This window comes from Erinaceus europaeus, chromosome 8, assembly GCF_950295315.1.
Source record: "Erinaceus europaeus chromosome 8, mEriEur2.1, whole genome shotgun sequence".
Classification (NCBI taxonomy): domain Eukaryota; kingdom Metazoa; phylum Chordata; class Mammalia; order Eulipotyphla; family Erinaceidae; genus Erinaceus; species Erinaceus europaeus.
Window position 1 is genome coordinate 60,295,335 of NC_080169.1, and position 144,179 is coordinate 60,439,513.

Genomic DNA, 144,179 nt, shown 5'->3' on the forward strand with positions numbered 1-144,179 from the left:
CCCCCTGCAGGTGGAGAGAAATTAGTAAAGGAAATGAACAGGGTTGTAGATAACTCACCTCGTTGAGCACGTGTCTTACCCTCTGTGAGACCCTAGTTTGAGCCTCAGCCCTGTGTGAGAACACCATGAGAACAGAACTCCACAGGTGAGGAAGCGATGCTATGATGCTTCTCCTTTCCATTTATGTGCCTCTACCTCTCTCCTCTCTCAAATAATAATAGAAATTGGGCTTTAGTACTGTCACTAAAGCAGAGACCACTCCATGATCATAAAGAACACAAAAATTTTGGTTGTGGGAATGGTGTGGATTCAAATCCCTGTCGACATGCAATTCTGTAATATAGAAATAAATAAATAATTTTAAAAAAGAACACAAAAATTTGAATGGTTGGACTTCTTTTTTAGACTTCTTGAAATGGATATAGTTACATATTAAAAATATGTACTCCTAAGTTAAGTTCTAAACTGTAAACTTCAAAGATGTTGTAATTACCTGCTTAAAAAATATATGGCATGAGTAATGCCTTTGGAACCTTTATATACCCCTTTCTGAACTATCATGCTACTGGGTTTTGCATTTAGAATTACCTTTATAGTTTTACTGCAAATGTATAGATATTTAATAATAGTAATAATAACTTTTTGAGTGCTTTCTCTTTGTAAGAAACTAGTACAAATTTGCTACATATAAGGACTGAATTCGTCACTTAAACAGATGAGAAAAAAAGATGAAGCACAGAGAGGATACGTTCCTTGCTCAAAGTCAACAGCCAGCAAGTGCCAGACCTTGTTTACAAATCCAACCTATTCTTAACTACCAACTCTCTTAACTGATATCAAAGAAACCTTAGATTTCTATGCAGAAAACTTTGTTTTTGCAGACATGTTTTTAATGTTTTTTCCTAGCTATGGTGAGAAATAATTTACATATAAGTTTAAGGCAGCCGGCATAATGGTTTGTGTTGGGACTATGTGATAGCTTGGTAGAGCATAGGGGAGCTCTCCCATCCTTGGATGGAGGTCTGGATAGACACCCTGCTGGTAAGTCTCTCTCATCATGGAGGTGAGCCAAGAGGGAAAAAGTCTCCCAGGCTAAGCTTGCCTTGTTAGTCTCTCAAGCCCACAGAAGCCCCAGTACTTCTCCCCATTAACTGCAGGCCACATGGCCGCCTACTTTAAGATTCACTTACTCAAAGTCACCTTTTGATCACAGAAGAATACACCTTATCACACACTCCTAGCAGTGCCCTTTGATGTCCTCAATTTGCATCAAATCTTGCTTATCTTCTCTCTATTTTGCCTTAACTGGTTCAACCCCTAGTCTCCCCTCAAACGGCTTTGGGTAATTAAATGCCTGCATCAGGAGACTAATTATCTTGACCTTTCTGTATCTGCATCAATTCTTGTCATACCAGCCCCCTACCATAGGGGCAAGCCGACCTTTAAGAAACCTGTAATTTCTGACATATTTCAATAATAATTCCCTTTGTTTGGTTTTCTATTTAACTCATGTCCGCCTGCTAATAAATGAGTTCTGAGCATGCTGAGGGGCTCCCTGGTGTCTTCACTCTAAAAAGAAATGGTCTGTTACCTTTCCCCTGGAGATCACCCCACCAGAGACCCCAACAGGTTTGATTTACATATATCTGAGGAGGTCTGAGAAAAGATCTCGAGCACCAAAAGTGACTCCATTTTGGACACCCTCCACTGTGTTAGCCACCCTGAACCCAACCAATCAGAGACGAGCAGGAAAGTCCCCGAATACTGAGAAAGGAGAACAGCCATTGACCTGAAACCAACTGTTCCTTGTTCCATGTAAACATCCCCACCTGTACCCACCCTGTGCTAACTATAAAAAGCTGAGATGAAAAATGTTCAGGGTCGCAAGACTTCCCCTGTGTGGAGGCTCTTGGGACCCAAACTTAAGCTTGCTAATAAAGGCTCTTGTACTTGCATGTGACTCTGTACTTCCTTGTGTGTGATCTGGACCCGAACCTCAATATCATGATGTAATTGCCACAATTAGTACCAACTAACATCATCCTTCTTCTCATATAAGTTCAATAAAAAGGATCCAGAGACGAGAAAAAAGGAACAAAAAGTCTCCTTATGATGAAAACTCCTAGAATTTGTCATAAAGCAGTATTATAGTCGTCTTGTACATGTGCACATTACATGTCTAATTCTTTTTTTTTTTTTTCCTCCTCCAGGGTTATTGCTGGGCTCGGTGCCTGCACCATGAATCCACCGCTCCTGGAGGCCATTTTTCCCCCCTTTTGTTGCCCTTGTAGCTTCGTTGTGGTTATTATTATTGCCCTTGTTGACGCAATTCGTTGTTGGATAGGACAGAGAGAAATGGAGAGAGGAGGGGGAAGACAGAGAAGGAGAGAGAAAGACACCTGCAGACCTGCTTCACCTCCTGTGAAGCAACTCCCCTGCAGGTGGGGAGCCGGGGGCTCCAACCGGGATCCTTACTCTGGTCCCTGCGCTTTGCGCCACATGCGCTTAACCCACTGCGCCACCGCCCGACCCCCTACATGTCTAATTCTTACTGGTCATATAAGTGGAAGCTTGAATCTTCCAACTTTTCTACCTTCTTTTAGCAATATATATCACTAACAAATAAAATCCTACTACTGTGGTTTGGCTTACCCAGAAGCACAATCTGAGATAAGAATTCTCATGCAAGTGGCTTATTTGAGAGATGATGAGAGATGAACCACTATAACAGTCAGGATTCTCCAGAGAAACAGAAACAATAGGCTAGCAAGATAGATGTAAAGATGTGTTATGGAAATCAGTTCACTTAGCGGTAGAGACCTACAAGTCCAACCAAATGTCATCTGCCAGCTGGAGAGTCAGGGAAACTGTGGGTATGATTTAGTTCTAATCTGAAAGGAAAAGAATTAGGTCCCAATAGTATAAGTCTGGGGCACTATATGAAAAGCATTAATGTCCAAGAGCGGAAGATGGGTTTCCCAGATAAAGCAAAGAGGGTAAGTGTCCCCCTTTCCCTTTGTGCTCTATTTAGGGCCTCAGGGGACTAGATGGGCCCCATCTGTATTGATATAGTAAAAAATATATATATAAATATTTAACTCCACAAATGGTAAAGCAGGTCTGCAGGTGTCTATCTTTCTCTCCTCTTCTCTGTCTTCCCCTCTTGTCTCAATTTCTCTATCCTATCCAACAACAACAATAGCAATGACAGCAAGGGCAACAAAATGGGAAAAAATGGCCTCCAGGAAAAAAACCAGCCTCCAGGAGCAGTGGATTCACAGTGCAGGCACCAAGCCCCAGCAATAACCCTTGAGGCAAAAAAAAAAACAAAAAAAACTAACTTCTCTGGCAAAGGGTAGAAATTCTACAATTGCAGGTTAAACTGGTCTAAGCTGAAAGGCCTAAGGGACATAAGCTAGGTGTTCCCAATATTTTACACACAAATATAGACTCTGCTAAATCTATGTGCATTCTGCAACTTCAGCTTTTGTTGTTATTTTACCAATTTCATCATTATAGTTGTGAAATTCATCTGTGTTGAATAGAAATCACTCATTTTCTCTGTCATATTCCATTATATAAACATGTTCAGACTGCTTTTTTTTTAATATTTATTTATTCCTTTTTTGGTGCCCTTTAAAAAAATTGTTGTTGTTGTTATTATTGTTGTTATTGATGTCATCGTTGTTGGATAGGGCAGAGAGAAATGGAGAGAGGAGGGGAAGACAGAGAGGAAGAGAGAAAGAGACCTGTAGACCTGCTTCACCTCCTGAGAAGCGACTCCCCTGTAGGGGTGTGGGGGGACTCCAACTGGGGCTTGAACTGTGATCCTTATGCTGGTCCTTGCATGGGCTTAACCTACTGTGCTACAGCCCGACTCCCTGGGTGGTGGTTTCTTTTGCTGCTCAGAAGCTTTTTAATATGATGTAGTCCCATTGGTCTATTTTGTTTTAGTTTTCTTGTAATTGGATTCATATCATTGAAGATGCCTTTACAATTTATATGGAAAAAGAGTTGTACCAGTATTTTCCTCTAAGTATTTGATAGTTTCTGGTCTAACATCTGTCTTTGACCCATTTGGAATTTACTTTTGTGTGTGATGAAATATAGTGGCTCAATTTCATTCTTCTGCAAGTGTCTATCTTTCTCTCCCTCTCTGTCTTCCCCTCCTCTCTTGATTTCTCTCTGTCCTATCCAGCAACAACAACAGCAATGAAAACAATAATAGTAATGACAACAACAAGGGTAGTAACAAGGGCAACAAAATGGAGAAAATAGCCTCCAGGAGCACTGAATTTGTAGTGTAGGCACCGAGCCCCAGCAATAACCCTGAAGGCAAAAAAAAAAAAAAATTGGTGGTCCGGGAGGTGGCGCAGTGGCTAAGGCACTAGACTCTCAAGCATGAGGTCCTGAGTTTGACCCCCGACAGCACATGTACCAGAATGATGGCTGGTTCTTTCTCTCCTCCTATCTTTCTCATGAATAAATAAATAAATAAATTGTATGTGGCTCTGGATAGTATATTCATTTTAATGATTTTTAATTCTTCCAATCCATAAACATGGAATATTTTTCCACTTCTTTGTTTTTTTCTACTTCCTTGAATAATGACTCATAATTTTCTTCTTTTATTTCTTTTTTCTTTGCCTTCAGGGTTATTGCTGGGGCTTGGTGCCTGCACCAGATTGCTTTTTCTTTCTTTCTTTCTTTCTTTTTTTTTATGTTATTTATTTATTTATTTTGTTGCCCTTGTTGTTATAGTTATTATTGATGTCATTGTTGTTGGATAGGACAGAGAGAAATGGAGAGAGGAGGGGAAGACAGAGAGGGGGAGAGAAAGACAGACACCTGCAGACCTGCTTCACCACCTGTGAAGTGACTCTCCTGCAGGTGGGGAGCCGGGGGCTCAAACCGGGATCCTTCCGCTGGTCCTTGTGCTTAGCGCCACCTGCGCTTAACCCGCTGTGCTACCGCCCAACTCCCTCTTTCTTTCTTTCTTTTTTTTTCTTTCTTTTTTTGCCTCCCGAGTTATTGCTGGGGCTCAGTGCCTGCACTATGAATCCACTGCTCCTGGAGGCTATTTTTTCCCTTTTGTTGCCCTTGTTGTTTATCATTGTTGTTATTGTTGTTGTTGCTGTTGGATAGGACAGAGAGAAATCAAGAAAGGAGAGGAAAACAGAGAGGGGGAGAGAAACATAGATACCTGAAGATCTGCTTCACCATTTGTGGGAAGCCAGGGGCTTCCTTACCCTGGTCCTTGTGCTTTGCACCATGTGAACTTAGCCCACTGCACAACTGCCCAGCTCCCCAGGTTGCTTTTGCAAGTTTAGCTACTACTATTTTTTAAATCTCCCCTTCTGTTATTAATGTTAGTGTATCATATCATGGTTTCTTGTGTATATAATATATTAAATTCAACAAGGAAAATTCAGTTCTGTTTCTTAGTATGCACTTGTCCCCATTGTCCCAGTTTACTCAAACCTCTTCCCTATTCTTTTCTGGTAATTACCAATTAATATAATTTAATTAATTTAATTTTTTAGATAAAGACAGAGAATCAGAGAGAGAGACCACAGCACCAAAGTGGTCTTGAACTTGGTCTGCATATGTAGTCTACCTGCCCCAGTTGATTTTTAAAGTTTAAAAGTTAAGTTTGTTTTATTTAGTTCACCTGTGGTTGTTTTATAATTTATTTGTTGTTATAATTTAAGTGTTGTTTTATAAGACTGTGGTCATAGAAGTTGTATTTATTTATTTTGCCACCAGGGCTATTGCTAGGGCTGGATGCCTGTACAATGTATCTTTGCTTCCTCTGACCATCTTTTTTATATATATATTTATTTTCCCTTTTGTTGCCCTTGTTTTTTTTATTGTTGTAGTTATTATTGTTATTGCTGTGTCATTGTTAGACAGGACAGAGAGAAATGGAGAGTAGAGGGGAAGACAGAGGGGGAGAGAAAGATAGACACCTGAAGATCTGCTTCACCGCCTGTGAAGCGACTCCCCTGCAGGTGGGGAGCTGGGAGCTCAAACAGGGATCCTTATTCTGGTCCTTGTGCTTTAAGCCACATCCACTTAACCCACTGCGCTACCGCCCGACTCCCCCATCTTCTTTTTTTTTCTTTTTTAGTCTTTTTATTTTATTATTTTTTTAAGAGAGAGAGAGACAAAGAGAAATAGGACAAGATAGTGGGAGAGAGATGACAAAAGAGAGAGAAGAGACACCTGCAATGCAAATTCATTGCTTGTGAACTTTCCTTTCTGCACATAGGTACTGGGGGCTCAAACCCCAGTCCTATGTGGTAACTTGTGTACTTTACCACCACCTTACCTCTTTCTCCTCCTTTTCCCCCCTCCTCTTCCTTGTCCTTCCTAAAATATATTTTGTGTGTTTTATCTTAATGAGAAAGATACAGAGAGGAAAAAATACAAAGATAAGAGACACCAGAGCACTACTCAGCTCTGGTTTATGGTGGGTGGGGTGGGTGGGAACTGAACCTGGGACTTTAGAACCTCAGGCATTTAAGTGTTTCTGCATAACCATTATGCTGTCTTCCCCATCAAGCAGTACAATTTCTTTTTTTTTTTTTTAAAAAAAAGAATGTATAGGATGTACAGAAATGTAAGAAAGATAGGAGGAGAGAACTAAACATCACTCTAGTACATGTGCTGCCAGGGATCTAATTCAGGACCTCATGGTTGAGAATCCAGTGCTTTATCCACTGTGCCACCTCCCAGACCACCAATTTCTTTTTTTTTTTTTAATTTTTTTTATTTAAGAAAGGATTAATTAACAAAACCATAGGGTAGGAGGGGTACAACTCCACACAATTCCCACCACCCAATCTCCATATCCCACCCCCTCCCCAGTAGCTTTCCCATTCTCTATCCCTCTGGGAGCATGGACCCAGGGTCATTGAGGGTTGCAGAAGGTAGAAGGTCTGGCTTCTGCAATTGCTTCCCTGCTGAACATGGGCGTTGACTGGTCGGTCCATACTCCCAGTCTGCCTCTCTCTTTCCCTAGTAGGGTGGGTCTCTGGGGAAGCTGAGCTCCAGGACGCATTGGTGGGGTCTTCAATCCAGGGAAGCCTGGCTAGCATCCTGATGGCATCTGGAACCTGGTGACTGAAAAGAGAGTTAACATACAAAGCCAAACAAATTGTTGAGCAATCATGGACCCAAAGCTTGGAATAGTGGAGAGGAAGTGTTAGGGAGGGTACTCACTGCAAACTCTAGTATACTTCTGCTTTCTTACTTTGGTGTCATACTCCAAACTCAGTCAATTTCTGCTTTGCGTTTCTATTTCTTTTTTTTTTTTTTACATGCATAACATTCCCCAGATTCCCATTTAACAATACAACCCCCACTATTTCATTCATCATTTTTCATGGACCTGTATTCTCCCCACCCACCTACCCACCCCAGAGTCTTTTACTTTGGTGTAATACCCCAATTCCATTTCAGGTTCAACTTGTGTTTTCTTTTCTAATCTTGTTTTTCAACTTCTTGGATGGACCTTGAAAAAATCATGTTGAGTGAAATAAATCAGAAACAGAAGGATGAATATGGGATGATCTCACTCTCAGGCCGAAGTTGAAAGACCACCAATTTCTTATGTCCATCAAATAGATATTAACACACCTCACCTGCCACCAAAAACACACATCCCTCCATGATGCAGTACTGGACCCAAGGTAATTGTGGGATGCAGAAGGTGGAAGGTCTGGCTTCTGTAATTGCTTCTCCGCTGAACATGGGTGTTGACAGGTCGATCCATACTCCCAGCCTGCCTCTCTCTTTCCCTAGTGGGGGAAAGGCTCTGGGGAAGCAGAGCTCTAGGACATATTGGTGGGGTTGTCTGTCCAGGGAAGTCTGTTTGGTATCATGCTAGTATCTGGAATCTGGTGGCTAAAAAGGAGTTAACATATAAAGCTAAACAAATTGTTGAATGATCATAAACCTAAAGGCTGGAATAGTGCAGATGAAGAGTTGGGGGGGGGGTCCTCCATTTTGTAGATAGCTAGTAGGCATATTTAATTATATTCCAAAGGGCCTGTGACTATACTGTTTTGTTTTTTTTTTTTTTCTTTTCCCTGAGCCTGAACTCTGATATGCAGGTGGATCCAAGTTATTGTCTGGGGAGATGATGTCATGGCTGGGAAAAGGACCAGAAAGCTGGATCAGGGAAGAGAGTAACTCCCAAATATGGGAAAGGGGTATAAATATTGTTGACTATAAACTCCATCAATTTGCTGTAGCTCATGGGATTTAGTCTATATCTAGGTTTTGGGACTTAGTTAGGAAGTGAACCACCTGGAATGGTATTAGAGAATACTATGAAAGGAAAGGTCTCACCCGAGTAATGAGGCTGAAGGGCTGACATTCCATGCCTAACATCTCTGGACACAGTCTGAAGTGAAGCATGCTGAAGTGGTACTTGTTGCATTGATTAGGTTGGGATCGGCAGATGCAATATCCCTTCCTCTCTTGTAATGGCACTTTGTCTTTGGATTTTGGATCTAGTCTGATCCAGGATGATCTCCTCTAGAAATTTTTGTCTTAATACCTATAAACACCATTGTTCCAAATAAAGTCAGTCACAGTTTTGAGGTAGACATTGTTTTTTGAGATTTACTATTCAACTCATTACAGGAATCAACGGAAGATACTATTGACAAAAGAAGTTACTTACATTAGTTACTTACATTAGTTACTTAACTAATATTAGTTACTTAACTAATATCTCTCTTTTAGAGTAGGGGGTAGGATAGACCATAATTCCAGAGCAAGGCATTTTCTTATCCTGCCCATGTTTAGTGGGGAAGCAATTACAGAAGCCAGACCTTCCATCTTCTGCACCCCACAATGATCCTGGGCCCATACTGCCAGAGGGATAAAGAATAAGAAAGCTATCAAGGGAGGGGATAGGATACAGAATTCTGGTAGTGGAAATTGTGTGAAATTGTACCCCTCTTATCCTATGGTCTTGTCAATATTTCCATTTTATAAATAAAAAATATATAAATTTTAAAAAAAGAAAATGCCTTTCAGAGTGTTATAGATGAGACTGCTTCATTTGTGCATTCTGAGTGCTAATATCCTTTCCCTAAATAGAGGTTCAGTGACAGATGTCTGCTCTCACTGTAGGGATTGTGAAGGAGCACAGCCAAGGGGAAGTAGTGTTAATATTTTCACTGTAGAGAGTATAAATGACTCTCTAAGAAGGAAAAAGGGGGAAAAAGCAAAAACAAAACATGTCTACTATTGGATGGGCAAACTGCAAGAGAATTTATTTACTGTGGTTATTATTAATTTTAATTTTTCCCCATTTTGACTTACTATTTTTAATTGATGTATGATTGACATACAGCATGTTATTTTCAGGTGTACAACATAATGATCCTATATTTGTATATATCCTGAACAGTATAATATGTCTAATTACCATGTCACCATGAACAGTCTCAAATTTTTCTTTTTCCACAATATTCATCTTTTATTTGTTTATTTGAGAGAGAGAGAGACTGAGCAAAATAAAGCAACATTCTGGTATATGTAATGCCAGGGATCTAATTTGAAGCCTCTTGCCTGAGAGTCCGAGATTGTTATAGTCCTGTCTAGTCTGCTTTAAAAAATTAAAGTGACTTTATTCTAAGAAAAGAAGTGTGATTATCCATCCTATTGTCATGTCTATTTAGAGAACAGGTTCTATAGTATGGGAGGGTGCTACAGCAAGGCTGGCAGGTTTGGGCTTGACTGTGGCATTATGCTTACAGTACTATAAATACCTAATTATCATAGAGAAAATATCTTTGTGAAAAGAGTGTTAACTACCCATCTTCCTAAAAAAGGTAACAAAAATATCTAGTTATATATATGTGTGTGTATTACTTTAATAACTTTACTGCATCTGTGAACTACATTTACAATTACCTTTTCTTTTTTAACCTTTAGCTTTGGGCTTTCCTCTCTTCTGGCCAAAAGTTAGATGATTGCAGTGACCAGAAATATTAAAAATGCTCATCTTTTCTATTATTCTAATTTCACAATGAGAAAGTGGAAATTATTAAAGTTAAATAAATAGCTGAGTAGGACACAATTAGCATGAATAAGTAAACATGTGGGCTGGGGAAACAGTATAATGGTTATGTAAAGGACTTTCTTTTTTATCTTATTTGTTTAATATATATGTGTGTGTGTGTGTGTTAATTGGGTCATTAATGGTTTATAGTATAGTAGTTGTCACTTCTTATCTTACCATAATAAGTATCTGAAAAACACTCCCAACCTTCAACTTAAGTCCTTTTCCATCATCATGAACCAGGATCTCAAAGCCCCGTCCCATGCACAGTCCTCTTTCTGCCCTCCTTCTCCAGAGTCCTTTGCAATATACCAAACCACTACAAGTTTTACTTTGTGTTTCCTCTTTGCGGTTCTTTTTTTAAGACTTCTTTTTTGGGGGGTCGGGCGGTGGCGCAGTGGGTTAAGCGCATGTGGCGCAAAGTGGGACCGGCAAAAGGATCCCGGTTCGAGCCCCCAGACCCCCACCTGCAGGGGAGTCGCTTCACAGGCGGTGAAGCAGGTCTGCAGGTGTCGTCTATCTTTCTCTCCCCCTCTCTGTCTTCCCCTCCTCTGTCCATATCTCTCTGTACTATCCAACAATGAACAACATCGACAATGGCAACAATAATAACCACAACGAAGCTACAACAACAAGGGCAACAAAAGGGGGAAAAAATGGCCTCCAGGAGTGGTGGATTCATGGTGTAGACACTGAGCCCAGCAATAACCCTGGAGGAAAAAAAAAAGACTTCCATTTTTAAATAATTTATTTATTTATGAGAAAGATAGGCAGAGAGAGAAAGAACCAGACATCACTCTGGTACATGTGCTTCCAGGGACTGAACTCAGTACCTCATGGTTGGGAATCCAGTGCTATATCCACTGCACCACCTCCCTGACCACCCTCTTTTCAGTTCTTGTTCCTTATGTTCTGCCTACAAATGAGACCACCCCATATTCATCTCTCCTTTTTGGCTTATCTCACTTAGCATGATTCCTTCAAGCCTCATCCATAATGAAGTGAAGAAGGTGAATTCATCATTCATAATAACTGAGCAGTATTCCATTGTGTATTTATACTACAACTTTCTTAACCATTAATCTGTTGTTGGACATGTAGGTTGCTTCCAAGTTTGAGCTATACACTATACTGTTTGTTTCCTTAGTATATATCCCCAGGAGAGGATGTGACAGGTCATAAGGTAGGGTCATTTCTACCCTTCTGAGAGTTCTTACTGCTCTTCCTGGGGGTTGAACTAATTTACATTCCCACCAGCAGTACAGGAGGGTTCCTTTATGCTCCCACAACCTCTCCAACATTTGTTGTTACTATTCTTTCTAATGTATGACATCCTCACAGGAATAAAGTGATATATCATTGCTGTTGTTATTCGCATTTATCTGATAACCAGTGACTTGTAACACTTCTTCTTATGTCTGCTGGCTCTCTGGATCTCTTTTTTGGTGAAAATTCAGTCTATATCCTCTCCCCATTTTGGGCTGGTTTTGTTGTTGTTGCTGAGTTTGGTGAGTTCTTTGTACATGCCTGAGGTTCCAAGATCCCAAATTTAATGTGTGCACTCAGCCAGGTGTGCCACCACCTGGTCTTGAGATCCCAAATTTAATCCCCAGCCCCACCATAAGCCAAAGCTGAGTAGTGCTCTGGTAAAAATAAGTAAATAGTTTAGGAAAAAAATAAATTAGGAAAAAAAATAAAGCTGAGTTTACTCAGAATCAATATCAGGAATATTAAAGCTCTTTCATAAAATAGCAGCAAAAACACATGATGTCATTTACACCATTTTTTCCTATACTTAAGAAATGAATCATACTTTAAGGCCTAAAAAGTTCTCTACCAGGTATTTGAATCTTTATATTCAAAATTTTAATTTATGGTCCAGGAGGTGGTGCAAAGGATAAAGCACTGGATTCTCAAGCATGAGGTCCTGAGTTCAATCCCTGGCAGCACATGTACCAGAGTGATATCTGGTTCTTTCTCTCTCTCCTCCTATCTTTCTCATTAATAAATAAACAAATAAAATCTTTAAAATTTTTTTTTAATTCATGAAAGTAATTAAAAACAGCACAGGGCAAGGGAGATAGTATAATGGTTATACAAAAAGACTTTAAAGTCTGAGACCCCCTCAAACCCAGGTTAAATACCCTGCACCACCATAAACTAGAACTAAGCAGTGCTCTGGTAAAAAAAAAAAAAAAAAAAAAAAAAAAAAAGGGAAATAAATAAAAGGAGGCCAGGTAGTGGTGAACCTGATTAAGAGCACTTGTTTCCATGTTTGAAGACCAGGGTTCAAGCCTTACTTCCCACCTGCAGGGGTGGAGCTTCATGAACCATGAAACAAGTACTGCATTTGTCTCTGTCTCTCTTCCTCTCTCTCTCCCTTACTTCTCAATTTCTGTCTTTATCCCATACATATATATGTAACTAAAACAGTAGACACACAAACCCCTAGATGCTATTGTAGAAACTTAAGTGAATTTTTTTCCTGTTTAAAACTATTTGCTTCTGTGGTCCGGGAGGTGGCGCAGTGATTAAGGAACTAGACTCTCAAGCAAGAGGTCCTGAGTTCAACCCCCCGCAGCACCATGTACCAGAATGATGTCTGGCTCTTTCTCTCTCTCCTCCTATCTTTCTCATTAATAAAATAAATAAAATCTTTTTTAAAAAAATTAAAAAACTATTTGCTTCTATTTTTGGGGAAACTGGCTTAAAAGAGTTTCTCTGCAAAATTTGCACTTTGAAAATTAGAACAGCTAAGGAAAATAGAGCACCGTTTCAAAATTTAACCATGTCAGTGGAAGTGTTAATTATTAAAACACCTAATTTACTTTTTTATCAGCTGTAGTTCATTACAATACACAACACTTCAAATATGAAAATCGATTTCACCTGCCATGTTTTATTTATCACAATCCTGAGTGGCAATCTTTTCTTCCTTCATGGTGTATATAGAAATTCTGAAGGACTGGGTGAGGGCGCACCTGGTTGAGTGCACATGCCACAACACGAAAGGACCCAGGTTCAGCCCCTACCTACAGGGGGAAAGTTTTGCAGTGTTGCAGGTGTCTGTCTCTCTCCCTCGGTATCACCCCCTTCTCTCTCTCTCTCTCTCTCAATTTCTGGCTATCTCTATCCAATAAATAAATAAAGTTGGTAATTTTTTTTTAATTCTGAGATTTTTCTTAAGACTATAGTTTTCTACTCATCAGGTATATGGTAAAATAGAAAATTCCTGTAGCCAGGGATGAAGAGGTAAAGTGCGATATGTCATATTGGGCAGAGCATAGGACTTGTCTGTGTGAGGCCCCATGTTCAATCCCAAGCACTGCAAATTGAGTGCTCTGACCTTTATCCTTCTCTCTCTTGCATATGAAATAAATAACTAATTCTTAAAAGTAAAAACTCCTGGGGGTTGGCCGGTAGCACAGCGGGTTAAGCGCACATGGTGCAAAGCGCAAAGACCCCGGCTCCCCACCTGCAGGGGAGTCACTTCACAAGCAGTGAAGCAGGTCTGCAGGTGTCTATCTTTCTCTCCCCCTCTCTGGCTTCCCCTCCTGTCTCGATTTCTCTCTGTTCTATCCAACAACAATGACATCAATAACAACAATAATAATAACCACAACAATGATTAAAAAAAAAGGGCAACAAAAGGGAAAAAATAGCCTCAAGGAGCAGTGAATTCATGGTGTAGACACCAAACCCCAGCAATAACCCTGAAGGCAAAAAAAAAAAAGTAAAAATTCCTATAAAACCTAGCTTCATTAATATACTAGGATAATGTTAATTCTTTCATGTTGGTAAATATAACACAACTCTTTTTTAAAAAAATATTTATTTATTCCCTTTTGTTGCCCTTGTTGTTGTTGTAGTTATTATTGTTGTTGCTGTTGATGTCACATAGGACAGAGAGAAATGGAGAGAGGTGGGGAAGACAGAGGCAGAGAGAAAGACACCTGCAGACCCGTGAAGCGACTACCCTGCAGGTGGGGATCCAGGGGCTCAAACCCTGATCCTTGCTCCTGGTCGCTTTGGGCCACATGCACTTAACCCGCTGCACTAGCGCCAGACTCCCTACACAACTCTTTCTGTAAGATGTTAACATTGATTATAGCTAAGTGAAGAGAATGCATAGCAACTCTGTACCATCTTTACAACTTTTCTATAAATCTGAAAGTAGTTCAAAATTTAAAATATATTCTCGAACTATTCTCACAGTTTATTAGTATTTTGCATCTAGTGGGGGGCAAAGATAGCCATTACAGATGATGAAACCGATGACTAAGCTTACTTCCTAAATTCGGAACAATTCAGAGAATCTAAGTTACTGTTTTTTTCCCCACTCCCAACGGGACCTGTATCATTTGCTGGGAGTTGATAGAAATTTTCGCATCCTATTCAAAATATTTTATCAATCAGTCCACAGATCTGTTGTCTGGAGGTGGTATGATGGATAAAGCACTGGACTCTCAAGCATATGGTCCTGAGTTTGAACCTCCTTGCACCACAGTAATTACATCTAAATTACTACTATTACTACTGCTACTGCTGCTGCTGCTGCTGCTGCTGCTGCTGCTGCTGCTACTGCTACTACTACACTACTACTGCTACTGCTACTGCTACTACTACACTACTACTACTACTACTACTACTACTACTACTACTACTACTACTACTACTACTACTACTACTACACTACTACTGGTTCCGGTCTGTGGTGGTACAGGGACTTGAATCTGGGTCTTTTGAGCCTTAGGCATGAAGATTATTTTTTTGTATAACATTATGATACACACACACCCCAGTAAATAAGTTTTAAAAAGAGAAACCTACAGATCCTACCTACTATTGGGAGAATATTCAGATTGATAGTCTGTTGCAATACGAACTTCATTATATTGGTAAATAAATTTTCCTATTACTTGACTATTTTTCCTATTATTTGACAATTTTGACCTGAAAAAGTCCCCAGTGGCTATTTCCATTTCTCTCCTGTATAATGATAGGAAGGCAGACTCTCCTCTCTGTTCTTCTGTTGCTTTTCCTTGCTACTGCAGTGTTTCTTCCATCTTGACCTATATTTTCCCCCCCTTACTTTTCTCTGGAGTCTGTTGAGTTAAACACTAAGAGTCACATTCAGAGCAGAATTCTGAAGATGTTAGCTTCTCCTAGTCGTAGCCCCCGCCCTTTAAGAAACTTCCCAGTTATTAAAAAAAAGAAAGAGAGAAAGAGAGAGAAAGAAAGAAAGAAAGAAAGAGAGAAAGAAAGAAGAAATGTTCCAGTTCAATAGTATTTGGATACAACTTACCTGCTGTGTCACCCCACCCCACTCACTCTCTTGAGTGCTGAAAAGCAAGAGAAGCATAATGCTTCTTGATATAGTCCTATACATTAATTAAGGTTACATGTAGATAATTACTTCATTCCTACTGTAACCCATTGCATTGACAGAGGCTGGATTCTGATTTTCCATCCTGTCAACTCACTTTTCCCTTCCTGTATTATCTGAACATTACTTCTCCCTTGACCTTGTTTCAGGAGAAAACTGAAGCCTCTGACTGTTCAGGATAATACTGTAGCTATTAAGCATATATTAAGGAAGCAAAGTGAATGAATAAAAAGTACAATTGCCTGTTTGCCAGCTTTCCTGTCTTATTGCAAATGCATAGAGCTTCAAAGCCAGTCAGGGAAAGAGAAAGATTAACTTTTAAAAAATCTGATTTTCTTAATGCCCTCTTTCAGTCTTAGCTCACATGCATAAATATTATACACAATTCTACCATATTATATTATAATATATTATTCTAATATATTACTTATTTTAAAAATTTATCATCTCTATTGATTTATTGGATGGAGACAGCCAGAAATTGGGAAGGAATGGGAGGGGATAGAGAGGAAGAGAGAAAGAGAGACACCTACAGCACTGTTTCACCACTCATGAAGCTTTCCCCCTGCAATTGGGGACCAGGGACTCAAACCTGGGTCCTGGAACACTGGAACATGTGCAGTCGACCAGGTGCACCACTACCCAGCTCCTAGAAAGTATTCTTAGAACACAGAAGTCTCCCAGAACACAGGGGGAAAAAAATGTTTTTTTCATTCCTAGGACTTCACTTGTCTAGGCTGTTTTTTTTTTTAATGTATATTACTTCTGTTCAGTTTTCTCCTTTATTATCAAGTCATAACACACTTCTTCCTTCCTTCCTTTTTTCCCTTTTCCTTTCTCCTCCTCCTCTTCTTCTTTCTTTTCTTTTTGCCACAAGGGTTATCTCTAGGGGCTTGTTGCCAGCACTATGAACTCTCTGCTCCTGAATGCAATTTTTTCTCCATTTTCTTTTTTATTAGATAGGATAGAGAGGAATTGAGAATGGGGGAGAGAAACAGAGAAGGAGAAAGATAGGCATCTGCTGAATATGCTTCATCCTTTGTTTATCTGTAAGAGGGTGGGTGGGGCTTGAACCTGAGTCCTTGAGCATGCTAACATGTGAGCTCCACCAGATATGCCACCCCAATTTACATTTTTCTCTTCTTTTCTTTTAGATAGGACAGAGAGAAATTTAGAGAAAATGGATAGATAGAGGGAGAGAAACAGACACCTGCAGACCTACTTCACTGCTTGTGAAGCAGATCCCCTGCAGGTGAGGAGCTGGAGCTCCAACCTGGGTCCTGGCACTTAGTTGGGTAAGCCACCATCCAGCTCCCCAATTTACATTTTTGACAGTCTTTATTAGGTTCATTTTTAGTAAATGCACATTATGTACAATTTATAGTATAAACTATCTGTAAGGGATTTTTAAAAAAATATTTATTCCCTTTTGTTGTCCTTGTTGTTTTATTGTTGTAGTTACTATTGTTGTTGTTATTGATGTCATTGGGTAAGACAGAGAGAAATGGAGAGAGGAGGGGAAGACAGAGAGGGGGAGAGAAAGACACCTGCAGACCTGCTTCACCACTTGTGAAACAATTCCCCTGCAGGTGGGGAGCTGGGGGCTCGAAGGGTGTTTTTTGTTGTTGTTGTTGTTGTTTTGCCTCCAGGGTTATTGCTAGGGTTTGGTGCATGCACTACAATTTCATTTCTCCTGGAGGCAGTTTTTCCCACTTTGTTGCTCGTGTTGTTACCCTTGTTGTTGTCATTGCTGTTATTGTTGGGTAGGACAGAGGAATGGAGAGTGGAGGAGAAGACAGAGAGGGGGTGAGAAAGATAGACACCTGCAGACCTGCTTCACCACCTGCAAAGCGACTCCCCTGCAGGTGGGGAGCCGGGGTTCGAACCGGGATCCTTATGCCGGTCCTTGTGCTTTGCGCCACCTGCGCTTAACCCGCTGCGCTACAGCCCGACTCCCACATATTTTTTTTAAAATATACTTTTAAGAGGTCAAGCATGAAAATTCCAGGTTCATTAAAATGGTTATGATGTTGTTCCTGATAGAGATGACCAGTAATAGTGGAGACAGGGTTCTGTTAGAGATCTAGGCCCATCATGTTTGTGAAGATTGAAAATAGAAAATTTTAATAAGTTACCAGGTGATACGCACACACTCTGAGTGGTAAGGTACTGAATAACTCTACAACTGACTTATATCAAGGATTAGGAATAGCTGACCCTTGGGCTACATAGAATCAGCAAAATCATCTGATCTGGCCCTGCAAAGGCAGGACTTGATAGTCAAAAAAAGTCTAGGAGTTTTTTTTCTTTTTAAAAAATATTTTATTTACGGGACCGAGTGGTGGCGCACCTGGTTAAGTACATTATTACAGTGCACAATGACCTGCGTTCAAGCCCCTGGTCCCCTCCTGCAGGGGGAGAGCTTCATGAGTGGTGAAGCAGGGCATCAGATGTCTTTTTGTCTCTCTCCTTTATCTATCACCCCCTTTCCTATTGATTTCTGCCTATCTCTAGCCAATAAATAAAGATAACTTTAAAAAGCATTTAATTAATTAATTAATTTTTGATAGAGTCAGAGAAGCTGAGAGGGGAGGAGGAAGAGGAAGAGAGGCACCTGTTGCACTCCTTCACCACTTATGCTTTCTGCCTTGCAGGTGGAGGCCAGGGGCTTAAACTCAGGTCCCTGCACATTGTAACATCTGTGCTCTACCATCAGGGCCACCATCAGCCCCCTAAAAGCTTTTTTCCTAGCAACATTAAGTGGTAATTTTTAAGTTGATCATTATGTATGGCCCAATAATAATGTGATAAATACCCAAATGACCCTTAGTAGGTGAAAGTTTCCCCACTCTTGAGTTATATGCATAATCTCTTCTTAATTAGTCCTCTATACACTCTACTGAAAGCTGTGAACTGTGGAAGTTATGTAGTCTACCCAGTTCCATCTGTTGGCTGGTTGGAGGTCAAAGACCTGATTGTCACTATAACTCAGTTCATAATCGGGAGTCAGCCAGTCAAAAATGCTCTGAAGAAACTGACCTTAAAAAAGGACCAGGCCTACTAAGTTATGGTGAGCTCTGAAGTAATAAAATTTACTTTTCACATGAGTACATTTTCTTACTTCCCTGTCATATATTTCAGCAACACATCAACGGCTAGCTACCTTATACATTATTTTTCCCTAATAAAACATAATTTTTTTTTCTTGAGTCTAGTACCAAAACAAGCTAAAACTATATGCAAGTGGAAATTTGGGAGAACAGTAATCATGAAGAGTCTGATTTTTAGGGAAAAGAATAATGCTACAGAGGCACATAAAATTGATAACACAAGATAATAAGCAGTTCTACAGTGAGACTATCATTATCTCTGGCTCAGTCTTTCTTCTCAAATAATCCCCACAGGACATGATGGTTGATGTCTTTGGATTGACTCTCCTTCTCACCTTGACTAACTCCTCTTTTCAGTTGGTTTTGGGATCTCCCATTACCGCTCAAGGATACTTTCCCTGCCAGCTGTAGTTAGTGGGTTTCCTGTGAGTGATCCCCATAGTACCTCAAATTTTTGAGTTTACAACACTTGCTACCAGTTATTACAACCACCATTTGAACACTCTTTGGCAGCTGTTTCATGTTTTGTATTAAATTCAGAATCTGGGAAGGGCAGGAGAGGTGGCTCAATGATAAAGAACATATACTGCATGCCAATGCCCTGGATTTGATACTCCTGTACAGCATGTCATATTGTAGTGATGCAATGGTCTATTGAGAAAAAAATGGAAAAAATGATTGAGTATTGTAGTTTCATTCACTGTCACCTTAACTGTATGTATTGATTATGTTAGACAAAGACAGAGATAGCAAGGCAGAGACTAGTGAAGAGCATCAAAGCTTCCATTGGGGGCCAGAGCTCAAACCCAGAAGGAACATGGCATCACCTTCACTTTTTAATTATGAAGGAACTCAAGGAGCCCAAGATAACATAGCATACAGAAGGTGGCATCAGGACTTCAAAACTTGTGTTCTTAAGTTACTATCCAGTTCTTTTTTTTTTTTTTTTTTTTTCTACATTGTAATCATGGACCTTCCACTCTGGATTCAACACTGTGACTTTGATCACTGATATCATCCTGCCTGATTTATAATAGAGTTATTCTCCAAAGTACTGAATAGGGCTAGGGAAATAGAGTACTGGTTAATATAACAAATTCTCATGCCTGAGGCAATAGAGGTCCCAGGTTCAATCCCCAGCACCACCATAAACCAGAACTGAGCACTACTCTGGTGAAAAGTATTGATTAAATGTGACTGAATGTAAATTAGTAATTAGTTGTATGTAACTATCAAATGTAATTATAGTAATAAAATGGGTGAAAGATTGTGCTGCATTTCTGTCATCACAGTTACACGAACAGAACGCTTATAAAATGCAAAGGCTCAGCCTCTCTATTTCTACTCGGTACATGTCTGTTTTTACAAATTCCAGATGTGCATCTATTTAGTTCTGAGTCCATTTCTTGTCCTAAGTTGTAGAGGAACCACCTGGAATTATTGCTGAGGCCCTCCCCCCAGGTTTTTACATCATGATAACATCCCCAAACAGGCTCTCCTTCACACAAAGTCAGTGCACTATATTATCCAAGGTATTAGCAAGTTGCATTTGTTTTGTAAAGTTACAAATGACTCCAAGTGCAGAATGTGGTGCACCTGGTTAAGTGCACATAGTACTAAGTGCAAGGACTCGCACAAGGACCTGGGTTCAGGTCCCGGGCTCCCCACCTACAGGGGGTGCGCTTCACAAGTGGTGAAGCAGGTCTACAGGTGTCTATCTTCCTCTCCCCCCCCTATCTTCTCCTCTCAATATCTCTCTGTCCTGTCCAATAAAATGGAAAAAAAAATAAAAGAAAGAGAATGGAAGCATCCAAACAAAGGGATGTTATTTCTTTGATGAAATCTGTAATTTCTTTGATATAATTTGACGTAAATTGCTCAGGAGGCTTGTCCACCTCCAATTCTCTGTATTTTAATAACTGAAAGAAGTTGACACATGAATTGTTGTCCAAACCATCATTAGCAGGATGAGCAGACAAGCAAAAGTACCTACCAAGCATTACCCCTTTACCTTTTTTTGTTTTTTGGGGGGTGAGGGTAAAGGGCACAGGATCCCTAACCCTGAACAAAACAAGGCACACAGAAACAACCCTGAACCGAAATTATCCATGCGCGACCCCCCCCCCCCCAAGTTATGTAAAGACGGTAAAGCAGGCCAGTTGTTTTTAAAGACGCTTTCCGCAAAAAAGCAGAGCTATCTTCAGAAATCTCTGCCCACGTGGGTTGCAGAGACGCTAGCTACTAAGGGGGAGAAAGTGCAGCCGGGCCGACTAGCGGCCCCAAGGGGAAGAAACTGGCATCTCTAGAAATAAAAGCTCCGCAGCCAATGCGGCGCCTCGCCTCGCGGGATTGGCGCCCTAACGCGTGACGTGTCCTGGGCGGGCCGGGTCGGTTTGCGACAGTGGCCGCGGTTCCCACCTGGAGGAGCAGCCAGGGCACCCGCAGCTCAGTGTCAGGTCACGCCCCGGCGTCCACCCATTCGGGAAGTCGCCTCCCTCCCCACGTGTGTCGCCCGCGCCCCGGAGCCTAGACACCGAATTCCCACGGGGCTGTGGGCCCGGAAGCCGCGGTTTCCCCTACCAGCACAGCCTCGACTCTGCAGCGTGCGGGAGGCTGGGCTCACGGAGGTTTGGCCTGCGGGCTCGGGGCGGCGCGGGGTTTTTACCCGGAGGCCAAATCTGTGCTGGCCCACAGCGGGAGTCTTCCTCTCCCTCTCCCTCTCCCTCTGTCTCTGACTGTCCACGCCGCCGATCCCACTGCGGCACCTGCAGAGAGAGAGAGAGAGAGATGGAGCAGAACCGCGCCGGTCGGCGGCTGGATGCAATAAATGAGCGGGGTCGCGGGACCAGGGGGCTGCGCTCCTGCAACTTCACTTCTCCCGGGGATCGAGAACGGGGCGGGGACATGGGACAGGGACCAGAGGTTTGGAGAGGGGCTTGGAGGAACTTCCTCCGCGGAAACTTTTCTGCTTTGAGCATGAAGATAGGTAGTGCATGCTCGCTGCTGACCATGTAGAAAGCGCGGGGGGGGGGGTGGGCGCGTGTGTGTGTGTGTGTTGACCGTGTAGAAAGCAGGGGGGAAGTGTGTGTGTGTGTGTGTGTGTGTTTTGGGGGGGCTGGGGGAGGGTCACGTGCAGCCCCGGGCCCGGGAAGCTGATTTGCTCGGCTGCCTGCAGCGCGGGGGGCCGGCGGTGGCCCGGCCGAGCGCTGAGATTTTGGGGAAGTGGGAACAGCCACCAGGGCGGGGTAGTCCCGCCGAGAGTCGGCCACACGTTGTTTGTTTCCTTTCACTTCCTGCGGCAGCTGCTCAAGATGAGGAGGCGAGCGGGGCTCGGGCGCAGCGGCCTGGTCCCCTGAGTCGCAGCGCGCGCCCTGGCCCGGCCCCGACCCGGCTGCGGCCATGAGAGCCTGCTGAGGCCAGAGGCGGCGTGGGGAGCCCGGGACCTGCGACTTAGGGAGGGAATGCCGGCGCGCTCGTGGAGTGGCTCGGAGAAAGTGAAGAAACCCTAAGATGGAGGACTTTAATACCAGGACCTACGGCACCACCGGCCTGGACAACAGACCTCTGTTCGGAGAGACGTCCGCCAAGGTGGGCGCTCGGCAGGGATGCGGGCTGGGGTGTGAGACTCGCGCTGCCTCCCCGCCCGGCTGCTCCCCCCGCCCCCTCGCCCGGGGCTCCGAGTCCTGTGCGGTCCCCGAGGGCACTTGTAGGAACAAAGGTTCTTCAACCTCGCTTCCCTCTCCAGAAGTTTGCCTTGCCACTTCGTCTCCTTCTTTGGGACAGGGTTGGCCAAGAGCCTTTTAAAATCCCGGGGAGGAAAAGGGTTCAGAAAGTTCCAGATTGGTGGGGGGTGGGGAATGTGGCAACTTGGTATTTGGAGAGAGGGTGGTTGCGGTGTGCGCACATCCGCGGGTCCAGCTGGAGTGTTGACCTTCAAGAGGCTTCAGATGTGTGCTCCGAGGCTTCTGTGAGAACCATAGAGAAGTGCTTCTGATTTCTCTTTTTCTGTAGTGCCCTTTAGGGTTTACTGCTGAGGCAGTCAAGTAGGGCAAAAGATAGGAGGGAAATGAAGGTTGCTTTGATGGCACTTCTTTCCAGGGTCTATGGCCCTACATTAATTTAAAAAAATATAGAGGGTTTTTCTTTTCTTTTTTTTTTTTGAAAGTATACCAGGTCTTTCTTATAAGCTTCATCACATGATATCCTGGAGAGGGTTCTTTTCCTGTCATCTGTATTAACTTTCTGAGTACTTGGGTAAGATGAGTCTGGCTTCCCCTCCACCCCCCCAAGCAAGTGGCATTGGTAATCTTTGACCTCCAAGTCCCAAGCTTGCTGGGTTTCTCATTTGGCAAGGCTTCCCTGCAGAAAAGCTAGGGTATTTGTACAGCTGGATGGCTGGGACCTAACCCTGAAGTTTGGAAGCTGCCACCCTACACAAGACTGCTGTTTTGTATTTTAAATCCCATGTGGATTTTGTTTACTCAAAATGTCTTAATAAGAATTTTTGAACAAATAAATTAACAACAACAACAACACACATACACCCCAAAACTCAGATTCTGGAAATTGTGATAGTTTTTAAAGGAGAGAGGAAAGGGATAGAGGATTTGGGTGTGATGGGACTGTAACTTTTTTGCTGAGTGTGGTGAGTCTACACGGTGTAAAACTACACTTCCCCCATTTAAAAATATTGTAAATTAAGGTCAAGTCAATTTAAAACATTAAAAAAAGTAAAATAGAAAAAAGTGTCTACCTGAAGCTTGATCCCTAGGAAGGCACACCTTATTTATCATGGTTTTGCATAACCCCAACCCTCAGGGCACCTGTTTGAGAAGCATGGCTCTAGCTCAGTAAATGTCCCTTTCTGTTCATATTGAGCATTATGTGTTAGACTGTAGGGATCCCAAGGAAAACAGGTACCATAGGAACCTATAGGGAAGTATGTAAGCAAATATGATGCAATTGGATTTGTTTTATGACGGGTGTGCTGGGGTACAGAGCAAAAACAGATCACTTTTGAATGGGAAGCTTGGGGAAGACTGTAGTGGATGGCTTCTCCATTCATAGTCTGTGGTAACTTTGGCCTTTTAGGTATAAAAACCCATAATTGGAGTTTAGGAAAGGTTTTGGGGTCCAGAGAAGCAATTTCCTACCTGAATCGAACCCAGAGCAACTGGCTTCTCAGTTGCTCCAATAGCTAAGAGACTCGGTGTCTTATCTCACATGTATTGACACAGACATGGGGGTTCTTGGTACTGCAGACTTCTGGCTTCTTTTAGCCCCTTAACTCCTGAATACTGAGTCACATGACTTTGTTGGACTTACAGGCTCTTGGAAATACTGATATTCTCTGACTAGCTTGGCCTGAGATAACTGATTACTTAAGTTTCCTATTGCCTGTGATCTGTTTGGGAGGCAGCGAACTGTGTAGAGCATACATTTTACCATGGGAAGAAGCATAGTCAAGCCTCTTGTCATCACACGGAGGAGCATCATGTAAAGGGGAAGCTTCACAAGAGATAGAGTGGTGCTGTGATGTCTCTCCTCTGTGTCTTCTTTCTCCCTCTGTGTTCTGTTCACACTATCTAGAAAATGTGAGCAACCATGAAAGTCTCAACAAAACCCTTGTGGCAAAACAAGCACATACTTATTTAAGAAGTTTTTTATTAAGTATCTGTTCATTGCTTCCTTAATCTCAGACTATATGGTGCTGATACATATGCAGCTTTAGCCATTATAACCGTAGATTCAGCTCAGAGAAAAAGTTAATTTGTGGGTCCACAGTTTTCAAAACTGCTCTCATTTGCTCCTATAAGACAGGATTATCAAACATAAACAAATTGTAGTGAATGAATAAGAGACCACTACTGTGAGGAGAAAAACATCATGCTTATCAGTTGAGATGCTAGATCTAAAAGAGAAGCATCTGTATTGTAAGCAGATAATTCTATTTGAGGGTTTTTAAAAAAATTTATTTATTCCCTTTTGTTGCCCTTGTTTTATTGTTGTAGTTATTATTGTTGTTGTCGTTGTTGGATAGGACAGAGAGAAATGGAGAGAGGAGGGGAAGACAGAGAGGAGGAGAGAAAGATAGACACCTGCAGACCTGCTTCACTGCCTGTGAAGCGACTCCCCTGCAGGTGGGGAGCCGGGGTTCAAAGCGGGATCCTTATGCCGGTCCTTGTGCTTTGCGCCACCTGCGCTTAACCCGCTGCGCTACAGCCCGACTCCCTATTTGAGGGTTTAAAGTGGACATGGTGTGGGAATGGAAGGCTAGGACACATAATAATGAGCCCTTCCCACCGAGGAGTCACTGCTAGACAGAGCAGGATGAACTCATGGGACCTTTAGAAACCCTGACTGATCCCTATGTGTGAGTGTTCCCAGCTGCTTCTGTTTCAGATGCCAAGAAAGTGGACACAACAGCCACTTTACAGTGGAAACTTTTTTTTTTAAAGCGCAGTTTCACTTCTCCAGAGAGAGAAATACACATCAGCACCAGAGCTTTCTCCAGGGCCCTGGCTGTCATGTGGTATACTAGGGTTTGAACTTGGGCTTCAAGCATGACAAGGTATGTGCCCTACCAAATGAGCTACAGTAGAAACTTTTAACCAACTATCACTTTTTTAAAAAAAAAAAAAAATTTATTTATTTATTAATGAGAAACATAGGAGGAGAGTGAGAGAACCAGGCATCACCCTGGTACATGTGCTGCCGGGGATTGAACTCAGGACCTCATGCTTGAGAGTCCAATGCTTTATCCACTGTACCACCTTCCAGACCACCAACTATCACTTTTGAGGAAAAAATCCAGAAAGAAGAAAAAACTACTACTTACTGACTCTTGACAGCTCTTTTCTGAATGTTCAGCAATCTTTTTATCTTAATGTTTATTTTTAATTTGAATTTGAATAGATAGAAAAATGAAGCTTTCCCCCTGCAGGTGGGAACAGGGGACTTGAATCTAGCCCCCTAATTGTAACATGTATGATTTACCAGGTGTGCCACCTCCCAACCCCTTGAATGTTCAGTAATCTTACTGACCTTAGAACTCTGTCCCATGGACTTTTTTTTTTTCCTCCCCAAGAAAGCAAGTCACAAAGATGTAAAGAGAAAAAGGAGAGATATCACAGTAGTGCGTCACTAGTCATGAATTTTTTTTATGTGGTGGCTGGAGGCTTGAACCTGGGTCCTTGAACATGGTGAAGTGTGTGCTTTACTAGGCTCTCACTTTTAAATCTAGAAGGGAACAGAGTTTTGTTTCTTTCTTTTTTTTTTTTTTAACTTTTTATTGTTGTAGTCATCATTGATGTCATTGTTGTTGGATAGGACAGAGAGAAACGGAGAGAGAAGGGGAACACAGAGAGGGGGAGAGAAAGATAGACACCTGCAGACCTGCTTCACCGCTTGTGAAACAACTCCCCTGCAGGTGGGGAGCTGGGGGCTTGAACTGGGATCCTTACGCCGGTCCTTGTGCTTTGCGCCACCTGCGCTTTAACTCGCTGCACTACAGCCCTACTCCCCAGAGTTTGTTTCTAACCCCTAATGTTAGAAATAAGTTCACAGAGCATATAGCACTTCTGGAGGGAAGTTTGTGTTACCTCAGTGCCAGGTGACACACAGCTTTCTCTTGTTTGATTCTTGAGGTTGACTTGAAGCTGGGCCTTCTTCCTGATTAACAGGGAAACAGCCCACTTGTTGAGTCATACAACTAGTTCTATGGTAATGCTTGATGAGTTTGAACAAGAGAGTATATAGTAAATGATGAGTTCTGTGCACCACAGGCATTTATGTTCCTCTTGGTATTAGAATCTATTCTAGAACAGTACAACTCAGTAAACCTTGACTGGGTAAGTACTCTGCTAGTTACAAAGGTTAGCCTCCAAAACAGTTCAATAAGAACTACCATCGACCCTCTCCAACTACAGCCCCCATAAAAGATAACATATCGGGGCACTGGGGAATGAGAACCTGTCTTCCATTTAGCAGCACCAGTTTCAGTCCTTGCTTTGATATCCAGAGCAATCCTTTAGTCCTCCATTCTAGAGTGTGTGTGTGTATTGTCTACACTAGAGCATTGTTGAGCCAAGATTCTGCAGAACATCCTTTGGGATATGTTGTTTAGGAATCTCCTACTCCTCCCTTTCCTTCCCTAGTGTAAACTAAAACCTGCAGATGATTCTTCTCTCTTCCCCAAGGCTGCATGTGAAAGTTTGCTTTTGGACAGCTCACAGTTGGGCGTCCTCTTCTGTGTAAAAGAGGGGCATTAAATTACTTTTGGGGTTGGTGAGTCGCTCTAGATTGCTTGATTTGGTAGCTGGCTGCTGAATCATTTGAAGTCACTTTTTAGTCAGTGGATGGATGAGCCTAGGGTGGGTGGGTGGGAGGTGATGGTTCTCTGTGGGGGAAAAGCAGCCCAGTGTTCAGAGCTAGTATAAATGCAATTAGGAGGAACGTGGCACTTTATAGAATGTAGTACAACTGGTTTCTAGATCAGCATATTCTGTTGGTTTCCACTGATCACAAAATATTGAATCATCCGTTAAAAAGGGCAGTAACAGTTCTTGTTTCTTTAGTCCTCAGTGGATGTGATACAAGATGAGTGGCTTTGAATATGTGTATGAGGAAACTTATACACTGAATTCAGCAGATGATCTGGGGGGACCTTTGTGTAATGAAGAAACCCGTGGACTCAGCCTCAGACCTTTGGTTTCAAAGGCAAAAAAGGTTCATATACTAAACCACTTCCCATGCACTCTTCTTCCTCTTCTATATTTCCTGCCCTCTGTCTACTCACCCTACCACTCACCCCCAACAAAAACCAACAAAAAAACAAAGTCTTTTTTATAATGGATAGTTCAGTATAAGCAATTCAAGCCTGGAACATTTGACTTTTGCAAATAGTAGGGACAGACTAAAGTGCTACTTCATGCCTTTCTGGGAGGGGTGAGGGTGGAGGTCAGCTACTTGACTAAGGACAAAGCTATGGTTAAGATTGTGTAAGCCTGCTACCCTGTTCCCTGCCTGGAGCCCCAGATCCTGTCCTCTGAGGAGTTCCAGCTTCTGGCTTTTCCTCTTGACAGAGCTTCTGGGTGATACTCCAAGCATAGCTCCTGTCTTCCTCATGTTGGGGTATGGGTCCAGGCATATATATTTTGAAGACATCCCTTAAAGAATAGGGGTGCACAAGGAGGGTTGAGATCCCCTAGTCTTAACGCATGATTTGGTAGCTATGGCCCAAGCTCATACCTTTCAGTGGATCCCTTTCTTTTAACTGTGTCTTTATACATGGTAAAGCTGTTTCTCTTTTTTATAGTCCCCTCTCTTCTCCAAGGATCTGAATCCTGTTCAGTCTTTATTTTTCCTTCCAGGACTTTGGGTGGGGGGGTCCTTGATTTTCGTGTTCCTGCTGTATGCTGGAGCTCAGTGCATAACCACTCCACTGCTACCTGCAGCCATTTTATTGTTCCTTTTTCTTTGATAGAGGGTGAATGAGAGATAGAATAAACACCTGTAGCATTACTCTACCATTGGTGAAGCGTCCTCCCTCCCCCTGCCATAGGTGAGGCCTGCACGCTTGAACCCAGGTTCACAGCCATAATGTGTGGACTCTACTAGGTGCACCTGTACTATGTCGCGCCCCTCCACCCCAGTCCTAACCCCACTTTAGAGCCTGTTTTATAATCCAGACTGCATCCATGCTTCCTGTGAAGTTGGTCAGAGATGCCCCCTGGCATTTATAAGTCTTGTTCTGAGGGATTTATATAGACCAGACCCTCTGACAGGCTCCTTGAAATTAGGAGCTAGTGACCTCATTTCTCTATCCATTAAATACAACTTTTTTAGGGTGGTGGTAGATGGCATAGTGGTAATGCAAACAGACTCATGCCTTAGGCTCCAAAGGCCCAGGTTTAAGTCCTCACACCACCACTACCCAGAACTAAGCAGTGCTCTGGTAATTAATTAAACAACTTTAAGTATGTTTTCTTTTAATGATAGAAACAGACACATGCCAGACCACTGCTCAGCTCTGGCTTGTGGTGGTACAGAGGATTGAACTTGGGACTTTGGGGCCTCTGGCATGAGAGGTTTTTTTTCATAACCATTTTACTATCTCCCCAGCTTCTGCCCAGTTCTTGATGTTAAGTGAAGATTTAGCATCATTAAAAAGTAACCTGCAGGGTGAGGGTAGACAGGATAATGGTTATATAAAGAGACTCTCATGCCTGAGGCTTTAAAATCCCAGGTTCAGTCCTCCACACTTCCATAAGTCAGAGCTTAGAAGTGCTAAAAGAAAAAAAGGTTAAAAAAAGAAAAAAAAAAAAAAAGAAAGAAAGAAAAAAGAAAAGAAAAAAAGTAAGTTGCATTCTTGGGACATCCTGAACCAACAGTAGAAGGCAGGGATTGGTTGGTGTTCAAAAAACTGGATTGTCTGATATTTGTACAGGCTGTGTTGATTAAGGCTCTTGGACAGGTGATCATCCCTCTTCCCCCATCTCCCCTTAAGCCACAGCAGAGAGGTTATAAAATATGGGCAGTACAGTATTATATAAAAAAAATAAAACTGAGGCCTGGTCTCTTGGAAGCTGATGATTTTAGAGTGGGCCTACTAAATAGAGCCATCTTTTCTAGATAAATTCATAGGGCATAAACAGTGATCATGTTTTTCTAAACAACCACGTTGACTGTGGGTTAACCAAACTGAATGTTTTAATGGGAATGACTGAATTTGAAATTGAAGAAATGAGGGCCAGCGTATGGAGTCCACTCAGCCCCTACTTATCTCAGGTTCTGATTTCTCATTGGCAAGATGCCCCATGGTGCCATATACTAACTAGTACCATAGTAGCACCCATTTACCATTCACCCCAAAAATGCCACTCTGCAGTAGGGTCTCACAGGTATATTCTCTTCCTCCCTACAACAGCCTCACATACTCAACCAATGTACAAAGATAGAAATGCTGACCTATAAGACCGCAGATAATCAGAATAAATGTTAAGTCTGTTATGCTCCTAAGTGCTTCATCTTTGCCCTATGCCTCGTTTTGAAGGTCTGGGTACTTTGAGGGGATAATTGTCCTTGAAACGTGAGGTTAGGCTGTTTTCTGTTTTTTTACTTTGATGTGACTTCCATAAGTAGTGTTTCAGTAAAAAGACTGTTTCAAGTGTGTCTGTGAGAAGAGGAATCTGGTAGGGTGAGTTGAAGTACAACTGAAAGATGCTTCAAAATAGGGATCCGTGGAAGAAGAGAAACAGTGCAAAATATCTAGACATTCCCATCCTCTAAACAGAAATGAGGGAAACTTTGGTGTTTATATCTACACACAGCAGTGAAGGTCTCAGTGTGTTTGAGAGTTCTGAATGAGTTGTAAAGTGTGGGTGTGCCGGCATCTCACTTTCTCATGCATCCTCTCTGCTCCTTGCACTTGTTCAAAGTTCAGTGTTTTTTTTTTTTTAACATTTATTTCCTTTTGTTGCCCTTGTTTTTATTATTGTAGTTATTGTTATTGATGTTGTTGGATAGGACAGAGAGAAATGGTGAGAGGAGGGGAAGACCGAGAGGGGGAGAGAAAGACAGACACCTGCAGACCTGCTTCACCGACTGGACTGTGAGGCAACTCCCCTGCAGATGGGGAGCCGGGGGCTTGAATTGGGATCTTTACACTGATCCTTGTGCTTGTGCCTGCACCACCTGCACTTAACCTATTGTGCTACCAGCCCACTCCCCAAAATTCAGTGTTTTATTGGGAAGTCTTTGAACAGTAGTTTCTGTGATCTGAGTTCACCTTTTCCTAGAGTTAGTCACTGAGGCAGAGAGAGCCTTGTAATTCTGGCAGAACAAAGTAAAGCAAGGTATAGGATTCAAACTTCTTTCACAACCTCTTATGTTTATTTCTAGAGAGCCACACCTAGACTTCTCATCAGTCCATTTCCAGAACTTGTCTGACGAAGAGTTTCCCCCTGTGGTTTAGTAGGGGGTTAAAACAACAACAACACACATTTCTGAGAATGGGCTTTTTATTTATGGTACTAGAACCCTTAAGTTTTGAGACATACATTACATCAGACATAAAATTGTAGGATATAACTTAAGGGTCTGCATCAGGTCAGGTCAACAATAGTGGGAAGTGGTGCCTTTGAACACAACACTTGCTGAATGGGTTGCCTTCTCACTCCCTCACAAGAAGAGACTCGTTGTCTTTGAACAATTGGTGGTATAGGGGTGCTCAGCACTCAATATCAAGTGGTATTGGCCCCTTGGTTAGGGAGGCTGCAGTGGAAAACACTGGACCCTGAAGCTTGAGATCCTGAGTTTGACCCCCCAGCATTGTATGTGCCAGATAATTCTTTGCCCCCACCCCCTTCATAAATACATAAATCCATCTTTTACAAAATGGTGTTGGCCCATTTAATAGATGAGCAAAGTGGCAAGGAGCATTTGAGAAGGGAATAATTATGCAGGGGAATCAGATAGGAAGACTTCTGACTCGTAGATTTAAAAAGCAGGAATAAGGTTTTTGACAAGGTAGCTAAGAATCCCAAGTAGAAGGTCCCACTGTGTCAATAAAAACAGTAAAGTACAAATAGTAGAGGGGACTGAGTGTTCTACTGTGACTGGATTCTAGAACTTGGCCAGAGTGGTCAAAGAGTTGGGATGGATGAGACCTGTGACTTATGTGCTAAGGAGCATGATTTTCTTATAGAGGCTGTAGATTGTTGAATATGCATGTGTGTAGTCTTCATCAAGGGCATTCTCCCTAGGATTTGTGCTATGTAGTTTTGTTTGTTTTGTTTTCTCATAGCATATATATATATATATATATATATATACACACACACACACACACACACACACAGTACAGAGAAGAGACCTTTATGTACTTAACCCCCCTCCCCCATTTAACCTCAGTTATCCTGGCCTTTTTAAAATTTTTCCAGTAACTAAGCTCACTTCTGCCTCAAGGGTCTTCGTGCTGCATTGACTTGTCTGCAATACTCGCCTCCCCCTTGTCTCTTTTTTTTTTTAGCTTTTAAAATATTTCCTTTTTAAAAAGTTGCCCTTGGGGAGTCGGGCTGTAGCGCAGCGGGTTAAGCGCAGGTGGCGCAAAGCACAAGGACCGGCATAAGGATCCCGGTTCGAACCCCGGCTCCCCACCTGCAGGGGAGTTGCTTCATAGGCGGTGAAGCAGGTCTGCAGGTGTCTATCTTTCTCTCCTCCTCTCTGTCTTCCCCTCCTTCTGCTGGTCCTTGCGCTTTGCGCCACCTGCGCTTAACCCGCTGCGCTACAGCCCGACTTAACCTGCTGCGCTGCTGTCCGACTCCCCCCTCATTCTCTTTTCTTATGGCCATCCTTCATCTACTGTTTTTCTTCCTAACACTTATGTAAAAAGAGTGGAGAAATGAATATTTCAAACTAGGAATCAGGAAGCAGATGGAGGTTTTCTCATGTTGGACGGTGTTCCACAAGGAGCAGAATTGACAGAGAAGCAAGTTATTCCCCAGCCCTCTGTGTCCTGGGAAAAATGAAAAGTAGGAGTTTTCTGTCTTGGCACTTTTTTTTCTTTTCTTTATAAGGGTATGTATGTATGTATAGACTTCAAGAGTGGAGCGGGATCAGAAACCTGTGTTGAAGTCAAGCTTCAGACCACTTTCTCAGGAGACACACAGATGGTCGACCCAGAATAAAAATGAAGGTCTTGCTGAAGCATGAATTTTCACCTCAGATTTGAACATCTATTATTTGCTGGGCTCTGTAGTCAGCTGTATGACCGATGCCTACAGCCCCTGGTAGTGACACCGTTGTACAGATTATCTCCACTCTAAGTAGTGGCAGTCCCTATAAGCACATGCTTTGCCTTTTCTGATTAGAAAAGGGTCCCCTCGATTACGGGCCTGAGGCTTGGTACTGAGAATGAAGCATCGGGTTGGACTTCAGCTCTGTAGTATGTACAGGGGCCCAGACTCCCAACAGTGAAGGCAGGGCCCTTAAGTTTCCTAGTGTTTGCAGTTATAGAAGAGTAAACTGAGGCAGAATTGAAAAATTTAAATGAATTGCATACAGAATTCCTGATTGTGTGTGTGTATATATATGAATTTTTTTAAATGTATATTAAAAGTGTCTTTCAACTTGCTGCTGAGTATTTGTCTTTGGGCAGGGTAGTCTTTTATTTATAAAAAGGAAACATTGACAAAACCATAGGATAAGAGGGGTACAACTCCATACAATTCCCACCAGCAGCTCTCTATATCCCATCCCTCCCCTGATAGCTTTCCTATTCTTTAACCCTCTGGGAGTATGAACCCAAGGTTATTGTGGGCAGGATAGTCTTAATTCCTTGTCTGGTCTTCTTTGTTGGTAAGGATCAAGGCTGATTCGTTTTGTGCTTCCATGGGGAGTGAAAATAAACAAGTGCATTTTTTTTTTTTTTTTTTTAAAGATTGTTCTTACAACATCTACATATGTTTACACATACATAGAACCAGAGTATCACTCTGGCATATAGGATGCCAGAAACTGATCTCACAGCCTCACAGTCCAGAATTCTACCATTATGCCACCTCCCAAGTTGTTGGTATACAGTTTTAAATATCTTTTATTAGAATGATCAAACCCATGATTACATGAATAAATTCAACAATCTGGGAAAAGACACTTAGGAAATCTTCATTCCTGAGACATGCTTTACAGAATTACTTTTTTAAAAAAATATCTATTATTGGATAGAGACAGAGAGAAATTGAGAGGGGAGGGTGAGGTGGGGAGAGGGAGAAACAGAGACACCTGCAGCCCTACTTGATCACTTGTGAAGCTTTCCCCCTGCAGGTGAGGACCAGGGACTTGAACCTGGGTCTTTGTGCACTGTAATGTGTGTGCTTAACCAGGTGTACCACCACCTGGCCCTAGAAATACTTTATAGTTTTTTGGTTTTTTTTTTTAAGAGGTGGTGCCACTGTCTAGACCAGCATTCTAGGTTGCTTTTATACTGAAGACTATAAATGGAATATGCTGTCTTCATGTACTAAAATTTAGAGCTAGGGAGTCCTCAGTTTTCCTGAGTTTTGTCATCTGTAAAAAAACAAAACAAAAAAACCCAATCATTCCATCCCAGGATCTTTTTTAAAAGGCCCTTGACATAATCACTGTCTTTTCACCATTATTATTATTGTCACCTCCTCCCTTCCACAGCCCTTTGTTCTTGGCTAGCATCTTGCTTTGCTGCTTGATAGATTAGCAATTCTTCTTGGCAACCTCTTTATTGGCTTCTTTCAGCTGGTTAAGAGGACTGTTGTGGTTGGAGGGTAGATAGCATATGGTTAATGCAAACAGACTCTCAAGCCTGAGGCTCCAAAGTCCCAGGTTCAGTCCCTCGCACCACCATAAGCCAGAGCTGAACAGTGCTCTGGTTAAAAAATTAAAAAAAAAAACAAAAAAAAAAAACTGTTGTGAGGTGGGGAAGTTGCTGGAACTCCCAGGTTGGAGCAGTTAGTTTTGGCTTTTCAGAAAGACCACAAGTTGTTTTGATCCTTTTTCTCAAGTCTCAAACAAGTCTACATACACATTCTTTGTTCAACATATTTGTGCTGTATTGAGCTTTTTTTTTTTTTTTTAAGTTTCCCTCCCCTTTAAATGGGGGGGGGGGGCAGACAACTAGAGCACCATTCTGGTACATGTGATGCCGAGGACCTCATGATGTTGAGTTGGAAATATTTTATCCACTGTTCTACCTTCTATATTGCTTGTATGGGAGTATATTAACATCGATAAGTGATTGCCCCTGGACCACTTTAAGTGGTAAGAATTTCAGATCTCTATGTGCTGTGTGGGATAGTGTTCTTAGTCTTCCAAGCTTAGGGTGTAGCTGAGAGTTTTCCTTTGTCCTTACATAGCACATGAATTGTAAAGGCCTTGATCTACAGTCTTGAGTTTACTTATAGAGGTTGTTAGATCATGCATATTGGACTTTTGAGCTGTAACTGATTGTAGAACCAGTTGAGATAACTCTCTACCTTCGGACCAGCCACATCACACGTCGGATTGGATGTAATATTTGGCTTTCTTTATTCTCCCCTCATAGCTTTGTCTGTCTCTGGATTTTTGGAATATTCAGTTGTTCTGTTCCTACACTTTTCCCAACTCTGAGCTTTTGTTTCTTGGCTGCTCATTATCCTATGCATATCCTGTTTTGTGGTCAGCTAGTGCCAACATATTTTTTCATTCAACTTATTTTCAATTAGCATTTAAACTTAAAAGTAGTATTCTTGGGGTTCATTCAAGCCCTCAGCCCCTACCAGGAGAGGGAAACTTCTTGACCAGTGCTGCAGTTGCCTTTTTCCCTCTGTCCCCCTATTTCTGTTGATAAGAAAAATTAAAGAAAAAAAGTGGCCATCAGGAGCAGTTGAGTTGTTCTTGGTGGCAAATTAAAATAAATAGATAAAAAATTCTCAGTCTTACTATAACATCCTGTAAAATCTGAATAAAATCCGTCCTCCTAGTAACTACTCATGCGTTTTATATACAATACTATTTTTAAGTTAAAAAAATAAAATTACCTTACAGTTAGGATTACATTAGATCAGAAGCTTTTCAAACCATTCTGTGGTGCTGGTGGGGCTAATAATGAAAAAAAGGTCTCATTCAGTGAGGAGGCTCTAGATTCCTCGATTCAGTGATTCTACTTTTGGTAACAAAAGTTGAAAACCGGGTGGGGGTATAGCATAACGGTTATGCAAAGAGACTTTCATGCCTGAGGCTCTCAAGTCCTAGGTTCAATCCCCCACACCACCATAAACCAGAGCTGAGCAATTCTCTGGTAAAATAAAACAACAAAAATTATAAAAAAAAAAAAAAAAAAGTTGAAAACCTGCTGGTGAGCTGAGTTCGCTTCCACCCTTGGCTGTCAGTGATTCCTCTGGCTTTTACCATCAAACAAGGAAAACTTTAAGACAGGTCACAATAGGTCCAAACGCATGGCATTTGACATCATCTAGTCAGGTCATAATATTTCACCAGGATTCTGGGTTGACCATTCTAATGCCCCTGCCACTTTGCTTCTGTTCATAGTATTCCTACCAGTACATGGATGACTGTAAGACTCCTTTCCTCATTTATTTCTCCTTAACTTCAAGAAAGTATAGTGGCCCTGGGGGTTTGTGCAGTAGATAAGAGTGTAGAATTTTCAGGCATGAGGTCCTGAGTTTAATTCCTGGTACCACATGCCAGAATAATATTCTGGCTATTTAATTAATAAATGTAAAGGATTGTAGTATATACCTCTTTAAGACTGTAGTATAAAAATGTTTGAAGAAACTTGGAGTTGTCTGTATCTTCCCAGAATACCCTTTCTACTGTTATCTTTTGTAGATTTTGCCTTGTCTGGCAATTGTATGCATGCTAAAGCTCAGAAAGGGGCTGTATTTTGGCTTCTTCATTCTAAATGGTCCACTGCCTAATACTGCCTGAAAGATCCATTAAATGCTCAAAACCTTTCTTTCCCCCTAGGATCGAATCATCAATTTAGTTGTTGGCGGCTTAACATCCTTATTGATTCTTGTAAGTATCTTCATTTTGTGTTCCACCCAGACTTTTATTTATTTATTTTTTAGTGTTTTGAGAAATGAGTCCAGTCTGTGTGGTAGCACACCTGGTTTGAGTGTATAATACGGTTACAAAGGCTTTCTAAGTGGTGAAGTAGCAGGTGTCTCTTTTTCTCTCATCCTCTACTCTGTCACTTCTGACAGTCTCTACCCAATAAAGGAGAGAGAGAATTCACTACTAAGCTAGTATATAAACATGTGCAGAGTAGTATTGTAACCTTAGTGTCACTTCAAACAACTTAGTCAAAAAGTCGCTGCTGTCATAAACTACCATAGCATTCTCTTTCGGTTAATACCTTAATTTTGCTTCAGAAGCAGATAATTAAGGATGTTTTATAGGACAGATGACTCAAGGGCACAATTTAAAATTTTATATCTTCCCAAAATATTGTACTAATGTGTCTGAAAAGGTGGAATCCGAGTGTTGGAGCCCCAGTGATTATCAAATAAATAGGAACAGAAGTAATAACTTTTTGGGGCCAGGCAGTGGCACACTTGGTTAAGCGGGCGTGTTACAGTACACAAGGACCCAGGTTCAAGCCCCTGATTCCCACCTGCAGGGGAAAAGCTTCAGGAGTGGTAAAGCAGGGCTGCAGGTGTCTGTCTCTCTCCCTTTGTACCTTCGTGCTCTTGATTTCAGTCTGTCCAATAATTAACATGTATTAAAAAAATAGTAACTTTTCTTTATGTATAGTACAGCTTAGCACTGTCATATCAATAGCAGAAATAAACTAAGTTTTAGAAATCTGTCTCAGGATTTTTCATCATGTTAAGTAACTACAGCTTTGGTTACTTGTTGGGAATATTCACAGTAATAAAAATCCTGGTGATATCCAAATGATTTTAATCTCTTAATAAAGAGGTTATTTTGAAGTTAGCTTTACTGTCCTATGGCAAAGGAGGAAAGGTTAGCAAACTCCTAAAAGGTAGTCTAACATTTTGTTATTAACATTCCAGAAGGTAGACAACTTTGTAATGTTAAGTATTAAGTATTACACTTATTATATATTATATACTTAACAATGTTATGTTGTCTTGACTAACCAAATCTTGGAATTAAGCCCAAGGTCTGATATAATTTCTTTTCATACAGGTTACGCTGATCAGTGCTTTTGTTTTTCCTCAACTACCTCCAAAGCCACTGAATATATTTTTTGCTGTCTGCATCTCTTTGAGCAGTATCACTGCCTGCATACTTGTGAGTACTTCTTCATGGACAGTCTATGGGCTGAGTATTCCAGTGCCCAGGACAGCCTGTCATGGATTAACTTTCTAATATTCACTGCAGATTTTTTTCTTTTATTCTTCAGATTCCTTTCCTAAATACCAAAATTATAACCCTAGAGGCAACTCTGTTCCCTTGTAGAGAAATTTAAAAAAGGGGGGGGGGTGGTCTACATAATTCAAAGACTTACACATTGGGGTCCAATAATTTTGAGAAATGCCATTACTATTCATAATGGAAGAGATTTTAGCATTTAGATTTACCTTGATCTCTGTGCTTATGTCCCCAATGAAACAAATTGTTTCCTGAGAAATTAAGCCACAGTCCTATTTTTGAGAGCCTTTTAAACAAAACTAGAAAGATGACTCTTCCCCATCCACAACCAAACTAAAACAAATGATGCAGTAATATAGTATAAACTAAACATTCATGAACCCTACTTCATGCTGGCTTTCTGATTTAGTTACATGACTATTAATAATTCTCCCTTTCAGTACCTGAAAGAGTTGTATCTGTTACTCAGTGTATTTAAAAATACATCCAAATGGTATATATATTCTTAGTTGGCTTACCCAAGGATTACAGGTTTAAGCATTAAGTTAACTGAGAAGGTAGGAGTAAATATTCTCTAGGTTATGGAGATTTGGTAGGTACTATTTGGATTACAGAGTAATTTAATTTCTGGCTGCATAAATCTCAGGAATATAGATTAAAGACATCTCAGTAACAAGGAATGCTATAGACTGATGAAACTGGTCACAGTGAAAAAGCTATTAACTTATTTAAATTTTTTCTTCTAGATCTACTGGTATCGACAAGGAGACTTAGAACCAAAATTTAGAAATCTAATTTACTATATCTTATTTTCTATCATCATGTTGTGTATATGTGCGAACCTGTATTTCCATGATGTGGGAAAGTGAAGCTGCCAAGGAGAAATACGTACCAGGTCTCTTCACATTTTAAGGACTGAAGTTGTATTTTAAGGACTGAAGAAGAGCTGAATAAGGTATGCTGAAAAAGCTCCTGCAGAGGTCTGATACACAGTCTTCATGCTGATTGTAGAACTAAACGCCTTCTTCCAGGGAATATATACAGCACTTTGCTTTTTCTTTGAGGAGCAGCACTTACACATTCCAACAGCACAAGTCATTTTCACTTTTGAAATAAAGTATTTTTATAATGCTGCATGGCGAAAGGCTATGTAACGAACAATCTTGCATTTTTAAGACAAATAATCTTTTATTTCTGTTAAACTGAATATACAATTATTGTTCCCATGGCAACCAACTTTTGCTTATAACTACAATTCAACTTCACGTTAACAAAACACAGACAGTGAAAAGACAACTTTGATTGTGAAGATCTAATTACAATAATAAATAAAATAATTTATACAAGTTTTTTTTTGTGACTTTCTTTTAATAGGGGTCATATTTATTTAAGCCCTAGAGGCTAGTTTTGGCTTACCCTTTTCTAGTATTGGAATGACTCGTGATTTGTTTCATTATAGAAGCAAATTTTGTTTTTAAAAATTGCCTGAGAGGGAGAAGTTATATTGAACTCCCCACCAGCTAATGCACTAAGTGAACAGCAACTCTGATACCCTCTCAAGACTATTTTCTTTTGAATAATTTATATAGCAAAACATTTAAGAAACAGTCATGCTATAGAATGGGCATCGATATCTCCCTTTCCATTTAATCTTACTTCAAAGTGCTTAATTTGTAAACCGACAGTGGGATCTAAGAGGATGAAAACTTAAGTTTCTGCTAAGTTTTGTTATGACTCAAATATTCCCTTTAAAAGTAATAAAACACTTGTAGTGACTAACTCTTAATGCTTTCTTCTTTACCAGTCTAAGTCTGCTCCCACTGCCAGCAATGGGTTAACCACAAATAACTGCTACAGTTACCTTTTTTGCCTTCTACTGTGTGCTGGTCAAGTCTCAAATTAATGCCACTTAATCTTTTTGGAGAGGGTCATTGGTAAATCCTGAACCACGTTGATGTAACTTCTTTGAAATATAAAACCAGTCTACTTTGAGATAGAAAGCCATGTCTGAACTTTAGAGATGAATACTACTGCTTTTTAAATAGAGTAGTTAAGCTTTGGTGATTTTCATTTTTCTCAGTAGCTGAAGTGGATGAAATTCCCTGCTGACAAATAACACTAGTTACAGAGATCTAGGCAGTTAAAGATCCCCACACTTCACTCCACTACACATTGTCATAAAACTAGACCTCAGACATATCTAAAAGAGGCATGAAGTCACAGCAGCAACAATATATGCGACTTAATGCATTGTAGTTATTTAAAAGCCAGAGGAATGATAAATTAACCCTCTTGGGAGTGGCTCCTATTTCTTTGGAGATGTAATTAACAGTGTGCCTTCTCTGCCTGAACTACCTGTTTCTAAGAACTACCTAATGACAGTTTACCAAATCCTCAACATCTTTTGAGTCTTCTGAAATAGGACTGCCCAAGGATGATCCAATGATAGTTGATTCTTCTCGATGATGCTGGAGTATGGGATCTGTAATGAGTTAAGTTTCAGGTTGTAAGTATGTATATTCACCAATTCATGCCAGAAATTCAGAATAAGGATTTTATTCAAAGTAAAAAAAAAAAAAATAGGACAATATAGTTTCTATATTAGACTAAAAAACACAGCTAACTGATTAATGGATATTTCTCAAGATTTATCTGACATGAGTTGCATTACAGTACCTGTTAGTGTTGTCAAAGACAAGACAGATTCAGTATCTATTACATCAGAGGCCTGGATAAAACCATGTGGTGAAGGAACAATAAGTATCGTCTCATCATCAATTGTTCCTTGATCGACTTCTTCTATGTTAGGAGATTCTAAATCCTACATAATAGCAATAGTAATTAAAAAAAGAGAGAGAGAGAAAGATTGACTCATAGTCATCATTAGTTTTCCTTTAGGATCTAAAGTTTCATAAGGATTTATCTTTCAAACATACATACAGAAATAAGATCTTAAAAATGGACACAATAATTAATACTCAACTATACTGAAATTAGTAAGAAGCAACTTAAAAGAACCAATCTAGTTACTATAGGTCATCATACTGTAGAGGAAACAGTGCTGATGTGCTATTTGGGGCCTATGATGAACCACAGTGACCTATTCCTAAGCATCCTCAGGAACTACTTCCACAGAAACACACACACACACACACACACACACACCCCAATTTTTTTTTTTCTTTTTTGCCACCAAGTTATTGCTAGGGAACCTGTATGAGGAATCCACTGCTTCTGGTGGCCATTCTCCCACTCTCTTCTCCCTCCCCCCTTTTGATTTGAGAATGTAGAGAGGGAGAGAGACCTGCAACACTGCTTCACCACTTGTAAAGCTTACTCTGCTGATGGGGACTGGGGGCTTGAACCTGGGTCCTTGTGCAGGGTAATGTGTGTGTTCTACCAAGTGCGCCCACTGGTTTCTCCACAAACATTTCTTAATTGACTGGAGGTGGAAAAGGAAAAGTTTTAATGAAGAGTCATGTTAACAGCAACACTAGTAGCTATCTGATTCTTAGGAGATCAGAGGTAGATGTTTGTACTTTGTGTGTATGAATAAAGAAGGGGATCCTCCTCCATAAATTATTTCCAGATTTTTCCCAACTGTTAAGTATCAGGCTATGGAAAGAACTCATTACACTGTTCTTTTAAGTATAACTTACCTCAGAAACATAAGCATGGGCTAAGCGAGAGGGTGATTCTTCCTCTTGTTTAAGGTTGATGCCAGAGAGTTCTTCTTCTGTTTTGACCATAACACTATTCATCAGTTCTGTGCTATTTTGGTCACTGAATTTGGATATATGAGCATCATTAAATGATGGCTCTACAGTCATCTTAGGCTGATGAATTTCATCTGGAAAAGTATCTGCTTCTAGAGCATCTGGAGGCTCAGGAAAATCAGATGAATGAATATCACTATCTACTGTCAGTTCTGCTTGGGATATGGAAGAAGTGATGTCCTCTGTGGCAACAGTCTGAATGATGACTCTTGGTGTGTGACACTGCATAGTGACATTGTCACTTGTGTTCAACAAATGTTCTGGCTGTAAAATGATTAAAAAAAAAAAAAAAGACATCACAATTTTTCAAGAACTTCTGCTCTTTGTTTGCCCAAGGGGCTTTTGCTCTCCTAATTCCTTATATGTCTAATATAAATTCATCTCATTACTGGGGGATGAGAGGTGAATTCCAGTGAAGGCAGAGTACAATACTGCTTCTAGAGCAACTTTAGATACAATTATTAAATTATATGGACTATATTAGTTTTGGTTCCCAAGTATATGTATGTATAATTTTTTTTTTTTAAAGACTAATCTGTGTTTCCTCTTGTAGATATTATTGAAGGCACAGGAACTCTATCATATACTAAAAACTAAAAACATCCTATTGTCTCTGATGACACTTACCATCCCTCTACAGAAATTAGAGAAAATTAGTGTGTGTAGCACAACATACGGATAAAGCATGAAGAATGATCTGTTCAGGAGAAGCAGGAGCAGCAGCTGCCAGGGTCACTGTGGGACTAGTAGTCAGAGTTAATGGAAGGCCTTGGCTTGAACTTGTTTGAAGTAGGTAGGTGCCTGGTGTGCCAGTGGGCTGTAAGTGGAAAGACTAAAGAAAAAAAAAATTTGATTTTTATATTTACTGGATATATATTTCATGAAAGACTAAAGGACAAAGAAAACAAAAATTAATATAAGTGCAACTATAGAGAATGCAGATTAACTTAACTAGTACACATCGTTTATTTTTATATCCCAAAATGAAGACTCATTCTAAATTCTAAATTTGCTTAACTACAAACAAACTTATTAATTGTGAAGATGTAATCAAGTTGCAAAATGAAATAGATTTTTTTCTCTTTCTTTTTGCTGCTAGGTCTTTGCTGGGGCTTCATGACCCCAAAGGTGGCTTTCTTTCAGCTAGAGGGTAAAGAAAGAGTGAGAGGAGAGACTCTACAGCACTGCTCCACTTCTTATTAAGCTACCCTTTTCCTTGGCACTTCCATGCCTGCATATGGTAAAGTGCTATTTTAGTCATAAGAAATGCCATCTGAAGGTTTAAATAGAGGCAAGGCTTCTCTTTTGCCTTTTACTTCTGTGTTATTTCTATGGTCTGGTGTCTAAAATCACTGTCTTCAATGCAGCAACCCAGAATACCAAAAGTTATACTTTGGTTATTTAGCAGTGTTAACCTGAATTGATTTTTCCATTTATCATTTCAGGAAATATTTTTGTAGGAAGGAATAGTTACAAGAATGTAAGAAAATAACCCCACTTTAAAAGCCCTTAAGATACTTTATTCACTACCAAATGCTTTTTTTTTTTTTTACCAAATGCTTTTTATGTAATTCAACTTAATTCTAATACACATAAAACACAAAAATAAGTGTGGTAGCTAAGTTAAGAGCCTATTTTCTTTATCTGATGTGGTTTTATGGAATTTAAATCCTGACTCAGAAATTTAGGTTTCCTATTTGCTACAGTGGGGACTCAATTTCTTTCCTCCTTGTCCTAATTAAGGCTTATATGTATGAAGCTTAGGTATTAATAGCCTCTTTAATAAGGTGTAAGTCTCTATTTCATTGTTAGCCCATAAGTAAAAACCTGACACATACCTCAAATACATTTTTGTATATACTTGGGAATATATATATTGGGAGAGGTATGGGTAAATACAGTTTTCTACCTGTGAAAATTGAGAGGCCAGGTGGTGATGCACCTAGTTGAGCGCACATGTTACAATACATAAGGAACTGGGTTCAAGCCCCTTGGACCCCACTTGCAGTGGGAAAGCTTTTCGAGTGGTGAAACAATGCTACAGGTGTCTCTTTTCTCTCTTTTTGACTGTCTTTATCCAATAAAGACAACTAAAAAAAAAAAGAAAGAAAGAAAATTGGAAATCTGTTATGTTGGTTATCCTTGTGGTATTTGTGGAGAAAATAAACTCTTATATTACCCCTGTTCTTCACAGGAAATAAATCCTGACATAATTCTAGGTCTGTTTTACTTGTACTATCTCTTGGCCTTTATGTTTATTTTATAAAGCAAGGTAAGGGCTGGAAATTAATTTGAAAAATATCAGTCATATCCTACACCTTCCCCAAACCTTTTAAGTCTACTTTTGTGCCCCATCCCCCCCCACCCGCCCCCCACCCCTTACCAGAGCACTGGTCAGCTCTGGCTTATGGTGGTGTGGGGGATTGTACCTGGGGCTTTGGAGCCTCAGGCATGAGAAATCTGTTTGCATAACATTATGCTATCTACCCTCGCTCAAGTCTCCTTTCTGTAATAGATTTGCATGTTTTAGCATGTCAAATATTTTCTTTCACTTAGCTGTCTTTAAGGTTCACCTGTGTTGTAGTAGATTTTACTACATCACCTTTTCCCTGCTAAATCATTTGTACTTGCACATTTTATTTACTCATTTATCATGGGTAAATATTTGGTTTATTTCCTTTTTTTAGTTTTATGATCATTTGTGTACAGGTATTTATATGGAAAATATCCATTCCTCTTAGCTATACTTGAGATTAGAATTGGTGGGTCATTATGTTAACTCCTATTTAGGAATTTAAAAGATTAATTTACAAAATGCTGTATCACTTTGGACTGGAGCTTTTAAGTACTATGTCCCCAACAGCTAGTGCAGTGTTTACTTAATGAGTGTTGTTAGATAATTCCCATACTGTTTGTTCAACAAGCTTTTTCTCATATAATCAATAGCAACTTTCTGGATACACACACACATACACACCCTCCTCAGTACATTTATATACAACAAAAACTATTGTAAAGTAGAAGTTTGATTTATGTCATGTAACTGCTTGACCTCAAAATCACAGAAATAGTTGTTCTCAATGCCAGTCAGAGTTTTTTTCATTTGATTTTATGATGACATCTGTAAAACTGCTTTTTGGGCATAAAAGTAGCCAAATCTACTTTGTGAAATATTACTCACTGGAAGTATCTCAAATGTTTGTAGTGTTCCACTGTTTAGGGTTATTGTTTCTGAGTCAACAGTAGCAGCAGGGGAGTCTGTTGAAGCTGTGGTAGGTAAGAAAAAGGAAAAATGATAAATAAAATAATTAAATTTAAATTTCCCTCATGTACTTCATTATTGTGAAAATAATCTCATTAAATATCTTGCCAGGATACATGAGGTGATTTAAAATTATAAAAAGTCTAATTTGTTTGGGATAGCATAGTTCAAAGGGCTGATTGACAATATTTGCTGATCCCAAGAATAGAACATAAAGCATTTCTTTTTAAAAAATATTTGTTCCTTCCCTTTTGTTGCTCTTGTTTTTTTTTTTTAATTGTAGTTGTTATTGATGTCACTGTTGTTGGATAGGACAGAGAGAAATGGAGAAAGGAGGGGAAGATAAAGAGGGGGAGAGAAAGATAGACACCTGCAGACCTGCTTCACCACTTGTGAAGCAATCCCCTCCACCCCCCGTGGGGAACCAGGGGCTCAAACTGGGATCCTTATGCCAGTCCTTGCACTTTGCACCACCTGCGCTTAACCCACTGCACTACCGCTTGACTCCCTATAAAGCATTTCTGATGTTAGGAAGAGGAATCCACAAAGATAGGAACATGACGCACTATCCTGGGGAGCCTGGAGACAGCCCACCCTGTATAGCATGCAGTTTATTTGCACAAAGCCCAGGGTTTCAACTCCAGCACTACATGGGAGTACCATGGTATCAGTGGAGCAACGCTGTGCTATTTGTCTCTTTCTCCTTAAGACTAGTTCTAACATCAGTTCCTAATACAAACTTCAGCAAATGTTTTAACCTAAAGTAATACTGTTAATACTGTTGGGATTTGATTTGTTATGCATACTTGTTAGTTGCCACGATCAAAAACATTAAGTACAAACAATAATATTTCAGAAAACTATAGTTGGAAAACTCAGGGCACTTAAAAGGTGTTAGATAGTATAATCTCTTTATTATGTTTATTAAGAGGTTCAGACTTGATCTGTGCTTGCTCAAGTAAATAAACTAGAAATGTAATCTTGGTATGAATCTGTTTTACCTGTGGGGAAATCCATGTGAAAGATAATTTAGTATCAAGTTTAAATGTGTAGTGTTTATTGTGTCCTAATCCTTTTTAGTTTTGTTAATGGTTAAGCAGTTGATTTTTAGTCATTTCACACATTCATCCTTTGTGAATTTATTAGTTGAACTCGTAAAACAAAATGTCTTCTACTTCAGTTAGTTAACTTGTATAATGGTAACATCTGAGAAGACTGAAAAATGTCAGAGCTATTAAGCAAGTCATATTAAGTCAAGTAGCAAATTGTACTGTGATTCAAACACTTACAGACATGGGTGATCTGGACTGGAATCTGCAAGGCTGCCATGGGGTTTGGAGAGATGGGTGTATTGTCTTCCAAGCGGGCAACTCTGATTTGAACATGCTGTACACTGGAATTGGAATTACTGTTTGGAACTCCAGATCCTGATTTATTCTCCAAAAGCGTTGGGTTGTTTTTTTGATTCTCATGTAATTGTTTAAGACCTTTTATTAAGACTGAAGGGAGATGGGTAGACAAAAAGAACATTGATTCTCCGACAGACCACCATCTAAGCAGCAAGGGAGGTGGGGGTAAGGAGGGAAAGTATTTGGAATAAATAATTGCATACTACATTCAAGAGCTTACCAAAATCACAAAAATACTTTATAAAATAGCTGTCTGGAAATTTTTGGAAATATCATCATAACATTTTTAAAAGGCATAGTAATTATCTTGCCATTTAGGGTGCATTAAAAAATAATTACTGCGAGGAAATGAAAAATTAATTTTACAGCATAGAAAAAATTTTCTATGCTATAGGACTTAATAAAATTCTAATTTTGAAAGAGTACTGAAATCTTTTTTATTGATTGATTTATTTATTCCCTTTTGTTGCCCTTGTTGTTTGTTTTATTGTTGTAGTTATTATTGATGTCATTGCTGTTGGATAGGACAGAGAGAAATGGAGAGAGGCAAGGAAGACAGAGGGGAGAGAGAAAGATAAGATACCTGCAACCTGCTTCACCACTTGTGAAGCGACTCCCCTGCAGGTGGAGAGTGGGGGCTCAAACCAGGATCCTTACGCTGGTCCTTGCTTCCACGTGCACTTAACCCACTGCGCTACTGCCCGACTCCCAGAGTACTGAAATATTAAGTAACTTATTCTTAAATGAATTTTGTTCTTTTTCTTGGTTGGGGAGATAGCATAATATGCAAAAACACTTTTCATGCCTCAGGCACCAAAGTCCCATGTTTAATCCCCAGCTCCACCATAAATGCAGTGCTATGGTAAAGAATAAATAGAAGGGGCTGGGTGGTGTCGTACCTGGTTGAGTACACGTGTTACAACGTGCAAGGACCTGGGTTGGAGCTCCATTCCCCACCTGCAAAGGGAAAGCTTTGCAAGTGGTGAAGCAATGTTATAGTGGTGTGTATGTCTCTTTTTTCCCCCCTCGCTTCCAGGGTCATCACTGGGGCTTGGTGTCTGTACTATAAATAATCCACTGCTCCTGGGGGCCTTTTTTTTTTTTTTAATTGGATAGGATAGAGAGAAACTGGGGTGAAGGGAAGACAAGAGAGGAAGAATGATTGTGAAGCAACCCCCTGCAGGTGGGGAGCCAGGGGCTGGAACTAGTATCCTTGTGCTTCTGACTATGTGCACTTAGCCTAGTGCGCCACTGCCAAGCCCCTCTGACTCTACCACCCCCTTCCCTCTTGATTTCTGGCTGCCTCTATCCATTAAATAAATACAGATAATTAAAAAAAAAATTAATTTTTTGAAAGGAATGAACACTGTATTTCTCCAGGAATTGAAGGGCAAATGACTATTTTAATCATTTCAGAGGTGGCAGTTGATCTTTTCCAATAACAGGAGTTATTTTATATGGAATCCAACTCTATTCATGTCCCCCATATAGTCCTGATAAACGATACTGATCTCAAGTAATGCTGCATTTTCACTGGGCTCATGCTCCAATAGTATTCACTCACTCTTCTGGTCTTTAAACACTAGCTCTCAATTCATATCTAGGTATTTAGTGTAAACACACTTTTATCAAGTATAAATTCTCAGAATTTTACTATACTACAAACTATAAATATCATATACTACAATACATTTACACTATACTAAGTGGAATGAAATAACCTAGAATGAACAGACCATATAGCTTATTTTCAGACTGAACATCTTATTCTCAGTGTTAAATACAGCGATAAAAGTGTTTGATGTAAACCAGCTCAGAATCTCTAGGTATGTTAAATAAAACCAGAAATTTAAAGCCCTTTCATTATACAAATCACCGAAATTCTCTAAATGACAAACTATTAGTCAACTTATAAAAGGTAATTTAACCTTGATTTTCATAAGTCTTTCTAATCAGAGAACAAGAATGTGTGGAAATGTCTCTACTTTCATCTTAAGTGCTTTGAGAATTACAAATCACAAACTATTTTCAGATAAATATAGGGCAGATGTTTAAGTGAAAAACACCTACTCTGGTCATCTTAACTGCAGCAAATAATTAGAAAAAAAAATTTGTTTTTCTTTACCAGAGCACTGCTCAGCTCTGGCTTATGGTGGTGTAGGGGACTGAACCTGGGTCTTGACAGAGGCTCAGGCATGAGAGTCTGTATAACCATTGTGCTATCTAACCCCCAACCATACTTTTAAAATCCTTTATCTTCTGAGGAGTGTATATTATAAGCGTAGGGAAGGACTTAAAGAAGCAAATAATACATTACCAGGGAATGAGACATCCTTATGGTTTGCAATTTGCCTTTTGATGGTCCACCATTTACTTCGAAGCCACTGTGGTGAACGGACACTGCTCCATCCTTCTGCTAACAGATCCCAGTTTATGTCATTTTCATCAGCTACATCAAGCTCAGCTATCCTACAGATTGCAAAATAAGCATCTATTAGATGTTAGTTTATTTCTCCACAAGAACCCTTCTCTGACTATACATGATAGCACTGACAAGGAAATGTTGGTTATGCCATCAGGATACTGTTAAGTTGCATGGAAAAAGATGCCAGAAGTGCAGCTTTGCTTCCAGAGGTAAAAGCTATGAAATACCACCAGCAACAGTATTGTTAGTGGGTTAAGAGACTCTACGGTAAAGTTCTGAAGTACTGTGAAGGTTAGAATAGGGGTTAAGAGTAGGGTTAGTGGTACACTGTTCTACAGTTTTTTGGTATAATTTATTTCTTGGAACTTCCACATTTATAAAATAGCCATTCAGAAATCAAGTATTTCTGACAACTAGTTAAACATTTAGCCCATCAGCAATTAAAAAAATCAACAGTACAACTAAATATGGGTTTTAATGGCTTATTGCCTTCTTTACTTTCCATGATTTTAATTTTTAGATGAGAAAAGCCACAATGCCAGCTTCTATTAATTCTTTCATTGCCTATAAGTATTTTTTGGCTGGCACCCATTTGACTCATGAGTCTTAGAGGTTAAACCAGCTGATTAAAATAGCTTTAGGGTTATTACAAGAGTAACTACAGACTGCATCCCCTCCTTGACATTCTTAGTAGTGTAGCCAAAGATTGAAGGGCATGGAGACTGAACAGCCTTCTTACCCTCAACATGGTCTCCTTAAGGTAGGACCTGAGGCACATTGGTGGGACAGTGGAAAAGCTGCACTGCCGCTGCATGTGCCGTACCTGTTCTGTGGATACAGAAGACTTCAGTCTCCACGCCTTCAATCTGGTACCTTGCACGAGCACTAAATTCACTAAAAAAGGAACAAAAACAAACAAAAAAAAGAACTCAATATGAAATAATTAGGTTCTTAAACAGGATTCTCTATGAAAATGATGCTTTAGTTATTAGGCATCATGGAAAAGGAAAATCAATTAAGAAAGGCACAGCACTTTAGCAGCCACTGTCATTAGAAGATGACACAAACCTGAGGATGAGATTGATTTCATCTTCCTTGGTCCACTCAGTACCTCCACTTTGCTTCCAGTTCAGGTAGTTGAGCCACTTAGAACGGCACTGCTTTTCTGAGCGGGTACCCACTCGCTCTGCGACAGCAGCCCAAGACACGCCCTGTGTGACAATGTCACCTGGCTCAGTGCTTGTTAATTCATGAACCACCTCTGCAAGTCTCTTTTCTTCTTCTTCTGTCCACTTTCCTGAAAGAAGGAAATGAAACTACTACTGCTACCTTCTCTTTTTTGGTTGCAAACCAGATTCCGATCTGATGGGAAGTGTGCAGTATTCAGAAATTATAACAAGGACTATAGAATTTCTGAAGGACAATTTGGTGGGATGTTACATATACTATTAAGACAGCTGCACTGTACTAGCAAAGTAAGTTTTTAGTACAAGAGAATACAGTATCCTAATGCTTTAAGAAAAACTACTTAAAACAGAAAAAGTTACCAAAAGTTCTAGGTTCAAACCCCAGTTATCACCAGAAGTCAGAATTTAGCAGTGCTCTGGCTAAACCAATCAATCAATCAAACAAACCCAAAACGACAAAACTTAATTGGTAAAGAACACAAGTTACCATGCCTGGGGAACCAGGTTCAAGCCCCTAGTCCCCAGCTGCAGGGGGAAGCTTCACAAGCAATGGAGTAGGCTGCAGCTAACTCCTACTCCCCCCTTGCCATATTTCTATCATAATAAAAGGCAAAAGGAAAAAATGATCTGAAGCAGTGGGCTAGTCATGGAGGCACTGAGCCTCCTGTAATAGCCCTGGTGGCAAAAAAGAAAAGTTATGAACCCTCAAGTTACACTAACCTCTGAGAAAAAAGTTCATATTAATTATGGATGCAAAAATCTATACTTTTTTCCTAGTCCTATCAAAGATAACTGTTCTGCAGAATTGGTGAGTAACCTAGACTATTTCTTATAGGAATGAGGGGAATGTATTAGCAATAATTACAGCCCTCCACCCATTTTAGCAAATACAAAAATAGGCTGACGCCACCTCCTTTTCCTAACCACACTAAGTCCAAATAACTCTGATGAAATAAACCTAAGAATGGTATTCAAGCATATTTTTATTCCAGGTTTGTCTGAACCTAAACCCACGGACAGCAAATATTCCTTTCGATTTTTTCTTAATGAACCAGAGCAGAAAAATCAGAAAGGAAATAGAGTATTTCTTAATCTCCTCTACTTCTTTTCCACTTTGTTATAGGAGCTAAAAAAGTTCCAAAAAATTGTCAAAAAGGAGGTGTGCTTACTTCAGGAAATCATTTTCAAGCAATATTTACTGAGTATCTCTTATGCCATAGATACAGTTCTCCTAAAACTATGGACCCTTTCCCATATACCCTCCACTGCTTTTGATTCCTGTCTCAAAACACAAAAAATTTAAAAATACTAAAAAAAAAAAAAGTCTTAAAAGTATATATTCCTAGGTTGTAATTAACATGTATATATATAATTTCTAATTAAAATGTTGAGCATAGGGTGTAGATCCTTCAGAGAACACTGGGAGTAAAGGGAATTGAGATCATCTATCTAATTTATTTTACAGAGGAAAATGAGACTTAGAAAGGTTAAGTGAGAATCTGGCAGTTACTAACTAGACTTAGTTGCTGGTTACAAAGGTAAGTTTAAGAAAATCATCTACATTAGTATACATTAAGACTTCTCCCCCTCCTTTTTGGACAGAGACAGAGAAATTGAGAGGGAAGGGACAGACAGAAAGACACCTGCAGCTTGAACTGGGTACTTATGCATGCTAACACGTGCATGTTACCAGGTGTGCCATCACCCAGCCCCGTTATACACTAAAATTTAAATAGGCATTTGTGATCTGATTTAGAGAGTGAAACACAGTCAAGGTATTTGTTTTTCCTATGGAAAAACATATTTTGAGTTTGAAATAAGCAAAATACATACAAACCTCTGGAATACAGCTTCCTAACTTGGAAGTGTCTAGAACTAAATTTTTTCATAAATATGCTTTTGTTAACATAAGTTCTTAAGTTAGACCTAAATTAAATTACTTCATCTTACTGAAAAAGCACAAAAAATAAACGATTAGTTGGTACTGTTAAGTTTTTAAAAAGTAAAAAAAAATAAAATTTGTGCTAAAATGAATGACAAATTTCTAGAACAGAAGAGAAAGCAGTATCTGAAAAGGCAGGAAGTTCAAAAGGTAACAAAAAAGGAGAAGAAAAAAAAAAAAGCCACCAATAGGATTCACAATACCTGTGTTGCAAGTATCCTTCATCAGTCTGCAGCGATCTTTGACGGAAGATGCACTTCTTCCTAGCGCCGCCCCTATTGTTGCCCAGTCATTGCCATGCTTTATCCGGAGCCTAAAACAAGAGTCTGCCAATCAGCATTTGGTTCAACTGTTTTCTCCCTCTTAATTTCATCATTTATTCTTCATTCTTCTTCTTCCCATTTGACTGGTTTGGAAGTTGTGGGCAGCAATACTTTGAGAGCCAAAGTTTGAAAGTGTGGCCTCTTTTTGGGGTCCACAGTTGTCTGTGGGTGAAAAAAAACAGGCAGCAATTGCCTTTTTCCTGGGTCAGAGAAGAAATAAGTAACTTGGATATGTGTTCAAAAAAGACCAAATTTCCCCTTAGGTTATTGACATAGTATCCCAGGCAATCCCCAATTGTTTCCCTTTTGAGTACTTCCTAACAAACTCTTCTCAAGATAGCTGAAAAAGTTTTATAAATAATTATCATAATAAATAGGATAAAAAAATTCCCCCAAGATCCAGACAACCCATTAATCCATACTGTATGGCCCTAAGTCAATGAAGCAAAATTTAAGCTTCTTAAGAAGTAATAGTAATCAGTCCAGAGGTGCAGGGAAACATTTGCAGTTACCATTATAAACTAAGTCATGTAGCACAAATCTGTTTTTGATCCTACTACGTAAGTTTCTCAAATTTAGTCTTCAGGTCACCAAGAATGGTCATCTACTATTTTCTGTAATCCCTAGGAGGTGGCCCAACTATCTTTCATCTGGTGACTGGCAATAGCAAGAGACTAAATGTATGAGCACAGCTACTCTGGCAGGTACTTTTTTAATAGTTCATTACACAACACATGAATTATATCAATTAAAAACAACATCAACAAAACACATTTGAAAATTATAAGAATTAATGGAAAAAAATAAAAACTTACTCCTTGAGCTTTTCAATTTCTTCAGGTGTGTATCTAGAAATTTAAAGAAAAATTTTTAAATCAATCAGAATAAAGAAGGCCAAAATCTTTAGTAAGACAAATCAGAATTTTACTTATGGAGCTGTTATGTTAAATCATTTATCATGTTGATATTTTTAAAATAACATTTCAAAGCAGATAAAAGCATACTATCACTGCCTATAATTCTCAAAGAGGGAAGTATCAATACCATATAATTATGGCATTGATGAAATGATAACTCATAATAAATAGGTCTTTATTTTCCACACTAGTTTCATTTTTGAAAGTCACTGATGTAGAGAATGGAATACTATTAAGAAGGAGGTGGGGTGGGGTGCTGGGCGGTGCTGAAGGGTGTTATAGTTATGTTATAGTGCTGAAGGGTGGGGTTGTTCAAGCCCCTGGTCTCCACCTGTGGGGGAAAAGCTTCACAAGATATAAAGCAGTGCTGTGGGTATCTGTTTCCCTGTCTCCTCCACCCCTCCCTTCCCTCTTGATTTCTGTCTCTCACAAATGAGTAAGATAGATTTTTTTAAATGAATAGAAAAAAATATTACCAAATAATTTAGAACTTTTGAAATCTTTACTAATACTTTCTGTTGCTTTACTATGAAGCAGATTTTGATGTATTAAGTTGTAATTCTTAAATCTAATCCACAGATAGTAAATTTAGGTTCTATTGTCTTGAAAGAGGCTTTATCATATTAAGAGTCTACAATATTTACAAGAACCTGGAGAATAAAAAAGCCAACATAATAATTCAGGTGTCTACAACCAAAGTCATGATCATAACTCTAGTTCCTTAAATATTTCCCTTAATTACATGAAAACATGCAGCATTACAAGTTTTCATACTTTCCCACATGGTTTCTGTCATCATACATGCGAAGCACTCTTCTATAAACTGCAAACAAAGGCCGGTTCAGACCCCATGCTATTGTCCTGTAGAAATCTTTTCTTTCGTCTTTTGACATCTCAAAGATGATTTCTGTAGCATCTTTTATTCCGCGTGCCTAAATGGGTTACATTTCTTTGATTTAGGTATTTTTGATGAAATGCACACGGATAAACTATGCATTTTCAATGTTAAAGGTCATCAAATAATTTCAAAATAGCAAAACCAGAAAAGGATAGTTTCAGAAGAGAATTTCAAGTAAAAATTATTTGCTAACATAGATTCCCCCAAATCCTTAAAATACTTTACCACAATAAATCCATCACTGTATAAAAAGGTTAGCAATCAACAAAAAGTGGTTTTTTTTGCACTGGAATACAGGCTTATGTCAAAATGTCAGCCTAATTAATCATAAGCAGACTCGGGAAAATGTAAAACCCTCAATATTATAATAAAGCATTCATAAAATTCAACATTTATAAATAGTGAAACTTTTTTAACCAATAACGTTATACCAGATAATCTGATAAAAGAAAAGCAGACAGAGCCACAAAAATCTGTGACAAAATTATTTGACGGAAAAGAAAATTTATCAAGGCTGTTTATTACAAAATCAGTATAAAAATCAACATACATCTCCTTAGGAAAAAAGCCTAGGGGCTGGGTGGTGGCGCATCTGGTTAAGCATACATGTTACAATGAGCAAGGACCAAGGTTCGAGGCCCCAGTCCCCAACTGCAGGGGGAAAGCTTCACAAGTGGTAAAGCAGTGCTGTAGGTGTCTCTCTGTCTCTCACCCTCTCTATCTCTTCCCTTCCCTCTTGATTTCTGACTGTGTCTATACAATAAACAGAGATAATAAAAAAAGAAAGAAAAACCTTTAGTTTCACTTATAAGAGCACTGAACTGAAAAACATGACTATTTACGGAAGAAGACCTAACAGTATCAAAAGACTTTAAAGAGTAACTACCATGAAGAATCATACAACTGATTCTTTGACAAGACAGTAGCGTACTGTAAAGATGCTACTTCCCTTTAAATTGATTCAATCTGATTCAAAATCAGATTCAATATAAACCCCATAAAAACTCCCAACAGCTTTCCATTCCTCGCAAGCTAAAGATTCTGTTGTCAGAAAAGTCATGATCTATTTTTCTACGTTTTTCAGTACAAAAATGCATTATGACTTTTCTGACAATCCAATAAACCTATAATGAAAGTAAGGACTAAAAGGAGCTAAGATATTCAGGAAAAAATTGGTCCCATAAAAACTAGGACTTCTGAAAACAGTGCTGGTGTGGGTATCAACAAATACAACTTGGGATACAAAGAAAAAAAAAAAAGATTCCAAAATGATGCTGAGGAATAACTCATCTACAAAAAAACCAAACAAAAAGCCCCAAATAATGAAAGTCTACCTCATAGGGGAAGGCAGGAAGGAGGGTGATAAGACGCTGCAGAGATAGCATAATAATTTTACACAAGACTTTAATGTCTGAGTATCTGAGGTCCCTTGCATCGTTACCATAAACAACGAACTGAGTAGTACTCTGGTCTTTTTCTCTGTATTTCTCTCTCTTACACACACACACACACGTTACAGGGACATTAAACAAGTATCAAGATTTTAAAAAATATTTATTCCCTTTTGTTGCCCTTGTTTTATTGTTGTAGTTATTATTGTTGTTGGTGTCATTGTTGTTGGATAGGACAAAGAGAAATGGAGACAAGAGGGGAAGACAGAGAGGGAGAAAGATAGACACCTGCAGAACTGTGAAATGAATCCTCTGCAGGCAGGGAGCCAGGCTGGAACTGGGATCCTTACACAGGTCCTTGTGCTTTGTGCCACCTGTGCTTAAACCGCAGCACTACTGCCTGACTCCCTGTATCAAGATTTTCGTAACAACACAGACCTCCCTCACTAACAGTTTACTCAACTAAACTACCAGTTTTTCTCAATTCCTATAGGATAAGAGTTCTAATTCTTTGGGTTGAATTTCAAAGTCTGGTTGTCAGGTTTAATCTCCTTTATTTAAGTTCAGGTGTTTAATTTTATGTTCTCTGGATTTGTTCTCTGATTCTTTGGTCTTCAATTTATTCATATTGTCTCTTCCAGTCCTACTCTATCTTAAATTTTGATTCTGCTTTACTTCTCTTTTTCTGTCCAAACATCTTCCAATCCTGAGAATAAACTCTGATGTCAGGCAGAATTCACAACTTGTATTATTTATGTGATACAAAGCCTTATATCATTCTTCACTTTTTTTCTCAGCACTCCTCCATGGAGTTTATTTATTTCCTTTTTGTTGCCCATGTTTTATTGTTGTGGTGGCTGTTGTTGTTATTGATGTCATTACTGGATAGGACAAAGAGAAATGGAGAGAGGAGGAGAAGACAGAGGGGGAGAGAAAGATAGACACCTGCAAACCTGCTTGACCGATTGTGAAGTGATTCCCTGGCAGATAGGAAGCTAGGGGCTCAAACAGGAATCCTTAACGCCAGTCCTTGCGCTTTTTGCCACCTGCTGCACTACTGCCCAATTCCCTCCCCTTTTTTTAAAACAAATTGTGTATATTAAACCAATTTCTATCTGCAGTACCTCAAAAATATAATTCAACAGACATTTAATGAAAAGGATGACTACAAGCATATAAAAAATAAACTTTAAATTGCAAAATTGAACTAATTTTTTTAAAGGGAATAATCATATGGTACATATCTTAGACTTTAAATAATATAAATAAACTCTAATTATAAGTTGCTTGAAAAAGGCAGGGCTGGGAGTTGGGCGGTATTGCAGTGGGTTAAGCACATGTGGCGCAAAACACAGGGACTGGCATAAGGATCCCAGTTCGAGCCCCCAGCTCCCCACCTGCAGGGGAGTCACCTCACAGTCGGTGAAGCAAGTCTGCAGGTGTCTATCTTTCTCTCCCCCTCTGTCTTCTCTTCCTCTCTCCATCCTATTCAACAATATCATCAATAATAACTACAACAATAAAACAACAAGGGCAACAAAAAGTAATAAATAATTATAAAAAATAGAAAAGAAAAAGGCAGGGCTTTAAGACTGAGAGGTTAAGATCTTGCATACACTTAAGATGTTAATTCATGTAAAAAAGCTATTTAAAAATGAGAATTTAAAATTCTGTAACCATGTACCTAAGAACTGCTAATTTAACATATATTAGTCAGTCATACATTATAAAAATTGCTGAAAAAATACTAACATACTACAATATCTGGTTCAGCAATTTTGAAATTAGCAATTAAATTATTACAACAAGATGTCTCAGAAGATTACCTTTAGATAGCGTTCAATATTGTTCATCAAAATATCTATTTCTTCCTTGGACCACATTCCCTGCTTCCACTTATGTCCTTTAAAAGAAAATAATGGACAATGTTATCTCTTGAGAAGAAAAACATTAGTAATTTGGTCTGTAATGAAACACAATTGGGTTTGTAGTAAATTATCCCTAGGAGAGAAGACACATAATAAATAGCACTGACCCACTACTTCTGATGCTCCTCTTTTGCACTCTGCTGCTACACTATGACTGTGGGCTCAAACCAGGGTCCTTGTGCATGGCAAGGTGCACACTCTATGGGGGTGACTACCTCCCTCTCAGTCCCTAATAATTTACTTTCCCATTCATCTGGAATCTAAAACACCTCCACATAAAGTTGATCAGTTATGTTTACCCTGCTTTTAAATTTAGTGATTTAATAATGGTTTACAGACTGCCGAGCTGGTGCAGTGGCTCTGCCTGTGGATTTTGAGGCAGGCAGACAGGGCTTCAGGTTCAAAGCCTACCGTCCCGAGAAGCTGGTGGTTCATCACCACTTGGGGTAATAATGATTTATAAGATTATAACACTAGAAGCTTTTTTTAAAATTTCGTTATTGGGGGATTAATGACTTATAGTCAACAACAAAATACAATAGTTTGTACATGTATAACATTTCCCAGTTTTCAACATAACATAAACCCCACTAGGTCCTCCTTTACCATCATGTTTCAGGACCTGAATCCTCCCCCAACACCCCAAAACCTTTTATTTTCGTGTAATACACCAACTCCAGTTCAAGTTCTGCTTAGTGTTTTCCCTTCTGGTCTTGTAAGACTAATAATCTTACAGGGTACAGTTCCACATAGCATCTATCAAAGTTCTATACCCCTCTCCCTTAACAATAACCACCACAGAAACAGTATGGTTATAAAGCTGATTTTTAAATGTATTTTCCCTTTTATTGCCCTTGTTGTCTTTTTACTGTTGTTGCAGTTGTTGCTGTTATTGATGTTCTCGTTGTTAGATAGTACAGAGGGAAATGGAGAAAGGAGGGGAAGACAGAGAGGGGGAGAGAAAGACAGAGAAAGACAGACACCTGCAGACCTATTTCAATGCCTGTGAAGCAACCCCCCTGCAGGTGGGGAGCCGGTGGTTCGAACTGGGATCCTTATGCCACATGTGCTTAACCCACTGCACTACTGCCCAACTCCCTATAAAGCTGATTTTACAGCCTTTAGTTATTGGGCCTTGCACATGTGCAACAACACTTAGCTGCCTCTAGGACCCATTTTTTTAAATTAGTGATTTATAAGATTATAATATAATAGGAGTATAATTCCTTATCATGCCTTCTAAAGTTCTGAGCGCCCAACCATCACAGTAGTAACTGCTATAGTTTTCCCAAGGTCATAGATATGGGTTACTATATTTTTTTCTTTCCTTTTTTTCTTTATGGGAGGATTAATGTTTTACATTCCACACCAAATACAAGTTTGTACATGCATACTATTTCTCAGTTTTCCACATAACAATACAACCCCCACTAGGTCCTCTGTTATCCTTTCCAGGACCTGTATCCCCCCTACACACACTCCCCCCAGAGTCTTTTACTTTGGTGCAATACACCAACTCCACTTCAAATTCTACTTGTGTTTTCTCTTCTGATCTTGTTTTTCAATTTCTGCCTGAGAGTGATATCCCATATTCATCCTTCTGTTTCTGACTTATTTCACTCAACATGATTTCTTCAAGCTCCATCCAAGATGGGCTGAAAATGGTGAAATCACCATTTGTAATAGCTAAGTAGTATTCCATTGTGTGTGTGTGTGTATATATATATCACAACTTGCTCAGCCACTCATCTTTGTTGGACACCTGGGATGCTTCCAGGTTTTGGCTATTACAAATTGTGCTGCTATGAACATAGGTATACACAAATCTTTTTGGATGCGTGTATTCTGTTCCTTAGGATATATCCCCAGGAGAGGAATTGCAGGATCATAGGGGAGGTCCATTTCTAGCCTTCTGAGAGTTCTCCAAACTGCTCTCCACTGAGGCTGGACCAAATGACATTCCCATCAGCCGTTCAGGAGGATCCCTTTGACACCACAACATCTCTAGCATTTGCTGCTGTTGCCTTTTCTGATGTATGACATTCTCACAGGAGTGAAGTGGTATCTCAGTGTAGTCTTTATTTGCAATTCTCCAACAATCAAAGACTTGGAGCATTTTTTTCATGTGTTTCTCAGCCTTTTGGATCTCTTCTGTGGTGAATATTCTGTCCATGTCCTCTCTCCATTTTTGGATGGGGTCATTTTATTTGTTTGTTTTTGTTGAGTTTGGCAAGCACTTTATATATTTTGGTTATATGTATGGAATGTAAAGATCTTCTCCCATTCTGTGAGGGGTCTCGTTGTTTGGGTATTGGTTTCTTTTGCTGTGCAGAAGCTTTTTAATTTGATGTATTCCCATAGGTTTATACTTACCTTAGTCTTCTTTGTAGTGGGATTTTTTTCATTGAAGATGTCTTTAAAATTTATGTGGAAAAGAGTTCTGCCAATATTTCCCTCAAAGTATCTGATAGTTTCTAGCCTAACATCCAAGTCCTTGATCCACCTGGAATTTACTTTTGTATTTGGTGAAATATAGTGATTTAGTTTCATTCTTCAGCATGTTTCAACCCATTTTTTCCAACACCATTTGTTGAAGAGACTCACCTTTCCCCATTTAATAGTTCGGGCACCTTTGTCAAAGATTAGATGTCTTTCTTTCTCTCTCTCATTTTTATTCACTTGTCAGCCCTGCCTTCATTTCCTTTCTAAGCCACACCTACACCTATTACTACTTCCAGGTGTCCTTCCTTTTCTCTTCCCTCTCAGATAAGAGAAACAGTGTCTGACTTCTTCTCAGGTGTTCTCCAGATTCTCTTCCCTCTCAGTGATGGTATAAAAACAAAGATTCCTTGTCACTAATGATCTAGGATTCATTTGTTTTCATATTTAGAGAAAGAAAAGTAAGGAGGAAGGAGACAGATAAGAAGAGAGGTACCACAACACCAGTACATAATTCATGGAGCCCCCCCCCCAGTGTTATCTACAGTGTTGCCATACAGTGCAAGGGCTCAAACCTGAGCTTCATGTATGGTAAGGCATGTGCTCTACCATGTGAGCTATTTCTTGACCCTTAAAGTCTAGTTATTTTTTTAAGACAACATAACTAAAAAGTTTTAAAAAATTACTTTATCTGTTACTTCTCCTAGCTTCTTAGCAGTGTAAAACTCAATAAATAAATAAATAAATAAATAAGCAAATAAATAAAAAAGACTTGAAGAGCCAGTCATGATGATCAGAAGTTCAAAATTTATAGATACAACAATATCTTTTTTTTGGAGGAAATGTAAGCGTAGCACGTAGGATATTAACTGAATGTATTTTTTTGTTATTATGTAAGGGGCTCTGTCACGCCTGCACAGTTTCCCTTTGTTTTTTTTTTTCTTTTAAAAGAAACACCACAGTTTCTGTCATTCTTGATATTCCCATGTCATGCTATGGGATTGAATCTGGTCCTCTGTTCTTTGTAAAGTGTTTACCTGGTGAACTACCTCCCAAACCCCTTAAATGGTCTTTCTTTCCTTACTTCAAAGTCACATATATATAACCTTCATCTTCTTATACCAGCTTTCTGCACTTAGGAACAGAGCAGTATGTTAGGGGTCAGGTGGTAGCTCACTCAGTAGAGTGTATGTTATCACATGTGAAGACTAAGGTTCAAGTCCTTGGACCCTGCACACATGCACGTGTGTACATGTCTGAGAGAGAGAGTGTGTGTGTGAGTGAGTGAAAGAGAGAGGGAGAGAAAGGGAGGAGGTTGGGGAAAACACATGCATGAGAGCAATCACCTCATTAGTGGTGAATAAGTATTGCAGGTGATTCCTCTCTATTAAAAAAAAGTGGGGGGGGCATCAGGGACAGTGGAGTCATGTAGACATTGATCTCCAGAAATAACCCTGGTGGCAAAACCCAGGATGTTAAGTTTTTGTTTTTTTTTTTTTAATTTATTTATTCCCTTTTGTTGCCCTTGTTGTTTTCTTGTTGTTGTTATTGATGCCGTCCTTCTTGGATAGGACAGAGAGAAATGGAGAGAGGAGGGGAAGACAGAGAGGGGCAGAGAAAGACAGACACCTGCAGACCTGCTTCACCACCTGTGAAGCGACTCCCCTGTAGGTGGGGAGCCGGGGGCTGGAACCTGGATCCTTAAGCCGGTCCTTCGCTTTGTGCCACCTGCGCTTTAACCCGTTGCGCTACCGCCCGACTCCCATGGATGTTAAGGTTTTAAGCCCCTTATCAGAAGAAAATCAGATCTCTGGAAATACTTGATTTAATCCACTGCTCCTAGAGGCCATTTTTTCCCATTTTGTTGCCCTCGTTGTTGTTGTTGCCATTGATGTCACTGTTGTTGGATAGGACAGAGAAATCAAGAGAGATGGAGATATGAGGGGGAGGGGAGAAAGACAGACACCTGCAGACCTTCTTCACTGCTTGTGAAGCAAACCCCTGCAGGCGGGGAGCTGGGGGCTCAAGCCAGGATCCTTCCGCTGGTCTTTGCACTTCATGCCATATGTGTTTAAACTGCTGCCCAACCCCCAAGGCCTGATTTTCTATACCAAAAGCAAAAACTATATCGTCTTAAGTGTCACCATTGTGCGTTTTTTTTAAACAAGATTTTGCAACCTGGGAGGTGGAGCAGTGGATAAAGTGTTGGACTTCCAAGTATGAGGTACAAAGATTGATGCCTAGCATTGCTTGTGCCAAAGTGAAGCTCTGGCTCTCTCTCCTCTTCTCTCATTAAGCAATAAATAAGCTTTTAAATAGCTAATTGTTGAAAAGCAAAAGAGCCATCATGGCCTTATTTAGAGCCAAATTTACTTTAACTATAAAAGGTCATATATCGTTTAACTACTCAGTTACAATCAAGGTGACCAGAAAGCCAGCAGAGTATATTCCTTGCCTGTGTTAGAGCAGCACTCTGGTGTTTCTCATAAAACAAACAGATCTCTTTTAAAAAGCTCCAAATCAGATTCTGTTAACCAAACTTTTAAAAATATCCACCCCCACCTCTCCCTCAACACTTAAATTCATAGTGCATCTTACCTTTATTAGTCAGAGAATCCTTATCTTCTTTAGTGGTAAACCATGCTTGGCTAACTGCTGAAACTTCTTCATTACCCAAGGGAGAGATATCATCTAGTTGCTCATTCTGTAAAATCTTAAAAATGTAAAAGTAACAGGTAGTAGCCTGGTTTAATACCCAATTTGATTCATCTTTGATGGTTAATTTGTTTTAGGTATGATAAAAACCTATTCAACTTATAGAAATATAGAATCTCCTGTTAAATATACACAATTAATGGACTAAATCAAATATATTACAAAGGTCATAGTATACTTATTGTTTACTGACAGATTTACTATAGCTAAGAGCTGATTTCTGTCCTCACTGATGTAACTTCTTCTCAAACTATGTGGTATTACTTTTATTTCAGATAAAGGAATCTTTTCATAAATCACGACATATTTTTCATACATATTTTTCTTTTTTCCTTTAAAGATCGGGTCTTAATGAAGTTGAGAATAGAGATAGACTAGACAGATGATGTCTAAGACCTACTGCATTCTGAAGATCACTATTCTGTATAACTGTCTCATAAGTTATTCATCAAAGGTTATACAAAGCTATCAAAAGATTTCAATACATATACTACCCCATTTAAGAACTAAAGTGTATAAAATGGTCTCCTGAGATAATAATTTACATATAGTCAAGCTTGTTAAAACAAAAAACCAAGATCACAATACACCAAAATTAGTCTAAATGAACAGCAAAGTCCAAATTAAGTATCCTAAGAGTAAACTAGTCATGTACATTAACTGCCACACACTTCAAATTTTCCTGATGTTACTTGTGATTTGCTAATATGCAAACTGCCAAGAAATGAAGCAAATATTTATTAAAGCTCAATAATATTCAACACTGTCAATAGCAAATTAATAAGGGGTCAAGGAAATAGCATAATGGTTTATGTGGCACACTTCTCATAGCTAAGTATCCTTGAGGTCCCACGTTTAACACCTGAGACAATTATAAGCCAGAGCTGAGCAGTACTCAGGGTTTTCTTCCCACCCCCTTCTCTCCTTCCCTCACTAAAATGAATACGTCTTGAGAAAAATAAGAATAGCAGAAACATTAGGTACCATACAGTATTTATTTATATTTAGCCTATAGAGTAATTACCTTATCCCATTTGTCAACAATGCATACAGAAATCCTTCTAATTATTCAAGTTTTATTTGACACATGGTCGTTTTTTAAATTAAGCCTATAAAATTGTTTTTAGGATTCTATTTCAATACATATAGGCTTAGAAATCTTAAAAAAAAAATAGTTAAAAACACCAGTGAGTATCTTTCACAACTACCTGTTGAGTTGTTGGAAAAGTCATGTATTTTATGTTTTTCTATGCAAAAATGCATCATGACTTTTGCAACAACCCAGTATGAAAAATTTATGTTCCTAATTACTTTTCAAGGTAGTTCATCACTAGAATAATGCATAGCATACTAACTACTAAACTATGTGAAATGTTTATATCTGGTTTGATTTAAAAAAAAAAAAGGCATAGTAAGAATCAGACTTTTCTGAACTTTTATTTACAATCTTTTGTTAGTACCATTAAATAAATAGTTGAAGTTAAAAGATTCTTCAATTATTGAAGTGGTAATAACACAAAAGTTAATACTAAAAATTTTTTTGAATTGTAATCTAATTTTTAAAAAAAATTTATTTGTAAAAAGGAAACACTGACAAAAAACAAAGGATAAGAGGGATACAACTCCACACAATTCCCACCACCAGGCTCCATATCCCATCCCCTTCCCTGACAGCTTTCCTATCCCTCTGGGAGTATAGACCCAGGGTTATTATGGGGTTGCAGAAGGTGGGAGGTATGGCTTCTGTAATTGCTTCCCCGCTGAACATGGGTGTTGACAGGTCGGTCCATACTCCCAGCCTGTCTCTCTTTTTCCCTAGTGGGGCAGGGCTCTGTGGAGGTTGGGCTCCAGGACACACTGGTGGAGACACCCAGGAGTCCGGTTGGCAAGTTAATACTAAATTTTTAGTCAGGATATAGCCCAAAGAAAACAACCATATTTGTCTAACAAAAACTGACACTGCCTACTTTTATAGTAGCCAGCCTGTAAACCAAACCATACATATGCAAAATTATTTTACTAGGTTGAAAATAGAATGGAATATTGCACATTTTTTAATTTAATTTTTAAATCTATTATTTATTTGTTATAGGATAGAGACAGAGAGAAATTAAAAGGGAGGGGGGAGATAAAGAAGAAGAGAGACAGAGAGATCCTAACAGGTCCTTGTGCTTTGCACCACATGCGCTTAACTCGCTGTGCTACCGCCTGACTCCCTACTACACAAGTTTTTAATGACAGGTGCCATTCAGAAGGATGCTTCAAGAGGGGTTGGAAAAACTTGTTCAAATGACTCACTAAAACTCATAAGCAGATTATGAGGATATCCAGCCAGACTCAAAGCATATGAGACCCCTTTTCTTTCAGGAATCTTATCATTTGCAATCATTTTTAAATTCTCTATTGCAAAAGAGTCACAGTGACGGTCTGGGAAATGGTGCAGTGGATAAGGCACTAGATTCTCAAGCATGAGGTTCCGAGTTCAATCCTCAGCAGCACATGAATAAGAGTGATGTTTGGTTCCTTCTCTCTTCCTTCCTATCTTTCTAATTAATAAATAAATCAAATCTTAAAAAAAAAAAAAAAAAGAATCACAGTGAACCTACTAAGAGATGTACTTGGTCCCTATTATATACCAACTTATAACCATTATAATGGTATACTTAACTAAGAAAGATCACTGTGATGTTTTACTTAAGGAAAAATAGGAACTTTGAAGTTCGACTGCTGGCATTTGATGTATAAGAGTGATGCTATTATAATTTAAATTTGTATGCAACTTTATGGCTTCATTTATAAGACAGCACATGAAGACTTTCAAAATCAGTTACTATTAATATATACCACTGATGGGTATATATATTGGTGGGTAAAACTTATCTTAAAAAACAATATAGTCAATCTTACCCCCATTTTGTGGTTGCTACTTTGTCAGACAAAATATATTCTCATCATTTTATTACCTAAGATATATATATATATATATATAAAGAATAACCCTCTCATAGCTGATAAATAGACTTACTATACCTGGATCTGTGTCACAGTTCCCTCAGTAATCTCATCATCAGCCACTTCTGTGGTTGCAGTCATGGTCACCTCAAAGCTCTGATCATTTTCTGAAACTTCAAGGAAAAAAAAAGTTCAACTTCAGAATAGTCACTGCAGATTCTAATTATTTAAAAAAAATTATCCATGAATAATGGACCTTCTAATTTCCTAACATACATACATACATATACATACATATACATACATACATACATATATATATATATATATATATATATATATATATACTTATTTATTTTTGCCAATGCACTTCTATGGAGGCAGCGGGGGGGGGGGTAAGGATTTTGCTTTCATGGATGGTGCTTATAGTGGAGCAGACACAAAACAAAGACATTATGTTGGGTGTTGACAAGTACTGGGTTGACGGAACAGTTATGGTGCATTCTTGTACAGACATTACATATGGGCCTGGGTGGTGGCGCACCTGGTTGAGTTCACGTTACAATGCACAATAACCTGGTCTGAGCCCTGAGTCCCACTTGCAGGGGGAAAGCTTCACATGTGGAAAAGCAGAGCTGCAGGTGTGTCTCTGTCTATTTTCCTCTCTATTTCTAGCTATCTCTATCCAATAAACAAATAAAGATAGTAAAAAAAAAATTTTTTAAGTCTTTCCTGGCTGAGGCTCTGAAGTCTCAGGTTCAATCCCCATCACCACCATAAGCTGGAGCTGAGCAGTGATCTAGTAAAATAAAAATATAGGAAAAAAAATTACATGTCACCACTTTTTCATCAACCTAGTAATAAGAGTGAAAAAGAATAGAAGGAAAGGAATGTGTAAGAAGGGAGTGTAAGGGTTGAAGTTTCAGATAGGTAGTTTAGTTACCAGGAAAAATAAGGGTTGGAACAAAGGAAGGGAGCTAGTCTTGCAGGTATACAAAAAAGGTAGGCCATGTAAAAGAAAAAGTTAAAATGAAAAGTCTGAGATGAGGGCATACCTGGACTATTAACAGGAACAGTAAAGAGGACAGTGTGGCCAGAGCAAACTAACAAGAATGAAAGATACTATGGAACACTGATATATATATATGGGGTGGCGGCACAGAGGGCAAGAGTTAGTTCACCCAGTAGTGCAAAAATCACATAAGAAGGAGCACCAAGCACAGCACCAGGAATGGTGGGGCATGCTATAGTGTCAATTCATTTCTGTCTCTTTCTCCTTCCCTCTATTCCGTCTGCATTATTCTTAAAGGAGTCCTTTAGGAGTGATGGGATTGTGTAGACATGAAGCCCTGGTACAAATAAAACACCTTAAAAAGGAAAACATACTGTGTGATACTTACAGGCTACTGTAACTTCAGAGTCTCATGGAGAAGACTGGAAGATTTAGAGTACAGGAGTAATAAAATCTGACTTTTATTTTAGTAGGATCACTTCGGCAGTTTTGGGGAAAAGAGCTTGAAGGACAGCAATGGCTAGAATGAAATCAACTTAAAAAGTTACTTCAACATCATTTGTTGAAGCATTTTTCTCTTTCTCCACTGTATGGTCATGACTCCTTTTATCATAGATTAAGCGTTAATATATGTGTGCGTATGGGTTTAGTTCTGGGATTTTGGTCCTGTTTCACTGATTTGAATACCTGGTTTTATTCTATTAGCATACTCTTAATTACTGTTGCTTTGTAATACTGTTTTATGTCAGTAAAATGATGCCTCCATTCTTTCTCTTTTTTACTGCCACCAGGTTTATCACTGGAGCTTGGTGCCTGCACAATGAATCCACTGCTCCCAGCTGCCATTTTTTTCTCCTTTTATTTTTGACAGGATAGAGAGAGATTGAGATGGGAGGTGGAGGTAGAGAGGGAGATACTACCTTACCACTCAAGAAGCTTTTTTTTTTTTTTTTTTAAATACATCAATAGTTTGGGTTGACTTTTGAGACAGAGACAGATGGGGAGAGGGAAAGACACCACAGTACCACAGCTCTCACCAGTGTAGTTGATTACAAGACTGGCAAAGCAATCATCGCATTCCTAAGTGAGCTATATGGCCATCCCCAATTGTTTTTAATCAATTATTTTATTAGTTCTTTATGATACATATATGACCTACAACTTATGGTACTTTCATTTTTCTTTTCCAATATTAATCTCTTTTACCTTTTGTTGCTGTTTAACTTCTCTGGTTAAGACCACTAAGACTAAATTAATCCAAGTGGTGAGTGTGGACCTCTAAGGATTGATCTTAAAGGAAATACTTTCAACTTTTCATCACTGAGAATATCAGCTATGACTTGTGTATTTCCTTGGCAATCTAGCTGTGACATGTCACCCCATTGATTATCAGGGTTTGCTCAGCTAATTTGGCTGGACAGGTGGTGTCACCTTCCTTTCTCATCACCCTATGTGAACTCCTCTGGAAACTGCACTTAGCAGAAAAGGGCAACCTTCTCTGAAGAGCGAAGGAGCAGTCTTTGGTCAAGGGTATGTGAGTAGCTATGCTCCCCTGCAAGAACCTCCAAACAAACTCTCAAGGTAGTACATGTCCTATACTATGTTACGGTTTTATCACTTCTACCCTCTTTTTATTAAGAACTTTTATTGTAAATTCTTACTATAAATGAGTATTATATACTCCTTTTATTGAAATGATGTATTTTTAAGCTTGCTTTGTCGATATGCTTTATTACATTAATTTATTTATATATGTTCAACTATTTTTTGCAGCATCCCTGGAAGAAATCCCATGTGTTCATGGTGCATGGCCCTTTAATGTATTACCTAATTTGGACTACTATTATAGTACTTGGGAATTTTTGCATCTATGTTCATCAGAGATACTGGTCTATAACTTTCTTTTTTGTGTATGATGTCCTTATCTAGCTTTAGTACCAGGGTAATGATGAACTCAAAATTATGTTTGGAAGTACTCCAACTTCTCCAATTTTTTTGAAAGAGCTTGAAAAGAACAGACCAAGTTCTTTGAAAATTCAGTAGAGCTCATTAGTAAAGTTATCTGGTCTATAGTTTTATTTATTTGGGAGATTTTAAATCTGTTTCAAGTTCCAAATTCATGACTAATCTACTTCAGTTTTTTTTTTTTTGGCTTAGTCTCAGTAGGTTGATTTTTCTATAAATAATCATCTCTTCTTCTAGATCAGTAAAATGTACTGTCATATTTATTAATAATCACCTCTTCTGATCCTTCATATGTCTATAGTACGTTAATTTCCTCCTCTCATTTTTTTATTCTACTTGTTAGTTTTCTATCTTCTTTTCCTTGTGACTATAACTAATGGTTTGTCAATTTTACCTTTTCAAAGAATCAACTTTTAGCTTCATTGGCCTTTCATATTTTTGAAAAAATTCCTTTGAATAAATTTCATTTATTTTTGCTCTGATTTTTTTTTTAATCCCCCCGCTTCTTATTACTGGTTTTGTGTATCGTTCTTTTAAAGTTGCTTTAGGTTTAAGGTTGTCTGCTTTAGATTTATTTTGGTCCAGAAGTAATCCTATATTAACAACTTCCTTCTTTCACAACTTTTGCTGCATCATATAGGTTCTGATAAGCTGTACTTTAATTTTTCTCCAGGCATTCTTAAATTTCTTTGCTGACCTATGATCATTTGAAGGAGTATACTATAGTCTTCATGTCTGTATATATTTTTTCTAATTTGTTTCTTTCCACCAGGGTTGTCACTGGTGCTCTGTGAATGAATACAAGATGCCACTATTCCTTGCAGCCATTTTTTCTCTCGTTTCTTTTTTGATAGAGTATGAGAGATAGAGATGAGAGAGAGATTTACAGAAAGGAGAAATACAGCAGCAGTGTTCTACTGTTCATGAGGCTTCTAACACATGTAGTGATCAGGGACTTGAACTCATATCCCCTGGAATAGTAACATGTGTGCCACCACCTAGCCCTGTGTGGCAATCTTCTACCAGTAATACTACTGTTATCTTCTTAGAATCCAGTCTATTCTCAGTGATACTGAATAGTAACTTGTTAGTGAGAATAAATTAGTGAGGCTTCTATCAACTCCTATTCAGCTATGTAGCATATGAAGAGGTAGTATAATACTGGGGTTCAAGTATGAACTACTAGGCTAAGAATATCTGCATATAAAACCTTAGATGAGTTATTGTACCTGTGATTGCTCATTTTTAACAAGGGGATAATAATATTTACTTTGGCTCATTCTTGTTCTTTGAGGACAATGATGGGGGGGAAATCTTCTTGGAAAAATAGGTTAAAATATAATTTGATTGGGGCCAGGTGGTGGTGCACCTGATTGAGCGCACATGTTACAGTGCACAAGGACCCGGGTTTGAGCCTCTGGTCCCCACCTGCAGGGGGAAAGCTTCACAAGTGGTGAAGCAGTGCTGCAGGTGTCTCTCTGTCTCTCTCCCTCTATATCACCCCTTCCCTCTCAATTTCTGACTAGATTAAAAATAAATAAATAAATAAATATGTAATTTGATTAAAGGAAGAGAAAAATAATGAGTCTGGGACTGGGTAGTGGCACACCTGGTTGAGAGCACATGTCACAATGTGCAAGAAACCAGATTCAAGGAAGGGTGCAAGAGGGGTGCTTCACAAGTCTCTCTCCTGTACCCCAACTCTGTCTCCTGTCTCTCTCAATTTCTGTCTCTATCCAAATAAATTAGAAAGAAAAAAAAACAATTGAAATGCCAGTTTAATCACTTACAAACTAAAATTGTATTTCACAAATGAACTCTTTATGCTCTAAATACACAGTGACTTACGTGGAAGTGCAACAACTGATATGCAAGGAGTAGAATCATCAATACTCTGATCATCCTCAGAGGACAAACAAAGCCTTTTATGTGGAGGTTCAGTACTATCTTCTGAAGAGTCTATTTCATCAGCTTCTAATGAAAACAAACAAAAATCTCAAAATCTCCAAATGAATAAGGGAACAATATTTAACAAATAACAACTACTAAATGGTCTTACCGATTTCCCAGTTAACTAAATCCATTTTTGCAAGTAGGACCTGAGAAGACTGCCATTTCTATATCTAGTATAGTACTTTAGTTCCCATTACAAGGGTCTATGAAGAAACACCCCACTTTTTAAACATGACACCTTCATCTTTCAATAGCGTGACCCTCTTATTTCATATACAAAGACAAAGGCTGATTATTCATCAGTGATTCATTCACAAATATTTATCTAATGCTAATTATGCAGTTACTGCTGGGAACAAGAAAAGGAAAGGCATTCTGACAGTAAAAAAAACTCACAGGGTAGTATAGGAAATGACTACTACAACCTTTAATACAGTGAAATTACAGAGCTATGAATGCAGAATCAAGATGTTGCAGTATAAGCAGAGTGGAGAGGTATTTGATAAACAACTGAAGGGAAAGGAACATTTTCGGAAAATAATTACAAAGAGAAACAGAATGGGAGGGGGGATTACTACTTTTACCAATAGCCGTAACATGAAATACAATTGACGTATGAACAGTTTATGTTGGGAAAAGAGTAATTGAGATCTGCTACAGACAGAATCACAATAAAAACAGAAGTCTGACTGGGGCCAGGTGGTGGTGCACTTGGTTGAGCATACCTATTACAATGCACAAGGACCTGGGTTTGAGCTCCTGGTCCCCACCTGCAGGGGGGAAGCTTTACGAGTGGTAAAGCAGGGCTGCAGGTCTGTCTCTGTCTCTCTCTCTCCCTCTCTACCACCCCCTTTTCTCTTGATTTCTAGCTGACTCTATCTAATAAAAAATAAATAAATAACTAGATAAATAGAAAAGAAAACAGAAGTCTGACTTACAGCAGGTGCTAGTTAAAAATCACAATTTGGAATGAAATAACCTAGGGATTATTTATTGAGTAAAAAGAAAGAGCTGGGAGTCGGGCGGTGGCCCAGTGGGTTAAGCGCACGTGGCGCAAAGCGCAGGGACCGGCCTAAGGATCCCGGTTCAAGCCCCCGGCTCCCCACCTGCAGGGGAGTTGCTTCACGGGCGGTAAAGCAGGTCTGCAGGTGTCTATCTTTCTCTCCCCTCTCTCTGTGTCTTCCCCTCCTCTCTCCATTTCTCTCTGTCCTATCCAACAACAAAGCAACATCAACAATGGCAATAATAACCGCAACGAGGCTGCAACAACTAGGGCAACAAAAAGGGGGAAAAATGGCCTCCAGGAGCGGTGGATTCATGGTGCAGGCACCGAGCCCAGCAATAACCCTGGAGGAAAAAAAAAAAAAAAAAAAAAGAGCCACGGCTGAGCAAAGATGAACCTAAATGTAAAATCAAATAGAATGCATGTAAAATCAAATAGTGTGTATATATATAAAAAAAAAGTCACAAGTTTGAGTTCTTGAACCTTAATTCATTAAATTATCATTATTAAATTTTAATCAAATAGTCATACAAAATTTTCTAACACAGACTTTAACAAATTAAAAAGTTCATCTTATTTATACTGGCAGGACTACTATATATTCTAGTATACTACATATGCTACTGCCACTAAATGTTAGCAAAGGAGTATATCATAGTTATTCCATCACTACTGGAACATCAACAAATTTGTTATAAAGCAGCTGACATTCAGAGATTAAATTTTATGGCAAATTAAAATTGTGTACGCATAATTAAGGTATATAAACATTAACTCATGATCCAAAAAAGGAGCCTCTTTTTGTCCTACCCTAAACTGTGTGTCTGTGTTATAGGAATTAAAGAGGACATGAAATCCAGAAGATTTACACTGTTATTTCAGCAAGTGCTCCTACCATTCTGAGGACAATGAAGAATGAGGTTCCCGTCTGTGTCTTGAGTCAATGTCACTGAATTCACAGTTTCTACTGTTACTGTGTCAGAATCCTCTTCAACTGTGCTCATACTCAAATCTATAACGACAAACTTCAGATTAGAACCGTAGAAATTATTTCCAAAGGCTGGAGGCCTTAGCATGAAGCTCTGGGTCCCTGGTACCACATGAGAGCAAAAAAGGGGAGAACTCTATAGACGGCAGGGTGGATTCTGAGTTGGTACTCTCTCTCCCTATTTTTTCTTTCTTTATTGGGGAATTAATGTTTTACATTCAACAGTAAATACAATAGTTTGTACATGCATAACATTCCCCAGTTTCCCATATAACAATACAACCCCTACTAGGTCCTCTATCATCCTTCATGGACCTGTATTCTCCCGATCCACCCACCCCAGACCTATTTTTTTTTTAATTGGGCATGGGAGATGGCTTAATGATACAGACCCAAGTAAGATCCTGGGTTCAATCTCAAGCACATTAAACATTTATGTCTAAATATGAACAAAAAATAGTATCCCAACCATCTCCCATCCTAAAAAAAAAAAAAAAACCTGGGGCCTGGGAAATAGTATAAGACTTTTGGAGTCTCAAGTATGAGGTTCCAAATTCAGTCCCTGCTATTCATGTGCCAGTGATGTTCTAGTTCTTCATTTTCTTATATCATAAATATATCTTAACAAAACAAACAAACTGTCATTATTTGGGTATTTGTTTGGCATTTGTCATGTGAAATTGCAGTGACAGTTCAGATTTCAAAATTGGTTTTTAACAGTGCATACCCATTACTAAGAATCATACAATAATTTAATGGTTGGTGTATTGCACCAAAGTGAAAGACTCTGGGGAGGTGGGGCTGTATACCATTAAGCCCCCAATAAAGGGGAAAAAATTTACAAGAACCAGTTATACTTAGTTAAAAATCTTAAACATTCATATTTTTAAAGAGCCGTGCTTACCAAATTCAATGGAAGATAATCAACTTTGTCATATTAGGAAAAAAATCTCACCTCTTTTTGTGTTTACCAACTTTCTGACATATTTAAATAAGCATTTAATTTCTGATTCCTCAGCAGAAGACTCACAACTCATCTTAGTGTAAGAATTATTTCTCTAAAATACTTTCCACAAGTATTTGAGCTCTATTATCTGAAAAAGAAGAACACTAAATGTCTTGCTATTTTTCATAACATTAAACTAATATATGTATCCATCACTGAACAAATTGTTTTTACAATATATAGTTTTGGGGTTTTTTTTGAAACTTTTTTTTTCAGCTTGAAGTGCTCTTATGTATTACTTCCTTTTTGTTTAGGATTACTGAATGATCATAATCTTAGAATATACACATGACTGACAGGAGGAATTGTACTAAATTACAACTGATGGCACAAGTGAAGTTTACCTCATAATGGTCAATGAAGTTCTTTTTAACCAACTAATACTGCAAATGCATTTTCTCTTAATGGTTTCATTCCCAAATTAAAGATAAATTAAAATCTTATAAAAATTTGTATAATAAAGAGATCCCTTGAATAAGACTTACCTAGAAAACTGATGGATCAGATATAGCCCTTCCCACAAAATCACGTCGTCTTCCCTTAGTCAGCAGCATCACTTTCATGTTATCCAGATTGCTTTTCTTCCATGTCCCTACCTCTGCAATGCTCTGAAAAGCAACAGCATTATACAATAAGGCTTTATAGGAAGAAAAATTGGTTCTAGAAGTATGCTGATGACACCTGTTTGAAGCTTCTTTAATGACTTCCGGGGGCATGGCTATGGAGTAGCAGCAGCTACCTTTTGCTCTCCTTATCAACTACAAAAAGCAATGATAATCACCTGAAAGTTCAGCAAAATTTATGACCAGAACTCACCAAGCCACAGGTGAGTACAAACATGTGTGGTTTGTGGAAAGAAAGGGACAGGAGGAGAGATTTCTGAGACTAAAAGACCTTACTTGGGAACCACTAGTGCCGGTCCGGAAGTTTGCCAGCGGAGACATTACTTCTGGGTCTGAGTTTTACTAACAAAAAAACTGTTTAAAAAAATGAGAAAATCACCTACGACAAACCAGTTTACAACAGTGTGTTCTAAATCTCCACAGCTGATTCCCCTCAAAGGCTGGAAAAGCAGCAGAGAAACCACAGAACTGGCATGAGAGCACAGAACTTTTAAGAGTCCCATGTTCAGCGGGGAAGCAATTACAGAAGCCAGACCTTCCACCTTCCGTACCCCATAATGACCATGGGTCCATATTCCCAGAGGGATAAAGAATAGGAAAGCTATCAGGGGAGTAGAGGGGATACAGAATTCTGGTGGTGGGAATTGTGTGGAGTTGTACTCCTCTTATCCTATGGTTTTTGTCAGTGTTTCCTTTTTATAAATAAAAATTTTTAAAAAGAACTTTTAAGAGTATAGTCCTGGGTTTCACACCTCATATCATATATGCCAAAGCTGAGCAATGTTCTGGTCTCTCATAAGTAATATATGTAAAAAAAAAAAAAATTAAAAAAAGAAAAAAAGGAAAAGAAAGCAAAAGTCCCAAAGCAGCACAATGGCTCTGTAGATGAAAAAATGATTACCGGTAAGGATTTTAATGAATGCTCTCTCATGGCCCATGTTAACCTAGTTTGGGGAAAGAAACAACTATGGATTTGAGGAGCGATATACAAAGAAATGGTTGAAATGGCTAAATAGCTTCATTCTTAAAACTGACAGCACACGTTACCATGCACAAGTACTCAGGTTCAAGCCCTCAGTCCCAGCCTCCTGCAGAGTAGAAGCTTCAGCAGTGGTAAAAGTGTTGCAGTTGTCTTTCTCTGGGCCAATGATAACCCATGTGGCAAACTGTCCATGCAGTGTACTAGCTTTAAATCAAGAAATCTCGATTCTGCTTTGCAAAGTAACAAGTATTATTTGTTCTTCAAATAAACATTACATGCTTACTGTGTGAAAGACATTCTCTAGGCATCTGGGATATAGTAGTTGCCCAAATACAGTTATGCAGTGATATGGCAAATAAGTCTTTACCCTCGTTATAGTAAGTAATGTGTTCTGAACTCATTTCTTAATTGATCTATTTTGATTTACTTTTTTTTTTTTTTTCTTACCAGAGCACTAATCAGTCCTGGCTTATGACAGTGCTGGGGATTGAACCTGGGACTTTTGGTGCTTTAAGCATGAAGTCTTTTTGACTTGCTTTCCCCCCTGCAAGTGGGACAAGGGCCTCAAACCCTGGTCCTTACGCATTGTAACGTGTGCTCGTGCACTGTAGCATGTGCACTCAACCAGGTACACCACCACCCAGCCCATTAAAGTCTTTTTGCATAAGCATTATATTATTCCTTTGGCCCAATTTATTTTTAATATGTAACACATTTACATGACTCAAAACTCAAAAGTGGCTATACAATAAAATCTAGTTGCCACTCCTAATAATCCACTTCCCTTCTCTGCAGGTAAATGTCATCAATTACTCATGCTTTCTTCTAGCTATTTTGTACATTTATAATTCTGTATATCCTTCCCACACATACTTTTTATAGCAGTATCAAATTATGAACAGTGAACTGTATCTTTAAAAGAAAGTATCACAGTGGCCACTCAATGGAGACTGAATAAAGAAATAAATTACAAAGACAAGCTGCTGTTGTTTAGAGATAATCCACGCTGGGAAGAGGTGGAAGCAACCCATGAATGGAGGCTGGACAGAAGATTATTTTGGAGGCAGAATTAACATGATTCACTGAGTGAAGAAATTATGCTAAGAGGAGCTACCTCACTCAGGCTTTTGGTTTGAACCAGAGTTCTGGGGAACTTACATATAATTTTGTTACACAACTCTATTACTATTAATAATTAGAAATAAGTTGCATTCATATGAAGGTGACCTTCTAAAGCTGTAACAGGCAAGAATTTGATTTGAGTTAGTGGCAAGCAAATTTTTCTAGTTTTGCTACCAGGATTATCACTGGGGCTCTATGCCTGCTAGATGCCATTACTCCAGGTTTTTTCTCCAGATCATGACCAGTGCAAAATACTGCCTTCGAAATAATTTGGTCTGGTCCTGTCACAGCAACCACAGGCAGGATTCCAAATTCAGAAAATCTAGAAGCTATTTCCATAGCAACATTAAGTACTAATTTTTAAACTGACAATTTTGTATGGCTCATAAGTACTGTTATAAATATCCAGATGGCCTTTGATAGAGGAAAAAAATCATCCTTACTCTACAGAAGGAGACAGTCTTCAACCACCAACCACACCAACCTACACTCCCATGTGTGGAATGGGCTCTATTATTTACATTAACACTATGGAAATCACTGGTGACCTTAACAACAGAACTTCAGGGGTGTGGAAAAGCATGTAAGTCCTACTAGAATATTTAGAAAAATGCAAGTAGCAGGCTGGTAAAAGTTCCAGACACTCACACACATGGCCCAAGGAAATTGAAAAGTAGGGAAGACACATTCCATTCTTACAAAGTTTAACTTTCAAAATACATAAAGTGAGAAGATCCTACCTACACTAGGCCAAGTTGTTTAAAAGCATGCTTATATTATACTATGATGACAGAGAAATATCAGTGAATATTATTACTTTAAAAGTACCAACTTGACTCTTTCGGTGTTTTGTATTCTAATTGGTTATACATGAAGCTATGCTTAACTTCTTGATCCCTTTTTATTAAGGAAGTTCTTGAATTATACCAATTTCTTGGTCCTCTATGGTGGTAAATATACACCATCAGATCATTTGGATCTTCCCTTTCTTCTCTGGAAAGGGCTAGGCCATATATATGTATTCTGTAGAAATATGTAGAAATGAAAAAAAATGAATGTGGAAAATTTAACTGGTTAAGTAGAACTGTGGTACGTTACTATCATTTTATGAATTAACAGTAATACCCTATTAAAATCAGAAAACCCAAAAACGTGGTACAAAACTTTTGTATTAGAGTAGCTTAATTTAGAACAAAGAGAAACTTTTTAAAAACTAGAAGTGGCATTTATTCCTAACTTTGGGAATTAACCTGCTGATAAATCAGCTCCAAAGCAAAGTATTAATACTGCAAGGACAAAATGCATATGCTAACATCTGTGAACCTTTAATGATCAGAGTTGATTCTATGTTGAAAGATGAGGCAATGTGCTATGAAAAAAAATAACAATAAACTTTAAGGATAAATAAAGCTACAGAACATATGGCATCAGAAATTTATTGAATGAGAAACCACCAAGTAGTTTTTCACAGTAAAACTCATAAAGCAAGGACAGTTTTCAAGTCTTTTTGATGACTCAATACATAATAGTAATAAAAATTACTTAAGTTCTTCAATAACTTCTTTTGTGATGATTTCAGATTTTTTCCATGTATTAACATACTTAGCTTTTTTTTTTCTTTGGTCTTCAAGGCTTCATCATTCCAGGATGACTTTTTCAGATAGCCACATTACAACACCAGTGCTTTGTGCTCTGGGGACTGGGGCAGGGGATGGGGATCAAAATTTGGCAGCACACATGGCAAAGCAGACACCTCCTCAGATAATGCTGTAATATTCAAAACCTTTTTTCCTTCATTTAACTTTTACAGAAGCATTGTTCAGTATTACTAGTTTTTTTTTTTTAATTGCCACCCATGTTATCACTGGGGCTCAGTGTTGGCACTATGAATCCACTGTTCTTGGAGGCCATTTTTCCCATTTGTTGTTATTGTTGTTGGATAGGACAGAGAGAAATTGAGAGAGATAGGAAAGACAGAGAGGGGGAGAGAAAGATATCTGCAGATCTGCTTCACTGCTTGTGAAACCCCGCCTCTGCAGGTAGGGAGCTGGGGTTCAAGTTGGGGTTTGAACTGGTCTGTACTGTGTGTGCTTAATCCAGTGCACTACCTAATCTGGTGCCCCCTATGGCTTGCTTTTAAGATGGAAAAAATGATAGTTACCATAAAAACATCAAATAGTGTCAATGGAATTCATAGGTATGAATTGCCTAAGATGATTTCAATTATCAGTTGTTGAAAGCAGTATCATTATTTGAGTGGGTAGTATGGTTCACCCCAATGAGGTATATTCACATCTATAATATTTAAATGGGAAAGGGTTCTGCCAAAATTTTCCTGTAAGTATTTGATAGTTTCTGGTCTAACAGAGAGTTCCTTGATCCATCTGAAGTTTACTTTTGTGTGCGATGAAATGCGGTGGTTCAATTTCATTGTAATGCGGTGGTTCAATTTCATTGTTCTGCATACTTCAACCCAATTTCCCCAACACCGTTTGTTCAAGAGACTCCTTTCTCCAGTTAATAGTTTGATCAAAAATTTTTTATCTAAGAGTTTTTGATGTGTAATTAGCTACACCTTCAAGATTTCATGCATTTAAAATTAAGCATTGTATGAAGACACCATCAGACATTCTTTAAAAAAAGGAAACACATCAAATTACCACCACTGTTCTGTGTTGTTTTCTGGGTTCACAGCTCTGGGCTTTTTCAAATAGAGAGAGGAGACAGAGAGAGGGAAAGAAAAGCACTGAGACTTCAACAGGGCGAGGACTAGGTCTGAACCTGGTCTACATTACTACATTATTGTGTGTCTATTAAAAAATAATAATAAAAAGATTTATTGGCATATGTGGTAATGGAAAGGAGAACAAGAACACCAAACTCAGGACCTCATGCTTGAGAGCCCAATACTCTAGCCACTGTGCCACTTCCATTGCATTTTCTCAAGATACTAAAATACACCTGGGCAGTTAAGCAAACCTAATGAAAGTTCTTTTGACAAAAAATGACTTAAAAGTGACATCATCTCTAACAACTCTGAACTAGAATAACATGACAATAGTGTACATAGTCAAAATGAAAGAGAAATAAAAAGACAAACAACTAAACCATGCATAAAACTCTATCCAATGTGCCTTCTTCCTGATGTGCAGTCAAAGAGTAGGCTATCTTTCCACAACATTCAAGGAGCAGACACAATAAACAGGCTTTATCTTGTTTACCTTTGTGGAGTCAAAGCAAAATAAATAAAATAAAAAATAATGAAAACAATTTGTAATTACTTTACAGAAGGGGGACAAGAAAAACTCATAGAAGTGGAAAAATGCTACACTAGCATACAAATGCTACAAACATTTATTTACTATCTCTTTTTTTCTAGTTCACACACTAAGCTATAGGATCAGTCTTCTCAGGTTATTTCATACCGTAAGGGCATAGAAACATCTTTACAGACGAAAAGTGCCAAAGCAGTCATAATTATGCCAATTCCTGGTGAATATTTTCTTTACCTATTTGTTATCTTATTTAATAGACACAAAGGTTATCACTGGGGCTCAGTGCCTGTACAACAAATCCACCACTACCAGTGGCCATTTTTATCTTCCTTTCTGGGATAGAGACAGAGAAATTGAGAGGGAGGGGGCAGATAGGGAAAAAGAGAGACATCTGCAACACTGCTTCACCACTAGTTAAGTGTGTGTGTATGTCTAGCATTGCTCCCCACCCCCAAACATACACAGGTGGGGTCTTTAGACAGGCTTGGACCTAGGTACTTACACATGGTAATGTGTGTATTCCATCGGGTACACAACAGCTGGTTCCCTAAGGAATACTTTTTTTAAAAATAGAGATAGAAAAAGCTGAAATTATTCTAGAAAGAGAAAAATGAGTGTTAAAATAAAAACTCCATTTTGAGAAAGCAGGTTAACATCTCGGGAGTTAAACATGTAGCCCCTATATGAGGTAGCTAAAAAGTATAACTCTTCCTAAATGTTGATATTTTTAAAGTCTTGATACCTTTGCATGTATATAATTGTGCTTAATATGAATTATCTAGCAGCCCAGTACTTTCAAAAGCACTCCAGGCTCAGTACTTTAAATTGTGTGCCTGTGTAAAACCCCGTGGACACAGTTTAACATCTTATTCATTCTCATAGGTGTTAATAGGCAAAAGCACTTCAGGAGTAAGACAAAGGCAGCTGTTTAAAATGACACATATATTAAAACACTAATAATTAGTTGGAGATAAGGAATCGTTTTAAATACTAGGAACATCTAACTAACCTTAGAAATAAACTCTCTCATACTGCCTTGGGAAATAATGGAGATAAACTTTCTCCAGCTTAGAAAGAGAACATAAAAACAAAATCAGGGGGTCGGGCGGTAGCACAGCGGGTTAAGCGCACGCGGCGCAAAGCACCAAGGCCCAGCGTAAGGATCCTGGTTCGAGCCCCGGCTCCCCACCTTCAGGGGAGTCGCTTCACAAGCGGTGAAGCAGGTCTGCAGGTGTCTATCTTTCTCTCCCCCTCTCTGTCTTCCCCTCCTCTCTCCATTTCTCTCTGTCCTATCCAAAAACATCGACATCAATAGCAACAATAATAATAACCACAACAATGATAAAAAAAACAACCAGGGTATCAAAAGGGAGAAAATGGTCTCCAGGAGCAGTGGATTCATGGTGCAGACACCGAGCCCCAGCAATAACCCTGGAGGCAAAAAAAAAAAAAAAAAAAATCAAACTACTAAAGAGAACATGTACCTTCTTTGGATATACTTCTTTACCAGATATCCCGGGCACATTTTGCTTTCAAAGCTTATATCGCTACTACAAAGTTCTGTAAGTGGCTACTCTCAAACTATTCATTATATAGCACAGAATACCAAGTTTAAAAAAGTTTACATACATACATTCACAACACTACTGAAGCTATGGGCTTAAAGGTTCTAAATAAGTACACAATGCCCAGTACTTACTGATTTAACTGTCGATGCACACAGGGCAATAATAGCATGTTGGGTCCACCATCTAGCTCAACTGCAATCAATTTAAGAGGTTCCTGCAGAATATGTTGGTCCTAGATCAGTCCCCAAAAGTATATTTTGGGTGAGCCTAACCATTACAATAGTTAAAAAACAAAGTTTACCTTGTTTGGTGACACATAGAATTACTTAGTATAGGGGAGTTACAGTGAAATAAAAATATTAGGAAACACGAAATATTTTTCTTCCTACCTGTAACAAGTAATGTGTTTTCAGATAGGATCAAGTTGATTTAAGCCTTTATGAAGGTTTATTTTCATAGTTTTATTTAACATGGCAGTTTTGTAGTGTTAAGATATCTAACAATTTTTTTTCCTAGATCCTAAATTTTGAAGTTATTTGAAACACAAAATTAAAACCAGCTCAAGGAAAGTATTTGAAGCCGTGGGAAAATATGAAGAATCTTTAAGGAAAAAAAAATTGTATAATTTTCAACGCAGTCCCATTACTTTTTTAAAACTTAGATTGGAGCCTTAGAAGCTACAAATTTCCAAAACAATCAAGTCATTGTACAAACAATTCCATTAAGCAACCTTGCTTGTCAGAAAGGTTTAAAACCAAAAAAAAAAAAAAAAAAAAAATCAGTCCCGAGAAACACAAGAGTTCAATAGGGGAAAGGGAGTTCTGAACTAACATTTTATAGAATCCCTACTCTTTTTAAAATCTACACACTTTCACTATGCTTTTCTTTAATGTAATAAAGATGCAGCTGCTAAACACCCATTTTTATTATTATCACAAAAACACATGCCCGATCATTTAACCGAACGGGATCCCGCACTTGGCCTCTTCTCTTGAATATACGCCGGCAGACGGGTTAAACGAAACACTTGTGGGAAAATTCGGCCAAAAAAGAATGTTTTTTTCCGACGCAATTCAAAACTCTCTTATCAGGTTATCTTCCTGCACTTCGGTCCATTACCACTTCTTTTAAAAAAGGAAAAAGAGAGGTTTAGGCTGACGGAGAACTCAGTGGTAATTCCGATCCCCTATTGCTGGGCCAGGAATAACGAAGCAACGGGGAGCCCAGAAAGAAGAGTCTTAAGCAAACAAGGAAAAAACAAACACACACACAAACAAAAAACCGGAGGGGGAGCGCCGGACCCACCCTGATTCAGCCCCTCCTACGCCCACCTCGCCTTTCAGCGCACCGCATGATAAAAACAAGGAGAAGCTCAGGGCACACACGTACACACAACCACACAAAAAGAAAGGCACCACGACAAAGCAAGCAAGGCTTCCTTACTCTCCACATTCTGCAGCCCAATTCTTTACCGAAGCTCCCGGCCCACCCCACCCCCAGGGGTCCCGGCGCCATTTAGCTCCTCCGACGCCGCCGCCATTTTCCGCCCCCGCCGGATCGCTGCTGTGCCTCGGCGGCGGCTGGCCGCCCCTTTCCGCGATCCGAGCCGCCGCCACAGGCCCGGCCCCGAGAGGGAGGCCCTGGCCTGAGCGTGCGGAGACGACAGCTTCAGCGTCACGAAGGCCCGGCTCCGACCCCGCCCGCCGTGCCTGGGAGTCGGCAGCTAGCGTCGGCCGGCGAGACCAAAAGGGCAGCTAAAAGGGGCCGGACAGGCTCCACTGGGCGGAGCGGCCCTGTCGGCGGCTGGGACCTGAAGGTTCCATCGCACTTACTTCCTGTTTTGGGTCCGGGCACTTTGGAAGAACCAGGATGGAGGCTCCAAAAAATACCAGGATGGAGGAAGCAGCCACGGGCAAGAGTGGCTGCAGCTGGAGTGAGCGAGCGCGACTACCCACCGGAAGCGGAGCTGCAGCCGCGCCCCACCCCCAGCCCCCGCACGCTCCCCCTCCCGCCCTCCTCCCTCTGGGGGCGGTCCTGCGTGCCGGCTGCTGGCGTCACTTCCGGCCAGTTCGGAATGCGATAAAAGGCTCGGGTTTGCGCCCTTTTCAGATTCCCACTCCATGAAACTCTAGTTATTTTTCCTCCAACTCCGTTATCTGTACATCCATTGTATCGCTGCTGGATAATATGAAATGGACTCTCTTGCGTTGGCATTCAGTAGCGTTGCGGCAGAACTAGTGTTTCTACGACTTTAGGGTTCGTAGCAAGGGAGTCGTAGCGTGCAACAGCCACAGTTTGGATGCAAAACGAAAGTAGGGAGTGTGTGTCAAGACTTTCACAATTGGTGAATATTGCTTGAAGTCGCAGAAGAGGAGAAACTACCTGTTTGGAAGTGTGATGCAAACTTTGTTGAAATGTATTCACTGCGAGTGTAGAAAAATTCTGCAGTGTTATGCAGCCCATCTTAAAGAACTTGGTTTTCCACATAGTTCTTGGGTTACCTGGGGGGGGGTGGAGGGAGGGGAGGCTTTTAGACATCAGTACTAAGCTCCTACTCCCAAACCAGTGCTATTGAATCCTCCTGAAACCCCAGTAGAGACTTTGATTTTGAAGAGTTTCCAAGCCTTGCAAATTGGAAGATTGGTCTGAGGTTTCTTTTTTATTATTATTATTATTTATGTCTGTTTTTTAAACTATTCCAACCAGATTGTTCTTCCACTAGCAGGATGACAGGAGTTTAAAAGTTAAGACTTGATTAATGTTCTTGTGCTTAACAACGTTGAGACACGACATTGTCAGCAGAGGGAATGCAGTTGGCAGCAGTTGTGAGGGTTTTCGAGAATATATGAGTAGGTATGTATTAATCTGTATATATATATATATATACATATACATATATATATTATGAAAAGGAAACATTGACAAAGCCATAGGATAAGAGGGGTACAACGCCACACAATTCCCACCTCCAGAACTCCATATCCCATCCCTTGATAACTTTCCTATTCTTTATCCTTCTGGGAATATGGACCCAAGGTCATTGTGAGATGCAAAAGGTGGAAGGTCTGGCTTCTGTAATTGTTTCCTGCTGAACATGGGTGTTGACAGGTTGATTCATACTCCCAGCCTCTCTCTTTCCCTAGTGGGGCAGGGCTCTGGGAAGGTGGGGCTCCAGGACATATTGGTAGGGTTGTCTGTCCAGGGAAATCTGGTCGGCATTATGCTCACATCTGGAACCTGATGGCTGAAAAGAGTTAACATATAAAGCCAAACAAGTTGTTGACTAATCATGAACCTAAAGGCTGGAATAGTGCAGATGAAGAGTGTGTGTGTGTGTGGGGGGGGGGTTCTCCGTTTTAAGTCATTAATGAGGCTAACGTTTACGGATTTCCTGTATTATGTTAGCAGTTTTGATTTTTTTGTGAAACATTGCATTCCTCTGATAGCAAAGAGTAGTTAAAAGACTGGAAGTATATTTAATTCATCAGTGAAACATGGGGTTGAGAAAGGCAACTACTCATTAAAATGGACTTAAGGAGATTTATTTAAGTTTTTCAGTCAAATAAATATGGTTCACTAGCAGCTGGCCTTATCATGTTATTCTTTTATTTTTTATTTTTATATTTTTGAGAGAGATGCAGAGAGAGAAAGACACAGAGAGAAACACCAGAGCACTGCACAGCTCTGGCTAATTGTGGTGCTTGGGATTGAACCTGGTACTTAGGAGTCTCAGGCATGAGAGTCTGTCTGCATAACCATTATGCTGTCTCCCACCCTTACCACGTTATTCTTTAGGTGAAACTTTAAAAAAAAGAATAAATGTTGTAACACATACACACAAAGAATGTAAAACAACAGTGAGCTGTGATTAACACACTAGAATGACTGAAATCCAGAACATTAATTGTACTAAATGTTGGGGAGGATGTGGAATAACAAGACCTCCCATTGCTAGTGGGAATGCAAAATGGCACAGCCACTTTGGGAGATTTAGTTTCTTACTATTTCTTTCTTTCGATCTTTCTTTTTATTTTTTAGGAGATTAATGGATGACACATGGATACAATTAGTAATTTAATATTAGTTTACAAAATTATGAGATAACAGGGGTATAATAACATCTTTCCTACTACCCGAATCCTGTGTCTCCATTCCCTCCATTGGAAAATAAATAGTTTTTGCAGTGCCACAGATATGGATTGACTATTATTTCTCTAGAAGTCTGTCAACATTTATATATACTTGCCAATTTTTAAGTGAATATTTATTTTTTATTATGTATTTATTTATTGGGTTAGAGACAGCCAGAAATCAAGAGGGAACGGGGCAATATAGAAGGGGAGAGACAGACAGACACCTGCAACACTGCTTTACCACTTGCAAAGCTTTCCCCCTGCAGGTGGGCACCAGGGGCTCAAACCTGAGTCCTTGCACATTTTAACATGTGCACTCAACCAGATGCACCACTACCTGGCCCCTATTTTAATTTTCTTAGTGATTTAATATTGGTTTACAAAACTATAAACTAACAGGTATAACATTTCTGCACCATTCTGTTGGTCAGAGTTCTGTATCCCCCATTCCCTCTATTAGAAAATACAATAGTTCTCCCAAGGTTGCAGATATGGGTTGACTATTATTTCTATAACTATCTGCACATATATATATATATATACACACACACACACATATATATATATATATATATCCTTCTTCTCCTCTGCTCTCCTCTCTCCAGGTACTGATGGAGTTGGAGTTCAGAGCCCTCTGGTAATTTTTCCTCTGTCATTTCTCCCCCTTTGGGAGAAATGGTCCAAAATTATTTTGGGGGTGCAGAAAATTATTTTTGGGTGTGGAAGTTTTGGCTTCTGTAATTGCTTCAGCAATGAACATAGGTGTTGACAAGTTGATCCATACCCTTATTTCTATCTTTTCTTAATGGGGCTCTGGAGAAGTGAAGTTACATTGGTGAAGTCGTCTGCTCAAGGAAGTCAGGATGGCATCATAGTAGTGTCTGCAGCTTGGTGGCTGAAACGCAGTAAGATATAAAGCAGGACAAAATGATTAATGACCAGGAACCAGAAAGTAGGAATACAGAAGACTAGGGATCTCAGGGTGGAAAGAAGTGAGGAAGTTTACCCTAGGTATGTTCATAGGGTCCCATGACTTTTGTAGTTTTTGCTTGAGTTTGATAGCTAACATGGAAGTAGGCAAAAATATTGTCTGCGAAGATACTGTCAGAGTTGAGAATAGGGATAGAAACGAGTTAGGGCAGAGCTCCCAAACTTGAAGAAAATCTGTGAATAAAATTAACTTTTTACCTCATCAACCTGATCCAAGGCCTATATATATTCATATATTCATATTTAGCACAGAAGCCTGTATAACCTCTGAATTTCTGTCAATCTGAGCTGAAAGTTTATGGTTACAGCTGGGCACATTCCAAGTTGTACTCGTTTCAGAACCAGTCTTCCTCAAGTGGAAAGGCAAGATAAGACCTAAGTTTCTTACCATATTATTATTATTACCGTATTATTCTTAACGTATACTCCAACAATTGCTCCTTCTCTCTCTCTCTCTTCCTCTCCCTCTGGTATCAGGAACATCACACATGCAAGAGTTTGCTGTTAACTGGCCAAAATTTTCATTTAATTCATTTCAAAGGGAAAGTGAGAGTGGAGAGACATTACAGTCCTTTCTCTGTCCATGGAGCTTCCTCCTGTGCCATCCATAGTACTCCCTGTTTTGACTGACTCCTCACCCTTCAAGCATGCATGGTAAAAAGAACACTTTAATAGGTGATCTATCTCCCTGGGTGCCCCCTTGGATTTTATCCTAATGACTTGAAGATTTATATCCATATAAAAACCTCTATGAAAATGCTATAACAATTGTATTTATAATTGCCAAACTCGGAAACAAACAAGATATTCTGCAGTAGTTGATTGGGTAAACAGTACATCTGTACAATGAAAATGTTTTCTTTTGTGGAGGTCATCACTAGGGTTTCATCTATGGAATGACTTGTTCAGTTAGAGACAGAAGCAGGGGGAGGGGAGAGAGTCAAGAATGGAGGGAGGAGGGGAGGGGAGGAAGGATAAATAAATAGATCACAACACTGAAGCTTTCTCCAGTGTTGGGAACTGGACTCAAACCTAGATCATACACATGGCAAAGCAGTGCACTATCCAAGTGAGCATGCAATAGGAGTTTATCCTGCACTTTCAAATCATGAAAAGACATGGAGAAACCTTATTTATATTACTAAGTAAAACAAGTCAGTCTGAAAAGGCTGCATAATGTATGAGTCCAGTTGTCTGAAATTCTGAAAAGGGCATAACTGAAAAGAGAAAAATGGTCAGTAGTTGTTAGGGCCTGGGACATGAAGGGGAGGGATAGGTAGAGAAGAGAAGGTTCGAGTGCTCATGTGTTAAATGCTTTGCTTGTATTAAACTTATTTAATGCGTACTTGTGTCAAATGTATCAGTACGGTTATTACAAATGAATGTATTTAAGGAGAGAACTTAAGAGAAAAGAAGTGAGGGAGTTTCTTCAAGGGCACCCAGCAAATTAAAATTACAGTTAGAACTGAAGCCTCTTAAGTACTCTATTGGAGGGGGGGGCAAAAGTACGTACAGTTCACAAAATGCATTCTGGCACTATCTTTTATAGTAAAAATAAGTTATTATAGCCAGTTTCCTTATTATTTTTGTTTATTTTGTTCACCACTTCCATCACCAAAGGTCTGTGTTCTCACCACCCCCACAGATAACCACTATAGTTCTCCCACAGTCTTGAAAATAGGTTGACATTTTGTTTTTTTTTTTTGCTTCTGTATATTCAATTGTCTATATTCTGCATATGAGTAAAACCATTCTGTAGTTGTCCTTCACCCCCTTACTTGCATCAGTGGGCATAATCTTCTCCAGCTCCATCAATTTTATCCTAAAGAGCAGAAGATTGTCCTTTTTATTGCTGCATAATACTCTGTTGAATTTATGTTCCCCACAACTTTTTTATCTAGTCATCTATCGAAGGGCATTTTGGTTGTTTCCAAGTCTTTTCTATTGGAAATAAAGCCTCTATAAACATGGGGGGGTGTTGCATATACCCCTTAGAATGAGTGTCATTCTGTCTTTTCAGTATGTCTAGTAGTAGAATTGCTGGATTATAAGGTCTTTCCATTTGTATTTGTTTAAGGATTCGCCATACTGTTCTCCATAATGGCTGCACCAGTTTACATCTTCACTAGTACTATAGTAGAGTTCCCCTCTCTCCACATCCTCTCCAGTACTTTTCTGTTATTTTATTGATGGAGCCCATTCTCATAGGTATGAGGTGAAACCTCAGTGTGATTTTAATTTGCATTTCTATGATGATGAGTGAATTTGAACATTTCCGCATATGTCTGTGGGCCATGTGTATCTTTTATTTCGAGAGCCATCTATTTACATCTTCTGCCCACTTTTTAATTAGGTTTAGTTAGCATAAGACCAGCTTAAGGATCCCAGTTCAAGCCCCCAGCTCCCCACCTGCAGGAGGGTCGCTTCACAAGTGGTGAAGCAGGTCTGCAGGTATCTATCGTTCTCTCTCCCTTTCTGTCTTCCCCTCATCTCTTGATTTCTTTCTGTCCTATACAACAACAACAACAACAGCTATAATAATAACAACCACAACAGGTTGTTCTTTTTCTTTTTGTTGAGCTGTAGGAGTTCTTTGTAGATGTTTCAGTTTTCATATTCTTTTTTTTTTAAAAAAAGCTTTTCTTTTTTTAATATTTATTTATTTATTTCCTTTTTGTTGCCCTTGTTTCCATTGTTGTTGTAGTTATTACTGTTGTTGATGTCATCGTTGTTGTTGGATAGGACAGAGAGAAATGAAGAGAGGAGGGGAAGACAGAGATGGGGAGAGAAAGACAGGAACCTGCAGACCTGCTTCACCACCTGTGAAGCGACTCCTGCAGGTGGGGAGCTGGGGGCTCGAACTGAGATCCTTCCTCCTGTCCTTGCGCTTTGCACATTGTGCACTTAACCCACTGCGCTACCGCCCAACTCCCAGTTTTCATATTCTACTGTATGAGGATGAGAATACTGGAATATGAACTCTAGAAAAATTCTTCAAAAATGAATGCCAGAAACTTTTTTTTTTTTTTTTTTTTACCATTACTGGGGCATTGCCTCTCCTGCCTGTCTTTTTTAGGTACAGAACATGGAGACAGAGGGAGGAGAGGGAAATACTACTGCACCAGAGACTCCCCAAGAACTATAGTATGTCTGTGTGGTGTACCAAGGGGCTTGAATCTTAAGTCTCACACATGGCAGAGCAGGCAACCTCCTAGATCAGCTATCCCACCATTCCTCATTTTTTCTTTCCTTAAATGTGGTACAGAGAAGTGAATTTAGGACCACAAAAACAATGAAACCACTGAGTGGCCTCCCTGGTCCTTTTTTTTTTTTTTTTTTAAATTATGTTGTTATTGGTGATTTAATAGTGATTTGCAAGATTATAAGATAATAGGGGTGGGGCAGGCCATGGTGCACCTGGTAAAGTGCACACATTATATTGCCAAGGATTCAGGTTCAAAGCCCCTGGTCCCCAACTGGAGGTGGAAGGTTTCACAAGTGGTGAAGCAGAGCTGCAGGTGTGTCTCTGTCGCTTTCCCTCTCTATCTCCCCCTTCCTTCTCAATTTCTATCTGTCTCTATCCAATAATAAATAAAATAAATTAAAAAAAATAAGATAGTAGGTGTGTAATTCTACACCGCTCTCACTACTAAAGTTCTGTGCCCCTACCTTCCTCCAAAGATAACCACCATAGTTCTCTCAAGGTCTTATTTATGAGTTGAATATATATATTCTTTCTTTTGTTCAAGTTCATGTGCTTCAACACTACTCTATGGGTGTAGTCATTCTGCAATTGTCCTTTACTTCTTTCATTCTTTCTTATTTTAAGTTTTATTTGCTCTTTCTTTTTATTAAATTTTTATTTAATAAATAAAGCCCCTGGGCTCCCCACCTACAGGGGAGTCGCGTCACAGGTGGTGAAGCAGGTCTGCAGGTTCCTGTCTTTCTCTCCCCCTCTGTCTTCCCCTCCTCTCTCCATTTCTCTCTGTCCAACAATAATGACATCAATAATAACTACAACAATAAAACAAGGGCAACAAAAGGGAATAAATAAATATTTTTAAAAAGGCACTTTTTAGAATAATGTAGATGATAGATAGATATAATTTTTTAATTTTTTAAAGTATTTTATTTTATTTATTTATTCCCTTTTGTTGCCCTTGTTGTTTTATTGTTGTAGTTATTATTGTTGTTGTCGTCATTGTTGGATAGGACAGAGAGAAACGGAGAGAGGAGGGGAAGATAGAAAGGGGGAGAGAAAGATAGACACCTGGCGACCTGCTTCACCGCCTGTGAAGCGACTCCCCTACAGGTAGGGAGCCAGGGTTTGAACCGGGATCCTTATGCCGGTCCTTGTGCTTTGCGCCACCTGCGCTTAACCCGCTGCACTACAGCCCAACTCCCAGATATAATTTTTTTTTTACCTCCATGGTTATTGCTGGGGCTCAGTGCCTGCACTAAGAATCCACTGCTCCATGAATCTCCACTGCTCCTGGAGTCTCTTTTTTCCCTTTTTGTTGCCCTTGTTGTTTATCATTGTTATTATTATTGTTGTTATTGCTGTTAGATAGGACAGAGAGAAATCAAGAGAGGATGGGAAGACAGAGAGAGGGAAAGAAAGATAGATATCTGCAGACCTACCTCACCGCCTCTGAAGCGACCCCGCTGAAGGTGGCTGGAACCGGGATCCTTATGCCAGTCCTTGTGCGTTGCGCCATGTGCTCTTAACCCACTGCACTACGGCCCAGACCCTGTAGATTATATATTTTATATATAGTCTTGCCTGTGTATTATATAATTTAAAAGAGACACCAATAAATCCTTTAGCCAGAAAAGCAATTAGACTACTTGGAACAGTGCTAATGAAATAATGATCACATATGTAAAACAGTGTAGTTTATGAGGAAGAGGTTTCTAATTAGCTATTTTTCATAAAGCATAACCATATAGAATTATTTTCACTAATACATAAGATAGTAATAGTTAAATGATAGTCTGTGTGCCCATTCTCTTCTGAAAAATCTTAGGTCAGCCTAGACTTCATTGTCAATTTCCTAAAAAAAAAAAATTTAACTTCAAATCCATAATCAATTCTCCTTATTTGAGTAAGTTTCATAACTAACTTTTCCCTCAACCATGAAGATTTACTTGGAGGTGACAAGTGTATTTTAATATTAGCTTAACACATCGTAGTTAACTGTTTAAAGCCTTATCTTTTTTTTTTTTTTTTGTCTCCAGGGTTATTGCTGGAGCTCGGTGCCTGCACCATCAATCCACTGCTCCTGGAAGGCATTTTTTTTTTCCTTTTGTTACCCTTGTTTTTATGTGGTAACAGGCATATGATATCTCTGAACTACCACATGTCCCAATTTTTCCATCTATATTTTTATAGAGAAATAGGGGATGGTGACACACCTGGCTGAACCCACGTTACAGTGTTCAAGGACCTGGGTTTGAGCCCACAGTCCCCACCTGGAGGGTGAAAGTTTTTCAAGTGGGGAAGCAGTTTAATTTATAGGATAGAAACAGAAATTAAGGGGAGAGGGAAAGAGACAGAAAGACACACCTGCAGCACAGCTTCACCAGCTTCACCACTCTTGAAGCTTTCCCCCTGCAGCTGGACCAGGGTTTTGAACCTGGCTCTTTGCGCACTATAAGGTGTGTACTCAACCACGTGTGCTACCACCTGGCCCCTCCTCTCTTTCTCTGTATCACCCCCTTCCCTCTCTATTTCTGGCTGTCTCTATCCAATAAATAAGTAAAGATAATTTTTAAAAAATCAGAGAGACATACTAAAGCACTACTCTTCCATGGAGATTCCCTTAGTACTGTCCTTGTTGCTTTCATGTGGCTCAAGTTCATACCTCAGCACCATATGGGAAGTACTGTGGCACTGCAGGTACTCAAGCACTCACCCACCTGCCCTCTTTCTCTATCTGAGTGAAAACGTAGCCTGGAGTAGTGATGTGGTGCACTTGTAAGGCATTGCAAAAATAAATAAAAATAAAGTCTCTGTATCTACAGGTATTAAAACTTGAATAATCAATGTGAACCCTAAAGCACAATTTGAATCCTAGAGTCACTACTAGTTTGCCTAGGAAATGACCCAGGCTTTCATAATTAGGAATATGTTGCAGTAAAATCATGAGAAATATTTCTACCCTCCAAAAGAAGTCATAGGACATGTATAACCATACTTCCAGAAGGAGAGAAATGTTAGGGGAAGATGGCCAAAGGGCTCTGAACTCTAATTCCATCAGGAGCTGGAGAGAGAAAAGGAAAAAAGGAGGACATTCAGAAGTAATAATAGGTATAGGTGTGACTTAGGAAGACAAGGCAAATATATGAAAATACAGACAGTCAGAAATAATAATCAGCCCATATCTTTGACCTTGGAAAAACTACTGCAGTTACCAGTGCAGAGAATAGGGATACAGAAATTGGGTTTTTGGCATAATAGTCATGCAAAGAGACTCTCATGCCTGAGGCTCCAAAGTCCCAGGTTCAATCCCCTGCATCGTGGTGCATCCTGTGAGTACCCATTCATTGGGGAAACTGACGATCCTTCCTAGCCGACTGAATCCACATGGATCCCAGTCACTTTCAAAGCCAGCAACAAGCAGCTCCTGATAGCTTTCAACCTGACCTGTTGACTGGCTACGGAAGAAGGGCAAACGCTAGAAGAAGAGCTATAAGCCAGAGCTGAGCAGTGCTCTGGTAAAACAAAAAAAAAAAAAGAAAGAAAAAGAAATTGGGTGTTTGGGATGGTGTGGGATTATACCCGTTATCCCATAAGTTTGTAAATCAATAATAAAACACTAATAGAATATAAAGAAAATTATAGCACAGTTGGGATATTTGCTGCCTTTGTTGGTTATGATTAATTGTTGGGCTCCAGGTTTTTTAATAATACTTTTATGAATTCCAGCAGTGATTAAATACTGATGATAGGATGATTATTTCAAATACTAAGTGGTAAGTTCTGCTGTTTCATATCATATTCTGGATGCTAATGCTTATGATAAAAGTCTTACATTTTAACCAGCAGATGTCCCTATTGTTCAGCAAGTTTTTTTGTTTTATTTTTTCTCTGTTTTTTTTTTTTTCAGCTCAGTAATTTAATAGTAAATGGGAATTCTGTTTGGCTTGAATTTGACTTAACATACTATGGTAGACAAAAGACAAGTCTCAACAGTAATAAAACCAAATAGATTGGACTTTGAAATCCAAATATGAAATTCCCTCTAGAATTATGATTCATTATTGGTTGATTAATTCTCTTCTTTTTTATGCCATCTAATTCTCTTGAATAAAAAAAACTAGGAACCTATGTAACCTTCGTAAGCTTGTACACTTGCAACACAATTATTAACTTTATTTATCTATTTATTTACTATTAACTTTACTTATAAAGCTTTCCTTAGCACATACTTTATGCCGAGCACTATTTTCGGTATAAGCAGTGTGGTAGACATTAGGGTAGACAATTTTGCTACTGACATAAAACTTACTCTTGATTAATGACTTAATGAGGGATTATGACAGTGTGTGAATCAAATCACTTGGTCTCATGAGGTTAATCTAAATGGAAAATATTAGGAAGGATGGATCATTGTCTTAGGCAAAGTGTTTTAAGCTTTATATCTGACTAATAAATGCTCAAAATGTCAGATATTACTTACTCATTATAACAATAAAAGTAAAGGGGGGGTCGGGCGGTAGCATAGCGGGTTAAGCGCATGTGGTGAAGCGCAATCCCCACCTGCAGGGGGGGTGTCGCTTCACAGGTAGTGAAGCCAGTCTGCAGGTGTCTATCTTTCTCTCCCCCTCTCTGTCTTCCCCTCCTTTCTTGATTTCTCTGTGTCCTATCCAACAACAACGACAGCAATAACAACAACAATAACTGATAAACAACAAGGGCAACAAAAGGGGAAAAGGAAATAGCCTCCAGGAGCAGTGGATTCGTAGTGCAGGTACTGCGAGCCTCAGTGATAACCCTGGAGGCAAAAAAAAGTGAAAGGAGGGGGCCAGGCTACAGTGAACCCAGTTAAGCTCACATACTACTAAGCACATGACCCGCATTCAACCCCACCTGCATGGGGGACTCTTCACAAGTGATGCAACAGGCCTGCAGATGTTTGTTTTTCTCTCTCCTTACCTCCCTCCCCCTTCTGTCTCAATTTCTCTCTGTCCTATCCAATAAAATGGCTACCAGAAGCAGTGAATTCATAGTGCGGGCACTGAGCACCAGTGATAAACCTGGAGGCAAAATGGAAAAAAATAAAATAAAAGTGAGAGCAGAAAAAGAAATGTTATTTTTTGAGTCGGACTTACTAGATCAACATTTTTTTTTCAGTGAAAAGGACTGGAATATAAAATATGTTAAATGTTAAAAAATGTTCCCTAATAGGTAGATTGTTTCTTTATACCTTTTTTAAAAATTATTTTATTTATTTTGTTTTTAAGAGAGATGCAGAGAAAGAAAGACACAGAAACACCAGAGCACCGCACAGCTCTGGCTTATTGTGGTGCGGTGGATTGAACCTGGGGCTTCGGAGCCTTAGGTATGAGAGACTCTTTGCATAACCATTATGCTATCTACCCCTGCCTGATACCTTTCTTTTTTTTTTTTTTTTAGTACTATTTTTTTATTGGGGAATTAATGTTTTACATTCAACAATAAGTACAATAGTTTGTACATGCATAACATTCCTCAGATTCCCATATAACAATACAACCCCCACTAGGTCCTCTGAATCCTTCTTGGACCTGTATTTTCCCCACCCACCCACACCCACCCCAGAGCCAATTCCATTTCAGGTTCTACTTGTGTTTTCTTTTCTGATCTTGTTTTTCAGCTTCAGCCTGAGAGTGAGATCATCCCATATTCATCCTTCTGTTTCTGACTTATTTCACTCAACATGATTTTTTCAAGGTCCATCTAAGATCGGCTGAAACGGTGAAGTCACCATTTTTTACAGCTGAGTAGTATTCCATTGTGTATATATACCACAACTTGCTCAGCCACTCATCTGCTGTTGGACACCTGGGTTGCTTACAAGTTTTGGCTATTACAAATTGTGCTGCCAAGAACATATGTGTACACAGATCTTTTTGGATGGATATGTTGGGTTCCTTTGGACATATCCCCAGGAGAGGAATTGCAGGATCATAGGGTAGGTCCATTTCTAGCCTTCTGAGAGTTCTCCAGACTGTTCTTCACAGAGGCTGGACCAATTGACATTCCCACCAGCAGTGTAGGAGGGTTCCTTTGACCCCACACCCTCTCCAGCATTTGCTGCTGTTACCTTTTATGATGTATGATATTCTCACAGGAGTGAAATGGTATCTCATTGTAGTCTTTATTTGCATTTCTCTGATAATCAGAGACTTGGAGCATTTTTCCATGTGTTTCTCAGCCTTTTGTATCTCTTCTGTGGTGAATATTCTGTCCATGTCCTCCCCCCATTTTTGGATGGGGTTATTTGTTGTCTTGTTGAGTTTGTCAAGCTCTTTATATATGTTGGTTATTAAACTCTTGTCTGATGTATGGCATGTAAAGATCTTCTCCCATTCTGTGAGGGGTCTCTTGGTTTGGGTAGTGGTTTATTTTGCTGTGCAGAAGCTTTTTAATTTGATGTAGTCCCATAGGTTTATACTTGCCTTAGTCTTCTTTGTAGTTGGATTCGTTTCATTGAAGATATCTTTGAAATTTATGCGGAAAAGAGTTCTGCCAATATTTTCTTCTAAGTATCTGATAGTTTGTGGTCTATCTAACATCCAAGTCCTTGATCCACTTGGAATTTACTTTTGTATTTGGTGAAATACAGTGGTTCAGTTTCGCCCATTGTTTCGTTGAAGAGACTCTGCTTTCCCCATTTAATAGTCTGAGCCCCTTTGTCAAAGATCAGATGTCCATAGGTGTGGGGGCTCACTTCTGGGCTCTCAATTCTATTCCACTGGTCAGTGAGTCTATTCATGTTCCAGTACCAAGCAGTTTTGATGACAATGGCCCTATAATGCAATTTGAGATCTGGGAGTGTGATGCCTCCAGTTCTGTTCTTTTTTCTCAAGATTGTTTTGGCAATTCTAGGTCTTTTCTGGTTCCAGATAAACATTTGTAGCATTTGTTCTATTCTCCTAAAAAATGTGCTTGGGATCTTGATGGGGATAGCATTAAATTTGTAGATGGCTCTGGGTAGTATATTCATTTTGATGATGTTAATTCTACCAACCCATGAACATGGAATATCTTTCCACTTCTTTGTGTCTTTTTCAATTTCCTTGAGTACAGTGACTCATAATTTTCAGTATACAAGTCTTTCACTTCTTTGGTTAGGTTTACTCCTAGATATTTTATTGGTTTTGTTGCTATGGTAAAAGGAATTGATTTCTGGCTTAGTGTTTGCATAGAGGAATGCCACTGACTTTTGAATGTTAATTTTGTGGCCTGACACCTTACTGTATTGCCTGATGATTTCCAAAAGCTTCTTGCTGGATTCCTTAGGTTTTTCCATGTATACTATCATGTCATCTGCAAATAGGGAGAGTTTGACTTCTTCTCTTCCAATCTGTATCCCTTTAATTCCTTGCTCCTGCCTGATTGCTATGGCAAGAACTTCCAACACTAGGTTGAATAGTAATGGTGATAGTGGGCAGCCCTGTCTAGTACCTGATCTGAGTGGAAATGCTTCCAGTGATACCTTTCTAACTTATTTTAAATGGCATCCATTGTTGATGTATATGAAAAGGGGTATAATAAACTCCATTAAGTTTTTTTCACTTCTCTGAAACTCCTTTAAAATTGGCCTGCTTTCATGTTTCTAGACAATGTTTAATGTTAGAGAAAGTAGTAGTAATCTACTAAAATTTATTGGGCACCCTTAATATGTATTTAACAGATGCATATGAAAACACTGCTTATCAGATAAGCTATTCCTCTCAAAATATGACCTGAATATATAAACCAAATATTTTTAAATATATTTTATTTGTCTTCTATATATTTTTATTTATCTTTATTCATTTATTGGATAGAGACAGAGAGAAACTGAGATGGAAGGGGGTAGAGAGTTGAAAAAGAATAAGAGAGACACCTGCAACCGTGTTTTACCACTCCTGAAGTTTCTTCCCCACAGGTGGGAACCAGGGGCTTCAGACCAGGTCCTTCCACGTGGTAACTGAGTGTGTTTGTGTGTGTGTGTGAGAGACAGAGACAAACAGAGAGAGAGGCAGCAACAGAGAAATAGCAGAGCACTGCTCTTTTATTCTCTTTGTTATTATGGTTACCAAGATTAAACCCTGAGCCTCACACATGAAATATGCTGAACTATCAGTTATCCACCCCAGTCCCTGTCTTAATATTTTATTTTATTTATTATTTTTTATTCCCTTTTGTTGACCTTGTTATTTTATTGTTGTGGTTATTATTGTTGTTATTTATGTCATTGTTGTGGATAGGACAGAGAGAAATGGAGAAGGGAGGGGAAGACAGAGGGGAGAGAAAGACACCTGCAGACCTGCTTCACTGCTAGTGAAGCGACTCCCCTGCAGGTGGGGAGCCCGGGCCTTGAACCGGGATCTTTACACCAGTCCTTGCTTCCCGCCACGTGAGCTTAACTCGCTGCGCTACCACCCAACACCCTGTCTTAATATTTTAATGCCCACCTAATTTAAGAATATTTGCAGGGGTCGGGTGTAGCGCAGCAGGTTAAGCGCACATGGCTGTAGCACAATGACCAGCGTAAGGATCCCACTGGATCCCCCAGCTCCCCATCTCAAGGAGGTCGCTTCACAAGCAGTAAAACAGGTCTGTAGGTGTCTTTCTTTCTTTCCCCCTCTGCCTTCCCTTCCTCTCTCCATTTCTCTATGTCATTTCCAACAACAATCACATCAATAACAACAATAATAATAACCACAACAAAGATAAAACAAGGACAACAAAAAGGGAAAAAAAATGGCTTTCAAACCCAGGTGTCCAACAACAGATGAGTGGCTGAGCAAGTTGTGGTATATATACACAATGGAATACTACTCATCTGTAAAAAATGGTAACTTCACCGTTTTCAGCCGATCTTAGATGGACCTTGAAAAAATCATGTTGAGTGAAATAAGTCAGAAACAGAAGGATGAATATGGGATGATCTATCTCACTCTCAGGCCGAAGTTGAAAAACAAGATCAGAAAAGAAAACACAAGTAGAACCTGAAATGGAATTGGCATATCTCACCAAAGTAAAAGACTCTGGGGTGGGTGTGGGTGGGTGGGGAAAATACAGGTCCAAGAAGGATTCAGAGGACCTAGTGGGGGTTGTATTGTTATATGGGAAACTGGGGAATGTTAAGCATGTACAAACTATTGTATTTACTGTTGAATGTAAAACATTAATTCCCCAATTAAAAAAAATGAAAAAAAATCGCTTTCAGGAGCAGTGGATTCATGGTGCATGCACCAAACTCCAGTAATAACCCTGGAGGCAAAAAAAAAAAAAAAAAAGATTAGGCTTTAAATATATATATAAATATTATATATATATATTTCTCACTTGGTTGAACACACACTACCATGTACAAGCCCCAACTCCCCACCTGCAAGTCTGCAGGAATCTTTCTCTCTCCCTCTTTATCTTCCTCCTCTTTTCTCAATTTCTCTGTTTCATGTAATAAAAAAAAAAAAAAAGGAGAATGGCTGTCAGGAGCAGTGGATTCATTGTGCAGGCACCAAGCCCCAGAGATAAAGTAGATGGCATAAGGAGAAAGAAAGAAAGAAAGAAAGAAAGAAAGAAAGAAAGAAAGAAAGAAAGAAAGGAAGAATATTTGCATCGTATTAAATACAACACTATCAAATCAAATTTCAGAGCATGTTTGTCATGATTATTGTATTTTATGTGAATAAACCCAGTGAGTAAAGACAAGTGAAGACACACACACACACACACACACACAGTTGGAGAATAGCAGTTAAGAAAGTAGTTTCTTTTTTAAAAAAATTATTTATTTATTGAATAAAGATAGGAATCAAGGGAAAAGTAGAGAGGGAGAGAAACAGAGAGACAACTGCAGTACTGCTTCACACCTGACAAAGCTTCCCCCCTGCAGATGGGGACCGGTGCCTTGAACCTGATTTCTTACATGTTGTAACATGTGTGCTCCCCCAGGTACACCACCACTCAGTACTTAGAAAGTATAGTTTTATTGTCTGTGCATTTAGACAAGAATAATATTATTATACATAATCATATTCTATAATTGTAGTCGTTACAGCAGTATTGTATTGACATTAGCAAAGTTTGGGTGATAGAGATGTGTGACTCTTACAGTTATATCATCCATAATGCCATTTTTTATGTGACAGTTAAGGTTTCTTACCAGAAAGTTACATTTATGCTGAACTTCAGGCTGTGTTGTTCAAAGTGAGGTAGTAAGACAAGGCTATGATAGTCATTGTCTGAAAGTGATTTTTCAAAAACTTTTTAATTGTTTATTTATTTATTATTGGATAAGAAAAAAAGAGCGAAATTGAGAGGGAAGGGGGGATAGAGAGGCAAGGAGACAGAGAGAAACCTGTAGCCCTGCTTCACCACTCGTGAAGCTTTCTCCCTGCGAGTGGGGACCAAGGGCTTGATTCCTATAATGAGTGTTTAACCAAGTGCACCACAGCCTAGATCCCCTGAAAGTGAATTTTTTTATTTGCATGATAAACTATTTTTGCTGAACAGGAAGCCATTTTCAAATGGCACAATGATCTTTTCTTTTCTTTCTTTTTCTTTTCCTTCTACCAAAGAGCCATCGGGTAGAATCAGTTCTATATAGAGAAAACTTTTAATCTTGAACTTATAATAAATTCTCACAAGAACTTTTCTCTGAGAAAGAGCCTATGCTCCCTTACTATTGGAGAGCAGACTTTGAAAAGATATAGGATACAACAATGCCTCATACACAATGCTATAAATAACTGTTATTTTTAAAAGGTCATAGTAAATATAGTGATCTATAAATAATCTCTTGCAATGGGTAAAAACAAAAATAAACTGAAAGATTTCACTATTATAGTAAAAAAGGAAAAATTTCTGGTGATTTTGCTGTGAGGTTTGTTACAACAGTGTTTATTTGGGACATAAAAACCACGATGGGGAAAAAAGAGGTAAAGGCTAGTTAGACATGTGGCGAGGAGCCATGAGTCTTTTAAACTTAGTTTACCAACATATAGCTACAGCTCTGGGGAAAGTAGCTGCATGGATTTGGGTAGAAGACAAAGGCGTGCAAGCGAAGAGTAGCAGAAAAAGAGACCAATTTCCACCAGACACTTGTTTAAGTAGCTTTCTATACCCACAAACCATTGTGAGTTTTCATGTCTGCCGCATGCTTTTGATGTCAAGTTGACACAAGCTCTATGCTAATTATGTTCATCTCCCACAATTCCTTTTGCTCACCTAAGTGAACAATGTTCTGAACATCATTTTACTTCTAGATCTTTTCTACCCATCTCTTCACTGCAAATATGTTTTGACAGAGTAATAACTTGAATGAAAGATTTAAAAGTTAAATTTCCCTAGGACAAATGGCTTATAACTGATGAGAAATGCAACAGATTAACTGGGTCTTTCTAGCATTCTCATATTGACTTAATTCTAGAATTAAATGCTTTGTTTTTGGGCTAAAGAACTAAACAGTTTTCTGAAGAAGAGATACACATAGCCCACAGACACATGAAGAAATGCCCTTATCATTAGAGAAATAAAAATTAATCCTATGCTGAGATATTATCTCACACCCGTGAGAATGGCTTACATCAACAAGCCAGGAAATGACAGGTATTGGAGAAATTGTGGAGAAAAGGGAATTCTGCTACGTAGCTGGTAGGAATGCAAACTGGCATAGCCCCTTTGGAAAACAGTATGGACAGTCCTTAAACAAATAAAAATGAAACTACCTTATGATCCAGCAATACCACTCTTAGGCATTTATCCAGTGGACACTCAAGCACTAATTAGAAGAGACATATGCACTCCATGTTCATAGTTGTATTATTGTTTTTTAATTTCTCTATTGGGAATTAATGTTTTACATTCGACAGTAAATGCAGTAGTTTGTATATGCATAACATCTCTCAGTTTTCCATATAACAATACAACCCCCCCACTAGGTCCTCTGTCATCCTTTTTAGACCTGTATTCTCCCCCCTACCCACCCATAGTTGCATTATTTATAGTAGTCAACAGAGTGGAAGCAACCAAAATGCCTATCAATAGTTGACTGGCTAAAGAAGTTATGGGATATATATCCTATGAATATTACTCTGAGATAAAAAAGGATGATATTGTGGGGGGATGGGTGGTGATATATCTGCTTGAGCACACATGTTACAACGTGTAAGGACCCAAGTTTGAGTTCCTGTCCCTACCCACAGGGCAAAAGCTTTGTGAGTCGTGAAGCAGTGCAGCAGGTATCTTTCTTTCTCCCTCTCCATTTCTCTCTATCCTCTTGATTTTTGGCTGTCTTTATAAATAAAAAATAAACGTTTTATTTTTATTTAGAAAGCAAAAATGGTTCATCTCATTTCTTTTTTATGTTTAAAAAGGTGAAAGGTGAAATTCAATTTCAACAAAACCTTAAAAGTGGTTGATATGCTATTAGTGTACAGGAATGGATGCCATTTGTCTGTAACAAGACTTCAGAGTAATCTTTAGATCCTGATGACTATTTGTTGTATCCTTCTCTCAACAAGTGATCTTTTTTTAAAATTTTTATTTATAAAAAGGAAACACTGACAAAAACCATAGGATAAGAGGGGTACAACTCCACACCAGAACTCTATTCCATCTCCTCCCCTGATAACTTTCCTATTCTTTATCCCTCTGGGAGTATGGACCCAGGGTCATTATAACAAGTGATATTTAAGAGACTTTACTTAAAAGTATAAATAATTCTTTATTGTGTGTAACAGAAGCTGTTTTTTAAAAAAATTATTTATTTTTACTTTATTTAATTAATTTATTTATTTTTACCAGAGCACTTTTCAGCTCTGGCTTATGGTGGTGCAGGGGATTGAACCTGGGACTTTGGAGCCTCAGGCATGAGAGTGTCTTTGCATAACCATTATGCTATCTACCCCCCACACAGGCTGTTTTTAAGTCAATAAATTTCATTTAAGATTTTGCATGCTGTGAGACTTTTGTTTACTTACATTTTTGGATATTTTATTATTATTTATTGACTAGGGAGAGAAATTGAGAGGGAAGGGAAGATAGAAGATAGATAGATAGATAGAAAGAAAGAAAGAGACTGAGAGACTTGCACCTCTACCTAACCACTCTTGAAGTTTCCTCCATGCAAGTGAGGACTGGGGGCTTGGATCCAGATCCTTGTGTATGGTAACATGTGCACTCAACCAGTTGTGCCACCACCTGGCCCCTTATGTGTTTATTTTTTTAATCAGAGTACTGTTCAATCAGCTGTGGTTTATGGTGGTGCTGGGGATTGAACCTGGGAACTCAGAGCCTTAGGTATAAGAGTCTTTATGCAGGGGCTGGGTGGTGGCGCACCTGGTTGAACACACATGTTACAATGCACAAGGACCCAGGTTCAAACCTTCAGTCCCCACCTGCAGGGGGAAGGAAATCTTTGCAAGTGTTGAAGCAGTATTGCAGGTGTCTCTCTGTCTCTCTCTCCCTCTCTATCATCCCCTCCCCTCTTGTATTCTGGCTATCTCTACCAAATAAATAAATTAAAAAAAAAAACAGATCTTTAAAAAAAAAGGAGTCTTTATGCATAATCATTATTTCTCCAGTCCAGTTGTGAGACCTTTAAGCATGAACTCTCTTAATAGCTTGCACACATTTTTGTTTCTTTTACTTGCTTACCTGTTTATTCTAAATTCCTTCTGGTCTTAAAAATGTTCCTTTTATTATTTAAGGGTAGTCCTTTCTTTTTTTTTTTTTTTACTTTTTATCTCATTTTTCTCCTGCAACTAGTCTTATACCTTCTTCTGTGTTTTCAAGCATTATTGTTTGATTTCTGTTTCTGACAGGATACAGAAAATCCTTAGTGAGACCCACATTGTTAAGTCCATTGAACAATATCTAATTAATGTTTTACTTAATTTTCAGTAGTAGTTAGTTACTCCATAAATGAGCACCTTTTCTTCCTTTGAATATTCTTTCCCCTTTGTTTTTGTGGCAAAATATTCTGGAATTCTATCTCTCTAAACATTCCCTAACTAGCCTGCATTTTCAATTTCATACTTATTCACTCTGGAAACCCAGACCTATATATATATATTTTTTTTTTCATTCTGTCCTCTATTCTTAAGTGATATAATCCAATCCAGTGACTTAATTTGCTCTCTGCATACCAATTCTTCTAAATTTATAGCTCTCTCAACCTATTATTTAAATGTCCCATTGGATATGGTACTTGGCTTAAATGTGAAAAGTTTATAGAGAAGGTTGTCCTTTGCAAAGATAAGAACAATAATATCATCTATCTAATATGCTGTTCATATAAATACAATTTTGACCTCTTCCCACCAAGAGATGGAGCCATCTGACTCCCCCCCTTAAAATTGAACACATTTTAAGATTATTGTAACTGGTAGAGTCTGTAGGAAGTAATGCTATGTGACTTCTGAAGGCAGATTATAACAGACTGATTAATGTGCAGCTGCCATTCTGTAAGAACGCCTAAACAAACCCACTCAGAAAAGCCAGAGAGAGGCATGAGACTATATGAAAACAGTGCAGAGAGCCCCTTGCTGCTCCAGTCTTCCTTTTTCATTAGTTATGTATTGCAATACAACACATTACCCCCAAATGCAATGTATAATATTGAATTTTACATATATATATATTATATACATATATGTCAATTTAATTTAATTTTGGTGCTGGGTCTTTGAGCCTGCATGATCCTGCCACATCCAGTAGTGAACTTTTTAACTTCAGATAGAGCAGAGAAGGAAACAGAGAGGAAAGACACCACAGCACTGCCCCGCCATCATGTATGTGTCATGTATGTTGCTCCCATGTAGTGACAAGTGCTCATCATAGTTCACTAGGCTCATCATAGTTCACTAGGCTTAGTAAAGTGTGTGCTTTACTGGGTGAGCCATTTCTTGGCACCTAAAGTGTAGTAGTAGTTTAAAACAGCAAGAATTTATTACTTTGTAGTTTCTGACGGTCAGGGAAGTTTGGTTAGAATTCTCTCACAAGGAAGGTTACAATCAAAATGTTATTAGTGATGTAGTCATCTGAAAGCTTACCTGAGACTGGACAATCTTATTTCAAGATGGTTCACTCATGGGTCTTTTGGCAAGATACTTCATTCTTGACTGTTGGTTCATTACCTAGCATGTGAGTCTATAACCTTGCTTGACTGTCCATATGATGGGAATTGGCTTTTTCAAGAGCAAGTAATCCAAGCGTGAAAGCAAAGAGACAGCTGTGCCTTTTATGACCTAGTTCCAGGGGATATACACTGTTACTACTAGTTTATTCTGTTCATTAGAAGTGAGTTACTGAGACCAATGCACACTTAAAGTATAGAGACTAGACTTCATCTTTGGAGGGTTTTTTTGTTTGTTTGTTTTGTTTTTTACCTCCAGGGTAATTGCTGGGGTTCAATGCCAGCACTAGTAATCCACCACTCCTGGCTGCCATTTTTTCTCCTCTTTTCCCGCCTTCACCCATTTTATTCGATATGATGGAGAGAAACTGAGAGGAGAAAGGGAGTTAGGGAGAAAGAAAGATAGATACCAGGAGGTGGCGGATGGGAGCTGGAATCCCAGTCCTTTCGCAGGTGGGTCCTTGCACATCTTACTATGTGTGCTTAACAGGGAGGGTGTACCACCACCTGCTCCCCCCTTGAAGGAATTTATGGATGTACTTCACCCATTGTTTTAACTCTAGCCATTATCATGCTGCAAAGGTATGAGAGATATGCCGGCCAAACCATATGCTCATCTCTGCCTTTTATAAAGTCTTGATCCACAGAAATTAAATGAGCTTTCGTCCGGCCATTATCTTTCGCTATAAAATTACTTTTGAGCACTAGATAAGCAGAATATGACATCTTTAGGATTAGACCCAGGAAAGCTCGAATATATTTATCTTCTCTGAAATCCCCACAAACATATTTGGAATCTTCTTCTTTCTCCATTTTCTTTTTTGTCACCAGAGTTTTGCTGTGGTTATTCTCTTGCATGATTCCATCATTCCTGTGGACTCTTTTTTTGTTGTTTTGTTTTTGATAAATGGTGAGAAACATAAAAGGGGAAGAGAGATAGAGAGAGGGAGAGACTAAAGCATTGTTCCATCACAAAAGTTTGCTTTTGTATGGTTTTCCTACATGGTGGCTGGGGGCTTGAACCTTAGTCTTCCAGGTCCTATAAATGGCAGAATTGCACTCTACCAGGTGAACTATCTCCTGGACCTCTTGATCCATCCTGGTTCTATATGAAAGCAACAACTACATGTATAATAAAGCAGTGGATTTCCCTTTCCATCTCCCATAAGTAAATAAAATAAGAATTGCTGTGGGTGGGGTGTGGGAAAGATAGCATAATGGTTATGCCAAAGACTTTTGTGGCTGAGGTTCTGGAGTTCCAGATTCAGTTTTTCACACTACTATAAGCCAGAGCTATGCAATGCTCTGGTTAAAAAAATTGGGGGGGGGTGTTGGGTTCAAGTAGCGGGAGAGAGAAGAGACCGGGAACTCGAGGTGGCATGGTAATACAATTCTTTATTCATGCAGGATCCCCAGAGTTGGGTGTGGGCACAGCAGGTTTAGGCCACGTGGAGCTAGCAAAATGGCTGCCTCCCACTATGCTCGCCAGCCCTTCTCCAGGTCTGGATGGAGAAGAGAAAGAGAAACAGGAGTGACTTTTATAGGAGAATTCCGGAAGTGGCAATTCGGGATGGAATTGGCTAGGAAAGGGGGTGGAGAGAGGCAAAAGGCATGCTGGGAAGGTGGAAGCGTCCTAAGCAACTGTTGCAATGGTTTTAACTGAATTAGCAATACCCTGAGGGGATAACGTGGTGGGGATCTGTAAATAATACTTGCATAGAAATATAGTGGTTTATGGGCCCTGCTTCTCCTTCTAGCGTTTGCCATGGGCCCTGCTAATGTTCAAGAACATCTGCACAATTTCCCAAGGGGGGGTTGGAAGGTAACTCACAGAGTACACTCCTTCTCTTTCACTCTTCTAACAATTTCTCTCTGTCTCTATCCAATAATAAATAAAAATATTAAAAAAAAATTTCATATTACTTTTTTTAGATATTTATTTCCTTTTCGTTGCCCTTGTTGTTTTTATTGTTGTAGTAGTTATTATTGTTGTTGATATCATTGTTGGATAGGACAGAGAGAAATGGAGAGAGGTGGGAAAGGCAGAGAGGTGGAAAGAAAGATAGACACCTGAAGACCTGCTTCACCACTTTTGAGGTGACTCCCCTGCAGGTGGGGAGCCAGGGGCTCGAACCAGGATCCTTACACTGGTCCTTGCATTCTGTGCCATGTGAGCTTAACCTGCTGCATTACTGCCCAATGATTTTTTCCTACAGCTGATTTACTTTTAAAATAGTTCTTAAAACAATGACACAACCACTGGCAAGCCATAGTGAGCGCAGAAAGGGGTGTTTGCTCAGTGTAAAAGTTCCATGTTATTTATATGGCTACTAATGTGAAATATCCATTGAAATTACTTGGATTTTACAAGTCAGTAATTAGTAAAGTAGAGGTTATGTAGACAGAAAGTATCCAGTAGTAACTCAGGTAGAATGATATTCTGTATATCCTAGTTGAGTAGTTTTAATTTCTCAGAGTTTTCATCAAAAGGACAGAGCTAATTTATTCAACAAAATATTTCTTCTGATAGTATCTTCTTGTGTTGTAACTAGTTAACATTTGAAAGATCACTTTAAAAAGGCACTTGAAAACTCATGTTTTCCTGATTATTCTTGGCTTGTGTTTATTTGGTTCTAAATAAACTTTCTTCTGTTGATGAGGTCTATTCAGTGATGGATTATTTTGTAATCAGGCATGCTGCAATCTGCCAGAAGTGTAGTCATCCATCTGTTGTGTTGTTTCCACTAATATTATAAATCACAGTCAATTTGAACTCTTTCGGAAAGACAGAAATTGGCCAGTTCATACTGCTTTTTTAATTGATGGCTCAGTGTATGCAGTTGAGAAGATTTCTAGTTGAAATGCTCAAAATCTGTGATGTTACATTTAGCCTATGTTTCACTCAGATGATTCATATTTCATGTTTATTTCCAGTAGCTAAAACTAACACTGTATGAAGCCTAACTAGAGGCTTTTTCAAATGACTAACTTTATAGTGGCTATAAGTGGCATAATTAGGAAGTCTACACTATTTTTTAATGCTTTTCCAGCTATATTTAATCCTGTTCTTAGCAATTCTTGTTTGCTTAAAGTTGTGGATTATAAAGGACCTCTCATCTAGTGCCTCCTATCTCATGCCATAAATACAATATTCCTTAATACCTAATTCAAGAGTTCAGTTATATTGAAATCTTTCTATAATCTTTTGCATGTTCTCTGGGTTTTATACTGTCATGTTCCCTCCCACTCCCTTAATTCTACATCCAGGCATACAGGCATATATGCTATTTCTTTAGCCCCCCCACCCCCAGCTCTGCTCAGATCTGGTTTATGGTGGTATGCAGAATTGAACCTAGGATTTTAAAGCCTCAGGCATGGGAGTCTCTTTGCATAAGCATAACTATTATACTTATCTCCCTTGACCCATATGCCTTTTCTTTTCTCTCTCTCTTTCTTTCTTTCTTCCTTTCTTTCTTTCTTTCTTTCTTTCTTTCTTTCTCTCTCTCTTTCTTTCTTTCTCTTTCTTTCTTTCTTTCTTTCTTTTCTTCCTTCCTTCCTTTTCTTTCTTTCCTTCTTTTTTCTTTCTTCCTTCCTTTTTTTTTTTTTCCTACAGATGTATTCCCTTATTCAATCTAGGTTGCCACAAAGACAGAAAGCACAGGGGTTTTTCTTTTTGCATCCTAGTTCAAACAAAAGAACAAGGAGCTGTTCAAAGGCCGATCAGTGGTTGTACTATGCTATTTTATCTTGAAGAAACAAGTCTCTTCACCATTTTCCTTGGAAATTCTCATTCCAAGAATTTAAAGGCTTTATAGGAGAATTAAAAGTATCTGGGAAGAATCATAGCTTTATATCTTACCACGGTTTCTTTCTTCCCACTCAAGTTCTCTACCCTGTCTCCTAGGATAGAGAAGCTATTGCTGTCCTTGCTGTGTACATAGCATTTTAGCAGGTGAGTATATTTGATCTTGCTGGTAGAGATTGTTGCTCTTTTTCATGTCTATTTTCCCCTTCTTCTACAGTAAAATTAGGATATTCAAGTGCAAGGGTAGCAATTATATTCCTTGCTTTCTAAGTGCTTAGGTTCAATTATATATTGATACTTTGGCCAAAGTGAAATAAGCGTAACTGGTCTGTGTAACATCTGGATTTTTTTTTTCACCTGAAAGAATGATTGTACTTCCTTTCAACATTTCCCTCTTTCTTCTGTCTGAATTATGGATGTAGCAATGAATTATCCTGAACAATTCATATAAAGGCAGCAGGAATGTTGGTGCAAGATTGACAAGATAAAGTTCTTATCCTCATCCTTGATTGGTTACTTCCTAGAAGTAAATTTCTGTCTTCTTGATTCATTTAGATTTTGAAATTTTTGTTCTGCAGTCAAGTAGTTATCCTAATTTATCCAGTGTCCTTCAAGCTTTATACCCTTTGCAACAAAGCATTTAAAAAAACTTTCATTAGTGATTTACAAAATTATAACAGGGGTATAATTCCATACCTTTCTCACCACCAGAGTTCTGTGTCCCGATTCCCTCCACTGGAAAATACATTCGTTCTCCCAAGGTCATATATATGGGTTGACTATTATTTCTGGAACTATCTATATTTTTATATGTATGCCCATTTTTTCCTATGGTCTTTCCTTCTCTTCCTAAGTCACACCTACTGTTTCTAAGTGTCCTTCCACACATACCCCCATCACCTCCTTTTTATTTTTCATCTTCTCTCTCTGGCTTTTCATGGAATATGCTCCTTCTGGGAGTATAGACCAAAAAAAAGAAAATTTTTTTTTTCTTGCATCCAGGGTTATTGCCGGGGCTGGGATGAATCCACTGCTCCTGGAAACCATTTTTTCCCCTTTTGTTGCCCTTGTTGTTTTATCATTGTTGTGGTTACTATTATTGTTGTTGTTGTTGCTGTCTTTGGATAGGACAGAGAGAAATGGAGAGAGATGGGGAAGACAGGGAGGGGGAAAGATAGACACCTGCAGACCTGCTTCACCACCTGTGAAGCGACTCCCCTGCAGGTGGGGAGCTCAGGGCTCCAACCCAGATCCTTACTCTGTTCCTTGCGCTTCCAGCCACGTGCACTTAAACCACTGTGCAAGCGCCAGACTCCCAGACCAGAAATTTTTATGGGGTGCAGAAGGTTGAAGGTCTGGCTTCTATAATTACTTCTTTGCTGGACATGGGCATTGGCAGATTGATTCACACCCCCAGCCTATTTCTGTTTTTCCCTAGTGGGATAAGGGTCTGGAGAGTACCAAGGCATTTTGAAGAACGTTAGGATTCTTTCTTAAGAGGAACTCTGATGAAATGAAATCTCACCCCCACCAAGATTTATATATGAATCTGTTCATAAAAGGGGAAAATAGAAAGGAAACTGAAGGGAGCTGGATGGTAGCGCAGCGGGTTAAGCGCACGGACCAGCATAAGGATCCCGGGTCGAGCCCCCAGCTCCCCACCTGCAGGGGAATCTCTTTACAGGCGGTGAAGCAGGTCTGTAGGTGTCTTTCTCTCCCCTTCTCTGTCTTCCCCTCCTCTCTCCATTTCTCTCTGTCCTAACAATGACGACAACAATAATAATTACAACAACAGTAAAAACAACAAGGGCAACAAAAGGGAAAATAAATAAATAAAATTTAAAAAAAAAAGAAAGGAAACTGAAATTTCTCTTTCTCTCCCTCCCTTCCTTCCCTCCCTCCCTCCTTCCCTCCCTCCTTCCTTCCTTCTTTCCTTCCTTCCTTCTTTCCTTCCTCTCTTTCTTTTTAACAGAACACTGCTCAGCTCTCACTTATGATGGAACAGGGGATTGAACCCGAGACCTCGGAGCCTCGAGCATGAGAGTCTGTTTGCATAACCATTATGCTATCTTCCTGGCCAGAAACTGACATTTCTTTTTTTTTTATCTTTATTGGGGAATTAATGTTTTACATTCAACAGTAAATACAATAGTTTGTACATGCATAACATTTCCCAGTTTTCCACATAACAATACAACCCCCACTAGGTCCTCTGTCATCCTTCTTGGATCTGTATTCTCCCCACTCACCCACCCCAGAGTCTTTTACTTTGGTGCAATACACCAATTCCTAGTAATTGACATTTCTTAAGCAGAAGTATGAGAGTAGACACTTCAGGCACAGAGAAATTTCCTGAGTAAATATTCAGGAGAGTGTAAAGCATAGGAATAAAAAACCACGCAATGTGCCTGGAGTATAACATAATTCTAGAAAACAAAGCTGAAAATATGACTTAAGGATTTCTGGGTGGTGATGTACCTGACTGAGCACATATGTACAACATGTTACCATGCACAAAGACCTGGGTTTATGTCCCCAGTACCCACCTGCAGGAGGGAAGCTTTGCACCACCTGCACCCGTTGCACTACTGCCCGACTGAAGGGAAGCTTTGTAAGTGGAGAAGCAGTACTGCAGGTGTTTCTTTCTCATTCACTCTACCTCCCCCTTTTCTCTCAAGTTCTCTCTGTTTCTCTCCAAAATAAATAAATAAATAAAGGCGTATTTTAAAAAAAGAAATTATGACAGGTTGAATAAAGTAGTAGAGGGATTATCAGTTAGCCTAGACTGTTTTGTTGTAAAAACAAAACAAACAAATGAAACTCCAACTTCTAGGGTCTTAAGACAATTACTTGGGTTGGAAATTAAGGGCTTTGGTAATCAGTAGCTTCTACTGTCTCATGTTTTTATTCATGCAGTTGAGGGCAGCTGTAAGATCAACTGTGATTGGAAGACTTTGTTCACATGTCTATTGGATAGGTTGATGACTGACGTATCTTAATTTTTTCCATGTTGACATTTCAGTTATTTGACTTGTTCATATGTCAACAACATTTAAGGACAACAAAGAGGACAAGTCTCAGTACTCAAATTTTTCATCAGCCATATATATATCCCTTGTTATTAACAGCTTATATTAATATGGTATAATTATTAGCATATTAGTTCTTAGAATTAATTGTTAGCACTAGTGAACCAATATCAACACTAGAGTCTATTCATTAAGAGCATTTTTTTAGTGTTTTCTCTTTAGTGTTTTTGTGTTCCAGGGATTTCTTCCAGGATAATGTATTACATTTATTTGTCATGTCTTCTGAGTCTTTTATCTTGTGGGGAAAATTTCTAAGACTTTTCTTGTTTTTGATAACTTTGATGGTTTTGGGGAACACTGGAAACTTTTTATAGGGTCACCCTATACTGGAATAAATTTCGTGTTTTACTCATAATTAGGCTTGGTTTAAGGATCTGGGGAAGGAAGACCACAGAGACAAAGTGCTTGTTTCTTCATATCATATTAAAGATGAAAACTATCCATAACCTTCTTTCAGGATGAATCTTGATCAACTGACTGACATAGTTTTTTTAAATATTTATTTATTATTTATTCCCTTTTGTTGTTCTTGTTTTATTGTTGTTATGATTGGTGTCATTGTTGTTGGATAGGAAAGAGAGGAGGGGAAGACAGAGAAGGGAAGAGAAAGAGAGACACCTGCAGATCTGCTTCACTGCCTGTGAAGCGACTCCCCCACAGGTGGGGAGCCGGGGACTCCAACTGGGATCCTTATGCCACTTCTTGTGCTTTGCACCATGTGCGCTTAACCTGCTGTGCTACCACCCAACTCCTACTGACATAGTTTTTGTTAAGCTTTTCTACTGTAAAGTTTTCCTACTTCCATTATCCCCATCTAGTACTACTCTCTCTTTGGCATTCGCTATGCTTTGTTTGGCCTCAAGACTAGGTTGTTATTCTTCACCTTCTTGAGCATAGAGTATTCAAAGATATTATGCGAACTGCTATTTTCCTTTCTCCCTCACCCAAATTGTTTTATTCGGGGGGATGGGGAGATAACAATTTACAGTATATAGACACACAGGTATAATTTCTTATCTCCCCATTATGGGTGTCTGCAGAACACTTTCACCCCCCAACTTGGATGCTTTTCCACTATCACATACAGGGGCCCCGATACCTCTTCCACCCTCTCTTAACCTTTCCACCCTATAACCTTTTTATTATTATTATTATTATGAGGATTGGATTTAATATTCACTGGAAAATACACTTTTTAAAAACAGATCAGTTGGGAGAAATCATGAACACTTTGGCATCAAGAATTCCACCTTCCAGCAGAACTGAGAATTTGCTTCTTGCTAAATGACAGATGCTGGAGAAAAACTGATTTGAAATGGGTGTGGTATTTGAATACGAGGCTGTAAACAAATACATGTGTTTATCCACATGAATCCAATAAACTTTTTAAAATAATTTTTTAATATTTGTTTGTTTTCCCTTTTGTTACCCTTGTTGATTTTTTGTTGTAGTAGTAGTTATTATTGTTGTTGTTATTGATGTTGTTGTTAGACAGGTCAGAGAGAAATGGAGAGAGGAGGAGCGAATAGAGGGGAAGAGGAAGATAGACACCTGCAGACCTGCTTCACTACTCGTGAAGCAACTCCTCTGCAGGTGGGGAGCCGGGGGCTCGAACCCGGATCCTTGTGAGGGTTCTTGCCCAACTCCCGAATCCAATAAATTTCTAAGGCAAAAAAAAGACTTCCACCTGTAGCTAGGTTGGCAGCATCAGTGTACTGATAACTTTTTTCTATTTCAGAGAGCTTATTCAGGACTTGGCTGATCTTAACCTCATCAAATTCCAAACACAGAAATTCAGATTACTGTCCATTCTTTCCTAATTCCAGCTCCATTATAGCAACAGGGGTGTGTATTTGAGCTGAATGCCTTGATTGTGATTTGCCATCACCTCTGTAGCTCCGGCCCCGAAGTCCACTGTCCCATCGGCTCTGGTTCATAAGGCTCTCACAGATTTTTGTCTTGTGGCTCTTCCAGAACTTGGAAATGACAGCAGCTTGATCAGATGTGATTCCACCCTGCTTTTTGGTTTGAGCAGTCAAGAATGGCTCCAGCTGGTTGAATCCATGTCAGTAGATGCAATAGATTTAAGAATCCCCTTCATCTTTGCCAGAAAGGGACAAAACTCCCCTGGTGGAACCTCAGGATAGAGCTGGCTCAGCAACAATTCCTCGGAAATGCACTGGTGCCTGTGGAAAACATCCTGGGTCAGGCCTTTGAGCAGCCTGCCCAGGGCTTTGGAGCTCTCCAGCTTTCCCGCCATACTCAGTCATCTATAATCTTTTGTTTTATTGTGATACACCATTTCCTTTCATTAATTTATTCAGTGATTTTTTTGAGTGGTGTTAACTTAATTATTTCTTTTTTTCCCTTTATTTAAGAAAGGATTAATTAACAAAACCATAGGGTAGGAGGGGTACAACTCCACACAATTCCCACCACCCAATCTCCACATCCCACCCCCTCCCCTGATAGCTTTCCCATTCTCTATCCCTCTGGGAGCATGGACCCAGGGTCATTGTGGGTTGTAGAAGGTGGAAGGTCTGGCTTCTGTAATTGCTTCCCCGCTGAACATGGGCGTTGACTGGTCGGTCCATACTCCCAGTCTGCCTCTCTCTTTCCCTAGTAGGGTGGGTCTCTGGGGAAGCTGAGCTCCAGGACACGTTGGTGGGGTCTTCAGTCTAGGGAAGCCTGGCCAGCATCCTGATGACATCTGGAACCTGGTGACTGAAAAGAGAGTTAACATACAAAGCCAAACAAATTGTTGAGCAATCATGGACCCAAAGCTTGGAATAGTGGAGAGGAAGTGTTGGGGGGATACTCACTACATACTCTAGTGTACTTCTACTTTTAGGTATATATTTTGCAGTAGTTTATGGATACGTGTGAACATATGCTCTCTCTCACAGAACCTGGTCTACATCTAGGTTTTGGGACTTTGTTAGAAAGTGAACCACCTGGGATGGAGTTAGAGTATACTATGAAAGGAAAGGTCTCACCCGAGCAATGAAGCTGAAGGGTTGTCATTCCACACGTGAAGTCTCTGGACACAGTCTGAAGTGAAGCATGTTGAGGTGGCAATCGTTGTGTTGATTAGGTTGCAATCGGCAGATGCAATATTATTTGATATGGATTGGGAGAGGCATACGGGAAAGTGGGCCCTATCCAAGGGTTCCAGGACTGGGGGAAGTAGAGGCTCTATAGTGGAGATGTGAGGTTCCTGCTGTCTTAGGGTTCAAAAAGACAATGGATAGTTAATGTTATCATCACATTAATTGGTAATTGGGTTAACTTTGAAAAGTCCTTTTGTTAGGGTTTGCTATACAGTACCCAGTATCTTGTATATAGCTGTGCTATTGGTTGCTTCTGATCTACTTGGTCTAGGCTTTTGAGAGAGTCTGCATATCAATTACACAGCCTATATATTAAAAAGATTCAGTAGTGATTTTTTAATCTGTCTAAACTTGTGGGCATTTATAATATACTTTGCATTATAATTCAAACTGCGTTATTGTTTATTGCTTAATATATTTGAACTTGGACTTCTGGGAGCTGTTATCAGTTGACTTCTCTGAATTATGACATAACCTCATTGACCATAGACTTATGTGACCTAGAAAGTCAGGCTGCACAAGTTTAAAGAAAAGTTAGCAGGGGCTGGGTGGTGGTGCACCAGTTGAGTGCACTTCTTACCATGCTCAAGGACCTGGTTCGAGCCCACTCCCCTTCTCCAGGGGGACAGTTCACAAGTGGTGAAGCACGTCTGCAGGTTTCTGTCTCTCTCCCTCTCACTCTCTCTCTCCCCTTCCTCTTTCAATTTCTCTCTGTATTATCAAATAAAATTTGTGGGAAAAGTAAGTAGCATAAAACCTGCAAGACAAAGAGTGGAAAATGCATGAAAACACCTAAAATATGATTGAAAGTATCATATGAATTTGACAAAAGTAATTAATTGTCCTACTGTAATTTCAAGATTAAATATATCATCAGAGAGGAGCTAGATTTTTTAGTATGTTGTAATAATCAAAATATATTTTTAAAAGAATTTGAAGATGCAAATAGTTTTTACAATTTATCAGAGGTTCAACAGAATGCAGTGAACAAGCTAACAAGGTGTTTCCAGAAGGACAGTAATGTGGAATATGGAGGAATAAAGATGGATATTTTTCCTCCTAAATCAAAAAATTACTTTTGAAATGTCATAAAATATCATCATGAGTCTTAGAAATTTGGTAGTCAAATAAGTGAATGCAGACACATTATTTTAAATTTTTATTTATTTATTTTAATGAGAAAGAAACAAAGAGAATGATACACACAGAGAGAAGACAGCACTGTTCAGCTCTGGGTTATGGTGGTGCTAGGGATTGAACTTGGGACCTCAGGAGCCGCAGGTATGAAAGCCTCTTTGCATAATCATTATGCTGTCTCCCCAGCCCATGAATATACTTTCTGATAAATGGTAAATTTAGTAACTAATAATTGCTTACTGAGATAATTATTTGGTGCAAGAATAAATGAAATGCATAAGCTGCTTAGTACTTTTAAATGAGCTATTGACAAAGATAGAAGAATATTAAATTAGAGGTTTATGCGTATAATTAACTGTCCTTTACTAACTTGTAGAATGTATTCCCAGAAAACTGAAAACACTGATAGTTTAAATATTCACATGAAAGTTGTTAGGTGAATGACTTTATACTATTGTGAAAAATAAATATATAATGATGCATGGGCTATCTTGTTATACTTTCTTGGGTTGACTAGAAGGAAATGTAATGACTCTTTCTCCCATGATATTCTTTATATTCTCAAAGCATTTTAGTACCCAGCTCTCACTTTGGGTTTTTATTTAAGGTGAAATGGAACATGAGAAAACTCTCTGAAAAGTAGAGCCAGAATTCAATTGAAACCCAAAGAGAAGACAGCATAAATGGAACAGGTAAAATGGATCGATTGATTGGTGGTAAGTAAATGATGACTGGATATTGGTGGTGGGTGTGTAGTGACATACGCAGTTGCTGAGGTGAGAAACTGTACACCTAGAACCTATGCAGTGTATTTTTTTATTTTTAATTATCATTATTTATTTGCTAAAAACAACCAGAAGTCGAGAAGAAGGGGGATATAGAGAGGGAAAGAGACAGAGAGACACCTGCGGCACTGTTTTACCACTCATGAAGCTTTCTTCCCGCAGGTGGGGACTGGGGGCTTGAACCCAAGACCTTGTGCACTATAATATGTGTGTTCAACCAGGGGCACCACCACCCAAACCCCATGCAGTTATAGACAGATATTACATAATTTTTAAATTTCTCTATTGGGGAATTAATAGTTTATAGTCAACAGTAAAATAAAATACAATAGTTTGCACATGTGTAACATTTCTCAGTTTTCCACACAACAATTGAAACCCCACGAGGTCCTCCTCAGTCTTCCAGAACCTGAACCCGCCCCACCGACCTTAGAGTTTTTTACTTTGGTGCAATACACCAAACATTAATTTTTTTTAAGTATTAAACTGAATAAAAAGAATATCCTCTCTTTTCATCTTTCATCTCCCCACAACCTTTGTAGATGACCCAAACTCAAAGAGATCACAGATCTCCATGTGCTGGCTTTGAACAACACAATGAAGATAGAATCAGAAACTGTATTTAAACTGCTTTGAAGACAGAAATATCTGAAAATTTTGAGATGAAGAACTGGTCAATTTAAAATTATCCAAAATAAGGTAACAGAACTGCCTTCTGTATGGAAAAGTCTAATAAATCTGGGCCAAAAGTTTGTATCTGTTATTTAATGTTATCCGCTGTCATTTATTATTTCAGTTATGTGTCCTTGAGAAAGTTAATTTGTGCAAGAAATTTTCTTTATTTACAGGATTCTGAAGATTCAACATAATCTACATCTTGGATTTTTCTGCCCAGTTTTATTCAAAACAGAAGCAATCTTAAGGGCAGGGGAGACAGCATAATGGTTATTTAAACAGACTCTCATTTCCGAGGCTCCGAAATCCCAGGTTCAGTCTTCTGCACCACCATAAACCAGAGCTGAGTAGTGCTCTGGTGTTTCTCTCTCTGCATCTCTCTCAAAATAAATAAAAATATTTTTAAAAAATCAATCTTAAATTCACAGAAAGGTTACCATTACGAAATAATTATTTTTCTCCTAATCTTTTGAAGATAAGTTGCTGATACCATTCAACATTATCTAAGCATGTTAGTTTGTATTTATTATAGTGATATTTCCTTAATTAGATATAATCAATATAGTACTATATCTAATTGTTAGGTTCTATTTAAGTTTTCCATTTGTTCCAATAAGTTCTTTGTACCAACACAATCTGGTCTAGAATACTATGCTGCATTTAGTCTCCTTTAATGCAGAATAGTGCTTTGGTTTCCCTTTGACTATTCTGACCTTGACACATATGGAAATTATAGACTGGTTATTTTTTTTTTAATTTTTAAAAATATTTTTATTTGTTCCCTTTTGTTGCCCTTGTTGTTTTATTGTTGTAGCTATTATTGTTTTTATTGATGTCCTTGTTGTTGGATAGGACAGAGAGAAATGGAGGGAGGAGGGGAAGACAGGGAGGGGAAGATAAAGATAGACACCTGCAGATCTGCTTCACCACTTGTGAAGCAGCTCCTCTGCAGGTGGGGATCCAGGGGCTCGAACCAGGATCCTCACGCTGGTCCTTGCACTTTGCACCACCAGCACTTCACCCACTGCGCTACTGCCCGACTCCTGACTGGTTGTTTTATATAAACTGTCCCTCTACTTGAGTCTATCCAATGTGCCCCCATGAGTAAATTTAGCTTTAGTACCTTTGTCAGAAATATCATGGAAGATTCTGTACCATTGCATTTTGTGGTAGGTGTGATGAGTCTTATATGCATATGTCGGTGTCAAACTGCATCATACAATCTTATAATACTGTAAGCCATTGTTAATTCAGTAATAAAAAAGAATGACCTATGGGTTGGGTGACGGTGTACCTGGCAAAGTGCACACATTACCATGCGCAAAGACCTAGGTTCAAGCCTCCAATCCCCACCTGCAGGGGGGAAGCATCACAAATAGTGAAGCAGGGTTGCAGGTGTCTCTCTGTCCCTCTCTATCACCCTTCCCTCTCAATTTTTCTCTGTCCTATCAAATTAAGTAAATAAAGTTTAGAAAATATATTTTTTTTTACTAGGACAAAGAAAGGATGAAGCAAAGTCATTAATGTTTTATCTTTCACAGAAAATATTTTTTTTAAAAGAGAATGACCTATGTATTTGTTCAGTGGGACTCTCAAGGAAGTTCTAGTTCCTGTCTCTCTCCCTCCCCCCCAATCTCCCTCTCTCTCTATTTTCTCAAACAGACAACATAACAACAGCCCATAACGTGGTCCAACTGGCTAGGTTACCAGATGAAACACTATTCAAGTTCTTCAAAATGAAAAAAGCAGGAGTTCAGGGAGAGGTGCACCTGGTTGAGTACACATGTTACTAAGTTTAAGCCACTGTTCTGTACTTGCAGAGGGAAATCTTTACAAGGAGTGTGTTGTATGCTTTACAGTGGGTTGTTCTAGCTCTCCCCCTGCCAAGAAAATTGGATCAGTCCTGCTAGTTTCGCGGGCCCGCTTGGCTCCACCCCAAGGAACCCCGAGAGAGTTCCAGAGTTGCAGAGTTCGAGAGTGCTTGGCGCCGTCGTGGGGCAAAGAGGCAGCAGAGTTCTGTTTGGTGATTAGTTTGGGTTAGTTTATAAATCGTTGTTCCTGAATAAAGAAATACAGCTTCCCTACCCAGCTGTATGTCTCTGTTACCCGCCCGTGAAGCTAGCCTGGCCAGCTAGAGCCACCGAATTTTAACAACAGAGTGGAAGCTTCCTTTCTCTCTCCCTCTCTATTCTGACACCTTCAATTTCTCTCTGTTCTATCAAGTAAAAAGGAAGCTAAAAAAAAATTCTGAAAAAATACAAAGGAAAAATAGACATCACAGAAGTAATGCCAGTTCCTTCTCATTGTAATCTATCGGGTAGCACATGTTTTTTATTTATTCCACTCCATTCATTTCCTATTGCTGCTGTCAGAAATTACCACAAATCTAGTTGATCAAAACTAGTTGATTAAAACCAGAAAATTTTATTGTATTTCATTTAATTTTTTTGCCCCCAGGGGTTGGCACTATGAATCCACCACTCCTCATTCCTGGTGTCCATTTTGTCTTTTTTTTTTTTCATTTTATTCAAAGGAACAGAGAGAAGTTGAGAGAGGATGGGGAAACAGAGAGGGAGAGAGAAAGAATTTTCAAATTTACTTCACCTCTTATAAAGCCCCCCCCCCCCCGCAGATGGGGAGCAGGTGCTCAAACCCTGGTCCTTGCATGGGTCCTTGGGCATAATACTATGTGCACTTAACCAGATTGGCCATGGCCAGCCCCTTATATTATAATTTTATATGTTAGAAGTCTGGAATGGGTTCACTCAGATAAGTAAAAATATCCATAGGATAGCACTTCTGGGAATTTTAGGGGACATTTGCTTGCTTCCTTTTAATTTTCTTTAATTAAAAAATTAATTAATTTTTTTTCAATTTTATTAATGGATGAGTAATATTGCAAATGAAGAAAGGGTGATATGTAAGGAATTAATTTACAGTTGAGATGTTAAGTTTCATGTTAATTCTTTTAAGATGACATGAAATTCAAGCACAGTTTCTTTGACCAATAACACAATAATGAATGCTGAGATCATATTTCTTTTTTAAAATTTTTTATAAAAAGGAAACATCGACAAAACCATAGGATAAGAGGGGTACAGCTTCACACAATTCCCACCACCAGACCTCCATATCCCATCCCCTCCCCTGATAGCTTTCCTATTCTTTAACCCTCTGGGAGTATGGACCCAAGATCATTGTGGGATGCAGAAGGTGGAAGGTCTGGCTTCTGTAATTGCTTCCCCACTGAACATGGTCGTTGACAGGTCGATCCATACTCCTAGCCTGTCTCTCTCTTTCCCTAGTGGGGAAGGGCTCTGAGGAAGTGGAGCTCCAAGGCACATTGGTGGGATTGACTATCCAGCAAATTTTAGTCACATCCTGCTAGCATCTGGAACCTGGTGGCTGAAAAGAGAGATAACATAAAAAGTCAAACAAGTTGTTGACCAATCATGCATGGACCTAAAGGCTGGAGTAGTGCAGATGAAGATTTGGGGGGGTCTTTCATTTTGTAGATTGCTAGTAGGCATATTTTAGTTATATTTCAAAGAGCCTGTAGCTATACTAGTGTTTTTTTGTTTGTTTGTTTGTTTGTTTTTGTTGTTTGCCTGAGCCTGAAATCTGATATGCGGTGGATCCAAGTTATTGTCTGGGGAGATGATGTCATGGCTGGGAAAAGGACCAGAAAGCTGGATCAGGGAAGAGAGTAGATTCCTCGTATGGGAAATGGGTATAAATATTGTTGACTGTAAGCTCCATCGATTTGGTGTGATCTGGGGCCCATAATTAGCTTAGGAACCTGTGTGACTTCTGCATCCCTCTAGACCTGAGCTCACATTCTGTGGTCATGAGTAGGAACATTCCAAGCTGCCCCAATATCAGGACCCATCTTCCTCAGGTGTAGCAATAGAGTATGTTGTCCATCCTCCCTTAGGAGGATGGAACATTCTCTACCATTGTTGATCCAAGTTGAGGGCAGGGTCCTATAGGGGCCTACAAAAGGGTCTGTTGTGTTGTTCCTGATAGAAGTGACAAGTAACAATGGAGAGAGGGATTTATTTGAGTTCTAGGCCCATCAAGTCTGTTTGGGAATCTTAGGACTCCCTGATTAGGGCCCCAACTGGTGGAATGGCCTGATAGTGACTAAAGAGTCATTGTTAAAGTATGCCAGTGTCTTGCCCTTATTCAGCTTTTGCAGTCCTTTCTTTGCTAAGGTTAGCTTTGGCATGAGTGAGAGAACTGTAGTAGGAAGTAGGTGAGGAGGGTATCTAAGTCTAAGTCTATTTCATTATGAACTTGATACTGACTCACTATAGACTATTGTGTATTTTTGCTTTCAGATATATATTTATGGATAAATGTGAACATATGCTCTAACGGGACCTAGACTATATCTAGGTTTTGGGACTTTGTTAGGAAGTGAACCTCCTGGAATTAGAGAATAATATGAAAGGAAAGGTCTCACCTGAGTGATGAGGGTGAAGGGTTGGCAATCCATGCCTGACGTCTCTGTACACAGTCTGAGGTAAAGCATGCTGAGATGGTACTCATTGCATTGATTAGGTTGGAGTCGGTGGATGCAATATCATTTGGTATGACTTGAGAGAAGCATTCAGGGAAGTGAGCCCCACCCCAGAGATTCCAGGATTGGGTGAAATCACACTTCTAACCTACTAGGTATTGAATTTAGTGTCTTAGAATAAAATGAAATACAGGGTCTATATTACAAATTCTTCATTCTTTTTGTTCCATGTTCCAGTATGTTTAAGCATGAATCTATTACTAATCCTGACTTTAGTTTTCTTTATATTTGTTCAGTGTGGGGTTTTTTGCATTTATTTATTTATTTTTAGATATTACACTAAGATCATTTATCTATATTACATTTTGTGCCTGATGTCAGTGATTTATTTGATGCATCCTAATCCTAGCCCAATTTGATAGAAAGGACAATGACTTTACCCACATATATTTATTTGCTAGGGCTGTCATAACAAAGTAACATATATTGGATGACTTAAATTAGAAAATTACTGTATCATAGTTCTGGAGATTTGGCAGATGTGATGTCTCTATGGACCACAAGGGAAAACTAGCTCTATACCCTTTCTTACCTTCTGATAGTTTGTTGGAAATCTCTGGGTGTTATTTGGCTTGTAGGTGCATAACCTTGGTGTCTACTTCATTTTTATGTGGTAGTCCCCCTGTATATGTGTGTGTATATGAATGTATATGTCTGTTTGTTTCCAAATTTCCTCTTTTAATGAAGACATAGTTTGTATTGGATTGGGGTCCAATCTTCTACTGTATGATCTTATTTTTATTCATTTTGGAATGAATCATCCTATTTCCAAATAAGGTTATATTCTTAGATACTGGGGGAGGGTTAGAACTTCAACATATGAATTTTGGGGGCTCCCCACAACTCAGTCTACAACACCATGTTTCATAAATTTTCTATTTGCTTTGGTCTCATATCCTTTAGACATTTGGACTGTTCATCCTGGCATGTTTTGTGCTCAGTAATAAGCAGAATTGATTTATAGCCTCTTGACTTCCTTTTTATTATAATTGATTATCTATTCAAAAGCATTTTACTTTGTTGGGTGGGTATATTAACTTACCTCAGCATCACCTACTCATCACTCTATATGATAAACACAATGGAGAAGAAGGAAGCAAAGGATATTTTGAATAGTCACTGAGCATTGTGAACCCTAGGAAATAGGACATTCTAGGAGGAAACCTTATACTATCTTCTAGTCACACATTCATCCTTTATAGACATTTACACATACCAACCCTTTAAGATGAAATCGAAGCATCCTGATTTATTATTTCATTTCATTTTACTTCATTGAAGTTACAATGTCCATACTTGAACACTTTATGGGAACAATTTAATTTGATTTAATTTAATTTAAATCACATCTCTAGAAGTAATACAAACGTGGAAACTGAGGCTTCCCTTCTAGCAAGCATCTGGTTCAGAATTTATTTTATATTCAGATCTCTCTGACAGCAGAGTCCTGACATACAGTTGTTAATTGCATGACAGATAAAGATCTTCAGTTCACTCCCTGGGCTCTGTCATATAAGTGAAGTGCAGTTCTAGCCAGTGTTAGCCCACTTCTTGGAAGAAACTCCATATAAACCTTATCTCCACCTTTTCCTGCTACTTACTGAAGTCTGTGCTCCTGTTGATCTTCTAACATTTTCTCATTTACCATATATATGAATATATATATGTATATATATATATATATATATATATATAGAGAGAGAGAGAGAGAGAGAGAGAGAATCCTTAAGAGCAACACTCCTCTTTTAAATCAAACCATTAAAAAATTGTGATTAATAGTGGTTTATAAGATTGTTAGGAGTACATACACCACATTCACCCAAAAAATTCTGTACTCTTATCCTTCCTATGATAACCATCATAGTTCTAACAAAATCTTAAGAGATGGTTTGTTTACTTATATTTTCCTTTTTATTTTCTTTTCTCTCCTTTTCCTTTCTTTTCTTTTATTTATTTTTGCAAGTTCATGTGTTTCAGTACTCTAGATTCCATATCTGAGTGAAATCATGTAGTATTTGTCTTTTATCTCTTATTTCACTTAGTATAGTCTCTACATCCATCCGTTTTCTCCAAGAGGACATAAAATCATTATTTTTAAAAGCTATAGCAGCACTTTTGTCAAGTCAGGTATTCTGTAATACACATACTCTTAGTAGGGACCAGTATACTTGGTGTGGCATTAGTATACATACATAGGGAATTATTATACATAGTCAATGTAACCATAGTCTTTTTTTTAAAGAATTTATTTACTCATGAGAAAGATAGGAGAGAAAGAACCAGCCATCACTCTGGTACATGTGCTGCCAGGGATTGAACTTGGGATCTCATGGTTGAGAATCCAGTGCTTTATCCACTGTGCCACCTTCCGGACCATGACCATAGTCTTAATGTACAAGGCAGTGAAGCTCCAACCATCATCTTTTTTTTTTAATTTATTTTTTATATAAGAAAGGATAAATTAACAGAACCATAGGGTAGGAGGGGTACAACTCCACACAATTCTCACCACCCAATCTCCATATCCCATCCCTTCCCCTGATAGCTTTCCCATTCTCTAGCCCTCTGGGAGCATGGACCCAGGGTCATTGTGGGTTGCAGAAGGTAGAAGGTCTGGCTTCTGTAATTGCTTCCCCGCTGAACATGGATGTTGACTGGTTGGTCCATACTCCCAGTCTGCCTCTCTCTTTCCCTAGTAGTGTGGGTCTCTGGGGAAGCGGAGCTCCAGGGCACATTGGTGGGGTCTTCAGTCCAGGGAAGCCTGGCCGGCATTATGATGGCACCTGGAACCTGGTGGCTGAAAAGAGAGTTAACATACAAAGCCAAACAAATTGTTGAGCAATCATGGACCCAAAGTCCAACCGTCATCTTATCCAAACTATATTTGAACTCTGTGAGACAATAATTGCTATGGAGTTCCTTAATTGTGTCTTCACAGTCTATAATCTATAAACTTCTCTTCTCATCATCTTTGCACAGATGGTTGTTCAGAAAAAATTTGCAAGGATGGTTTATAAATGAGCATAACTCACAAATGTTTCCACTCCAATATAATTTAATATTTTAATGAAGCCACTTAATGGTGTGCAACAGACAGCAGAGCTTGTGTCTCTATAACTCATAATAATTAATTCAAGGGCCTAAATAGCTAGAGTACTAAATTATGTTTTTCCAAGGCTGAGCAAAAGACAAAAAGGAAGATAGAGGGAAAGAAATGTAAAGTCTGAGAGACTTGATGGCAAACATGCTGTTCTACAATTCATATTTTTAAATGGTTTTCATGAGAGAAAAGGAAAAATTAACAAAGAATAAAAAATGACTATCTCTTTGTTATTTGTTTACTGCCATCTTTTTATGACAACATCAAATTAGACATGGAAGCCCTTAGGAAAATTTGGTTTCTGTATTAAAGAACATTTCATACTTACTCATCTGGCTGTTCTATTTTGAATTATATTTCAGTTTTGCCATTGTTGGAATCTTTCATTTAAAAAAAATTTCTTTAAAAAGGTCTTTTTTAAAAAAAATTTTTGAAACAGTGTACCACTCAGATCTGACTGTTGGCACCAGATACAAGTCCTGTTTTCTCATTATTTACCCAGCCCTCTTTTTATTTTTTTAATTTTATGATAGTTGTATTTGCTTTTGAGATAATCTTGCTTTACATGACTACTTTTTTTTTTTTCCAGAGCACTGATAAGCTTTGGCTTATGGTATTGCAGAGGATTTTGGAGCCTCAGGCATTAGTCTCTTTGCATAACTGCTATGCTGTCCCCCCACCCACTACAAATATTTTTAAAGTAAAAATTTCACCTCTACAAAATGTATTCCCACACCTTGTCCACTACCACTCATTAACATTTCTCTTGCATACTTTCTCTAATTTTGCTGAATTTTTGTTCCATCTAAGTTTGTTTCAATGAACTCTCTTAGGAACATAGGACCATAGATGGAAACCTTTAGGAAGTTTATAAAGCTATGTTAAGTTTTGGGATTTCCAGATACTGTCTTGATTCATTAGTGTGGCTGATTTTTCTCTATCTTCCCATTATTTTTGTTGCTCTGTGAAAACTAAAGCCAGTAGTCTGTCTAAGTAGTCCTGGGCTGTCACCAGGGATTTGCAGTCACATGTGTGTGGCTAAAGCTATAGCACCAATGTTGAGCTTACCTGAGAAGTGACTGGAAGTTTGAGGTTGCAGGTTATCTCTGCAGGCTAGCAGAACAGATTCTGGCAGTCTGTGTGTCCTAAATAAACTACTTCTCCCTGGCCACATCTAGTCTGTTACTATGGAAACTGAATACCAATATGGCTGTATCCCCAAGGGTTGTTAAATACAAGCTTCTGTGATAATTAAGGAGACTGCTGCTGCAAGTCCCATGCAGCCTTATTAAAACATAAACAGCACTTAGAGCTGTTTCTAGGGAGACTTATGACTGTGCAAAAAAGAAGGAAAATGTATAGCTTTGCTGGTATTCTTGTCTCTTTCTTTCTTTCCCACTTTAAATTCTTTTTTTTTAATATTTATTTTATTTATTTATTCCCTTTTGTTGCCCTTGTTGTTTTATTGTTGTGGTTATTATTGTTGTTGTCGTTGTTGGATAGGACAGAGAGAAATGGAGAGAGGAGGGGAAGACAGAGAGGAGGAGAGAAAGATAGACACCTGCAGACCTGCTTCACCGCCTATGAAACGACTCCCCTGCAGGTGGGGAGCCGGGGTTTGAACTGGGATCCTTATGCCGGTCCTTGTGCTTTGCACCACCTGCGCTTAACCCGCTGCACTACAGCCCGACTACCTATATTTAATTTTTAAAAAATATTTATTCATTCCCTTTTGTTGCTCTTTTTTTAATTGTTGTAGCTATTATTGTTGTTGGACAGGACAGAGAGAAATGAAGAGAGAAGGGGAAGACGGGGGAGAGAAAGATAGACACCTGCAGACCTGCTTCACCGCCTATGGGGAGCTGGGGGCTCCAATTGGGATCCTTACATGGGTCCTTGTGCTTTGTGCACGTGTGTTTAACCCGCTGCGTTACTGCCCGACTCCCTTTTTTAAAAATTTTAACCAGAGCACTGTTCAACTCTGACTTATGGTGGTGCTAGGGATTGAACCTGTGACTTTGGAGCCTCAAGCATGAGAGTCTGTTTGCATAATCATTATGCTGTCTACCCTTCACCCAAGATGAATAGTGGAACCAAAACAGAACTGTTAGCAAGCAAAATCAAACCACCATCCACTGCAAGGAAACAAAAGATTTTATTAACGAATTCGAATCCGGGCCGAGTGGCTACTGGCAACAGTCCACCAGCTCGACCCTGAACAAGGCTCAAACCACACAATTTATAGGAATTCAGACTACACTCAGGGAGGGGGAACACATCACCTTATCAGCCTATATCCAATAACATGCTATAGAAAACACAAAATCCAATCATTTCAAACTCAGCAAAAGCATGATCCATTCATAGCAAAGCATGAGCTAGTTCTAAACATCACACCATAAACCAGACCAATAGGACCCGGCCAAAGTGGGGGTCACCACATTCTTTTGCTATCTGCTGTAAGTATTCGGTAACAGCATTCCTCAAACCCTATGCAGAGGCCCTGATAAGGCTTGCAAGATACAGGGTCTTTCAAGCAGCTTGCAAAATAACTGATGGCCTTCACTGTTTAGGTCCTGTTTGTCAAGGGGAAAAGGGCAAGGAATTTTTCCACCTCACTGGGCAGGAGGGCAAAAAGCAACTATACTTAAAACTACACTTAAAACTATGCTGTTGTTTTCGACGGGTTATGTTGTTTTCGCCATGCTGGCTTCACGGGCGGGTAACAGACGACCAGGGACTCATGGTGGAGCTGTAGGCAGTATCTCTTTATTCATGCAGGACTCAGCACAATCTAAGAGGAGCTAAGTTAAACTCAAAGTACAGTGCAGTACTCTAAAACTCACAATGCTGTCTTTATATATACTTCCCAAGTAGGGTGGAAACAGGATGTGACATAGAGAGGGTGGAGAGAAAAGTGACTGGTGAAAATCAGGGTGTGATAAAGAAGGGATCAGGGTGTGACAAGGAGGGGGGGTGGAGCAAAAACATATCATGAAACAGTGGGGATTGAACCAATGCCCTGGAGGGAGGTGCTTGTTAACAGCGGTTATGTAAATAGAATGAAGTGGTTATGTAAATAGAATAGTGTTAAGCAGGGGGGATTTAAACCAAATGAAATAGAAGGGGTCTCATGCATATCAACAATTCCCCCTTTCTTTTTAACTAATGGCCATTGTGGGGTGAACAGAAACCTATATCGTACAGGCGTTTTCAGAAGAACTGGCATATGACATGGAAAACAAAATAGGCGAACAGCAATAACCAGTGTGATGCCAAGGGGAACGTTTCTTGTCTCAAAGGGCAAGGCCTAGCAGGCGAAAGGACATTTCTTGCCTCTGGGAACGCTTCATGCCTCTGGGGGCATCTCTTGCCTCAAAAGGGCATTTCCTGCCTCTGTGGGCATCTCTTGCCTCTTGGGGCACTTCATGCCTCTGTGGGCATACCCTAATAAGGAGGGGGAGTTTTCTGTCACTGGGGCAGAGCCTGCAGGCGAGGGGACATGGTCTATGAAGTCTCAATGCAATTGGCTGAAGTTAGTCTGAGAAACACAGCAGCTTGTACCAGTAAGTCCGATGGAGATGTCAGTCCAAAGTAGCTGACCACAGAAGAAAATGCCAGAGGATGAAACGCTGCACGTCTGTCTCGATGGGGAATGTCGGCCACCAGAATTCTGCTTTTCTGTAGAGTGATCTTTGGAGTCTGTGAATCTGTTTCTTCAGGTCGTGCCAGGTCACATCATTGGCTTCCGGGGGCGATGTCAGAGAACAGGGGTCCAAATGGATTTCCGGGAATTCCATTTGAGTAGATGCTTTTTCATGTGAAGACTTGACAGCTGAAATTCACTTACTTGTTGAACAAAACTTGTAGCAGATTAGAAGTTTACTATAATTGATAACTCCATTATAATTGGAAGTCCTTTCTAGTATGATTTTAAGGTTGTTTAAACAGTTTAAACTCAATAAAATGTGGAAAGGTAAACAGAAGAACCACTGTTAAAAGCCTCAGGCATGAGAATAATTAACATAATCATTGCACTATCTGCCCCACCCATAACTCATACAGTTTTGAGGATTAAACATTTCAGATTTATGCCAAGATGTAAAAAAAGAAATCAAAGGAGGAAAAAACAATTTTTTGGATTGTTTCTGGATGTCTCTAGAAATCATGGCTGCATCCAGCATTTTTTTTTTTAAGTCAATGTCAAACAAAAATTCAGTCATTCAAATCATTCTCTTATGAAACGCAACTTGAACCAGATTATCAAGATCTCACAATGTAGGATTAAGAGTCCCCGGAGGGCATCCTAGTTCAAAAAGCTCCTCGAAATTCCATTTAGGGTGCTTCTGACTGTTCCTGCTGGATTGCTTCAGGCACCCATTTTTAAAAGCGTCTTCCCATTGAAGAAAGAATCCAATCAGGAGAGTAGAACTAACCATGTGTCTCCATACTTGGGAACTGCCAGGGTACTCGAGAATGTTCCTCAAATTAGAGTAGTCCTTCTCCATGGGAAACAATCGAGAAGAAGTCCAGAAAGTCCCAGGGGAAATCCCCATGCATATCCCATGGTCTACGATCACGGTCATAAAGAACCAAACTGTGGCCCAGAGCAAAATGTAGTCCTTTTCCTCAGGAAACATGGGAGAGGGAATCCAGAAAGTCCAAGGATAAATCTCCGTGTATCTCCCAAGCTCTATGATCCCGGTCATAAGAAACCAAAGTTCCCGGTCAGGGAACCGAAGTGTGGCCCAGAGTAAAATGTTCCAGAGACAGAGAAACTGTCTCATAATGAAACAGTAGAGGCTTTGGCAAACCTCTTTGTAAGTAGAAGAGAAGACCATAGTGCATAGGTAGGCAAAGTCTTCACTTATCTGGGAGTTGCACAGGTCCAGTCCCACGTTGTAGGCGCCATATGTTGTTTTCGACGGGTTATGTTGTTTTCGCCATGCTGTCTTCACGGGCGGGTAACAGACGACCAGGGACTCATGGTGGAGCTGTAGGCAGTATCTCTTTATTCATGCAGGACTCAGCACAATCTAAGAGGAGCTAAGTTAAACTCAAAGTACAGTACAGTACTCTAAAACTCACAATGCTGTCTTTATATATACTTCCCAAGTAGGGTGGAAACAGGATGTGACATAGAGAGGGTGGAGAGAAAAGTGACTGGTGAAAATCAGGGTGTGATAAAGAAGGGATCAGGGTGTTACAAGGAGGGGGGGTGGAGCAAAAACATATCATGAAACAGTGGGGATTGAACCAATGCCCTAGAGGGAGGTGCTTGTTAACAGCGGTTATGTAAATAGAATGAAGTGGTTATGTAAATAGAATAGTGTTAATCAGGGGGATTTAAACCAAATGAAATAGAAGGGGTCTCATGCATACCAACACTATGCTAGAGTTACTGCCTCTAACAAGAACCACCTGCAGACCTGCTTCACCGCCTGTGAAATGACTTCCCTGCAGGTGGGGATCTGGGGGCTGGAACCCTGATATTTGGGTGGTTTTGCACCACCTGCACTTAACCTGCTGCGCTAAACTGAACTCTCTTATATTTAAAATTTTTGGTGGTGGCAAATCACTGTTATGTCACTACTTGACCACAAATTCAACACCCAGTAGGCTGAAACTATTTTGGTTCCACTATTCATCATATTTTTATTGGCCACAATTTTGAAAAAGAAGTATTTGTCATATATTTTTATTAAATGCCATCTTAAATGCAAAAATTAACACAAGACTTTCCATCAGTAGACTTTCTAGTTTCTTCCAACATGAAGCCCTCAAATTTCATTTGCTATACTTAGGTTTCTGATTATTAAATGATTTTTTTCTGCTTTATATCTTAATTCTTTTCAGCCACCAAGTTGCAGATGCTACCATGACACTATCCTGACTTCCTTGGGCAGATGACCTCACCAATGTGTCCTAGAACCTCTCCTCTCCAGAATACTACCTCACTAGGGAAAGATAAACAGATATGATGGACCTAGAACTCGAATAAATCCCTCTCTGCAATATTATCAGTCATCTCTATCAGGAAGAACACAATAGAGCCCTTTGTGGGCCACCATAGGACCTTGCCTTCAACTTGGATCAACAACGGTAGGAATGTTCCATCCTCTGAAGGGAGGATGGACAACATACTCTATGCTCCACCTCTATGCTCCACCTCTATGCTCCACCTGAGTAAGATGGGTCCTGAAATCAGTGTAGCTTGGAATGTTCCTACTCATGACCACAGAATGTGAGCTCAGATCTACAGGGATGCAGAGGTCAGATAGGCTCTTAAGCTGAATATGGGAACCAAATCAGATCAGATCAGTGGGGTTTACAGTCAACAATATTTATACACTGTTCCCATATTTGGGAGCTACTCTCTTCCCTGATCCAGCTTTCTGGTCCTTTTTCCAGCCTTGACACCATCTCCCCAGACAATAACTTGGACCCACCTATATATCAAATTTCAGGCACAAGGAAAAAAGAAACAAACAAACAAGCTAGAATAGTCACAGGCCCTCTGGAATAGAACTAAAATAGGCCTACTAGCTATCTACAGAATGGAGGACCCCCCAACTCTTCATCTGCACTATTCCAGCCTATAGGTTCATGATTAGTCAACAACTTGTTTGACTTTATATGTTAACTCTCTTTTCAGTCACCAAGTTCCAGATGCTACCATGATGCCAACCAAACTTCCCTGAACAGACAACCCCACTAATGTGCCCTGGAGCCCCACTTCCCCAGAGTCCTTCCCTGCTAGGGAAAGAGAGAGACAAGCTGGGAGTATGGAACAACCTGTCAACGCCCATGTTCATCAGGGAAATAAGACCTTCCACCTTCTGTATCCCACAATGATCTTGGGTCCATACTCCCAGAGGGATAAAGAATAGGAAAGCTTTCAGGAGGGGATGAGATGCGGAGTTCTGATGGTGGGAATTATGTGGAGCTGTACCCCTCTTATCCTATGGTTTTGTCAATGTTTCCTTTTTATATAAAAAAAGTAAAATAAAATAAAATAAAATAAATAAAAGAAACAGTCTAGGGGTATGGATCAATGCCCATGTCAAGGAGAGGAGCAATTACAGAAGACACACCTCTCACCTTCTGTACCCCATAAAGATCTTTGGTCCATAGACCCAGAGAAATAAAGAATAAGGAACCTTCCAGGGACTGGGATATAGAACTCTGGCAGTGGAAATTGTATAGAATTGTACCCCTCTTATCCCACAGTCTTGTCAATAATTATTAAGGCACTAATAAAAAAAAAAAACCCAAAACCTTTACATCAACATCTCAACTCCAGAATTATTCCCTTCATGTCATATTTTCCTCACTTTTAATATCTATCACTGGGGCTGGGGGGTGGTGCACCTGGTTGAGCACACATGTTACAATGTGCAAGGACCCAGGATCAAACCCCCAGTCCCCATCTGCAGGGGGAAAGCTTTGCAAGTGGTGAAGCAGGGTTGCAAGTGTCTTTCTATCTTTCTCCCTCTCTATCTTCCCCTTCCCTCTGGCTGTCTCAATTCAATAAATAAATAGTTAATAAAATTTTAAAAAATATATCACCCATTAGTTGTGAATCAAAATGTATGTTTGATCCATTGTTCTATATATTTTTTGTCACTTATAGCTAATTCTTAAGCCAGACTAATTTCTTTCTTTCTTTACATATTTTGTTTATTCATGAAGAAGATAGGAGGAGAGAGAGAGAAAGAACCAGATATCACTCTGGTACATGTGCTGCTGGGCATTGAATTTAGGACCTCATGCTCTGTTGGGTAGTATGCCAGCTCCCCTGGCTTAAAGCTTCTATCTCTAATCCTACTTAACTAAGCACCAGCATGCCTGCAGGGCATTGGTTTTATCCCACTTAAAGCTGCGGTCTATTTACATAAACCACTGTTAACTAAGCACCACCCTCCCTCCAGGGCATTGGTTTAATCCCCACTGGTTCATGATGTGTTTTTGCTCCGCTCCCTTTCGTAGTCACCCTGATTTCCACCACTGTCTTTTTGCTCCATCCTCTCTACGTCACATCCTGTTTCCACCCTACTTGGCTAGTATATATACAAGCTGCTTTTCTGAATAAAAACACTTGGAATTGATTTCTGGCTCCGAGGGTTCCAGAGTGTATCTCCTGCGATGTTAGCTCAGCACGAGTTCCTGATCCCTCTCCCACGCAGCAGCCTAGATTGGCTCCAGTTGAGTTCTCTCCAAGCCAGAGAGCACTAGCTCAGGAAGAAGCACCCTCAAGCTATCCCGGCATGCTACCTCCCAGACCACAAGCCAGACTAATTTCTTTCCCTAACTCCTAAATAAAAATAATCTTATTGGGGTTTGGGTGGTAGTGTAACAGGTTAAGTGCACATGGCGCAAAGCTCAAGGACCGACCTAAGGATCCTGGTTTGAGCCCCTGGCTCCCCACCTGCAGGGGGGTTGCTTCACAGGCAATGAAGCAGGTCTGCAGGTGTCTTTTTCTCCCGCTCTCTGTCTCCCCTCCTCTCTCCATTTCTTTTTGTCCTGTCCAACAACAATGACAATAACAACAACAATGATAAACAGCAAGGGCAACAAAAGTGGAAAACAGCCTCCAGGAGCAGTGGATTCATGGTGCAGGCAATGAGACCCAGCAAAATCCCTGGAAGCAATAATAATAATATTATTATTATTATTAATAATAACCTTATTGTCTTTTTGTAAAACATGTATTAAAGAATACATTGGTTTGTACAATTTCATCTAATTTAGCAGTTATAAAGAAAGGTTTATAAAGTTATCAGTAATCTCACCAACCAGACACACTCTCAAACAATATTACAGTGAATTACACTTTCTAATTGTACTTGGAAATGTAGTTTCAAAAGTGAATAATACTACATATGTTATTTTGTAACATTAATTATGAATTGTTAATTATTAATTATTATTAATAATAATTAATTATTAATTATTAATTAATATTAATTAATTAATATTATGAATTAATTATGAATTGTCTTATTAATTGCTTCCATTATTTGCTCTTGTGAATAATTCAGCCATGAACATATGGGTGGATAAGTCCTTTTAAGTTAGGGTTCTCCTGTCCTTTGGGTAAATGCTGAACAATGGTATTGCTGAATCATAAGAAATTTTCATTCTTATTTATTTAAAGACTCTCCATACAGTTTTTCTAAAGGGGCCACACAAGTTTGCCATAATAATAATATTATTATTGGGAGAAGGGAAGATGGTGGACTGAGAAACTGGTAATAGCGTGTGCTCTGATCATATCTTCTGGAAACGGTAGGATTTTCTGCCTTTAGCAGGCCAGTCAATAAGGGGTGACACCAAAGAGGTGATTATAATTTAATTTGGGTTAAGAATTAGAGTAAAGGTGACACGGACTAGCAGGCGGGCTGCTCCAGACCTCCCAGGCGGCGGTGGGCAAGGCAGGTGCGCCGGGCATTGTCCTCCGCCCGGGAAGGTGGCTCCTCCGCCGGTTGCAGAGCGCTGCTGGGCGGCCGGCAGAGGACCCGGAGAGAGCACTATAGCTTGGGGGCTTTCTCTTGGAAGTCTCCAGGGACCACAGCGACCCTGAGGGCGGATCCAAAGACTTCTTAAGTATAGCTCTCATTGGATCAAAGGACTTGGAGCTAGTTTTCATTTTTGAGAAATCCTTTTAAAAAGTCTGGAGGGGGGGTTTCCCGGAAGATGGCGGACAGAGAAGCTGCTAGCCACTGAGCTCCGAACACATCTCCTGGAACAGTAGGATTTTCTGCCTTTAGCAGGCCAGCCAATAAGGGGTCATAGCGGTGACAAAGAGGTGACTATAACTTAATTTGGGTTAAGAATTAGAGTAGGGGAAAAAATTCCTTTTTCTTCGTTTTAATTTTCAAGCATACCTCCTTCCTGCCCCCCCCAAAAGCAGTCCCTGGGGACCAGCTCCTAGCAGGATACCCCACACCACCAAACAGGGTGTTTTTTTGAATTCACTGATACACATTTGGGAAGTTCCTTGCACTGCTCTTTTTTTTTAGGGCTTTTTTAAAAAAAATTTTTATTTAAATAAGGATTAATTAACAAAACCATAGGGTAGGAGGGGTACAACTCCACACAATTCCCACCACCCAATCTCCATATCCCACCCCCTCCCCAGTAGCTTTCCCATTCTCTATCCCTCTGGGAGCATGGACCCAGGGTCATTGAGGGTTGCAGAAGGTAGAAGGTCTGGCTTCTGTAATTGCTTCCCCGCTGAACATGGGCGTTGACTGGTTGGTCCATACTCCCAGTCTGCCTCTCTCTTTCCGTAGTAGGGTGGGTCTCTGGGGAAGCGGAGCTCTAGGACACATTGGTGGGGTCTTCACTCCAGGGAAGCCTGGGCGGCATCTGGTGGCATCTGGAACCTGATGACTGAAAAGAGAGTTAACATACAAAGCCAAACAAATTGTTGAGCAATCATGGACCCAAAGCTTGGAATAGTGGTGAGGAAGTGTTAGGGAGGGTACTCACTGCAAACTCTAGTGTAGTTCTGCTTTCTTACTTTGGTGCCATACTCCAAACTCAGTCAATTTCTGCTTTGCGTTTCTACTTCTTTTTTTTTTTTACATGCATAACATTCCCCAGATTCCCATTTAACAATACAACCCCCACTATTTCATTCATCATTTTTCATGGACCTGTATTCTCCCCGTCCACCCACCCACCCCAGAGTCTTTTACTTTGGTGTAATACTCCAATTCCATTTCAGGTTTGTCTTGTGTTTTCTTTTCTAATCTTGTTTTTCAACTTCGGCCTGAGAGTGAGATCATCCCGTATTCATCCTTCTGTTTCTGACTTATTTCACTCAACATAATTTTTTCAAGGTCCATCCAAGATCGGCTGAAAATGGTGAAGTCACCATTTTTTTACAGCTGAGTAGTATTCCATTGTGTATATATACCACAACATGCTCAGCCACTCATCTGTTGTTGGACACCTGGGTTGCTTCCAGGTTTTGGCTATTACAAATTGTGCTGCCAAGAACATATGTGTACACAGATCTTTTTGGATGGATTTGTTGGGTTCCTTAGGATATATCCCCAGGAGGGGAATTGCAGGATGATAGGGGAGGTCCATTTCTAGCCTTCTGAGAGTTCTCCAGACTGTTCTCCACAGAGGTTGGACCAATTGACATTCCCACCAACAGTGCAGGAGGGTTCCTTTGACCCCACACCCTCTCCAGCATTTGCTGCTGTAACCTTTTCTGATGTGTGACATTCTCACAGGAGTGAAGTGATATCTCATTGTTGTCTTGATTTGCATTTCTCTGACAATCAGAGACTTTGAGCATTTTTTCATGTGTTTCTCGGCCTTTTGGATCTCTTCTGTGGTGAATATTCTGTCCAAGTCCTCCCCCCATTTTTGGATGGGGTTATTTGTTGTCTTGTTGTTGAGTCTGGCAAGCTCTTTATATATGTTGGTTATTAAACTATTATCTGATGTATGGCATGTAAAGATCTTCTCCCATTCTGTGAGGGGTCTCTTGATTTGGGCAGTGGTTTCTTTTGCTGTGAAGAAGCTTTTTAATTTGATGTAGTCCCATAGGTTTATACTTGCCTTAGTCTTCCTTGTAATTGGATTCGTTTCATTGAAAATGTCTTTAAAATTTATGTGGAAAAAGTTCTTCCAATATTTTCCTCTAAGTATCTGATAGTTTCTGGCCTAACATCCAAGTCCTTGATCCACTTGGAATTTACTTTTGTATTTGGTGAAATACAGTGATTCAGTTTCATTCTTCTGCATGTTTCAACCCATTGTTTCCAACACCATTTGTTGAAGAGACTCTGCTTTCCCCATATAATAGTCTGGGCCCCTTTGTCAAAGATTAGATGTCCATACGTGTGGGGCCTCATTTCTGGGCTCTCAATTCTATTCCACTGGTCAGTGTGTCTGTTCATGTTCCAGTACCAAGCAGTTTTGATGACAATGGCTCTATAATACAGTTTGAGATCTGGCAGTGTGATGCCTCTGGTTCTGTTCTTTTTTCTTAAGATTGTTTTGGCAATTCTAGGTCTTTTCTGGTTCCAGATAAACATTTGTAGCATTTTTTCTATTCTCCTAAAAAATGTGCTTGGGATCTTGATGGGGATAGCATTAAATTTGTAGATGGCTCTGGGTAATATATTCATTTTGATGATGTTAATTCTTCCAACCCATGAGCATGGAATATCTTTCCACTTCTTTGTGTCTTTTTCAATTTCTTTGAGTAGTGACTCATAATTTTCAGTATACTAGTCTTTCACTTCTTTGGTTAGGTTTACTCCTAGATATTTTATTGTTTTTGTTGCTATAGAAAAAGGAACTGATTTCTGGATTTCAATTTCTTCTAACTTAGTGTTTGCATTGAGGAATGCCACTGACTTTTGAATGTTAATTTTATAGCCTGACACATTACTGTATTGCCTGATGATTTCCAAAAGCTTCTTGCTGGATTCCTTAGGTTTTTCCATGTATACTATCATGTCATCTGCAAATAAGGAGAGTTTGACTTCTTCTCTTCCAATCTGTATGCCTTTAATTCCTTGCTCCTGCCTGATTGCTATGGCAAGAACTTCCAACACTATGTTGAATAGTAATGGTGATAGTGGGCAGCCCTGTCTAGTACCTGATTTGAGTGGAAATGCTTCCAGTTTTTCACCATTGAGTATGATGTTGGCTGTAGGTTTGCTATATATAGACTCCACTATCTTCAGGAATTTTCTATCTATTCCCATTTTTTGTAGTGTTTTGATCATAAAGGGATGTTTTATTTTGTCAAAGGCTTTCTCTGCATCTATTGATATGACCATGTGGTTTTTGGTCTTGCTTTTGTTGATGTGGTGGATCACATTGATTGATTTACGTATATTAAACCAACCTTGCATGCCTGGGATAAACCCCACTTGGTCATGATGAACAATCTTTTTGATATACTGCTGTATCCAGTTGGCTAGAATTTTGTTCAATATTTTCGCATCTATGTTCGTCAGAGATATTGGTCTGTAGTTTTCTTTTTTGGTTGTGTCCCTGTCTGCTTTTGGTATCAGGGTGATGTTGGCTTCATAGAAGCTGGCAGGGAGTATTCCAGTGTCTTCAATCTTCTGGAAGACTTTGAAAAGTAGAGGTATTAGTTCTTCTTTGAAAGTTTTGTAGAATTCATTTGTAAAACCATCTGGTCCAGGACTTTTATTTTTGGGAAGATTTTTGATAACTGTTTCAATTTCATTAGCTGTGATGTGCTGGGCTTGTTCATGTTATCCACTTCCTCTTTCCTTAGTTTTGGAAGTTGTTAGGTATCTAGGAAATCATTCATTTCTTCCAGGTTCTCTAGCATGGTGGCATATAGTTGTTCATAGAAGCCTCGCATGATATGTTGAATTTCTGCAGTGTCTGTTGTGATTTCTCCTCTTTCATTTACTATCCAATTTATTTGGGTCTTCTCCCTTTTTTGTTTTGTGAGTCTGGCTAAAGGTTTGTCGATTTTGTTTACTCTTTCAAAGAACCAACATTTACTTTCATTGATCTTTTGTATGGTTTTCCTATTCTCAATGTTATTTATTTCTGCCCTAACTTTAGTAATTTCTGTCCTTCTGGTTGCTTTAGGATTCCTTTGTTGTTCTTCTTCTAGGTCTTTTAGATGTGCAATCAGGCTGTTTATTTGTGCCTTTTCTTGTTTCCTAATGTGTGCTTGTATAGCTATGAACTTCCCTCTTAGGACTGCTTTAGCTGTGTCACAAATATTTTGATAGCTTGTGTCTTCATTTTCATTGAACTCTCGAAACATTTTGATTTCTTCCTTGATTTCCTCTTTGACCCAGAAGTTGTTAAGAAGTGTACTGTTGAGCTTCCACATTTTGGGACTGTTACTAATCTTTTGTTGATTGTTAAGTGTTAGTTTAATTCCATTGTGGTCTGAGAAGATGCTTGGGATGATTTCAGTGCTCTTGAATAGGCTGATGCTGTCTTTGTGGCCTAACATGTGGTCTATCCTTGAGAATGATCCATGTGGATTTGAGTAAAATGTGTATTCCAGTTTCTTGGGATGAATGACTCTGAAAATGTCCAATAGTTCTAGTTTATCTATCTCTTCATTTAGCTCCCTTATGTCTTTACTGATTTTCTTCCTGGATGATCTGTCAAGTTGAGATACTGGAGTGTTGAAGTCCCCTACTATGATTGTGTTACTGTTAATATATTGCTGTAGCTCTTTCAGTAGAAGTTTGATGTATTTAGATGGCTTCTCACTGGGTGCATAGATATTAATAATTGTTAAGTCCTCTTGATTGACTGACCCTCTGAGCATTAAGTAGTGTCCATTCCTATCTTTTTAAATCTTATCTATTTTAAAGTCTATCATGTCAGATATGAGAATAGCTGTTCCTGCCCCTTTTTGTGGGCCATTGGCTTGAATGATAGTTTTCCATCCTTTCACTTTAAGTCTGTGTTTGTCTTGTTGCGTTAGGTGGGTTTCCTGTAGACAACATATTGTTGGGTTGTGTTTTCTGATCCATCTTCCTACTCTGTGTCTTTTAATAGGTGAATTCAGGCCATTGACATTTATTGATATCAAAGATTGAAGATATTTTAACGCCATTCTTGTAGAGTTTTAGAGTGTTTTGATATATGTCCTATTTGTGGTGGTCTGGTTGTTTATAGGAGACCTTTCAGAACTTCTTTCAGGGCAGGCTTGGTGATGGTTGCTTCCTTCAACTGTTGCTTGTCTGAGAAGGTTTTGATGCTTCCATCTAGTCTGAATGACAGTCTAGCAGGATATAGTATTCTTGGCTGAAAGCCTTTCTCATTGAGCACTCGATAGATATCTTGCCATTCTCTTCTGGCCTGTAGTGTTTGTATGGAGACGTCTGCTGCTAATCTTATGGGTTTTCCTTTGTAGGTGACTCTTTGTTTTTCTCTTGCAGCCTTGAGGATCCTTTCTTTATCCTTATTCCTTTCCATTCTAAGTATGACATGTCTTGGTGTCTTTAGGTCTGGGTTAATTCTGTTTGGGACCCTCTGGGCTTCTTGAATCTTTATGTCTTTGATGTTGTCTAGACTAGAGAAATTTTCAGCTATTATGGCCTGGAGAATGCTTTCTTCCTCTCCTTCTCTTTCTTCCTCTGGTAAGCCAATAATGCGTATATTGTTTCTTTTGAAGTCATCCCATAGGACTCTGTTGTTGTTTTCAGCATCTCTTAATCTCTTTTTGAGATCTTTTACTTCTTTTTAGTTGTCTCTAATTCATCCTCAATCTTGCTAATTCTGTCTTCAGCCTCATAGATTCTATTCTCTCTGCCCTCTACTGCTTTCTGGAGTTCATCTATTTTGTTGCCTTGCTCTGATACTGTTTTAGCTTGTTCAGCTAGTTGCCTTCTTAGCTCAGAGATTTCAGCTTTCAGCTCTCTAATAACCATGAGATTATTAGAATTTTCTTCCATATTCTCATTTGTTGTTCCTGCATTTCTGATTACAATTTTTTCAAATTCTTTACTCACTCCTGTGATTATTTCCTTAGCTAATGTTTGGATGTTGAACTCGTTGTTTTGTGCTTCACCCTCTGGAGGACTTTTAGCTGGACTCTTGTCCTGCTTCGAGTCTCCAATATTTTTTCTTGTTGTTTTAACCATTTTATATAAGTTAACAGTTTTTTCAATCCCTGAGTTGGAGTTCAGTGGTGTAAAAGCCTTTTTTTTTTTTCCCTTGTAGGCTATGGGAGCCTGAGGGCTTTTAAACTATCAATAGGCTTCTTAGCTTAATCACTGACTCCTGACCAAGAGATAAAGCATGGTGTGGCAGAGATAATCCAGTGGTTATGCAAAGAGACTTTCACAGCCCCTCAGCTATGCCAAGGAGGTATAGGTCTTCTCCTGAGTTTCCCGGTTAGATCTCTGTACCCTGGTGTCCCTCCCTGTTGCTGCTCCAGATTCTGAGGGTAGTAGCAATGGAGACTCAGAGTTGCACTTGGTGAGTCTCTGGGGAGTCCTTTCCTCCCTTCAGCTGTCCCCTTGTTGTGGAACAGACTGGAGGTGGTGTCTCCACTGATAAACAGCTGAATGTTAGCGGTCACTTAATCTCTCCTTAGGCCCCTCTCTCCTCTCTGTCACCAGCCATGCGTGTTTGTACTCACGGGTGATTTACTGGGTTCCGGTGGTCATTGTAGTCCTGTCTTGTTTCGGTTCGGGTGGTCTCCTTTGGTATTCCTAGTTGATCTGGGAGAGGAGAGGAGAGGAGAGGAGAGGAGAGGAGAGGAGAGGAGAGGAGAGAAAGCGATCTGCTGCTCGTAGCTCCGCCTCCAGAAGTCGAATGTCCTGCACTGCTCTTTAATTACAACTCTTTTTCTTATCTTCTCCCTATTCTCTCTCTTGTCTCTCTCTCTCTCTCTTTTTTTTTTAAATCTTGTCATACACTTCTTCCTTCTTCTTTGCCTTTCTGAATTTGTGAATTACTTTGGGGAAGAAATCTGACTCAGAGTGGACTCTCTATGTGTGTATCTCTGCTCTAGTTCCCTTTCCCCTCTTGTTACCCCTAGAATATACAGTGGATAGTAGATTTGCATAACTGTCTATTCTTGCTATTCTCTCTTTCTTTTCTCTTTCTTCACTGGGATTTGGTTACTATTTTTTCATGGACTGGAGAAATTGTTTGGCTAACTGGTAACGATTAAACTACTTCAATACTTCAGTTGCTACTGTAATTCCGGAGGTTGGTGAGTGCAATTGTCATAAAGGTATTTAGTACAGTGTTACTTGTACTCAAGACACAACAACTGAGGAACAACAGAGCATAAAAAAAAGAGAAACACATAAATAAAAAAAATGGGTAGATCAAAAACAAATAAAACTGCTACTCCAATGAATGAAGACAAGAGCCCAGAAGAAACTACAAATCAGCCAGAAGTAACCATAGATAAGAAAAGTATGCAAGCAATAATAAACTTATTAATCACAGAAATGAAAACAACATTGGAGGAAAGGAATGGCAGTATTAGGGAAACAACAGTTGAGACCCCCAAGGAAAATACTGTTTATCTTGAGGCAATTAGAGAACTGAAAGCTGAAATAGCTGTAATGAAGAAAGAAGCTGAGGCAAGGGAAAGCAGACTAACAGAAGCAGAAAACAGAATTAGTCAGACAGAGGATGAGTTAGAGAAAACTAAGATAGAGGTGAAAGAGCTTAAAAAGAGATTGAGAGACACTGAAAACAACAACAAAGACATATGGGATGATCTCAAAAGAAGTAACATTCATATAATTGGCCTGCCAGAGGAAGAAAGAGAGGAAGGGGATGCAAACATTCTAGAGGAAATAATACAAGAAAACTTCCCAGACCTGAATAACAGAAAGGATATCAAGGTTCAAGAGGCCCAGAGAGTACCAAACAGAATCAACCCAGACCTGAAGACACCAAGACACATCATAGTCACAATGAGAAGAAGTAAGGATAAAGAAAGGATCCTAAAGGCTGCAAGAGAGAAACAAAAAGTCACATACAAGGGAAAACCCATAAGATTATCTGCAGACTTCTCCACTCAAACTCTAAAAGCCAGAAGGGAGTGGCAAGATATCTATCGAGCCCTGAATGAAAAAGGGTTTCAACCAAGGATAATATATCCTGCTAGACTTTCATTCAAACTAGATGGAGGGATCAAAACCTTCTTAGATAAACAACAGTTAAAGGAGGCAACCATCACCAAGCCGGCCCTGAAAGAGGTACTAAAAGACCTCTTATAAACAAGAACATCACTATAATACTTGCAATATATCAGAGCAAACAAATTTTTTTTAGAACAATGGAACTACAATACATTAAATCCATAATATCAATAAATGTCAATGGCTTAAACTCACCCATCAAAAGGCACAGGGTGGGGAGATGGATCAGAAAACATAACCCAACCATATGCTGCTTGCAAGAATCCCATCTGTCACAACAAGATAAACACAGTCTTAAAGTGAAAGGATGGAAAACTATCATACAGGCTAACGGTCCACAAAAGAGGGCAGGAACAGCCATTCTCATCTCAGACACGATAGATTTTAAATTATATAAAGTAATAAAAGATAGGCAAGGACATTACATAATGATTAGAGGATCAATCAGCCAAGAAGACTTAACAATTATTAACATCTATGCACCCAACGAGGGACCATCTAAATACATTAAGCATCTACTAAAAGAATTTCAAAAATACATCAATAGTAATACAATAATAGTGGGAGACTTCAATACCCCACTCTCACACTTAGACAGATCAACAAAGCAGAGAACCAATAAAGATACAAGAGAATTGAATGAAGAGATCGACAGACTAGACCTCTTGGACATTTTCAGACTCCTCCACCCAAAAAAACTGGAATACACCTTCTTTTCAAATCCTCATAACACATACTCAAGGATAGACCACATGTTAGGCCACAAAGACAGCATCAATAAATTCAAGAGCATTGAAATCATCCCAAGTATCTTCTCAGACCACAGTGGAGTAAAAGTAACATTAACAACAAACGGAAAATTATTAAAATACACAGAATTTGGAAACTAAACAACATGCTCCTTAAGAACCACGGGGTCAGAGACTCACTCAAACAGGAAATTCAAATGTTCCTGGAAACTAATGAAAATGAAGACACAACCTATCAAAATATTTGGGACACAGCGAAAGCAGTACTGAGAGGGAAACTTATAGCCATACAATCACATATTAAACACCAAGAAGAAGCTCAAATGAACGACCTTACTGCACACCTCAAGGACTTAGAGTAAGAGGAACAAAGGAACCCTAAAGCAACCAGAAGGATAGAAATCACTAAAGTTCGAGCAGAAATAAACAACATCGAAAATAAAAGAACCATACAAAAGATCAATGAAGCCAAATGTTGGTTCTTTGAAAGATTAAACAAAATTGACAAACCCCTAGCCAGACTCACCAAACAAAAAAGAGAGAAGACTCAAATTAATAGAATTGTAAATGATGGAGGAGATATCACAACTGACACCACAGAAATCCAGAGAATCCTGCGAAACTTCTATAAAGAACTATATGCCACCAAGCTAGAGAATCTGGAAGAAATGGAACAATTCCTAGAAACCTATGCACTTCAAAACTGAACCAAGAACTACTACAAAATCTAAATGCACCAATCACAGACAAAGAAATTGAAACTGTTATTAAGAATCTCCCCAACAACAAAAGTCATGGACCAGATGGCTTCACAAACGAATTCTACAAAACTTTCAGGAAACAGTTAATACCCATACTTCTTAAGCTATTCCATAAGATTGAAGAAACAGGAATACTCCCTTCCACCTTTTTTGAAGCCAACATCACCCTGATACCAAAAGCTGATAGGGAAAGAACAAAAAAGGAAAACTACAGACCAATATCTCTGATGAACATAGATGCCAAAATATTAAACAAGATCTTGACCAACCGGATACAGCAACACATCAAAAAGATTGTTCATCATGACCAAGTGGGATTCATCCCAGGAATGCAAGGCTGGTTCAACATCCGTAAGTCAATCAATGTCATTCACCACATCAATAAAAGCAAAGCCAAAAACCACATGATTATCTCAATAGATGCAGAGAAAGCCTTTGACAAAATCCAACACCCGTTCATGCTCAAAACTCTACAAAAAATGGGAATAGATGGGAAATTCCTCAACATAGTGGAGTCTATATATAGCAAACCTACAGCCAACATCATACTCAATGGACAGAAGCTGAAAGCATTTCCCCTCAGATCGGGGACTAGACAGGGCTTTCCACTGTCACTGTTACTCTTCAACATAGTATTGGAAGTTCTTGCCATAGCAATCAGGCAAGAGAAAGAAATCAAAGGAATACAGATTGGAAGGGAAGAAGTCAAGCTCTCACTATTTGCAGATGATATGATAGTATACATAGAAAGACCTAA

The 144,179-nt window shown here is 39.3% G+C and overlaps 2 protein-coding genes, 1 long non-coding RNA gene, 1 other non-coding gene and 1 pseudogene across 8 annotated transcripts; 2 read left to right on the forward strand and 3 right to left on the reverse strand.

The window, feature by feature from the left end:
* The first annotated feature begins 20,968 nt into the window (after positions 1 to 20,968).
* TMEM243 (transmembrane protein 243) lies at positions 20,969 to 38,799 on the forward strand. Of its 2 annotated transcripts, XM_016192050.2 has the most exons (5): positions 20,969 to 21,204; positions 21,880 to 22,165; positions 36,080 to 36,130; positions 37,268 to 37,372; positions 38,200 to 38,799. In XM_016192050.2, exons 2-5 carry the CDS (start codon positions 22,088 to 22,090, stop codon positions 38,320 to 38,322), a joined length of 357 nt encoding a protein of 118 aa, XP_016047536.1. In that variant the 5' UTR covers positions 20,969 to 21,204; positions 21,880 to 22,087; the 3' UTR covers positions 38,323 to 38,799. The 2 variants fall into 2 exon arrangements, with proteins under 2 accessions (XP_016047536.1, XP_007531989.1); XM_007531927.3 differs by lacking the exon at positions 20,969 to 21,204 and having other exon boundaries at positions 21,727 to 22,165.
* DMTF1 (cyclin D binding myb like transcription factor 1) lies at positions 38,622 to 82,484 on the reverse strand. Of its 4 annotated transcripts, none has more exons than XM_060196306.1 (19): positions 82,347 to 82,484; positions 73,430 to 73,552; positions 72,894 to 73,032; positions 71,846 to 71,962; positions 69,843 to 69,968; positions 65,096 to 65,190; positions 61,949 to 62,063; positions 56,810 to 56,886; positions 53,469 to 53,626; positions 52,593 to 52,625; positions 51,658 to 51,767; positions 49,394 to 49,622; positions 48,218 to 48,369; positions 45,781 to 45,990; positions 44,411 to 44,496; positions 41,906 to 42,061; positions 41,113 to 41,493; positions 40,130 to 40,274; positions 38,622 to 39,935 (listed from the first exon to the last, which is right to left on the reverse strand). In XM_060196306.1, the coding sequence occupies exons 3-19, from the start codon at positions 72,973 to 72,975 to the stop codon at positions 39,826 to 39,828; spliced, it is 2,382 nt and encodes a 793-aa protein (XP_060052289.1). In that variant the 5' UTR covers positions 72,976 to 73,032; positions 73,430 to 73,552; positions 82,347 to 82,484; the 3' UTR covers positions 38,622 to 39,825. The 4 variants fall into 4 exon arrangements, with proteins under 4 accessions (XP_060052289.1, XP_060052287.1, XP_007531990.1 ...); XM_060196304.1 differs by lacking the exon at positions 82,347 to 82,484 and adding an exon at positions 81,958 to 82,190; XM_007531928.3 differs by lacking the exon at positions 72,894 to 73,032.
* LOC132539907 (uncharacterized) lies at positions 82,474 to 84,652 on the forward strand. Its single transcript, XR_009551193.1, has 2 exons — positions 82,474 to 83,367; positions 84,553 to 84,652. It is a non-coding gene; the product is annotated as an uncharacterized LOC132539907 (long non-coding RNA).
* A 22,937-nt stretch (positions 84,653 to 107,589) lies between these two features.
* On the reverse strand, positions 107,590 to 107,711 carry LOC132540081 (small nucleolar RNA SNORA31). Its single transcript, XR_009551346.1, has one exon. It is a non-coding gene; the product is annotated as a small nucleolar RNA SNORA31 (small nucleolar RNA).
* A 4,854-nt stretch (positions 107,712 to 112,565) lies between these two features.
* LOC103121399 (COMM domain-containing protein 1-like) lies at positions 112,566 to 113,132 on the reverse strand (annotated as a pseudogene).
* Between the last annotated feature and the right edge of the window lie 31,047 nt (positions 113,133 to 144,179).

What these genes read in the sequence shown, in the direction of transcription:
- DMTF1 (XM_060196306.1), bottom strand. Translation starts at nt 72,975, where the DNA reads ATGAGTTGTGAGTCTTCTGCTGAGGAATCAGAAATTAAATGCTTATTT. An exon ending in GAAATCAATCTCATCCTCAG is followed by an intron (nt 48,370 to 49,393) that starts GTTTGTGTCATC and finishes TGCAATCTGTAG; the next exon opens with GATAGCTGAGCTTGATGTAG. An exon ending in CCCATGCTTATGTTTCTGAG is followed by an intron (nt 40,275 to 41,112) that starts GTAAGTTATACT and finishes GCTATTATGTAG; the next exon opens with GATTTAGAATCTCCTAACAT.
- TMEM243 (XM_016192050.2), top strand. Translation starts at nt 22,088, where the DNA reads ATGGAGGACTTTAATACCAGGACCTACGGCACCACCGGCCTGGACAAC. An exon ending in TCGGAGAGACGTCCGCCAAG is followed by an intron (nt 22,166 to 36,079) that starts GTGGGCGCTCGG and finishes CTTTCCCCCTAG; the next exon opens with GATCGAATCATCAATTTAGT. An exon ending in TAACATCCTTATTGATTCTT is followed by an intron (nt 36,131 to 37,267) that starts GTAAGTATCTTC and finishes CTTTTCATACAG; the next exon opens with GTTACGCTGATCAGTGCTTT.